Genomic DNA, 144,179 nt, shown 5'->3' with positions numbered 1-144,179 from the left:
CTCTTTGATGAATCTTGTGGGTCTGTGACCGGGGAACACCACAAACGAGTGCAGGAGACGTTTCAGTGCAACTGTAACATTCCTGACTGCCCGACAGACGGTAGCCTTGGAAACGTGCTCAGCGTCACCAATATTATACAGAAAGCTCCCGTTTGCAAAAAAACGAAGTGCAATACAAATAATATGTACAGAACTGAGAGCATGTCCGCGATGTGTCACATGCGTAATATATGGCCTGAGGATGTTATTCAAATAAATTATAGATTGTGCTGAGAAACGGTAACGTTCACACAGAAAATCATCAGGAAATGATAAAATGTCCAAACGCGCTCTAATCACTCTCTCCCGGCGGAGAGCTCTGCGGAGAATTTGGGCTTCACGATCTACTGGCTCTTCAAGGAAGGGACACGCCATGTCCGACACTTCCTACTGTCAGGTTTCCGACAAAGGGGCGGAGACAGTCAGGGTTAGTTGTAGTAAACCTGCTAGGGGGCAGGTTAGCTTCACGGCGTGTGTCGTCATAGTGACTCACTCAGGCTTCAGCTGAACTCGCTTTGTGAAACCGAAAACCCAGAGTTTTCGTTAACTCAGGGTATACTTACTCAGTTTTTCCACTAAACCGGCTTCCTGAAACAGGGCCCAGGTGTTTGATTTTTGGGTCAGAATTCAGAACCTGACCTGTGGCATTGTTTATTTTGTTTGCAGCCAGGTAAACCTTGTATTTAACTTTGATATTTAATTGAAATGTGCCTGGGGACTGAGCCAAACACTCATTTTGATCACTGAAGTGTGCTTCTGTTGCTTTGCCAGCCTTATTTTTATTTTTAATTTTACTGTTGATTTAGTGCATTTGACGTTGTTTTAAACTGCTGCTTTTGTTGCTGGGTATTAATAAATGTTTGCCTTAACAGCTGCTTTTATTCTGTTGTTTTAATTTGTTTTGTTGCTAACTTTAATTAATTGCGATTGGATTTTAAAGAGGCCAATTAAAGGAGCCAATCAATCCTGGTAACAGGTGGCATCAGTCTTTACTTAGTGTTTTGATTTACCTTACATATGCAGTATGTATGCTTGAATTTAATGATATTCAGTTGTGGAAGATCATTTCTGCATGCCAGTTGACATTTCAAGCTGTGCTGCATCACTGTTTTAATAAAAGTCCTTTTTCATTGTTGTACTGCTTTTTATTTGTGTTGCCTGGCATCAGTGCTTGGTTTTAGGGATTTTAAGTGAAGTATTTATGTAATGGTTATAAATTTTCAAAAAAATTATTATAAGGTTGTGCTGGGTCACTTCCTGGCACAGTTATTAGAACACTAATGGGCCAGCAATAGTAGTGATGCTAAACACACCAACACCTACTAAACACTAGTGTGTAAGCGCAGCAGAGTATCAATTTGAGGTAAATGTTAACTACCTGTCATGCGCCGTGGTGCGCGGGCACGAAAGGATCCAGGCGCAGACTCCGAGCTAACAAAAAGACACTTTATTAAAACAACGAAAGGCGACCCGGGGAAAGTAGAGAGCAAAACAGAAACTAAAAATCCGGGGAAACAATGACACGAGGAAGCCGGGATCGGGACGGCGGGGGGCTGCAATAGAAAGGGGAGATGATTACTAGGGAGCCAGGAAGCGGGGAGAACATATCAGGACTGAGTTAGAGTAGGGGCTTACGATAGAACGGAACCGTGGGAGCTCGGGAGGGAAGTGTGGCAGTCCGTGGGGGCAGGAAGTCCGTGGAATGGCGAGTGGGCCAGGTGAGCACCGCGAGATCCAGTTGAGCCGGAGGACAGGCAGGTAGCAGACGCCGAGTAGAAACCTGGACAGAAGTAGGCAGGTTAAACAAAGTTCCAAGCAGAAGAGAATGCACACTTTTCGTGGAAGTCTGGTTACCACTGTGGGGATGACTACGGACTGGCGTGGAGCATCCGTCAGCGCCGGATTAAGTGGATCTCCGTGTAATCACCGGGATGGAGAGCAGGTGTGCTGGTGATGGCCCAGCCCGGGGGTGTGGCTACCCGAGCATCACGCATTCCACAGACACAGGACCACGGACCATGACACTACCTCCAGGTTCTGATGTCCTGCTTTTACATTAGATTTTTATTTTCTATCACGGTGAAGAGGCCCAGCGCTGAATAATGGAAAAGTGACATTTAAATAGAAACTGTTTTTCCATGGTTAAGTTCTCCTCTGTTCTGCCTCTTTGGCACACCAAAGGGCTCACTGCTTGTGAATCTAATGAAGTTTGATTTGTACCCACACCTCATTGCTTCAGGGGAATCTCTGGGGTCAAAGTAGACACACACTCACAGTCACGCATACACCTCTCCATTTACGACTGCTATGCTTGACAGTACAGAGAACAAAGTTTTTCTTCTCTCATTTATGTCTTTTGTGTGGTTGTACATGATGACACCTTCATGAAGACTCTCGCGTAGTGTTCAAATGGTCTGACACTGAAAATGTCTTATTGTTTCATCAGCCCATTTACCTCACCTTCTAATGAAGCAGCTGGTAGACCTGTCACTTCTTCTTTGTATGAAATGTGTTTGCCTTGGTTAGTCTTTAATCTTCCCTCCTCCTTGTGCGCTCTTCTTCTGTTTCCCGCTTTTGATTTTAACAGGCCTAATAACAACCTTATCTCTTTCTTCCATGCAATTTATCCCCGTCTTCGCCCAGTGTGTGGGCAAACAGGCACAAGCACACAGCACGCTGCTTGGCATAGCTCGCTGACACGCGTTAATGAAGGTCAGCGGGCCACTTCATGCTCATGGTTGCTTCCACTGGGTGCTCACCTACCAGATACCCTCTTCACTTCTCCTCAGCCCTCAGACAGATCTTCTTGAAGACTCTGTGATGACTCCCTGCCTCATATTATCCTATCAGGTTAATATGAGCTGCAGCCACTAAGGAAATTCTTAACTTGATGCTAATAAGACAAGACACTATGAAATAAATGAGAACATTTTATTTTAGCTTTCATTTTTCGTTTGTCTTGTTGCAAATTCTAAGGGTGCTCTGCAGAGCAAGCTTGCCTATTAAAATACATTTTAAATGGACTTTAGAAAGACTGATAAAAATTTAAGTACAGACGGACATTTAAAATTGGAAGATGCACCCATCTGTCATAACAAACACTGACTCCAGTAGACATGCACTTTTAATTTATTCACATCTTACATGGAGAAATATTGGCATTCAAACTGACTTGAAATTAGAATTATTTCATGATGATGCACATTATAGTGAAAGTAAAGTGTCTTGAATTTATCATCAGTTTGGTAAGTGCACTGTAACGTAACTCTAACGTAAAGGCCGTCTACTTGAACAACCAGTAGGAAAAAATTGCTGTTGTAGTGATTTTTTCACCAAAAATATCGATAGTTGTTTTTCTGTTGATAAAAGTAAAAATTAACGTTGAATCCTAATGTTAAAGCTGCTCCATACATACAGGGAGTGCAGAATTATTAGGCAAATGAGTATTTTGTCCACATCATCCTCTTCATGCATGTCGTCTTACTCCAAGCTGTATAGGCTCTAAAGCCTACTACCAATTAAGCATATTAGGTGATGTGCATCTCTGTAATGAGAAGGGGTGTGGTCTAATGACATCAACACCCTATATCAGCTGTGCATAATTATTAGGCAACGTCCTTTCCTTTGGCAAAATGGGTCAAAAGAAGGACTTGACAGGCTCAGAAAAGTCAGAAATAGTAAGATATCTTGCAGAGGGATGCAGCAGTCTCAAAATTGCAAAGCTTCTGAAGCGTGATCATCGAACAATCAAGCGTTTCATTCAAAATAGTCAACAGGGTCGCAAGAAGCGTGTGGAAAAACCAAGGTGCAAAATAACTGCCCATGAACTGAGAAAAGTCAAGCGTGCAGCTGCCAAGATGCCACTTGCCACCAGTTTGGCCATATTTCAGAGCTGCAACATCACTGGAGTGCCCAAAAGCACACAAGGTGTGCAATACTCAGAGACATGGCCAAGGTAAGAAAGGCTGAAAGACGACCACCACTGAACAAGATACACAAGCTGAAACGTCAAGACTGGGCCAAGAAATATCTCAAGACTGATTTTTCTAAGGTTTTATGGACTGATGAAATGAGAGTGAGTCTTGATGGGCCAGATGGATGGGCCCGTGGCTGGATTGGTAAAGGGCAGAGAGCTCCAGTCCGACTCAGACGCCAGCAAGGTGGAGGTGGAGTACTGGTTTGGGCTGGTATCATCAAAGATGAGCTTGTGGGGCCTTTTCGGGTTGAGGATGGAGTCAAGCTCAACTCCCAGTCCTACTGCCAGTTTCTGGAAGACACCTTCTTCAAGCAGTGGTACAGGAAGAAGTCTGCATCCTTCAAGAAAAACATGATTTTCATGCAGGACAATGCTCCATCACACGCGTCCAAGTACTCCACAGCGTGGCTGGCAAGAAAGGGTATAAAAGAAGAAAAACTAATGACATGGCCTCCTTGTTCACCTGATCTGAACCCCATTGAGAACCTGTGGTCCATCATCAAATGTGAGATTTACAAGGAGGGAAAACAGTACACCTCTCTGAACAGTGTCTGGGAGGCTGTGGTTGATGGTGAACAGATCAAAACACTGACAGAATCCATGGATGGCAGGCTTTTGAGTGTCCTTGCAAAGAAAGGTGGCTATATTGGTCGCTGATTTGTTTTTGTTTTGTTTTTGAATGTCAGAAATGTATATTTGTGAATGTGGAGATGTTATATTGGTTTCACTGGTAAAAATAAATAATTGAAATGGGTATATATTTGTTTTTTGTTAAGTTGATATCCCCCTAAAATAGCTAAAACTAAAAACTACTTCCAAAAACATTCAGCGTTGATATTAATGAGTTTTTTGGGATCATTGAGAACATGGTTGTTGTTCAATAATAAAATTATTCCTCAAAAATACAACTTGTCTAATAATTCTGCACTCCCTGTATAAGACAATAGGATACTCCATAGCTTGATATTCTTCCCATAAATTTAACATTTTTGAAAACACAGACTGCACAAACTGTGATGGTACTTGGTACTAATATGCTGTTATAACACTATTCATTAGTACAAGCAGGGTGCAATTTTCAAGGCCCCCCAGTCTACATGTCTCTGCCTCGGCTATATTATTTTTTTATCTGCTGTTATGGCCCTGTCCATAATCTGTTTTGGTGGCTGTTTTTGTCTGTGTCTTTAAGTCTTTGCAGGCCCCGGATTAGATGAGCTGACGGCTGCCGATTGGTCCGCTGATCATGTGGTCGCATTCAAAATCCATCACCAGCAGTTGTCCCGGGGCAGCCACTGACAGCAGCAGCAGACCTGACCCTGGCCTCCAAAACCTGTGACATTTGTGCCTGTGATTTTTGCGACTTTTCTCAGTTCTGTATATAGTGTGTACATTAGTTTTCATTGTAAATAGCACATTGTAAATAGCACTGGAACAGAAGGGGTGAGCTGCCTTATTGTTTTTCCTTGCACTGTTTTCTCCTGTTTATTTCAGTTAGGGAGTTAGGTGTAGCGCTTGTCTTTTGTTTGATGTTTGATTTCACATAGGGTTTTAGATAGCACCTCCTCCTGACTTAGCTTGTTTTGTTTGTTATTTTGGCCTTCGTTCACCCCGGAGCTTCATTTTTGCAGTGTAGAAAAATAAACCACCGTTCACTAAGAAATTGGTTTTCCCTCTGTGTATGGTTTTGGGGACCAGGGCGGGGCAGTCTTTTCAAACTTATGTTGCATTCCTGTACCCCTAGACTGGGTCGTAACACTGCAGTGAGGATAAAAATTTATCCACCACCTTAATATTTAGTGTTGTACCTTGAACTGTGAACAGCACAATCAAATCAGGAACTGACTTTCACTTTCAGCCATCAAGATGACACTGCACAGAGAGGGATGATCAGACCTCTTCTGTTCCAACTTTTCACTAAGCACCTGATGTTTCAGTGAAAACTACCATTAACTAAATAAAAAAGACGATTGACATCAAAATTCCTTACAAGCTGCAATGGACTATCAGTCCGGTTTAGCTACAGAAGCCAGTCAAGCACTTACAAAATCTTTTTTTTTTTTTTTTTGCATAATTTTCCAGCAGTGTGACATCATCTCTTTTGACATTTTAACTAATGAAGTTTTTTTTGTTTGCTTTTTTTGTTTGTTTGTTTGTTTTTAATTCAGATTCTGAAACTAAAAGCTAACTAAAGATAAGCAAAAGAAGTTGGAATCTAATTTTGGGATGTGTACTGTAAGTCATGACTAGTTAAAAGTATGAATCTTACATGATGCAAAAAAGGAAAAAAAGTTTTTGGAGTTGAGCCTGTAATGAATTTAAAACTCAATAATCCAACTTTTGAGTGGAATTCATCACTGGGTTATGACTAGGCTATTCCTGCTTTTCTTTTCTTTTTTTTGCTTTGTCTTTCCAAGCCCCACTATCCACAATCTTGATGACACTATGTTGATACTCTACACATCAACAGAAAGGCTTTCCTAGGATGTACCTACTTTTTTACAAGATCCAATCAGACATTCAGCATAGAGTTTACACAACATCATGGGATTTCTTTCTATAGTAGTCTGACAAAGTCTCTTAGTATGCTGATATGATAAAAATCAGCATAAATATTGCACACAGTGCTAATTAAAACATGCTATTAACAATTTACATTTTCTTGAATTACAGCAAATCATTTAAGATCCCAGATTAATTTTGTATGTTTGGGACAGTTTTTAGATGTTTACATGGTCAGTTGGGCCAACAGTGAGGACAAGCAATGTGAAGAAACTACAGAAGGCTTTTAGTCTAAGAAAAGCTTCACTATCTTATAACTAATAACTAATAACTAATATCTTTATACAAATTTAAAAAAATGGTCGTGGGTTAATCATCAGATAAATTTGGGAAACAAACAAATAATAATTAAAAACAGTATTATGAATGGAAAGGTCTCCAAAAAAAGCTTTTCCTTCACCCTATGTGATTATAGTAATTAGAAGATTATGGTCCATGACTGCTATAGCTTTTCTAATGCTTGCTATTCATTTAATTGGTACCCTGACAGTATAGATTTCACCATGCTTCAATGTAATCAGATGATGTTAATTCATTTATAGTGGTTTGGATGTGGCAGAATTGCTTTGTTCCCCTAATTGGTCTAATTCAGATGTAAATGGAGATATGGATAGTAATGAGTTCTCAATGGATTAATGGTCTGTCGCTACCACTAACTTGTTATTTGAGGATTATTGTTGCAGCAGGGAATGTCCCCTTTATTTTCTTCAACTGGGTCCTGCTCTGACTGGATAAAATTAAAAAAAAAAAAAAACCTCATAGAAGAAATCCTGTTACACTCTGCACATCCGAATTATACATACTGTAAGAATATTATTCACTTAAGGTTTTGAGACAGAGATTTGTAAGCTATTAACACAGCCTCGACCTTTCCTTTGCATCACATCACCTCAGGGAGAGGAGGTTGAATGGTGTGCGTTTGATTTAGCTACAGTGACAGTTCTGGATTCATGTACACTTCAAGGCTTTTCTAAAAGACAATACAGCATCTCTTAAAGCCTCAAGCTAAAGCATGATAGGTTGTTGCATAGCCCCATCCTCTCTTCTTCAATAAAGACTGTAGCTCACTGGAGACGAAGGGAATGAGATATCTTATTTCTTAAAAACAAACCTCAGTATACAATGACAGATTTTTTCCCCCCATTTTGGTGCTGTAAAAATTCACCACATGCTAAAGTATTCATCAGACTCCACCCAGATTTGTAATTTTCAGCAGTGTGCGAGAAGTGTTTGTTGCTCCCATGTGTTACTTCACCTAGAGACAGGCAAGCACGAAGCCTCGTGAGATAAGAATGATGAGATAGAAGAAGAAATGTATTAACTTAACAAATCAATAGTGCAGTACACCCTCCAGGAGAGACCCTAAAAAAGAATAATACTCAAAGGCAATAAGCATAGAGTACCCAGCCAACTTTAAAGCACTCGCACACAAATGCCTCCTTGCACAAACACACAAGGCAGGAAAACTTACCTTGATGGTCCCACAGTAGCTGACTTTGAAAGCTACTGGCACAGTAAATCTGATGAAGCAGGCTGTGTTCGTATGTGAAATGGACGAGATCTGTTATTCCAGTGACAGCAAATTTTATTACAGGGGCAATGAGAGGAAGGGGAGATGACTACTTTGTACTAGTTTAGTTTCCAATAGGCTCTTTTCAGAATAGTTAAAGGAAAAAGCAGGACTGTGTGAGAAGTAAATACACCCACAGTCACACGATAGTCACACAATGGTCGACAATCAGATATGATTCATAATTCAGACAACTGTTTGCTATTTATTACTGATAAATCACCCTTAGCGTTGCTTATTTTAAGTGTTACCAAGTTAATCATTAAATTGTAGCTATGTCTGAAAAAATTCAAATGATGTTTTTTTTTAGCTTTGATATTTAATGTAGGGAGAAACAGCACACCTGAAGTAATGTCACTTTGAATGGATTCTCTGTGATATTTTGGAAAGTAATTAAACTAAAAAAGTAAACTGATTTTTTCTTTTTTTGTTTGTTTTTGAGAAAGTTCAGTAATTGCGGTGCATCACAATAGAAATGTCTAGATAGAGTTTTTCTTTTGCAATAAAAGCTTAGCACTTGAGTGATAGTTTGGGTTGCCAGAATCTATTTTTCCCCCTATTGTGTTTTTCTCATTAAAAACTATAACTGTGTGACTAAATAGATGTGAGTCAGTTAGAAGGTCCCGAAAGATAAAAACAGATCCTTAGTCGTAAGCACTTTGTGACTCTGAAAAATGAAGCAAAACAAAAGATTTTTCGCAAAGGAGGCTCTATAGAAAACCTTCAGTCAATAATTAAAAGTCGCTTTTGTGCATTCTTGTTTGCATTTTCCACGACCTCATGTAAATCAGGAACATTAGAAAAAAACAAAAAACAGGTTTATTATCTGTTTATTCTGAGTGGATTGAAGTGTGATGCAAATGATACAAATCCAGGTAGGAAGAGAAACTAAAATAGTTTCCATAATGCATTTTTCAAATTAACAATGTGGTGACTCTGTAATATTTTCTTAAATGAAACTGAAACTTTGATTATGCTAAGATCTGTTCAAAATACAATAATGATTTGGGGTTATTAAAATATTTCTTGGACTCATGGGGAGTTCTTGCTGTTGGCTAATTGAGTTGTTTTTGTTAGATATACGATATACACTCACCGGCAACTTCATTAGCTATTCTGCTCAACTGCTCATTAATGCAACTATCAAATGAGCTAATCGTGTGGCAGCAACTTCATCCATTTAGTAAAGTTCAACCCAAGAGAATTGGAAATGTAGTAGAGCCATTTGCGTGAGATGGACTGGTCTGACTATTCCACCAAGGGTTGAAGAAGAGCATCTCTGAATACACATGTTGATCTTTAAAGCAGGTGGACTAGTTGAAGACACTGGGTGCCATTTCTATCAGCTAAGATCAGTCTCCAGATTAGGAAACTGAGGCTACAGATGGCACCAATTCACGGGAATTTGTATTAAACACCATGAAGCATGGATCCACCCTGGCTTGTATCAGCATTTCAGGTTGGTGTAATGGATTAGAGAAAGTTTTTCCTTAGCAAATTTTGGAACCCTTAGCACTAACTGAGCATCGTTGGCATTGTTCAAACACCACAGCCTACCTGAGCATTGTTGCTGACCATGTCCATTCCCTTATGAACACAGCGTACTCATCTCCTGATGGATGCTTCCAGCTGAATGACACACCACAAAGCTCTTGTCACTCAAACTGGCTTCTTGAACATGACATGTCATCAAGAATGGAGCACCTTTGGGATGTGGTGAAATGAGAGATTTGCATAATAGTTCCCAGTGAGGTTTTAACTAAACGGAGTGAGTATATAATGCAGCTGTTTACTATCTGCCATAAAGTAATGTAAACAGCCACAGATGTTTTGTCAGGGGAGAAGGCTCAGCTCCGTGTCTTCTTGTGTTAACCTGAAACATTTTCAGCACCTTCACAGGACATGAACCCAAACAATGAATGCTGTTTCACTTTTTAACACATACTTAACTCGCCTGGGCTGCTGCCACTGCTGATTTTACAGAGCCTTCTCAGCCTCTGCAGTCCTATATGTCAACACTTTTAATTCTCTCCTGCTCAGCCTTGGGTCAGCTCTCTCATATAATCCATGGCCACCAAGAGTCTCGCTCCATAGAAGAGTGCTCTACACTTGTGTAATTACCCAGGATTTTTTTTTCTATGTTCCCCTGTCTGTCTCATGGGGTCTCCCTCTGTAGCAAAAGGAACAATTAATTTTGGGTCACTGCTGTGGGGCATCTGGAAATTAAAACTGTCTCCCTTGGATTATTCCTGCTAAAATAAAACAGCTAGATTACTCCCTCAAGAATTTTTCTTCTCTCATTTCCCTAACCTCTAGTAGCCTTGATAATGGATGACCATCCCCTTGATAGTTTTTGAGGGGATATTCCTCTCATTAAAGTGTTTTGTTTTCTGTCAGTAGTTACATGGCTGAATCTAATATGTCATGGCTAACATGCTTAACAGAGTAAATAATTACCGGGGAATATCCAGAGTGTAGCCTGCCTCTCACCGAGTATCAGTCTCACAATGAGCAGGTGTTGTACATGAGTGTCTTCTAACCTTGGTCTTTTGTGAACCTTCACACAAATCAAGTCCATCTAAGCATGCTTGCCACATGTGAAATGGTATTCCCTGTTGCTTGATTTTGGCATTTCTGTTATTAGAAGCACAAAACTTTGTCATACAGGAACGGGCAAGAACCCTTAGTCATAGATAACGATAGCAGAGACACATGTCACAAGTCAAAATGAGGCTTCCCTGGCCCCAAATATCAGTTTAAACAACCTCTGCCACATATGCTAACTTTAATAGGGGAAAAAAATGTAGGGTTCCTCGTTTACTGTGGAAAAACCAAGAAAATATTATGTTCAAATTACCCATGGACCAAAACAATGCAAGAACAACAGAACTGGTCATCACCTAAAACTTTTTTTGTGGGCAGCTGTGGTAGAACAGTTTGTCTACCAAATGTGAAGGTCAGTGGTTTGAGATATTGACGGAGTATTCTTGGGTAAAATAGTCAACCCTCAATTTCCCCGAATGTGTACATGATAGATAGAAAGCACTTAAGGCATAGAATAAAGTGCTGTATGAAAGTGTTTGTGTCGGGGGAATGACGCTTGTGTTTAAAAAAAAGGGCTTTTAGTTAGAGTAGAAAAGTGCTATACACAGAACAGTCCAATTACTTTTCTTACCAACCCTTTAGACCAATACTCATATTACAGTTGGTAAATTTAAAGGAAACCATTAGATGTTTTTATACTCATAGATGCTTACTTATTTCTAAGGTCTTGCTATGGCTTACGGGCGTTGTAATGCAAAGGCAAAAGCCAGATTAAAACCTGGTTTGTTGCAGCAGTTTATTGCACTGCATATATCACTGTCACATGCAAATCAATATTTTCTCTCCACAGCTCAGTGGAAGTGATGAGCGACTTTTGCATCATCAATTGTATTTAGACCTCAGCAGAGTTATCTAATAGCTTTAGAAATACTGACAAAAGAATGGACACTTTTGTCTAAATGACTAGTTAAAGCCATTAGTTGAGGCTCTTTCATTTAACATTCTGCTCAAACAGCCTTAAACCTATCGTGAGAGCAATTTCGGATTTTCTCTAGCATCAATTACCGGGCAGACGCTGTTTATCTTTTCCTTTAGTGTCTTTGGAAAGTATGGCATTAGGTAAGCAGGTAAACTGAGTGTATACCACAAGTATTGTTTGTCTGATTTAATTAGACTGATTGTGATGGCAAAGACACACTCCAAATTCTATTACCAGACCAGGAAAAGGGGAGGGGGGGGGGGGGGGGGGGGTTACTCTGCATGACCCTGATGAAATATTTACTGGTGAGATTTACATGCTCCAAGGGGCAGCAGGCATCAGGATCAGGAGAAGACATGGGAAATGTTTCTAGAGGAGGCCCACAGATGTTAATCACCTCCACTTTTATACACTATTGAATAATGATAAATGACATGGGCAGTGCAGGGAAAGGAAGGAATGCAGACTGAAAATGGAAAAAATATAAATAGGTGGTAATCTACTTAAATTGCAGGTTTTTAAGTATAAACAAATTCAATAATCCCTATAATTATGCTAAAATAGCAGACTTAACAGGCTGTAAATCTTACTGATGCAGAAATCAGCACAGTGATCCAGGTGTAACTTTGAATTAAGGGATATATCAGGAGTACAGTATGTAGGGTTTAGACTGCCTTCTGTAGACACAAAGGACAACTCTTGCCAAAAGCAATGGCATGGAGTCCGGCTTGTTAACAATGAAGAAAATGTCATACTCGTGCTTTTTTTGGTGTTCAATGATAAAAGAAACAATTCATCTGTAAGGGAAGAGAGCTTGAGTTTAGTTGACTGTTGGTGCACGTTGCGATTACAGCGCGATGCTTTGAACATTTAATTTCCTCGTCTTAGCAGCAATCATTCGCTTTAAAATGAGTATTGAAGCGCTGCCGCGTGAGGTGAAATCTTGATGCGTTGACAGTGCTTGAGACAAAGATAATGGAATTTGAGCTCAAAGGGGAAAATGTAAAAAAAATACCCAGATAAGTATTCCAATTTTCCTATCACACATTTAATTAAAAATCTTCAGTTTTGATGGTTCAGATGGATTTATGGCTTAAATGAGGGTAAGGTGGTGAACAAGGTCAGTCTCAACATTGAAGATCCATCATAAAAATCTCATTATAGAGCCATTCTTATTTAGGGAGGTTTTCTCTTACCCAAAGGAGGTGAACTACATGTTTCGACTGGCGATGATTAGATTCTCTGTGGGGGTTAAGGCTTAATGTGTGCGGATGTAAGTGAGAAAATGTGGGTGCACGTGTGCGTCAGTGGGATGTTGAGATGTTGAATATCTTTAAATGCGTGCGACTGAGACCGTCCTCGCCTTATGTGGTTCCCTAAAATAGAGGCTTGTTGTTGACATTGCTTATGCTGTTTTTTTATGCAATAAAAGATTCATGTTTAGAATGAAAGTCTGCAAATGCGCAAAATATTGCTAACTAAAAATTAGAACATAACTTAAGTATAAAGCACCTCAACAAGTTTTTCAAAGCAAGCAGTATTTTTAAAACCATCTTCTTCTTATATGCATCTATGCTGACAAGCTTTACTGTGGCTAAAAAGATAACAGAAGAAGAAATCCATTAAAACTTCTCACATGCCTTCTGCAGTTTAATCCCTTTTCTGTTGTCCATCTGTGTGCTCAATATGTCCCAAAGAGTTACCAAAATTCTTCACAGTATCCAAGATTGCAACAGCATGACAGTGTATTTATCCATATTTTGGAAACACTATGAACATTTGTAACTCACCAAGCATAGAAGTGGATTATGCTGCAGCAGCAGTTTAAAACTTCCCCATGGATCTTTTATAGCTTTTTTTTCTTCACATTGTAAAAAGCATGTCATTTTTGGATTTTAGCTAAGTGAATTCAAGCCAGCTGCGTCGTGTCTGTTTTTCCAAGTGAGTGACACGTTCACAAAATTAAACAACCAATAAAGATCAGAGTGTTTCTTAGTCAGAATGATTTTGAAGCCAGTTCAGAATTTGTTACAGCCATGTAAGAGTAAAGTAACAGCAGCGTTTCCTTTGATCCACGCATGTTTTACAAAAGTGTCACAGATGGGAGGGCGACAATATGTAAGAGGGGGTTAGATGGGTATACAGAAATAAACAGTTGGATACACTGCCAGTCGGGGAAGCTGTTAGCACTCAAAAACACTTTGTTCATCCAGCTGTTTGCCTGTAAATGCATAGCCACGATCATATTTACATATTAATTTACATATTATGTGTCAGAGACATTGTGAGAAAGTTGTAGTTGTGTTAAAGTGCACTTGCTCATAAATAAAACAAGATTATTGTTTTTATAACTCATTGAATGGGACCAGTTTCTGCCCACTGTTGTGTTCTAGGCTAATGCTAACAAGCTTGGCTATACAGTAGATAAAAATGACATGTTTTGAGACTTTAGACTTCTGTGATATCTGAATCTTGAAACCCAGTAAACATATAGATAAACTACAGCTACATATATGTCTACACCTCTTATCCAGATGGAAGGCAATGAAATTTAATGCTTCATTTATGCTAGCCTCCTCAAAATCAATACCAACAACCTAGTCGCAAAGATAAAAATAGCTGCTTGTGCCAACCATTGGACTGCACACAAGCAGAAACTCAAGTCAGACTTCAAAAAGACTTAACTGCCACTCTGATTCGTTTTAAATGGCAAACATACAGATATATTTTTTTCTCTTCTTCTCAGATGGTCTCTTAGATATGTTACTGTCATGCCAAAAAAGTCTTCCATAGCATGTTGAAAAGTGACTTCCTATAAACAAATTTGAATTAAATAAGCCGATTGTCTAGGAAATTTCCCAGGACAATGAGGCAATATTTAAAAGAATACTTTGGTACATTTTGGAGTTGATTATTTTGGTATCATCATAGTAAAACATGAAGAAATATCTGGTTTGTAATAGCTTAACAGTGAATCCTATATTTAGAATTTCACCTTAATTGCTGTGACTAGCCGGTGACCACAGCTAACCCCATCAGTTGCTTTCCTTAGATCTTGCTGCTTTACTCCTTGGCATTTGTCATACGCCCTAATGATTCTTCTCAACCCAGCAGTTACAATCCCACCTCTTCTGTCACTCCTTTCTAACTGACAGTGACCACATGTTGTCAGCCAGCAAGGGACTGTTAATGAACAAACTCCTGTTAGACCAATAACTATGCTAAACTAGCTCACCGCTTGGGAAGTGGTGAAAGGCAGGAATCTGCGAGTTGTTTCCCTCCCAGCCAATATCCCTCCTGGGGTGGGAGCCAGGGCTTTCATCGCATCCCAGGCTTCCTGCCAACCAAACAGTGAATAATTCACCACCTTCTGGAGGGATCAACTGTAACAAACTCTCTGCCTATACAAGCCATTGATGTCAACATATGACAAAACATCTCCATATTTTTAAATTCTTACTAGTTTCCACAACATTAAAAAAATATATGCATTTAATTCATCATTATTTGCAGACTTTCAGTTTTTTAACACTAAAACCTTAATTGTTATTAAGCTATCTGTGCCGACATTTGCTCACACTTCTTTCAGTGAGTAAAAGATACCATTAGTTCATTCAACAGAGCTTAAAAACCTTGACTGTATTTAGTCAGTCCTGAAGCTACATAATTTTAACATTAGCTGTTTTTGACATGAACTTGCGACATAAGCCCTTTTCATGTTGGATAACATAGAAGTCGACACATACAAAAAAAGCTGTGAGAGAAAATAAAAGATGGGGGGGGGGGGGGAATATATATAATTACTATGTCAGCACATAACCATATGCTCCTTGGCAGCATAAGGATGACATGCCAGAGATCTAGCGAGAAGAGAGTCAACACTGTGAGCCTCAGCAGTTGTGGCTGCAGGCAGTGGATGCAAACTTCTCTCTGTAAAGAACTCAGTGACCTTGCTGACTGTGGCTATAGTTTGGATTAAGAGTGGGCAAAAAAAATGGAAGGAAGTTAGGATGGCAGAATCAAACTACATAAAGTGACACAGCATTGTGAAAATCCTCCACACAGACAGATTTCATAGGAGCGCTGGGTGTAACATGATGAATGGGTTATGGATTACTGTTTTAGCAATGATCAATTCTGAGCTAGCATTCAACAAAAGAAAGATAAATGGAACTGGGAAAAAAGTAGCAGTACAAGAAAATAAGAGTCAAGACCCTTGTGCTGAATAACATTATGACAGAGCTGTGTTGTAGGGGTTGGTGGTCCTGCAGGTGCTATTCACCATTCCTGTTTAACCACAATTCTTCATGTTTAAAAATAATGTTTTGCACATTGTTGCGAGATAGCTGACATGTCTAAATACCGAGGCATAGATCCTTAGCAAGACTGTAAGAAACTCAGCAAATATATGTTTAATTTTCAGTCATTTTCTTCACTGAACAACAATATTATAATTGCCATACTTAACTACACAGCTTGGATTAAGTGGGAACTGCTGGTAGTGGAAATCTTCCCCACTTCATAATGTTATTTTATAAGTTTGTCTTGAAAACATTAGTAGCTGAAAGTCCTGTGAATTATGGCTCTGCCACTTCTCAAACCTCTTTATGCAAACTGGGAACACTTTGAAATTGTATTTTAGGAAATCAAAAGCCTTGAGTGAATTAAAAAATGTCCTCCCTTGGCTTTGCAACTAGGTCCTTCATTTATTTTTTATTATTGTGTGGGTTTTTATTTTTCACTTACATAAAAATAGACAATTAATGGCCAGCGGTGTAGTCAACACAAACAAATATACACCACTGAAAAGGCACAATATCTTTAAATGTAATTTTTAAATGGTATACTTGACAATGTTTCACTATAAAATTCCAGTAAAGAAATGAAGGACTTAAAATTGTTACGGGAAGTAATTAGCATGAGTTTGTTTATCATTCTAGCTCGGTTGCTACGGCGTGGTTTTATTTTTCTTCATAAAAAAATACCATAAAAAAACCATAAAAAAACCTGTGTTAGCACAGAAATTACTCTGATTTTCAGAGTAATTCTCTGCCTTTTGTTTTAAATAATGCCTCGTGCAGAAAATCTGTAACACTTTAATCTTTAGAAAGAGTAAGTTACCACTTGCAACTACACAGACGGTTCAAAATTATTTTTGTACCTGCCAATATTATTAATACAAGAAAAAAGCTTGATCGCTAACTGGAAAATGTAAGCAAGGGTATGTTTACTTATGTTTGGAAAAACATTAAATAGAAGACATCTAACTTGATCTACATTATAATCTGATATAAAAATGGCTATTAATTCTTCTAAGTTCACTGAGTAGATTTTGTATCAGTGCACAAAGTAAATTGAATTAGGTAGATCATATTATAAGTTTTCTTAAAAGCACACTCTTTAGCTTACCCTTGCCATTAGTGGTGCATTTTAGTTTCCTGTTGTCTGGATGCACTTTAGGATCCATGGCTGACTTCTTCCTGCACATTAATTTGTACCCCAGACTTTAATCTTAGAATCAAACATCTCCTGATGTAGTTGCTCATCCTTTATTACTGATGATTCAGCCCGGGGCTATTTGTGTCCATCCTGTCCAACAATAAGTCATCTCTTATTGTCTATGCAGAAAACGAACCAGGGGTGCTTTAAATAAGTCCTTCCTTTCATAACGTAAGCACCATCATTCTGCTTGTTGAAACTGTCGCATAAACCATCAACCCCTTCATGCTCAACCCCCAAAAAAGAAACAATTTGTGTCCATTTCATACTTCTCACAATGCTAGACAGGGGAGGGTTCGATAACATCACATCTGTCCATGAACAGTGGTGAGGACCTTATAAACCTGAGCCAGACTCCCAGATAAATCAGCACCTAAATGTCAATATGGCCTTTGGAACATAGTATTTATAGCCAAGCTACGTCACAGGACCCACTCATACTCTGTCTGCAGCTGGCTCTCTGACCTTACTTTTCTCTGAACTTCATGGAAGCATTAGCAACGTGAACCCAGTTGTACGTAAAGACTCTTGTTTTCTTCTTTGTTATTCAAGCACCTTGATTTGTTGAGTGGAAAAAGGAAAAATGCCCTGCTAGCTCTCCATTTTCATGTGAATAAAAAAAATCTGTAAGCCTTAACTAGCAATGATCAATTCTCCAGTTATTAACTAGGATGAACTATTTCTTTCTTAATTTTTTTTACTGTTTTTAAGGAGGTGCTGACTTTTGCAGTGATCCAAAGATCTGCTCACAAGTTGCTAATACTTTATATGGTCTAATGCAAGGGCCAATCCATGGAGACCTCTAATGAGGGGATGGGGGAACTCCAGGCTTCAAGAACCAGTGTCCTGCAGGTTTTAGATATCACTTTGGGTCAAAACACCTGAATCAAATGATTAGTTCATTACCGGGCCTCTGGAGAACTTAGAGCCTTTTAAATTTAGAGCCTATTGCATCAAGCTTTACATATAATTATAAAGCCTTTCTGTGATTGTTGTAGCTTAGGTTACATGATGGCTTGCTGTTTGCTTCCTTGGCTAATCTTAGGAGAGGAATGTGATTTTGTCAAAGTGTGAATGGACTACAGGTCATAAACAGCAGGTTTGAAACAGATCAGACGACAACTTTGAACCCTAAAACAGATTGAAAGGCCAATAAAGGTCAGAGCCATGTCTTTGTGTACTGAAAACAAATTATGTGTTTACCTCAGCTGTTTTACCACAGCTGGTTAAATTGTTTCCATGGTTAAGATTTTTTGAAAACAACATAATGTGGCCAAATTTGAGTGTGTGCTTGAAGAGCTTTGGCTGATCTAAACAGACCCCAGGGCCAACAGAAGTTTTCCCAGATGGGCTGCCTAAGGCTAAGAAAGAAAAGAGACGCTGCCTTGGCCAAGATGACCACAGAAACAAGCAAGGAGATTCATCATGCGTATGTGAGCAACAAGTGTAGCAAAGTGACACAGTCCTCCTAAAATATCTTTGTGACTCTGTGTAATATTGAGGGGGGCTTATCAGGAGTAAATCTAGACTTATATTTTTGCCCCTGAAAGTGTTATCGATACGTTTGTTTTATTGTAGTATACATAAGGGAAATGGAAATTTAACAATGAGCTGTTTCTCTTCTTTGCCATATTTTCCCTTACCATCATTCTAATACAGGTTCAATTTTATTTGTCTAAAGATTTTTCATATTCAGAACTGGCAAGACTATTTTTAATATTTGGCTTTATTGCTCTTGAGTGTAAGCAGTGTTTTGCATCTTCCACCTTTCTAGGTTCCCACTCATGAAAAGGTCTCCTCATCGTTGACTCTGATGATAACACACCTACTTCGTTAAGAGTGAGGCTATGGCACTGCTTGTCAGTCAGTTATTTTGACCCTATGAAAATGGGAGCAATGTATAAAAATGGTCGTAATTCCTAATGCATTATTTTTGTTAAACCCCTTGTATTAAAGATGAAAACTTGCCCTTAAATCACATCTTGATTGATTGATTCAGATCCACTCAGGTGGTGAAGAAGGGCAAAAATTACAAAAATCGTGGCACTGCCAGATACTTTGACGTCACTGTATACAGTACAGACTTGATAGGTTTATGTATGTAGGTTTGAAATGTCTGAAACTGTAATAAAATTAAATGAAAATAGATATGATTTTTTTCACCACCATTGGTCTTTGTCCACTGCGGAGCAAACACTGCACCTGACCCCTATGACACGTCCTGTGAGTTGTGGGCCTACAGGAGGATAGGCCAACGTTCCTTCTTCGGGCTGTGCCTGGTCAGGCCCCATGGGCTAAGGTCAAGCCACCAGGCCCTCATCCTCCCCAGGCCTACCCAGGGCGGGGGCCCGGTAACCCTATCCCAGGAAGGTTAAACTGTTCCCTTATGTTGTATTCATGGGGCCATTCTGAATTGCTCTTTGTCTGGTCCCTCATCCAAGACCAATTTGCCATGGGAGACCCTACCAGGAGGCAAAAAGCCCCCTGAAAACATAGCCCCTTGGATCCCTGGAACACACAAACCCCTCCACACAAACCAGGGTAGCAATTCATGGAGGGAATACAAGGAGCGGAAAGGATGGCTGGCCTCTTCTTTAGAGATAGGTTGAGAAGCTCAGCCATTCGGGAGGGGCTCAGAGTAGAGCTGCTACTCCTCCACATCGAAAGGAGCCATTTGAGGTGGTTTGGGCATCTGATAAGGATGCTTCCTAGGCACCTCCTGGGGTAGATGTTACGAGCATGTCCCACTGGGAGGAGGCCTCAGAGCAGACCCAGGACATGCTGGAGAGATTATATCTCTCGGTTGGTCTTGAAACACCCAGAAAAGCAAGAGGAGGTGACTGAGGAGAGGGAGGTCTGGGCTTCTGGGCTTCTGTGCTGCTGCCCCAGTGACCTGGCCCCGGATAAGTGGAAGAAAATGGATGGATATGTTTAGGTTGAGTTAACATTACATCATAGACAAAAAGAAAAGACGAAACAAGGATGAGTGTAAATGACAAACTAGAAATAAGCATATTATGGAATGGAGTCAGTATTGATAAACCAACAGAAGATTGCATTATAAAAGCCTGATGGCTAACATGCCTCTCAGAGAAAATAGTGAAATGAGTAATAACCTAAAAAGAGAGGACATCCTTCATTTTAGTCCCTTGGCACGCGGAGATAGGAGATAAATCTTGTTAATGTTTCAGTATTCACTCAGGTTCAACATCTGTCTTGTGAGAAGCCCTATTCCCTGGGGAAATTGTATTCATATAGAAGTAGCTAGAGCACTGTGTTGATTTAGAAGAAGAAAGACATAGTTTGAGCTTGGACTTTTAAATACTCTTTTGTTCTAAACACAGAAAAAATTGTCAAAGAAAGAAAATCAAAGATCATGTACATTCAGACTCACAGTAGTTAATGAAAAAATCTTTTTTTTTTCATGTTCATGGACACAAATTGTGTGTGTGTGTCAGCGAACATACATTTGTAAGGAATGCATTTCAGCAGGAAAAACATTTCATATCATGAGCACATCATTTTTGGAGACAAAATTACTTAAACTTCGGTCTCTGTCATTAATGTGTGAAGCTTTTGTGTCTTTTAATCACCTACATATGAGAATGATGAATTGTTGTGTTCAGGGACAAAAAAAAATCTATTTTGAGAAAGTTGGAAAAGACCCTGGAAATCCATATGCAGTTAGTATAATCATTAAATTAAACTTTGTTTCCAGTCTCGGGCAGGTTTGATTTACTTTAAAAAGTACTTTTCATTTTTACATCACAAAATTATTCAATCAAGTGAGATTTAAATTAAACATGGTTATAATTTTAAGTGTGCAGTATTAAAATATTTGTTCTTTCTTCATTTCTTTTAATTTCTCACTTTATATCCAATGCACAAATGTAGTTTAACTGGTTGACTGATTATTTACTCTTGTACAAAGAAAATCAAATCTTTTGCCCGAGTAAAAGCTCTGTGTTTTGAAGTGAGTTGCCAGAAGCAACGTATTTAATAAGCGCTAAACTAAATAAATACACAAAAAGCCAAAATAATGAACTCTTATTAATAATTAATAATGCTTACACAGCCACACACATTCCAACAGTATCTGGTTAAAGACCACCCTTGATGAGTCTGACTCATAAAAAGGGCTAATTATTTACCTTGAACTCTGACTTACTGCATTGCTGGCTCTTGAATTGACAATAATGCAATTTAAAACCCCTTCAAAAGGTTATCTCACTTAACCCTGAAAAAAAAAATCCACATTAGCTATCATTACAGTATATCAGCTTCACATAAAATTCTAACTGGTTGCTACTGACAGAAAATAAAATTGCAGTATGATACTGAGTAATATTCACAAACACTACAAAACAACGCTCTGGAAAAAATGTCAATTTCTTTCTCTCTATTTTCAGCTTTTGCTTCACCTTTGTTTCTTCTTTGTTGTGCCATTTCAATCTGATGGTATTTGGCTTTTTTTTTTTTTTTTTTTTTTGCTGTAATCAAACACACAGATTCATCTCTGTCATCCTCAGACATGACCTAAATCAATTTCCCAGCACTCTCACATCATGGAGGGTCGCTGTCAGGGATGGCACCTTACAGCTGAGACACACCTATATCGATACACCTACACAGACACTTTCCATTTCATTCACATTCACCCACACGGTTGTTAAAGTACAGAGACGGGTACCTATCTATCCACATACACGCCACACACACACTCATACTGGTGATTCACCACATCACTGTTCTCTAATGTCTTACTTGCTTCATCTTTGCAACTTCCATTTGTCACTGCTGACAGGTCCTGGCAGCAACATCTATCCATCCTACCTTTATCCTTACTCTGTCAGCCCACACTGTTTCTCTCCACCGTGACCTCAGTTTCTTTCTTAACTTGGAGGAAGAATTGAGGCTAGTACACAAATGCCACACTGATGCAAGGCCAGAGTGGTGATACCAGTCATTGTGTTTAATCCCAACACGGGGCTTTGTGTTGAGCTGTAAGCCAAGCGTCCAGTCGGCTGTGATCAGTGGCGCAGAGGAAAGCGTGTGATGCATTAGCAAGGAGGACTCAGCATAGGATGGCACCTTGTTGAGAATCACTTAGACATGGTACCATGATTTGTGTCCGTGTGTGTAAGTGTGGTTTATAAGGGGCTATTGTGGCGCTTACAATACTGTGCAAAAGTATCGAGCCACCTCTCATTTCTGCATATTCTGCTAAGAAAACGGGGAAATAAAAGATTTATTGAAAAGTACAAACATTAATGCAAATATAGTAAATCATTCAGAGTTCAATTCAGTTCTAATGAGCTTGAAGTCAATACTTGGTACAACTACCTTTATTCTTCAACACAGCTTGAACTCTCTTAGGAAAGCTTTCATGTCATTTTTTGAATATTTCTCCAGGTTTTTCTATCCAAGTATGCTTTTATTGTATTGGCTGTGTGTTGGGGATCATTGCCATCCTGAAAAATTACACTGTTGCCAACCAGAAGCTTTCCAGACAGTTTTACATGGTAGCTCAACATCTGATGGTACTTTGCTGTGTTCATAATTCCACCAATTTTGGCAAGATCGTCAACAACACTGACTAAGATGCAGCACAAACCATAGCAGAGATTTACAGATGTCTGTAGACAGTTGCATTTCTTTCCGGCGCACCTGCAGAAAGCAAAGATTTCAAATTTGCTTTCATCACTACAGAACACCTTTTACGGCTGATTTTTAATCTACTTCTTGCGTAATCATTTCCCTTCCTTAAGATATGGTTCTTGACAGAAACCCTTACCCTGAGACCATTTCTGATGAGGCTTTGGGAAATGGAAGGGCCAGCGGCCTCTCTCAGGTCCTGTACCAGGTCTTTTTTCCAATTTCTTCTGGAAGTGACTTTGATACTGTTCACCTGCTGTAGATATCTAGCAATTCTATTGTCCTCCACCTGTTTGGTTTCCTTAAATTTATGAAAAATAGTTCCCCAAGGAAACACGTTGTTAGTGTAAAACCACTCTTTTATAACTCTGTTGTCATTGGTTATCTTTCATAGATTCAACTATAGAGAAATGGGAACAAATTGTATGTTTACCAAACAAACTGCAAGTAACCAAGTGCCTAAAATACAGTTTAAAATTAATTTTCCACTAAGTTTACTTTTATGTGTAGACACAACACTGGTTTGTCCCTTAGGATTAAGACATTCCTCTGAAAATGGTAAAAGGACTGGACTGAAAATGAAATAAGAAAGCAGCAAACGCCCACGAAAAAAGAAAAGAACTGGAATTTGCAATCAACTCTGTCAATAGGTCACATTTAGAGGTGAGTTTTTAAATAGGCCGCCATCTTTTTCTAGACAGGAAATGCAGATCTGATGAATCATGACATTTTATACCAACATTCATAATCTAAAATGAGGAATCTAGTTGCATATTCATATTCCCTTTAGGTTAAGCAGTACCTTAACCCTTTAAACCGTAACTCGTCGCCAGTGATGGGTTAGAGTTTAAAGCACGGGCGAGCAACAGGCCTCGAGGGCCGGTGTCCTGCAGGTTTTAGATCTCACTCTGGGTCAACACACCTGAATCAAATGATTAGTTCATTACCAGGCCTCTGGAGAACTTCAAGACATGTTGAGGAGGTAATTAGGCCATTCAAATCAGCTGTGTTGGATCAAGGACACATCTAAAACCTGCAGGACACCGGCCCTCGAGGCCTGGAGTTGCCGACTCCTGCTTTAAATGGTAAATTAGGTTGGGGTTTAAAGGGTTAAATGATTTATTTGCTTTTAATCTACTACACATCATGAAAGCCATCATTTTACTTTGTCCCTTACATCAGTCTCTGAATAACAAAACAGGACCTTTACTCTGTGTTAAGATTTAATTTTCAAATATTAGCACATTAAATGGATATGGTATCATTAGAATTGTCCTAAAGCATGGCAGGCCAACTCCAGGCCTCGAGTGCCAGTGTCCTGCAGGTTTTAGATGTGTCCTCGATCCAACACAGCTGATGAAATTTGCTAAACGACCTCCTCAACATGTCCTGAAGGTCTCCAGAGGCCTGGTAATAAACTAATCATTTGATTCAGGTGTGTTGACCCAGGGTGAGATCTAAAACCTGCAGGACACCGGCCCTCGAGGCCTGGACTTGGACACCCCTGATTTAGATCAAGCGTAGTAACTTTCAGGTGTGATGCAATCCAAGCAGTATGTCCATGTGCTTATGGCAACACAACAACAAGCACACGCCATGCTTTAGAGCAGAAAACATAACCACCCACTGCATGAACTGTTTTCAGAGCAGCTAGATAAATGAATTTGCATTTTAATGGGGGTACAATAATTTTTTTAAATGACTTTCAGCGCTTTAAAATACAAAGTTTTAATTTATAGATCCCATGAGTTGTACAAAGTCATTAAAGTATTTGTTAATTAATGCATTGTATGGCTAAATGAATGACCTTATTACCATAGCTGATTAGGTATAATATATCATGCTGATTATGCCCGCACATTAATAAGATCAAAATACCTTGTTAGGTTCATGTACAGGAGGTGCATGATCCTGGAGAAAATACTGTAAGCAGAAAGGGATTGTGTGAACAGATAGTGAAAGATGTTCAGTTATCTGCAGTCTGGACCAAAAGAGTAGTCCCTCTCTGCCAGCTCATCTATCTCTTCCTAGTTCTTCTGTTGTTTGCCCGACACTGCCACAAACAGTGTGTGTGTTTGTGGGAGTGTGTGTTTGTGTGTGTGTGTGTGTGTGTGTGTGTGCGCGCGCGCGCACGCGCATTTGTGTGTCTCCACTGATCCAGCTAGACTTCTTATAATCAAATATTGATCTGCAGATCAAAAGCAGAAGGAGGTAAAGTTATGGCTTTACCTATACTCATTCCATAAGTCAGCATCATGGGCAAATAAAAAATGTAATAGTTCCTTTTTACTTTTTCCTAGTCAGCAAGATAACAGATGCTGTATTTTCCTTTCAAGTTTTAATTCCATGTTCAGGCCTTTCTTGGCTTTTGGGTCTCATCTTTATTGATGTATGTTTGATTATTTACTGCTCTCCATGGTTCTTTGCAAAGCTGGTGACAGTTGCTTTGTCTTGTGCCTTGCTAAAGTCCTTTTAAGTATACATGGAGGCAGTGTTGTGGTTATAGTTGCCCTCACAGCTTTGAACAGTTTCAAATGTGTGGCATCAAAATTCACTTCAGTAAGCCAGTGAGTCATCAGTGTGTGCTGAATGAAATCTGTCTACATGGCTTTTCAATTCTGCTCACGGTCATAATACTTGTCAACAGTGGGGCATTTAACAAAGGAGCCTTGCCTCTTTCTGACAGCAGGAACAACAACAGGGTACTATCTAGTCTTTCTGAACACACTGCCAGCCTGCTATGCAAATCAAATATATCATTTTTATATGAGAGCTGCTGCTTTTCAAATATATATGTCAGAGTTTTCATGTTGATTTGGATCGGACTGTATGGCGTATAAAGGAAAAAGAAAAGCAAACATGTATTTAACCTGTCGAGGGATAGGCCACATGCAATGCAAAGTAGCGGCCAGTTATTGTGGTAATCGTGTTGACAGTTATTGATAGCGATGTGTTGAGGCATAGAAAAATCCATCAATCACATGTGACAGTAGTCATGGAGCATGGCTGAAAAACGCACAAGAATGAATGCATCTCATATCTTCAGATGCTGTTGGGCAGTGTGCTGTTTACCCTCTTTATTGCAAAATTGATCCTGTGACCCATGGAAGCTTTTTGGTACCAATCAACAGGAATCTCAGTTCTTGTTTTTTTGTGCTGATAGCCAGAAGTCTTGTAGCTCTGATGTCAAAAGTCTGTATTCTTTAGTGTCAACAAGAGAAAGGCATCGTGAAGAGAGCACAATTCAGATTCAAATTGATGATTCATCCCGATGTTTTTTTCCTCGTTGGCAAAGAGGCTGGCAATTTAAGTAAGCACATATTTGTACTTATTGTTTGTGTTTACAAACCTCAGATGGCTGGCAGATGAATTTCTCTCTGTGTGTATAGAGTCTCCTGTGTGGGAGAAGGATACACTTTTATCCTTGTTGTTAATGTAACAACAAGATTATCAAGAAGCGCTGTAGCATACTCGTGGCTCAGGCTGCCAATGCGGTCTGTCCCTCCACGTATGCTTTAAGATAAAAAAAAGTCACCAAACTCTATTCTACCTCACAATCCTCTCATCCCCTGTAAAGCTGTGCTCTGGAACAGTGATCAAGATAAGTCTGGCAATTTTACACAGCAACACTCCAGCAGAGCCACAGGAGGATACATTTTTACATGTTGTCTGACCAATGTTCTCCAAGGACTGAGAGCTGAGGAAACTAAAAGACATCTGTGAATTAAGTATGCAGTTCTCTTTAACTTATTAGCTGAGGTTCAGGTCTAGGTTTTTATACAACAATAATATAAAGCACACAAAGAGCTTTTGTGGTGTGAGTGATAGCTCTCAGAGCTATATTTGTAGTGGTGACCTTGATGTGAGACTATTATTCTCTATTGTGACTGGAGTATTTTAAAGGGCTCCAAAAGTTTTAATGCCTTAACATGCAACTGGTGCATGAAACCTTTCTCTTCAAAACCAGATGATGTGAAAATGCTGCCTCTTTATTATCAGCTTCTCCATTCATGGAATGGGACTTGTGTGCCTCATTGTATTGCATGGCAATAGACGTTCATGGGTAATTTCACACACTCATAAAAATGTTAATCTACAATGATAATACTGCAAATGGAGCTCAATAATTTGATGTGGCACAGTAAAACATCTTTGTCTGCTCAGCCTTCCCTTCTGTCAGTTGGTGCACTCCATTGCTGGTTGCGGTCTTTTTCTCTCCTGTTGTTATGTTCCCTTAAAAGAATGTTAAGGAAAATGCGTGAGGTTAATGTTTCCGGGTCCTGAACTGAGTCCCACCCCTCCCTGCTAATGGTGGCTGGTGTCCCTGTGTTTCATGTCACTGGCTGAAGTCTGAGTGTGGCAGCCAGTGGTTGCGCTCCAAGGCCTGTATAAGTTGCTTGAAGATACACTTTGGGGCCTTTGGCCATTTTTGTGTTTGTTAGAATGTCACATGTTTCTGGGGGCGCTGATAGCCTTGCTTTGTTTGCCTGTCTTTTTTCATTAGGCTTATGTTTCTGGCTAGCTTGATTTTGGTTGTACCCCACTTTGATTTGTCATTTGTTCTCTACCCTCTACGCTCCAGATTCATCAAATGGAAGCTTTTATGCAGAGTAACTTTAGGGGTTATTTAAGCTGTATATACAGGTTAGCCAGGCTCTAAACATTTGGCTTACAAGGGATGATGATCATAGAGAAATACTGTAAACACTCGAGGGCAGTCAAATAAATAAAATATTGTTTTCTACTAGTACATGCCTATGCTACAGACATTTAATCACAATGAGAAAAGTGTGAAACAATGCTTGATATATGTTGTTTATACGCTAAAAATCATCAATCAGGTCATTTTAGCCTGTTGCTAGATAGTTGCTTGGGAAGTTTCATCCAGCTTTTGTGAATATAAATTAGATGCGGTTGCTCTGAAATTTAAACTATATGACTCTCTTATAAGTTGCTAAATAAATAAAGGCACAAAACAGGTCATTTTAGTACATTGCCAGTCAAGTCAAGTCACTTTTTATATAGCACACTGAAACACAACAGGCTTTGATTAAAGTGCTGCACAATGAGTAAAATCTTAAAAAAAAACAAACAAAAAAACAATGCAAATGATTGAAGAACAAATGTGCGAAGTTTGGATACTGAAGTCCTGATGGTCTAGGAGACATTTGTGGGTAAAGAAATAAAGACACAGACAGAGACACCGTGTAATATGATAAAAAAAAAAAAAAGTCCTTTATATTTGGATAATTTTTTAGAGACATTGAAAAGTCAGTGGACGATTATTGCATCGTTCATAGAGCAGTACAATGTACCTTTATGTGCAACATCTGCGATGTGGAATGTTCCGTGTCAAAGGGACCTAATGCTTTACTTCATCCAAAAGAAACAGTTCTCAAGCCCACCATATAAATATATGAGGGAAATAAAAACATGCAGCCATTTAATTTAGTTACACAGTTTCTACTGCATTAAGTTCCAGGTTACCCAGTGTAGTATATTTTTGGGCTACATCCAAATGTCATAATATATCTTAAATTTGGTCCATATAAGAGGTACCAGTGGCTAAGTGATATTAACTTACTGTAGATTCACCTGGAGTTAATGTCATCAGTCAAAACCATATGTAGCCCAAACACTTGTATCTGAGTACTGTGTTTGAAGCTAGGTCAGTGGACCGATAGGGTATTCTGCATTATTTGTTCCTTTAGTGAGTTAATTCATTGTGACTCACAGCCAATGGCATCAAGTGAACAGCTCTATCGATTTACTTCCACAGAATAGCTTGACATAACTGAATTACCTAAGAGAATCTGTCCTCCCACTTTTAGACATTAGCAAGCACTGTTGTTTATGTTGAGCACACGGACAGCACAAGGCAGCAGCACATTATGTGGTGTAATAGACAATGAATTGGCCCACCAACAACATGCTTTCATTCCCTGTGTTTGTGTCTGTAGATGAGTCAAATAGACATAAAGTTCTGCAGAGACTGAAGGCTGAGAAGCACATCCAGTCTATCCAAATAATTTGGCATTGTTTTTAGTCACAAAGCACAACAACAGAGGTAAACCGCACCTCTTTGGATTACACAGTAATGAGCTAATCAGGTTTTCTCTTAATTAATTATTTATTGTGCTTTTTTGACATCTATGCAGAGATTTATTTTCATGACATTGCTGTCACAGTCAGTTATTCATTTAAATCACTGGTCCGTAAATGATAAATGAGCACAGGAACATACTGTAGAGCTACAAGTGAAAGAAAAGAAAAATGATGCTTCTCTGGTGATCTTGACTGCCACATTAGATGACAGAAGGTAAGTATTTACTATTGCTGAACATTAAAGGCAGCAAGAAGGTCTTGGGTTCAATTCTAGGAAGGGGTCATTGTGTGTTGAGGTTTCATGCACTCCCCGTGTCTGTGTGTTCTCTGTCTTCCTCCAAAGACATGCATGAGGTTAAGTTAACTCGTCATTTTAAATTGGCTGTAGCTGTAAATGTGATCGTGAATGGTTGTCTTTCTCAATGTGTTAGTCCTGCGACACATTAGTGACCTGTCCATCTGTACTGGGTATAACCCGCCTCTCACCCTATGAAAGCTGGAAAAAGCTCCAAGAATATGACCCAAGAATAGTTTTGCTATTCTTGGATCATATGGTTCATCCATAAACTATGGACATGGATGAAGTCATTAGTCAGTGAGAAACTTTGAACTAGACAGTTGTGATACTGAAGAGATTATAAAGGGGGGAAGATGTTAGATGTTTTTCTGAATACCAAATTTTAATTTGACTCGGGGAATTATAGAAGTTGTATAGAAGGACGCACTATGACTAAGTTTAGCCACAGAGTTGGCAGTCTCGTCATTTGTATCTTTTTTAAGTTCTCATGCATTACTGTGGGTGAGCCCTCATGTCTGAGATTGACTGAATTGAAATCTTTTCGTCTGGCCAAATATTGTATGACATACTAAGATTGGCTGTGAGTCACCAAGCTGTCTTTCTTCCTGAGAGGTTGGATTGCATTGCTTAATGAAAGCTTCTCCAGAACTCGGTGTCTAGAGCAGCAGCATGCCATAGAGTCACAGGTGTGTGACCCTGGCATACAGCGGACTTGTAACTTTGGCTTTCAAAAGGAAGAAATTAAGACTCATTTTCTCAAGACAAAAGAGGAGACGTGTAAAAAGAAACAAAAATACAAAAGTCAAGAATTGGAAATATTTTGCAAGAGATGATTGATGAGAGAAAGGATGAAGGACAGACAATATAAATTTTATCTCCTTCATTCTGCCAGTGGCTTGCAGAAGAGAAGTGAAGCTACAGGGTTAAAGAGGTGAGAAGTCTCCCATTGTGACAAGAGTGCGGCTATTATCACGCAACAGCCATGGGTATTAAATTGAGTTATTTCTACCACGTCCAGCTGCCAGCTGGAGATAAGCACTGTTTGGATGAACCTGTGAACTCACCAGCAACTCTTGGAACCTGTTCTTACCATGTCAATTGATGTATCCACCTTCAGCACTGCTGCCTCATAATAATGCAACAAAAGCGAATGGGCAAAATGTGATTTAAAGTCAAAGTGAATTACTGTAATGTATTGGTAATGCATATTAGGATGCACTGAGAATTTAAAAAATACAGACACAAGGAAAGAATCAGGCCTCCAAGCACTTTTGTGTGGCAAAATTGAAGATAATTGAAGGGTTTTTATTACTCTTGGAAAAATCCATGTACTTTATATCTACAGTGGGGCAAAAAAGTATTTAGTCAGCCACCGATTGTGCAAGTTCCCCCACTTAAAATGATGACAGAGGTCAGTAATTTGCACCAGAGGTACACTTCAACTGTGAGAGACAGAATGTGAAAAAAAAAATCCATGAATCCACATGGTAGGATTTGTAAAGAATTTATTCGTAAATTAGGGTGGAAAATAAGTATTTGGTCACCTCAAACAAGGAAAATCTCTGGCCCTCACAGACCTGTAACGTCTTCTGTAAGACGCTTTTCTGTCCCCCACTCGTTACCTGTATGAATGGCACCTGTTTGAACTCATCATCTGTATGAAAGACACCTGTCCACAGCCTCAAACAGTCAGACTCCAAACTCCGCCATGGCCAAGACCAAAGAGCTTTCGAAGGACACCAGGAAAAGTATTGTAGACCTGCACCAGACTGGGAAGAGTGAATCTACAATAGGCAAGCAGCTTGGTGTGAAAAAATCAACTGTGGGAGCAATCATCAGAAAATGGAAGACATACAAGACCACTGATAATCTCCCTCGATCTGGGGCTCCACGCAAGATCTCATCCCGTGGGGTCAAAATGATCATGAGAACGGTGAGCAAAGATCCCAGAACCACACGGGGGGACCTGGTGAATGACCTGCAGAGAGCTGGGACCAAAGTAACAAAGGTCACCATCAGTAACACACTACAACGGCAGGGAATCAAATCCCGCAGTGCCAGACGTGTTCCGCTGCTGAAACCAGTGCATGTCCAGGCCCGTCTGAAGTTTGCCAGAGAGCACATGGATGATACAGCAGAGGATTGGGAGAATGTCATGTGGTCAGATGAAACCAAAGTAGAACTTTTTGGTATAAACTCAACTCGTCGTGTTTGGAGGAAGAAGAATACTAAGTTGCATCCCAAGAACACCATACCTACTGTGAAGCATGGGGGTGGAAACATCATGCTATGGGGCTGTTTTTCTGCCAAGGGGACAGGACGACTGATCCGTGTTAAGGACAGAATGAATGGGGCCATGTATCGTGAGATTTTGAGCCAAAACCTCCTTCCATCAGTGAGAACTTTGAAGATGAAACGAGGCTGGGTCTTCCAACATGACAATGATCCAAAACACACCGCCCGGGCAACAAAGGAGTGGCTCCATAAGAAGCATTTGAAAGTCCTGGAGTGGCCTAGCCAGTCTCCAGACCTCAACCCCATAGAAAATCTGTGGCGGGAGTTGTAAGTCCGTGTTGCTCGGCGACAGCCCCAAAACATCACTGCTCTCGAGAAGATCTGCATGGAGGAATGGGCCAAAATACCAGCTACTGTGTGTGCAAACCTGGTAAAGACCTATAGTAAACGTTTGACCTCTGTTATTGCCAACAAAGGTTATGTTACAAAGTATTGAGTTGTATTTTTGTTATTGACCAAATACTTATTTTCCACCCTGATTTACGAATAAATTCGTTACAAATCCTACCATGTGGATTCATGGATTATTTTTTCACATTCTGTCTCTCACAGTTGAAGTGTACCTCTGGTGCAAATTACTGACCTCTGTCATCATTTTAGGTGGGGGAACTTGCACAATCGGTGGCTGACTAAATACTTTTTTGCCCCACTGTACTTAGTTGATGGGGCTGCTTACGGATTATATGTTTGCTAAAAGAGTATAATATATATACTCCTATATAAAAAGGATCAAAGGCAAGTCTGTGTTTTAACTGTTTAAACTGCAGATTCTGTTATTACATGATGTTGAACAAAATGTATACATACATGCTCATATTTAACACATTAAAGTGAGTTATACTGTCTTTATGTTAATTATGCTATGTGGAAATTTAAATTTTTTTACTCCATAAAAACATGCCAACAAATAAGTATCGTGCAAAAGTCTTGAGGCACACATCAATCGTTTATAGTTTGCTTCAAAGGAGGGGGGGGGGGGGGGGGGGGGTATTTAAGCACTCAACATTGACCCAAGCATAAAAAAGAAACCTAACTCAAGGGATGGACCACATAACAGGCAACTTAGCAAAGAACTAATTTTAAATTGTATCTTTCAGCAGTATGTTAGAAGTGGACTGTCACAAAAACATATAATTTGTCCCCATTTCTCTAGCTGAATCCATGAAAAATGCCAAAGATAACACAGTTTGACAAGCATAAAACATAATTTTCAACCAACAAAGTGATTCCCAAAGAGCTATTAGCCAAAAACTTGGCATATCTTAGGAAGGTGTGCAGCGTATCCTTAAAATTGAGGAAACTGGACAAAACTGAAGTAGAATAAAAGCTTACATGGATAGAAAAGCACGCGATGGTCATGGATTGGCCTCCCCAGCTCCAAATTATTGATGCATTGTGGGAAGCCAACATCCATCGATCCAACTATTCCTGAGGACTACTTAAAGAAATTATAAGAAAGCTTTGACTGTGTTGAAGAATAATTTTGGTAATACCAAATATTACCTTTCAATAGAATTTGAGAAACTCTGTTTTTGCCCTATATGTTATAAATTGGAACATGTTTCAATAAATCCCCGCACCTATTTCCCATTTCCCTACAAAAATATCGACACATTTAATTTTTTCGTTTAATACTGTATAAACAACAGTGTCTCCCTAATGCAGCTTGGGTAGTCTGTAAAAAAGATTTAATGAAAAATGTATGGTCAAAGTTACATTACTCATTACTATAGCAATGAATGACAGGACTGAATGATTTAGGTGCTAAATTCCAACAATATCAACACTGGGGCTGAGTCAACACAAGAATTGTGATACTGAACCATCTATAATCTCAATAGCAATATCGAATTTTCAGTTAATTTTTTTTAAATCTACTTTATATCCATCCAAAAGGTTTCGTATACTTGTGTTTACTAAGCTCTAAAGCATCACAGTTGATCTGCTAAACAGAGATGGGCAGTAACGCGTAATCCGATTACTTTTTTCAAGTAACGAGTAAAGTAAGGGATTATTATTGCAAAAACGGTAATTAGATTACTTTCCCGTAGGAACGCTGCGTTACTGCGTTACTAAAACCGTGATTTTTTTGCGAGAATGTCTCATGACAGTGACGTAAGCGAGTGCGACGTTCGTGACAACAGCTGTGTGCAGATCAACAATGGATAATATATTGAGTGCGGGAGAGAGTATGAGGTGCAGCGTTTAAAGCGTGGAAGTACTGACCTTACTTTGAGTTTGATTCCATAAAAAGTGACAAAAACATTAGCGTCCATTGTGCGTGGGAAGAAAACTTCTTTTTACAGCGAAAAAAACCCCTAAACTTCCAAGCAAGCACCGAGAGCGCTACGACGTAATGGGAAATTCACAGAGGAACTCTCAGATTCTTCAACTGACCGCTGCGGCACACCTGCACCAGGGTAAACCTCCGCCTACCCTACTCCTGCTTTACAGGTGAAAATAGAGCAACAGGACCGCTGAGTCTTTGACTTTATTTATTTTCTGCTGTGTTTTACTTGCATCTATTTGAAAGACTGAGTGTAAACACACACAAAAAAAAAATCTTTTATGTGCTGGAATGTGCAGAAAATAGGTTTAAATATTAAACAAATTTCTTCCAGTCAGAGAATGTTGCATATAATTAAATTTTTGCTTGATGCATGAAGTTAAACGATTAAAACTAATAAAACAAGTGTTAAAAAGAGACTTTTCCATTTGATTACATTTTGTATGATGGATTATGCAGAAAAAGTAGAATTGGGCTGAAATATCTATTGCTTTATCACCTATTCAGGTTGTAAATCGTGTTTTTAAAAAGTAACTAAGTAACAAAGTAATTAATTACGTTTTAAAATAAGTAATCAGTAAAATAACGGGATTACGTTTTTGTGGAAGTAATCAGTAACTAATTACTGATTACTTTTTCAAGTAACTTGACCAACACTGCTGCTAAATACACTATATGTTACATGTGCAGTGTTTCCATCTCTTAATTTTTTGGGATAATGGTGTGCTACTGCCTACTGCGCTCACTTCTCAGAGTTACTGGCCTGTAGCAAGCAATGTGGATTAACTTAGTCATTACATTTTACAGATATGGTTCAGTGGAGAGTCCTGCGCTTCATGATACAGAGAATATAAACTCAGTTGTAAGTAAATTTACATCTAATTAAGGGGGATTGATTGATTGATTGATTGATTGATTAATAGTTAGTTAATACATGTAACAGTGTATGCACTTATGTTTGTGATTATCGATTATTAAACGCCATAAAAATAGAAAAGTAAGTGGTTTCATATATCAAAGTAACACTATTTTAGTAAAATCCCTTTGGCCTCCACCTCAGAACGTATCCTTGAGTGTCTGTTACTTTAAAGGCTACATGGCTTTTTAAAATGTAATGAGGCATTTATCCTTTCTGCCCTGATTGGTGTTATATTTCCTTGAGTTAGGCTGCACTTGATTTTCAAACAGCCCCTTGTTAAAACGCTACACTCACTGGGTTATAACCTTCACTCCCTGCTGTCAGCCTTAGAAGACAGACATCAAAGTAACAGTTTTGTTTTTAATTTCCATTCTATTAAACACCCTCTTGATTGGCCCTGTACAACCAGCAATTACAGCCATGGCTTCAAATACTATTAACTATTTCATACTTGGTTAAGCCACAGGGAATAGGAATTTGTGAATATAGTTGGTAAGTAAAACAATTTAGGTCTCAGATCTGTAATGTGTGCATGTTTGAAATTATTCTTAAAATGGTTTGAGGAACAATGTTGCTTTTGAGGTTTGAGGCCAAGGCTAAGCCTCGGGATAAGCCAAGTCTAGATTGAGGATTTTCTTGAAAGCAAGCATAGCTATGAAGTTAGTAACCAAGGCTAGTTCAAATTAGAAGAGAGCAATTAGAAGCTAAAAATAAGACTCTAATGATTATAAGGTTGAGTTTCAGCACTAGCAACATTAAACTTATTTATGGGCCGTCATCAGAAACACTACAGGGCCTAATAATATTTGGCAGTGATTTTTTGGCCTAAATGCTTGTTTTCTTGTTTTCCTCTGCACTTGAATAATATGCCAATAAAATGGTGTAAGTGTTGCTAAGCAATCTCTTGACCTTGATAAGGCAATGAGCCATGATGAGGGGCTAGAGGGGATTAAAACATCAGCTTATCTCAACAACTCACTACTGATGGTTTTCACAGAGCTAAGAAAGGAGGAAACAGAGAAAGGAACGCAAAAATAAACAAAAAAGTGTAAAAGGAAGCATAAAAAAATAAAAAAGAACACATCTGTGCATTTAAAAAGACAATGGAAAAACAAAGTCTGTGTCACTGCAAACGCTTCTTAGCAGTGTATTACACTTGCAATGTGCGATGTCAAACTTTGGGGAAAAAATAGAAGAGAAACAAAGAGAAAAGACTGAGGTATGCCAAATCACATAAAAAATAAACCGAGAATCAATGGCAACAGCTCTTCTGGAGTGACAATCCAAATTAGAATAAAAAAATAAAATGTGTCAATATGTATAGAGCGAATCAGAAAAGAAGTAAAACAGTGAGCATCTTCAGTCATGTGTAGGGGGCTGCAAAAGTTTGATGAATATAATACCACAAGAAATACAACTGACCCACATCTGATCTGATGATCACCAACACTCTGCCAGTGCAGTATACATACTGTATATCTGGATAGAAAAACACACAATGGAACATTATGAGTTATGGACTGGCCTCACCAGAGTCCAGATTTCAACATTATTAAAACAGAGTGGGATAATCTTGACAAAACAGAATAAAAGGCATGTAACATCCACAAAGAGCTTTAACTGTCCTTAGAATTGTTAGAATTGTACAAACTCTGTGTAATCCTAGTCATGACATGTAACACTTGTGGTGCTTGAGATTTGTTTTTATTTATACTGAACAGAGTTTTGTCTTCGCCGACGCTGTGGAGCAGCTTTCCAGCAGACTCCACACACATCTCTTGCTCCAGGCCCCGGTGTCACTGAAGGGGTAAGAGTGTGATTACTGGATGCAATGCAGCTGTCCTACCACCCTCCCTGGCACTGCCCCTCAAGCCTGCTGCACCACCCCTCCCCTGCAGTGGAGTAATACACTACACCTCATACCTTATTTACTGTTTTTCCATTTATGTTTGCACATTTCAATAAATCACTGCACTCCTTTCCCCCATTTTCTTAGCACAGTATAAAGAAACGTGGGGTAACTCAACATGTTTGCACACTACTCTGTGTAATAGCATTAATACATAATCGTTTTTAAGAGTTCATTTGAAGTTATTTATTTTGTTTTTTGTTTGTATATGTTTGCACGTTTCAATAAATTTCTGCAAGTATATCTCATTTTTCTAGCAGAGTATGAAAATGAGGGGTGCTCAAGGCTATTGCACAGCACTGTATGTGTGAAAGTGATTTTCAGGAGTGTCTTCCTAAGGCATTCAGCATGGGCATTTTCTGGGTTGAAGTCTAAAACCTTTTCATGGCTCTTTTTCTTAGGTATGAAAAATATATATTTATTGGATTGTGTTATTATGTATTATGTACTATTATGCAAGAAGGTCCTGAGTTCAATTCCACCATCAGGCCGGAGTCTTTCTGTGTGGAGTTTGCATGTTCACCCCATGTTTGCGTGGGTTTCTTCCGGGTACTCTGGCTTCCTCCCACCGTCCAAAGACATGTAGTTTGTGGGGATAGGTTAATTGATTAATCCAAATTGCCCATAGGTGTGAATGTCTCTGCGTGTTAGCCCTGTGACAGACTGGTGACCTGTCCAGGATGTACTCCGCCTCTCGCCCCATGACAGCTGGGATAGGCTCCAGCGCCCCCTGCGACCCTGAAAATGATAAGCAGAAGAGCTGAAAAGGATGGATGGATGGATTATGTTAATTAGCATCAGTGTATAGTAGTTGAATTTCCAGTAAAATGGCACCTAATTTATCAACATGAGAATTTCTGGGAATACAAGAAGACTAGGAATCTAGAACTGAAAACTCTTATATATCCTTCTTTATTACCAATTCCAGTGGCTTAGACACTGAAAGCACAAAAGAGACTAGATTTAAATGAAGTGTAATACACCTATACAAGCGACCAATGACCCTTTCAAGCTTGAGTGGCCTTCTGCTTTAGTAGCACTGTAGAAAAAGGAGTGGACTGAGGGCTGTTGGCGGACAAATTGATCTCTGTAGGAGGGAGAGAAGCTGTAGCTTTTTTTCATTCAAGCTGTAAATTAAATGTTCAGAATATTAGGACTGTTTATCTGCTCAAGGGCTGAACACTCGACATAAGAACCTTCAGATTTAAAAGAAATAGATGTACTGAGAATTATTTAAATGTACTGACACTTTCTGGTGGTTTATAGTTAAACTACAGGGTGGGCCATTTATATGGATACCCCTTTATAAAATGGGAATGGTTGGTGATATTAAAGTCCTGTTTGTGGCACATTAGTATATGTGAGGGGGCAAACTCCTCAAGATGGGTGGTGACCGTGGTGGCCATTTAGAAGTCGGCCATCTTGGATACAACTTTTGTTTTTTTAATAGAGGGCCATGTGACACACCAAACTTATTGGTAATGTCACAAGAAAAACAATGGTGTGCTTGGTTTCAACGTAACTTTATTCTTTCATGAGTTATTTACAAGTTTCTCTTTGTTCACAGCCATTGACATGTCGAAGAGGTTAACACGTGAGGAGCAGATCGAAATTGTGTTGATATCTGGTGAATGCAGTAACCGGGTCATTGCAGCAGATTTCAATGCAAGACACCCTACGAGACCACCCATCTCCCATGCTACAGTCAGCAAACTGCTTGCTAAGTTTCGTGAAACTGGTTCAGCGTTGGATATGCCAAAATGTGGACGCAAGAAAACTGTCACTAATGAAGAAACATCAGTGGCTGTCCTAGCTTCATTCAGCAAGAGCCCACAGCGTAGCACTCGCCGCATGTCACTGGGGAGTGGCATTAGTGGAACATCCCTTCAGCGGATATTAGCTACTCACAAATGGCACCCTTACAAACTCCAGCTACTGCAGCATCTCAACGAGGATGACCCAGATCGGCGCACAGAATTTGCCGAATGGGCAAAACAAAAACTGGAACAGGACCCTCAGCTCACGCAGAAGATTTTGTTCAGTGATGAGGCAAACTTTTATGTGAATGGTGAAGTTAATAAACAAAACCACCGCTATTGTTCTGACACTAATCCACATTGGATGGATCCCTCCAAGACTGTTGGAACAACAAAAGTGATGGTTTGGTGTGGTATATGGGGTACAATGATAGTGGGTCCATTCTTCATCAATGGAAACCTCAAAGCCACTGGATATTTGAAATGGCTACATGATGATGTGTTTCCCTCTTTATGCACTGACGCTGGCACGTTCCCTGAGTTTTCCAGCAAGATGGTGCACCACCACATTAAGATAAGATAAGATAAGATAAGATAGAACTTTATTAATCCCTCGGGTGGGTTCCTCTGGGAAATTCGACTTCCAAAAAGCACAGCAACGACCGAAGTTACAGTTACAGAATTGTTATATATATATATATATATATATATATATATATATATATATATATATATATATATATATATATATATATATACACACACACACACACACACACACATATATAAATACAGAGACAAATATAAATAAAATATACAAAGGGGATAAATAGAATAAATAGGTCCGAGCATTCCTAGATGAACAGTTTCCTGGAAAGTGGATTGGTCGTCGTGGGCCAGTTGAATGGCCCCCAAGGTCTTGGACTTTTATCTTTGGGGTCATCTGAAGGCAATTGTCTATGGTGTGAAGATACGAGATGTGCATCACCTGAAACTACGGATACTGGATGCCTGTGCTGGCATTTCTCCTGCGGTGTTGCTTTCAGTGTGTGAAGAGTGGGAGAAGAGGATTGCATTGACAATCCAACACAATGGGCAGCACATTGAACACATTTTATAAGTGGTCAGAAACTTGTAAATAATTCATGAAAGAATAAAGTGACATTGAAACCAAGCACACCATTGTTTTTCTTGTGACATTACCTGTCACGGGCTGAAAGCAGGGACTCAAGTGCAGAGCAGGTTGATGTCTCAGAACACGATTTATTTACACACCCGTGCAATAATATATACAGTGACGGGAAATTCAGGGTTCCAGGGGATTAGGGGAAGGCACTCTCTCTCTCACGCTCGCTCACGTCCTCACACACGTTCGTACCGCGGGGAGGTCACAGGTCCGGGAAGATAAGCTGGAACAGGGAAAGGGAGAAATCACTCACAAATCACGAAGGCATAAAGGTGTAAGACCACGGGAGCTGGAAAGGTAGACTAACGTCAGTAGCGCAATCATCCCGCGATGAGAGGATCTGTGACCCAGCCTCAAATAGAAGACGGATAATCAGCTGATCGCCAACAGCTGTGAGAGCCAAGGGCGGGAGCCAGTTGTGAGCTCCGTCCAGGCAGAGAGATAGGGGGAGAAAGAGAAAAAAAACACAAGTGTAGCCTTGTGAGGCCGGCTGGGCAGGCACGGGGACCATGACAGTACCCCCCCTCAACGGGAGCCTCCCGGCGACCCACCAGGCTTACCTGGATGCCTGCGATGGAAGTCCCGAAGCATATTCCTGTCCAGAATAGCCGCCCGAGGCACCCAGGAACGTTCCTCTAGCCCGTAGCCCTCCCAATCCACCAGGTACTGAAAACCCCTGCCCCGGCGCCGGGAGTCCATGATGCGGGAGATGTCATAGACCAGCTGACCACCCACAAGCCGGGGGGGCGGCGGGGGCCTGGCAGGAGGACACAGCGGGCTGGAGAGCACCGGCTTGACCTGGGACACGTGGAAAACATTGTGAATCCGCATGGTACGAGGCAGCTTGAGGCGAACGGACACAGGGTTGACAATGGAGTCTATGGAAAAGGGGCCAATGAACTGAGGTGACAGCTTCTTAGACTCCGTCCGCAACGGCACAAAACGGGTAGACAGCCATACCTGTTGACCGATGGAGTATTCAGGGGCCGGTGTCCGGTGACGGTCAGCGAGGGCTTTGTTGCGCTCCTTAGTGCGGCCCGAGTAACACGCCAGGCCCGGCGGCACCTGCGGAGGTGAGCCTGAACAGAGGGGACAGAGTGCGCACCTTCGACAGCTGGGAGCAGGGGTGGTTGGTAGCCCAGGGATGCCTCAAAGGGTGACCTGCCCGTGGCGGCGGAGGCGTGGCTGTTGTGGGCGTACTCGATCCATGGCAGCTGTTCACTCCAGGTTGATTGATTGTGGGAGGCAACACACCGGAGGGCAGCTTCCAACTCCTGGTTAGCCCGTTCGGACTGTCCGTTGCTCTGTGGGTGGAAACCGGAAGAGAGGCTGACCTTGGCCCCCAATGCGGTGCAAAACTCCTTCCATACTCGGGAAGTGAACTGTGGTCCCCTGTCCGAGACGATGTCCTCGGGGATCCCGTGGAGCCTGAACACATGTGAGGCGAGGAGCCGAGCCGTCTCCAGAGCCGTAGGGAGTTTAGGAAGGGCGACAAAGTGTGCGGCCTTAGAGAAACGGTCGATGATAGTTAGTATGGCGGTGTAACCTGCAGAAGGAGGCAGTCCAGTGATGAAGTCCAGCGCGATGTGTGACCATGGTCGAGCCGGCGTAGGGAGAGGTAGAAGATGGCCCGACGGAGGTTGGTTTGACCGCTTGTTCTGGGCGCAGGCGGGGCAGGCGGTCACAAACTCCCTGGCGTCCCTCGCCATGGTGGGCCACCAGAAGTAGCGTCGAAGGAAGGACAGGGTACGGAAGACCCTGGGGTGGCATGAGAAACGGGCAGTGTGAGCCCACTGGAGTACCTGGGAGCGGACCGCCGAGGGGACGAAGAGGCGGCCCGTTGGGCCGGTCCCAGGATCCGGTTCAGTCTCTTGTGCCTCCTGAATGAGGGATTCAATCTCCCAGGAAACGGCTCCAACCACCCAGGCCGCCGGCAGAACTGGTTCGGGTACCGACTCCTCCTCCGTGGTGGAAAACTGCCGGGACAGGGCATCCGGTTTCACGTTGCGAGATCCGGGCCTGTAGGTGATGGTGAAATCAAAGCGAGCGAAGAACAATGCCCACCTGGCTTGCCGAGAACTGAGGCGTCTGGCCGAACGGATGTACTCCAGGTTCTTGTGATCCGTCCAAACAATGAATGGGTGAGCAGCCCCCTCCAGCCAATGTCTCCATTCCTCCAAGGCGAGTTTTATGGCCAAGAGTTCCCGATCCCCGACGTTGTAATTGCTTTCTGCGGGTGAGAGACGGCGAGAGAAGAAAGCACACGGGTGAAGCTTACCGTCCTCCTGTTGTGAGAGAACCGCCCCCACCCCGGAGTCAGAAGCGTCGACCTCCACCACGAACTGCCTTGTGAGGTCCGGCTGCCGGAGGATGGGCGCTGAGGAAAACCTCTCCTTGAGCTGGACGAAGGCTCGCTGAGCGGCAGGGTCCCACAGAAAAGGAACCTTCGGAGAGGTGAGTCTAGTGAGAGGGAGAGAGATCTTACTGAAATCGCGAATGAATCTCCTGTAGAAATTAGCGAATCCCAGAAAACGTTGCAGTTGGCGGCGATTAGGAGGGACTGGCCATTCAACCACCGCACGCACCTTCTCAGGGTCGGTACGTAGATTTCCGTTCTCAACTATATAGCCCAGGAAAGCCACCGCAGGCGCGTGGAACACACACTTCTCCCCCTTCACAAACAGCCGGTTCTCCAAGAGGCGTTGCAGGACCTGTCTCACATGCACCTGATGCTCCGCGAGTGACTTAGAAAAAATGAGAATATCATCCAAGTACACAAAGACACAGCGATTAACAAAGTCACGAAGCACCTCGTTCACCATGGTCTGAAAAACAGCGGGAGCGTTGGTGAGGCCGAAGGGCATAACAAGGTACTCAAAGTGCCCCTGGTGAGTATTGAAGGCCGTCTTCCACTCATCCCCCTCCCGGATGCGAACCAGGTGGTAGGCGTTGCACAGGTCCAGCTTAGTAAAAACAGTCATGCCCTGGAGCAGCTCAAAAGCAGAGGAAAGCAGCGGCAAAGGATACTTGTTCTTGACAGTGATCAGGTTAAGGCCCCGAAAGTCGATACACGGGCGCAACGAACCGTCCTTCTTGTCCACGAAGAAGAACCCAGCCGCAACCGGGGAGGAGGAGGGACGGATCAAGCCCGTAGCGAGCGACTCAGAGATGTAACGCTCCATAGCGACCCGCTCCGGCTGGGAGAGGCTGTACAGGTGGCTAGACGGCAACGGAGCCCCCGGAAGGAGATGGATAGCGCAGTCATACGGGCGGTGGGGGGGAAGGGACCGCGCCCGATCCTTGCAGAACACGCCACGCAAGTCATGATAGACCCGCGGAACCGCCGAAAGATCTGGGGGGTCAGACGGCGAACCAGAGGGCAGAAGCGGAATGGGCGCCGTGGCCGCCCGAAGGCAGGACATGTGACAATTAACACTCCAACCCAGGACGTCACCCTTCTCCCAGTCAATGTGCGGGTTATGGAGCACAAGCCAGGGGTGACCGAGAACCAGCGGAGTGAGTGGAGCCGTGAATGCAAAAAAACAAATCCTCTCCGTGTGATTGCCCGAGAGAGACAACGAAAGGAATTCCGAGACATGAGTGATATCGGGCAGGCGGTGACCAGAGAGCGCGTGCACGCGGAGAGGGCGTGACAAAGGCTCCAAAGCGATGTTCAGCTTGGCGGCGAGCGAGGTGTCAATAAAGTTCTGCTCAGCCCCAGAGTCAATGAGTACTGAAAGCGAGTGAAAAACAGATTGTACTTGAAGTTTGGCCGGTAAGAGAAGTCTGGGGAGAGGGTTTTTACTAGACAGATCGCCCACCAGCACCCTCTCAATCACTGGCGAGCGCGCCCTTTTGCCAGCGTCGGGCACGAGGAGACAGAGTGACCCTTACGGCCACAATAGACGCACTCACCGGCGGCCAGACGGCGCTGGCGCTCTGCAGGCGTTAGCCGCGAGTGTCCAAGCTGCATGGGCTCCTCCTCATCACCGGCGTCAGAGTCGCGCGGCCGGCTGGAGAGGCCCCGTGATAATCCAGTGATTCCTGTCCCGTCCGTGTGTGCGCGCTCCGGTGTGCACGTACTCTGTCATCCAGCCGAACGCACAGGGTCATAAGCGCGTCTAGGGAAGAAGGCAGTTCACGAAGCATCAGTTCTTTCTTTATGTCTTCGTTAACATTAGAAAGCAAAGTACTCTTTAAAGCCTCCTCCCCCCACTCTGTCTGTTCAGCTAAGGTGAAGAAGTCAATAGAGAAATCAGCCAAACTCCGCTTGCCTTGTTTGAGCGCGAGCAGGCGCTGGCCGGCTGTGAGCGTGGTGGATTTTCTATCGAAGACGCCTTTGAACTTATCCAAAAAGTCAGAATACGTTATGTCAGGGTTGGCGTGAAGCACAGCTTGAGCCCAAATCAGAGCCCGATCCTGGAGTAGTTGAACTATATATGCAATCTTAGCACCATCGTTAGCAAAAGCTTGCGGTTGCTGACGAAACTGAAGGGCACATTGAGTGAGGAAGCCAGCACATTTATCAATTTCTCCGGAGAAAGCTTTCGGTGTGGGTAGAAATCTGTTAGCTTGGGTAAGTGAAGAAGCAGGAGGTGTGGCACTCACTGCTGAGGCCGAGGCTTCCTGGAGAGGAGCGGCGGCAGGTGGAATTGCCGGCAGGGGTGTTCGTTGGGCCACAGCCTGCGTGAGAGCAGCGAGCTCGCCAACAAACATCTGTTCGTGTCGCTCCAGCATTGCGGCCAGGGTGGCGAGAGTGGGAGTGGAGGCCGCCGAGTCTGCTGAGTCCATTTCCTGGCGGGATGATTCTGTCACGGGCTGAAAGCAGGGACTCAAGCGCAGAGCAGGTTGATGTCTCAGAACACGATTTATTTACACACCCGTGCAATAATATATACAGTGACGGGAAATTCAGGGTTCCAGGGGATTAGGGGAAGGCACTCTCTCTCTCACGCTCGCTCACGTCCTCACACACGTTCGTACCGCGGGGAGGTCACAGGTCCGGGAAGATAAGCTGGAACAGGGAAAGGGAGAAATCACTCACAAATCACGAAGGCATAAAGGTGTAAGACCACGGGAGCTGGAAAGGTAGACTAACGTCAGTAGCGTAATCATCCCGCGATGAGAGGATCTGTGACCCAGCCTCAAATAGAAGACGGATAATCAGCTGATCGCCAACAGCTGTGAGAGCCAAGGGCGGGAGCCAGCTGTGAGCTCCGCCCAGGCAGAGAGATAGGAGGAGAAAGAGAAAAAAAACACAAGTGTAGCCTTGTGAGGCCGGCTGGGCAGGCACGGGGACCATGACATTACCAATAAGTTTGATGTGTCACATGTCCCTCTTCCTATTGAAAAAACAAAAGTTGTATCCAAGATGGCCGACTTCTAAATGGCCACCACGGTCACCACCCATCTTGAGGAGTTTGCCCCCTCACATATACTAATGTGCCACAAACAGGACTTTAATATCACCAACCATTCCCATGTTATTACGGTGTATCCATATAAATGGCCCACCCTGTATACTAAACTTAGCAGTATAAATAGGGAATGAAGAAATCCTTCATACAGCTAAGTATCAGCATCATTACTCTACAACCAATGATTTAGAGAATTGTGCAATATTAGTAGGCATCATAAGCCAGGAGCATTCCACAAACAGGACACCAAAACAATCATATTAAACACTTTACCGCTGCTGAGACTAAAGCTGACCAAATATCATAAGCTCTTATAAAAAAATGCAATAATCTATGACTGCCATATCATAATAAACTAAAAGGTTATCCTACACCAAATAAAATGAATTGGAAATCAATTTTTAACTATTACTCCAATTTCCCTCATCTGCTAAATACGTCAGGGCTTTGGTAGGTAATTTGAATTAAACCTCCAATACTCTGTGAGACTGTGTAGGTTCTGAACATGCACATGGCTAAAAGTAACCAGTATACAGCTTGTGCAAGTGTGTAAAATATTTGACAGTCATGGAGTAAAGCAAGAAACTAAACTGATGTACTGTGAAGTTAAATTAAGAATAAATGCACATTTCTTGTTGCTTTCCCTTAAAATCATGTCCACATTACCACAAAACATTCATCCATCACTCTAGGAGGTGGTTGCGTATCAACAGAATGCTTGTGGTTGGCAAATGAAATAAAAGTGTAATTGATGAGTTTGCTGAGAGACAGTGGCGCAGGAATCTACAACATTTGCTCTTACAAACCCGCTGATAACATCTCTTGACTATTATCATATAACTGTGAGACCATCAGTTTTATTCAAGCAACAGTGTTTTGTAGCTTCAAGACACAAACCATGAAAGATTTCTAGATGAAAATGGTTGTTGCACACTAAGTTATCTTTATGTCATCTGATGGGGACATACCTTAATTGACAATTTCTGCATATGTGGATTCATCTTATATACACGTATGGACACATTCAGCATTTCCTTATGTATGAAATGCTGTGTTTTTAATCCCATATTCTGCTTATACGTCCTCCCCTGGTTTGTGATTCTTTTCCTCTGAGGCCCAGTGATATTATCCATCAATAGTGTTCTTTATCCAAACTATACATGTAATGGTAGCACCAACCCCCAAGAGAAAAGGCAATGAAACAACCCCCCTCTGCAGCTTAAAAGAGAACTGTAGTTTCCATAGGAACAGCTATAAAAGCAATTAAATGCGATGTGCAAAAAAAGAGCTTGATGAGCCGTCATTTAGGAATGGCCCTCAAAATTCCATCTGAGATGCACCAAATCCTACGCATCACTCCCCACCTTTAATTTCCCCCTCTTCACTATTCGTGTCTCCTTTCCTCTCTTCAACAGATGATAGTTTAAAGCACGCTTTCTGCAATGAATCTCATCTTTACATCATAAGAGGCCCTATTCATCTTTTGATCAGCCAGTTTGCCTGAAGAAGAGATCGATGACACAATCTCGCTTTCCGAAAAGGAGAATGGGAAGATTAGGATGGGCCGGAGAGGCAAACACAAGGATGTGTTTAGGTGGAGGTTAGGAAGCAAAGGAGAAAATTGAAAGAGATAGTGGGAAGGGAAGGTCACAAGCAAATTGGACAATGAGGCGGACAGAGAAAGAGTGGGATCGCTGGAAGAGGAAAAAGGAGAAAGAGGGGAGATGTGTTGATTGGTGACCCTATTAGGGCTGTAGTCCTGGGCCCATTGCAGCTCATCTCCATAATGTTCCTCCTGGCCTCATTAAAGATGAGTAGAGGTGCTGGGAACATTCTGCCAGGCAATACAAGCGATACAATCTCCTCCTCCTTTCCTTCACCCTCTCACCTTATTCCACCGCTGCCTTCTATCTTCGATTCTCGGCTCTCGCACCCTCCAACCTCCCTCCAATCTGCGTATCAAAAACGCATAAGAGAGAGAAAGGAAACATCTGACAGTCTGCAGTCCTCTGCACCTCTCATCCATCATACATAAATGCTTCCCTCCCCTCCTTTCCACCACCGAGCTGCCACCCCCTCCTCATTTGTTAGTACATGTTCTGCCTCCCTTTCTCTCCCCTTCAGCATATCTCTGCCTGCTTTGGGCTAAAGCATGACTGCATGTCATCCACAGTTTAAAATACTACACATCTTTTCAGGAAGAAATAAATGGATTGCATCTCTATTTTTTGCCTATGTCAGTCGCTCTTCCTGATTGGCATAACGCAGCGCGACAACAGCTCTGGCACCAGCCTTAAAGGCCATCGCTAAATGGATAGCAAGTTGAAAAGAAATTCAATTAAAAAATCATTATTAACAAAAAAAATTGTGGACACCATCCAACAGCCTCCAGTCGGCGAAAATCTGTATCGCATCAAACACCAACCATCACGCTCCTCTCCTTTATTTCCTTTAGTCTCTTGACTTAGAGAATAATGGCTGCTGTGGCAATCAATAGATTTCCTCACAACTAATGTCACTCTCTGTTCTGTTCTCTCCCACACACCTCCTCACTTGTTGAGGCTGGAAAGCGCAGCACAGATTTTTTTCTCATTTTCCGCTCACACACTCCATTTGTTTTTACATCTTTGTACTTCTCCCCATCTCTGGTCCTTTTTTTGCTCTCTCCAATTATGTTGCCCCCTCCCCTTCTTTCTCTGCTTCCCTCTCTATCTGTGACAGCTGTTGTTGCTTTGCTGTGTTTGCAGCCTACGCCTTATCTGGGCATGAATTCATTTAGCTGCCATTAGATGCCTCCCTGCCCAGAGCTCTTCTAAAGGGGGGGAACCCATTTAAACAGCATAATTCATAACACAGAGAACAGTGGTACAGATGGAGGAGTAATGTGCTTTAATGCTGTCTACTGTGAGTCGACAAATAGCTGGTCGTTAACATCCATATCAGTGCACGAGGGGGGGAAAGTAGATGCTTCAGTATTGTTATCATTTACATATAATGTTTTACAGTAAGCGCTGTGTTTCTGACATCAAAGTGTTCCCCCAGCAAAATGACACATTTCACTGGATTTGTGCTGAAATGTTGGGTCTTATTTTGCACCCACTGCCTACATATGCAAATTTTACTCAACTTTTAAACCTTTTATCCAACTTCCCTGGATTCTCTGGCTCTCATGCATGCTGTCAGCATATTTCTCAAATCACCTATCCAGCTTTGTGCACCATATGTCCTGAAATCTGCATGCCTTTTTCTAGACTCACCCCCATTATTTCTCCACCTTCTCCTCCCTTTTGTTCTTTCTTCCACCATATTAAAAGAGAGACAAGGAAAGTGGGTGAGACTACATACCCCAGTGATCGTGTTAGATGGAGAGGAACTTTTTCATGGCAATCAAGTGTTTAAAAGTTGCATGCAGAATTTCCCAAGGCTCAGTTTTTGGGCATCTTCTGTTTAACATTTGCATGTTCTGAGTGACTTAGATTGGGTATAGCCGCTAAATATTTTACTATATTTATCACCAGCATCTGTAGTTAAACAAAGATGAAACAAATAACACATTTTATGATTAACTGTAGTCAAATCAGTAAAAAAAATCAAATCAATAGTATTCATTCATGCCTTCACACATTTCATGAGTAAGCTGTTATTTGTATTTCCCTCCTTTATCTTATTCTCTTGTTTTTATCCCCAGTAGGGATAACATTTGATCCCCAAACCCCTTCTGATTTTTAGTGCTGCATCTTGAAAGAGTCTACAGTGCAAAAACAATCAAATCATAAAATGGCTTTTACTTTCAATGCTGCAATCCTATGACAATAGAGATGACACCGTGTAGGGGGTGTTGATCAGGATCTGTTCTACTCCAACTTTCATTAAGCCACCGTGCCAGACTGAAAACTACTGTTATCGAAATAAAGGAGAAATCACAGTTTTTTCATAGCAGACCCATAATACAAATGTTTCAGCAAGTTGCCTCATTGTTGAAAACTCCATACAAAGGTGAGTTATGCAGCTCTTTCTTTCAAGTTGTTGAACTGCAGTTATGCACCAGGGCTGTCTGTGGTGGCGTGCTGCTTTTAGAAACTCTTCCTATGAAGGATGTCTCTGAAAAATTACATGCACGGTTTGTTGGCTTTGCAAGCAATGATGCAGCTGCTGTTTTGGGATGATAGAAAGAAGCAGCAATATACCCCTAACTATAAAGGGAGACTGTGTGGCGAGGGTGGCAGACTTTCATTTTTTGGGAGTCCACATGGAGGAGAACTTGTCCTGGAGCATAAATACCTCTGAGTTACTGAAGAAGGCCCAAAAGCGACTGTACTTCCTGAGAATTCTCAGGAAGAGTAATATCACACAAAGACTGATGGTGTCCTTCTACAGAGCTACCATTGAGAGTGTACTAACTTATGGCATAGGCATTTGTTACGGCAGCTCAGAGGAAAGCACTCCAAGGGGTTTTTAACACCGACCAAAAGATCAATGGCTGCCCTCTCCCAATGCTGAAGGATTTACATGAAAGCCGTTGCTTGAAAAAAATTCAGAACATCATTAAAGACACTTCTCACCCCGGCCATTCCCTGTTGAAACTGCTGCCCTCAGGCAGACGGTATAGGATTGTATAGGACAATCAAATGTTTCCTCATTTTTCCGAACTCGTAATATAGGGACGTGTTGGGTGGCCGAAAGCGTAATATACTGATGATTTGTCACCTAGCATAAAATGTTATGCTTTGGTAGCAGTGTTGGTCAAGTTACTTGAAAAAAGTAATCAGTAACTAATTACTGATTACTTCCACAAAAAAGTAATCCCGTTACTTTACTGATTACTTATTTTCGAAAGTAATTAATTACTTAGTTACTTAGTTACTTTTTAAAAACACGATTTACAACCTGAAGAGGTGATAAAGCGATAGATCTTTCAGCCCAATTCTACTTTTTCTGCATAATCCATCATACAAAATGTAATCAAATGGAAAAGTCTCTTTTTTTTAACTTGTTTTATCAGTTTTAATCTTTTAACTTCATGCATCAAGCAAAAATGTAATTATATGCAACATTCTCTGACTTGAATAAATTTGTTTAACATTTAAACCTATTTTCTGCACATTCCAGCACATAAAAGATTTTTTTTTTTGTGTGTTTACACTCAGTCTTTCAAATAGATGCAAGTAAAACACAGCAGAACATAAATAAAGTCAAAGACTCAGCAGTCCTGTTGCTCTATTTTCACCTGTAAAGCAGGACTGCGGTAGGCGGAGGTTTACGCTGGTGCAGGTGTGCCACAGCGGTCAGTTGAAGAATCCGCGAGTTTCTCTGTGAATTTCCCATTAAGTCGTTGCGCTCTCGGTGCTTGCTCGGAAGTTTAGGGGTTTTTTTCGCTGTAAAAATAAGTTTTCTTCCCACGCACAATGGACGCTAATGTTTTTGTCACTTTTTATGGAATCAAACTCAAAGTAAGGTCAGTACTTCCACGCTTTAAACGCTGCACGCTCATACTCTCTCCCACAATCGATATGTGATCCATTGTTGATCTGCACACAGCTGTTGCCACGAATGTCGCACTCGCTTACGTCACTGTCGTGAGACATTCTCGCAAAAAAATCACGGTTTTAGTAACGCAGTAACGCAGCGTTCCTACGGGAAAGTAACTGTAATCTAATTACCGTTTTTGCAATAGTAATCCCTTACTTTACTCATTACTTGAAAAAAGTAATCAGATTACAGTAACGCATTACATCTCTGTTTGGTAGTGAGAACGTGGTGTGAAGTTAAACGGCACAGCAGGCCGAATAAGTGGAATGGGGATTTAATTCTGATGCATTAAACCATTTGTATTGTTGCTTTTCATTGCATCACCTGTGTCTGAAGAGAAAAACATGAAACCTAGAATACTGCATCTTATAACTTTTTTAAGTATATCATTAATATATTAAATATTCTTGGAAATGCTGCGTTTAAGTTCTGAACTTTACTTGAAGTTCATGTTTAATCCATTAACGTTACACTGACAGCAGTAATGACTACTCTAACAGGCATCAGGTTTTAATTTGACAAACTGCTTAGTGTCTTGGTCGCTAAATGTTCATCCATGAGAACGTCTCTCCTTTCACATGGCGCTCTTCCACCCAGCTGCCAGAGACATAAAACCCTTTTGTCATATAAAATAACAGTTAAATGGACATACAACTTTCTATGTCATTCCCAACCCAAATCATGTTGTTCAAGAGCACTGTAGAAATAAACTTGACTTACCTCACCTTTTTCCTTGATCTTCAGTATCACTGGTGAAACCATTAATAGTATGGTCACTTCCCATTTAAACCGAGTCATCTGATAACTTTGTCATCTCTGCTCAGCTCCTTTAATGTGTCTTCATATCATCTCAGGTCGACTCATACATATTAATTGGAAATCAAATTGAAGAAGCTCCTCTGATCCCCCTGTCACTTTTGCAGAGGTATTAATGGAAGCCATTAACCTGTTAACGACCAGCACGCTGTATTCATCATTTGCATTTTTTTTCCTAAATTGTGTTTGAGAGTTGGTGCATTGCCATTTTTTTAAATGAAAAGGGAGGCTTTTCATTTGCAAAAATGCTGATATTGTTATTTGTAATTTATTGTGAGTTACAAGTATAATCTGAGAATGCATCTTAATGTGGGTGTGGGATGTGTGTCTTGACAAAACCCTACACTTTTCTTTCTAGCAGGGAGGAAAAAAACGAAGCTGTTCTCCTCGGAGATTTGGCCCTAGTTGCTGTTGTCATCACTTCAAACTGCCGGGTCATTACTGCACCACAAGCAGCTTGCCTTAATGTCTTTTGACTTAACGCTAATGACTGGCTCCGCATCTGTCCCTGCGGGTAGGAGGGGAGACGGGAATGCTATGAAAAGTCATGCTAACTCTTATTTGCGACAATTAAGGCAGTAATTCACATTTCATCAGTTTTCTTAAAGTACTTCCATGATGATAGTTTGGTTTTCATAATGAAAAAAAATTATGCCCCATTAGAGGGGAAGAGAGAAGACCTGAGGAGAAGAAAGTGAAGGAAACAAAAGGGACAAGGAATTAAAGGAACAAGGAAGTAGGGGAATGGAAGTGGGAATTTCAGCTGTAGAACTTTAACAGACCAACCAGATGAGAGGAGAGGTGAAGAGCAGAAAGGCGATGAGAGGGGAGAAAAGGAAAAGACAGGATTTTTTCAATCGTCTCCCTTCCTTACGTTCCTTTGTTCTCTCCTCCTCCTTTTTCCCCACTGTCACTCCTTTCCTCTTCTACTCCTTTTCCCCCACTCTATGTATGGTGTTGGATTATCCATGCATATTTAACATAGCTGCATCTTCAAAGCTATGAACTTATTCATTAGCATTTATAGTGCTAATGAAAGCGTGCAGAGTGCTAGTACCCTCGCTGTTTCCCTGCACTTATTCTCAGCTCTCTTCATCCAACCATACACCACCCTCTGCATATTGCCACCCTCCCACAGCACCTTTCTAAGACCCCTCTGTCTCCCTGTGTCTCTCTTTTTCATTGTTTTCAACACAAAATTCTATTACAGAAGGGACAGACTTAAAAAGTTTAAACAGGAAGATGTGGGAGAGGTAGAAAAATCCCACAGGGTTTTTCTTCCTTCATCACCCACTACCACTACTTCCACTCAGCATTGCTCTATTCATATTTCACCCTTCTCTTTCTCTCCTCTTTCCTTTTGGTGCTTGTCTGGCCTGATGTGGAGGGAGGAGGAGATGCAAGGAGTTCCCAAGGGTCAGGAATGTGTGTTCTTTCACATGTCCTCATTCTCACAGTCTCTTTTCTAATTCTTTCTTTCTCTTTTATCCTCTTGCTACACTTTCACAAAAAAGACAGCAAGTGAAAAGTCACTTGGCTAATTGGACAAAAAAAGAAAAAACAGTGGCCCTATCCATGTAAATCGCGCATGCACAACATTCTCAAATAAGCAATTTATCAATATTTTTGTCCCAAAACATATTTGCAACAAATTTGTATATTACAGCTGATCATCCGTATAAAGAAATGAACGCCTGGTTGTCTCAAATGTAAACACGAGTCTTTAAAATGATTACTACTGCTACTAATTATTATTTGTATTATTATTTACAGTTTCCCCAAACACAATATGGCACAAAATCATATGACACAAAATGATCAGAATCACAATTAAATAAAAATAAAAAAAAACTACATTTAAAGAAAACAAAATATAAATGAAAATTGTTCCTTAAATGTATTCCTTATGTCTTAGATTATGTCATCTTTCTCTAAAAATGACTTATTGTTGGATGGATATCACTTACAGTTTAATTTCTTAGCATCAGCACAGCTGTTGGAGAATCTGGGTTCTTTTTTTCATTGCAGTGAGTTTCTCGTCTCATCTGACAGATCACATGCACACGTTTTTTCTTTTTTTTTTCTTTTTCTTGTAGTCTGTTTGTTTCTTTTGTATCAGTTTTGATTGTTGTTTTACTACAGTTAGATTTTTTTATTACTCCACCAGAAACACTTTACAAAGCTGCACCCCTTTCCTGGCTTCCTCTTTGGAAACAATTGCATTTCTCCTGGTTTCTTGTCTCAGAGGTTCAAGCTTCTCTTTTGGAACACTGGCACTACTTTTTCCATGCACCATGAAGCAAACATGTTTCCTTATATAGAAAAATAAAGGCATGTCATCATGCAGATTGTATACAGATTGCACAAGCCTTCTTCATTTCATTCATTTCATTTATTTATTCATTTTCAGGCACAACAAATACCTATATTGAACATAAAATACACAAAACAAAAAACAAAACTTGCCTGAAAAAGGAGTGGGACGAAGAAAACTTATTAAATCCCACCCCTATACTCTGGCTCAGAATATTCTAATTTACAGTGGCAAGAGCAAAATAGGCCGGTGTTGCATAAATCTGATGGTAATTTTATGTTTATACTTGTTTTTCTGTATAGGGTAAAACATTTCCACACACATATTAATAAATGAGAGCAATATTCTCCTAATCCATTCCCTCCCACTCACTGAATGAAGTGAAAAGTGGGCGCCTTTTTCTCAGGGCCAAAACCAGCTCCTGGCTTTGTCTTTTCTCAGCCTCTGGTCTCAGTCTTGGTCTGTCTCCTCAGTGTGTTCCTTGCATAGGCCTTACCTGAATAAAGAAGCTTTAAAGACCAAGGCTATTGACTCAAAATGGGGGTGCATCTCTACACCGCCTCCAGCTACAGATCCATCACTCTCCCACACAAATCCACAGCAGCCCATGTAGGTCTCTGATTGACAGAGAGCAAGAGAAAGACCGAGAGTATACAGAAGCAATAAGGCCGGAACTGGAGAGAGTGATGAAGCCGCGGAGAGGAGGGAGAGAGAGGCAGACGCTGGAGATAGTGGGTGTTTTGGTGAAAAGACGGAGCCTGGAATGAGAGAGTTAATCTGCAGAGGAACAGATTGGCTTCCCGGGCCTCCTTCCTTGTCCTTCAAAGCAAAGCACAAATTCTGCAGTCTGATATACACACATACACACGTGCGCGTGCATACACACAAATACACACTCACAAACCACGCACAAAAGGAAAGAACTCCACATGGTGAACACTCAAGCATGCAGCTCATGCTGTGAATGTGTGGATGCAAAATTTACAGAGATGCAAATAGTAAGAGAAAATGATCGAATTCCACTCTTATGGATAGGTACGGATGTGGAGCTGCATACTGCCATTCAGTGGTCCATTTCTGGCCCTCAGACACTTGGGGTTGACCAGAGAATAGGGTTGGCAACTTGAAAGATATGGGTCAATAAAACACAAGGGACATTTTAGCTGAAAAGGAAATTGATTTCTCAGCAGCCAGAATGTGCTGTGACCTTCACAAACCTTTTTCTCATGACTTTATGAGGACTGAGCTTCATTTTGTCCTTGTTTGTTTCAAACAGGTCTGACTGCTGCAGCCGTGGCTCCATCAGCATTTCAGAGTACATTACATCAATATTCTAGACTCATAACCTTATTGAGGAGCTAAAATTGTTTCGACTGAAGTTAAAAACATGGCATTTGTATGCGTAGCCAGATAATCATGGACTTGATTTACTTACAGTAACCAACTAGTAAGAAACCCATGATCATTAATAATTCAAAAGATTTCAGTTAGAATTTTTATGTGGAAAATATATTCATGATTTGAAATGAATGTTATGTTTCAACAGCTTAACGCAGGACACAGGAGGCAGGTTGCACGATATCCAAATGATAGAACAAAAATATAGGAACAGATCTAAGCAAACTGAGAACACTGGAAGCATGATGCAAGCAAGAAAGGTGAACTGAAAAGACACAAGTGGAAACAGTGTGAATTAACAATGGAAGCATGGTCAAGAACAGGTGAAAATAGTCAGGCACACACATAGGCTGGACAGTAAGCAGAGTTTTTATGTTACTCATAGTTTACTGTGTGACATCAGGAAATATGCTCTATAATAATCACTGTAAAGCTTTGTAATTTGTGCCGTGCTCGTGGGCTAAGCTCACATGCTGTCTTACAGTGACACCCTTCTTGTTGTGCATTCACCCTTGGCCTGGGGGATGCCCGATACTATGCCAGCTGTGTACCGTTGGTCACAGTGTTTGTTGCGATGGTGTTAGTTTTAATTAAAATATGACGTTTGGAAAATAAAGATTTGAACATGGCTCCTAAAAGCTTCTTTTTTTCAGCCTTATAGTCAACAAATACTCTAAATTATTATAATTGCTATATTTTATACTATGTTTACATCATATCCAGTGCTGTCACCTTAGTTGGCACTCAAAAAGTCATGTTGCAGTGTTTGTTTTGTTTTTTTGTTTGCAAGACATTAATCAGTTTTGGAAACTTTTAATTTACAGTAGAATATTTAAAAAATAAAGCATTTTTCATTCTGTTGTGGAATATAAGCATTTACACCATGTAACTGCATTACACCATGTTAAAAATTTGTTATGTTACCTTATAGCATGACCTTCACAGAAAACGGACCATATTGCATATCTGTAATATTTATGCAAAGACTAAGACCCTACATAGTTAATCATGATATGTTTAACTATGTAGAGCATCCATAGTCACATCAAGTACACTCTACATATCTCATACACCCAAATTAAATGCAGATTAGCTTAGAGGAGCAATGTCTTGTGATCTCAAAGATGAAGTTGAATATTGTGTGAGCAAGCAATTGGCAACAGTGGAAAGGAAAAACTCATTTTTAACAGGAAGAATCCTCCAGCAGAACCAGGCTCAGAGAAAGGCAGTTGTTCGCCATGACTGGCTGGGGAAGGTCAAGAAAAGGTAAATATACTCGCTAAGCGTACCTACAACCTTCATTAGATAAGATAAGATAAGATAAGATAGAACTTTATTAATCCCTCGGGTGGGTTCCTCTGGGAAATTCGACTTCCAAAAAAAGCACAGCAACGACCGAAGTTACAGTTACAGAACTGTTATATATATATATATATACACACACACACACACACACACACACACACACACACACACACACACACACACACACACATATATAAATACAGAGACAAATATAAATAAAATATACAAAGGGGATAAATAGAATAAATAGGAATAAAAAATAAAAATACAAGTGAATTGCACATTTCAAGTATTGAGTCTATTGCACTGTTGACTATTTACAAAAAGTATTGCACAAGGTATTGTACAGTGAGGTGCAGAGGCACTGCAGCTTAGTTGTTCCCCCCTCCTTTGTCCTCCTGTTTCCCCTCCCTCTCCCCTCCAGAGAGGAGTTAAACAGTTTGATGGCGTGTGGGACAAAGGAGTTTTTAAGTCTGTTAGTTCTTGTCTTGGGGAGAAGCAACCTGTCACTGAACAGACTCTTCTGATTGTTTATGACCGTGTGCAGAGGATGCCCAGCATTGTCCATAATGTCCATCAGTTTCTTTAATGTCCTTTTCTCTGCCACTGTCACCAGAGTGTCCAGCTTCATGCCGACCACAGAGCTAGCCTTCCTGATCAGTTTCTCCAGCCTGGATGAGTCCCTCTTTGCTGTGCTGCTCCCCCAGCACACCACAGCATAGAAAAGTACTCCAGCAACCACTGACTGGTAAAACATCCTCAGGAGCTTCCTGCAGATGTTAAAAGACCTCAGCCTCCTGAGGAAGTACAGTCGGCTTTGGGCTTTTTTATACAGGTGCTCTGTGTTGCATGACCAGTCCAGTTTATTGTCCACCCACAGCCCGAGGTACTTGTACTTGTTGACCACCTCCACCTCCTCCCCCTCTATCTGAACCGGGAGTGGACCTTCTCTGGACCTCCCGAAGTCCACAACCAGTTCCTTAGTCTTTGAGGTGTTGAGTTGCAGGTGGTTTGTGTGACTCCATGCGACAAAGTTCCTCACCAGACTTCTGTACTCCTCTTCTTGATCATCCCAGATACACCCCATGATGGCCGTGTCATCTGCAAACTTCTGAATATGGCATAATTCAGAGTTGTAGCAGAAGTCAGAGGTGTACAGGGTGAAGAGAAGAGGGGACAGCGCTGTTTTAACGCTGTTTTACCCAGATCTTTCAATCTAACGTTTAATCTTTGAAAGGGACGACAAATAGCTTGCCTGAGTTTATAATAAAGGAAATGAGCTACAGTACAGGTTATTCTTAGCTGTGGCAGTCACAAGAAAGAGGACATCCCAGTCCGCTTGTATTTGTAAATGCACTAGGTGCGTCAATGTGTGTGACCTGGTTTGCTGACCCAGTAACTGTGGGCACATTCACCTGTATTACTCACACTTCTCTGATTTCCATGTCTCGCGCTGCCCAACACCAGGCGGCTATCTATCGGGCTCACTACTGAATCATAACTCTGCATCCAAGCTGCAGGACACCTGGGAGCAAATGCTCTTTGACTATTGCTGTCAACAGTTCTGCAATGTGATCAAAGCAGAGCGATGCGCACTGCCAGAGAGTGGTTTCAGTGTTTAACAGGCAACAAGCAAATGTGATTTCTTTTTCCATGTGATTTCACTAAGAGTCAGGTTGTGGAGAATGTTGCTTCATAAAGTTTTCAGCTGAGAATAGGAGTGCTAAAGGTATGCGCCAGAGTTCAGACTTCATGAAATTCCTTTAGTTCTTCAGTTTTATTTACTGTGTTAAATCTCCTTTAGTCTCATCCACAACATCAGATCTGCCCTTTCCACCTTTGCTCCTCTTTCCAGTTTCCTCTGCGATAATAATGTCAGTCAGACTGCATCAGGTTGCCTTGGAGATCATTAGAGCTGCTGATTTAACATCTCGCAGCAACTTATGCAGAGGTACCATTAAAGGTTACGTTACTAACCTACACACACTAACAAATGTTCACACTGATTAGACTGGCACTGATTTCCCTGGACAAATATGCAATGCATGATTACTTTCACAGGAAGGCGATGCCATCTCTGTTGCCTGCAATGTATACTGAAACACGTGAGTCATGATATTAAACTTCGTGTCTGTATCCATGTGCGTATGAGACAGAGAGAAAGAAGGGAGCAGAGTGCTTATTCAAATGAACCTCAAAGGTTTCAAGGGGATTTCATGATTAGAAAATTAATTTAACTGCATTCAAATTCTTCCCATTTTTTAAAGATTTTTGAGGGCCTTGGTGAATGCAACTACTTAACATTCAGACCACTGATTCGGCAGCATGTAATAATAACGGTCAACTGTTAAAAAAAATAATTTAACATTTTCAAGACTGTATTCGCCCACCGGCTAAGTGACCACTAAAATTAACACATGCACTCATTTTAGCCTGAAATGGCTATCCTATTAAAGGAGTTCACTATGAAACACAAGCTACTAAGCTTAAGATTGACTCAAGGCCCGTTAAGCATTCATTCTTCTTTAACTGTGCCTTTGAGTGTGTCCAATCTCATTTGAGCTGACCCTGGTAGCTGCTCAGAACATTAATTTGTTTTGATGGATCCTAAATGCTTATTAGCAAAGGCAGAATATTCACACAGAGACAGCAGCCTTGATATTCTAAATTATTAGGTAGTGAGGTAGTTACGTAACATATCCATTTGCGCTGTACAAATTTACTGCTGTTCGTAGACATTCACCTGAAACATATCTGCCGTCATTAAAATAATGTGCAGTAAACAGCTCTGTTTATTGATTTTTTTACTAATTAGTGTACCAGCAGATGGTGGAGTAAAAGGTATTAGTTTCTTCAGGTAGTGTGCAGTTAAGCAGTGTCTTTGTGTAAAGTTCCTAACTAGTTTGTGATATACATGTTTGGAGATTAAATAATGAGCCGTCTTTCTTTCTTGTCAGTATAACATACTGACAACATACTGCACATACAATGTGTAAACCCGACATTCATGTTCCTGATATTGTGCCAAATCTACTCAGGCTTAATCCCAACTGGAGACATTATAAGAGGGAATCATGGAATCAAACATAGAGCTGTTGTTCTGTGTCTCCAAACAAAAAGCCAGTCAACAACTGAACCAGGAAACATATACAGTCATGTGGAATATAAAGTATGTGTTTTGGCAGTGAGGTTAATGTACGCCTCATGAGGAATGATAAATAGCTGGTTTAGACTAGTGTGACTGATATACCAGCAGGGCAGATATATTAGCCAATATTAGCTGTTTGCTGATATATTGATATCTGCATTTAGAATGACAGGAGAAACACCCATTAACCATGTTATGAGTGTCAGTGTTATTTAGTTTGTCTACCAGACAGCACTCTGTTGTGTTGGCAACACACAGTCAGCTGATACAGGCATAGCATAAACCAGTAATCCACAACTTGTTAAGTAAAATAAATTACTATTTAAAATGTATTGTCATTTGATCTCATCAAGTACTCATAAATAACTAATAATAGATATTTAAAAAATCTGTTTATGCATCAAATGTCTAAAAGAAAAAAAGATACCGGCCGATGTGTCAGGGTTTAAAATTTAAAATCCAAAATCTGTTGGGTCTCCAGTTAAATTAATGAAAAAATCTGTGTTTGTTATTTCGCTTCATTTCCTTGTTTTGTACACACAGCACTCATCATCCATATTTCTTTATATAGAGTTTCTTCTGCAAAAGAAGAAAGCTGTAAAAAAAACAACAGATTTTTGGCTTTGATGGTTTTTCAACTCTAGAACATAGTTTGTCGAGAACCTTTTTAGTGGCCACTCAACACACTTGCTGCATATTAAATATCATATCTTAAGAGAAAACATTCTGGTTCTCACTCATTTCTAAGCTCTGTCTCTGTCCTTGGCAGGTTTTTAACTGACGTAAATGCAAGTCCAAACATTAGCACTGTGGCAGGACATTGAGACTCACAAGCATCAATGAACTCAAGCAACAAAAACTATTAAATCATATGGAAAATGATTCGTTCAACTTATTGCTGCTAAAACTGGTTCTATAAGCTACTGAATCATGGGGTGCACTCAGTTTTTCACACACAGCTTCTGCATTTTTGTTTCGTTTTTGTTAAATAAATTATGACACTGTTTAATGTGTCACGTGTGAGTGTGAATTTACCTCATTTTAGAACCAGGTAAATACCGGTTGATTTTTTTATATTGTCCTGATCTTCTTTTGAAACATGTCTGTAAGCTCCTCTAGTTGGGAGTGGGAAGTGAATGTATTTATTTATTGTTTTTCTTATTCATAATTTGAGTTAGCACAGTTCTTGTTCAGTACTCTGTTGAATGAGCTGTACAAAAAAAACCCATTAAAAACAAACAGAAGAAGCATCTCGGATGAGAGGTGAAACGTTTTCGAGCAACTTAAAAAAGTCCAGGCCTGGATGACTGAGAACCTTCACAGACAAACAGAAGTAATGCCGTGCAATTCTTTGTAAGTCTTACTCGGAGACAAAGTGACCAACCTTTCAAGATTCTGCTAATCCTCCTTGGTAAATAACTAGCCATAGAAGTTATCAAGATGGTTGCTCATTGTCATGAACTTTGCCACCACTCACAAAACCCAAAACTGATGTGATTCCAACACCCTGTTGCCAGAAACCACAAGACAGTCCCATAATTCCCGTTATCCACCATTGCCCTATAATATTAATAACTTGATATTGGCATCTTATGCAACAATCCAACATTAGTCATGCTTTAATATCTTATTTAAGTTTCTTCACATGTAAACAAACTTGTATTTAGGTGATTCTGCAGTGTTCTTTATTTACTACACATTACTCTCTTTAATCTACTTTCTGGGTTGTGTGATGTAAGTGATCAAGCTGTAAATGGATGTAGTAGAGATAACATGGACACACCATTTTTATGCTGAATTACTTCTGTGACCGTGATAACAATCCATAACTATTCTTTTTCCTCAAAGCTCACACTGAGCTCCTGTAAATCAAGAAGAGAACGCAGAGAGTGAAAATGATTTCTTAGCTAATCATAATGCAAAAAATCTGAATTTAAAATCTGTCTGATTAATCATCTGATACTCCTTCGAGCATTGTTCGGCAGCCCCAACCATGAATTTCCTCGTCGTCATCCTTCCTCCCGTCTGTACAGCTAGACAATGGTTACAAAAGCGCCTGGAGTCTGGTCTTATTGTAGAGCTCTATGTCCTCTATGAGTTCGTAGGTATTCACAATATTTCCATTTCCCCAGAGGGGATAAATCATGATGCGGGCTATTATAATTTGTTCCTCGAAATTTGTCATGTCTGTGTGTGGCGATGCTCGATGTTCTGGAACCGCACAAGTATCGACTCCATCAATCAGTATTACCACGGTAACGTTGTGAGAGCTCCACTTCCCCTGCGGCCAGTGGAGGGGAAAGGCAATTATGCAGGTACCATATGAGAGCGAGGGAGCTAGAGACAAAGTTAGTGAGAGAGAGCAAGAGAGCACCTGAATAGCAATAAACAGCAAAACAGGAGTGCATGTTTATTTCCCACACCACTTAATGTTTTTTCTCTTTGCACTGTATGCCTGATTGATAATTGGCATTATCTGATTGACTGTGTTCTTTTTGCATAAACAGCCTCTCTGGGTATACGAGGCTGAATGTTTCCAGTATTAAGCGTGGCCATCTGCAGTTCCTTTCCATAGTTTGGTAACTGAAAACTGCACTGGGGAAGGTATTAAAGCAGCACACTACTTTCTCCGTGGTGCAGCTCACTGACCACAATACACCTTGTTCCTGTGTGTTTATGTTGTCTTAGTGCAACCATTAGGTATCAGTGTGATACCTAATGCTTTTATTTTATTTCCTTAATTGCTGTTTAATGATGTCAGCTGTTATGAGAATGTATCTTAGAAACGTTAATATCATGAAAATGAATGAAAAGGTGTGTCTTTAAATATGACAGGTAACCTTGATCTTAGGTAAAATGTGTAAGTTCTGAGAAAATGTGCCCCAATATATGGAGTGTGAACATTTTCACCAATCTTCTCCTGTTAGAAAAGGCACGCTTCGTCTTTGGCATCCCTGGTAAATAAATTACCAGGGCAAGTAATTAAGCTACATGTCAATAACTCATGCCAATTAAAGTACAGAGCAGAAATCAGGTATGCATTGAGTCCAGGACAGTTTTCTTCCTATTGATTCTGTACTAATGCCAGGCAGTCGTCCAAGGCTGGTGTAGTTCCACAGTGTCTGTCAGTCAACAAGTGCCAAGCAAAAACCATTGGAATGCATTACTGTGTTCTGCGTGTGACGTGAGGTCCAATCAGTGTTTCACAACTGTTAGAATTCATTGGGAGAGACAATTTTCACATTAGCACTTTGTGAATTCTGTTCTACTGTGATTTTTTTTTAAAGGAAACAATCACACGCTTTATTTGTTTGCCTATTACGGATCTGTTTAATGTTTTCAAAGGCAAATAGGATGAAACATCTTGTGGGATTCATAAATGTCTTATGATAATCTAGATGTGCCTAAATTCATCTTCCTGTCTTTGCATACAGATGAGACCAGATGACTGGATTAACTGTTAAATCTTTATTTTGTTTATTTACAAAAAGAAAATATTCTACAGTTTTTGCCTCATGGAAATGTAAAATATGTTATGTTACTTATAAAATCCCACAATGTTTAAAAAATACTGTTTTTCAACATTAATTGTTAGACCATGTCAGGGACCAAGCAGTAAAGCATAAAGGACACAGGTGGTTTTAATTCAAAAAATGGGTTTTATTGACCCAAAAATATGAAAATATATTTAACAAAGCCAAAACTTAAACAGGCAGACCAATAAAAGAGGTCAACTCAATAGACTAAACTCAAGATAATAATTAACAGAACCTCAAACAACCATATGACAAACTGACCTGCTGAAATGACACACACGGGGGGAAACAAGATGGCTGCCATATAACCAACTAATACAAAACATTTAAACAAACATGAAACACCCCCCAGGCAATGAAGCATGTGGTGCAATCCAATTAGGCTGTCAGTAGTACTTCAGGTCTCCCAGCCCTTTGCCACACAGGAGGAGACACCAACCCCCAGGTAACTCAAACAAAGAAAGATGTATTAATATAACATAAAACAGAACTTTGACCTTGCAAGGTTAATATGTGTGCACGCCATATAAACATTGGAAGGTGTGATGGAAAAATGAATACATTTAATAAAGAAACAATATTGAACAATAAGTAGAATATTTTAAAGTAGTGACTGTAAATTAAACTAAAGTGAACAGCGGGTGGTGAGGTGTGGAGCTTACCATGTGTGGCATGCCATCACAGACCAATAAAAATGAAGAAACTGAAAACCCCACGTGTCTCATCATTTGTCAGCAAGACAAATGCTGTGATACAGAAACGCAGCACAACTGTTTTTATATATTAGATATTTTTTCTTTTGATTAAGAAAAGAAAAGTTTTGTTTAGTTCAAATAACAATAGCAACACAAAGTGCTTAAGAATGATTGAAGAAACATCAAAAATGTGGGCATGAATCAAGAATCAAATGAGAATGATGTCATTTGTTTATAAATAATAAGATAAAGTAATAAATAGGTTTGATATCAACAAAGTCCCATGCAGCACAATCGTCCCAGGCTTTCTTTGTATTTTGCATCCAAGAGCTTTCTTTCTTTCTTTCTTTCTTTCTTTCTTTCTTTCTTTCTTTCTTTCTTTCTTTCTTTCTTTCTTTCTTTCTTTCTTTCTTTCTTTCTTTCTTTCTTTAAGCCACTTAGAACTGACCTATGAATCATTCAAACATAAAATTGGTACCTAACCCAACAGACAACTTAGCAAAGAAGTAATTTTAAATGATATTTTAGACACTTGGTTACTAGCAGCCTGTTGCCAAAATCCATCATTTATTCCTTCTTTAGTGGAATCTACAAATTCTTTTTTGAAGATCACAGAGTTTGACAGGAATAAAACAGTATTTATACAAACACACACACAAACTAACTACAGCAAATGAACAGCATCTGAAAGTCATGCCCTTAAGAAATGAAAAAAAAAAATCCAGCAAAGACCTGACATATGACTCTAGAGATGCATGTGGCCCTTAAGGTGATCCACATACTCCTCCCTGAAGCCAAGGAGGGCCTCAGTGGAAGGGTGGCTGTCAAGAAGCCATTGTTAAGGAAGAAAAACAGGGAGAAAAGGATGAGGTATGCCACATTACACAAGAACTGGACTGAAAGTCAGCTGCAACAGGTCTTATGGAGTGATGAGTCCAATTTTGAAATTTTTGCTTCAAATTGTCAAAGTGTAGAGAGGATGTCAGGAGAGAGGTGACTATAGCTGCTGCATTGCAGCCAGTGGTCTTGTGGATCCTGTCAAAACTGATGAACTTATGAACTTTATTATTAATCCATCACACAACATCATCTGGAAACCTCTTGATTTCACCATGACAATGATCCCAAACACACTGCCAGTGCAGAAAATTCAAACATAATATCACCAGAACTCAAAATTATTAAAGCAGTGTGAGATCATCTTGACAAAATCCAGAGCAAAGGGCAGCCGACATCCAAAGAAGAGCTTTGAATTACCTTCAAGAAGCCTGGAGAACTATTCCGGAAGTCTACTTAAACAAATGACAAGCTTGCATTAGAAAGTTCAGGCTGTGTTGAAGAATAACGGTGGTGTTAGAATTGTAAAGACTCCGTTTTTGCCTTTTTGTACTGCATTACCATTTATGGTTGCATATTTTAGTAAATCACTGCAGTCATTTCTCCATTTTCCTAATGCAATATAAAGAAATGAGAGGTAACTCAAGATTTTTGCACATAATAGCATAATAGGTTTTGAGATTTCATTTAAAGTTATTTATTGTATCTAGTGTAATAATCTCATTTGGATAGCTGTTAGAGATGCCAATAATACAGAGTCAGTATCTCTAAATGTCTTCGTTCTACTCTTTATTTAATATTTAAAAAAAAAACAAAATTAGAGGATCTCAGGAATCTAGGCTGAGCAGACTAACCAATGTGCTAATAACTGCTAACACTAATCTGAAGGTAGGTAGCATGCAATGCTTTACCTTGGGTCTGCTGATGAGAACTGCCTTTGGAGAGCGGTGAAAACTTTAATCATCGTGAAAATGTGAAAAAGCTTTGGCCAAAAAAAGTCACCCAAAATAGAAAGAAAGTTTTTTCAAGCACTTTAACAAGACTTAGAAAAACACAAATATTGATTTGAGTTGAGTAGGTATTTATACACTGGCATTTATACAGCCAGTGATAAAATTATTATAGGAATATAATAGTCTGGCCATTTACTTTCTCATACCTTACCGGTGTTTTTGCCCTCACTATCATTGGGTTCTGTGGTACCAGGAGAGAAGCAGGAGGTTGGCATTTTGATTGCTAACAACTACTCTTCAGCTCATTTGATATATTTGTTCCCTTATCTTTTCTGCAACATTACGTTTTATAGTTTTGCCAGCAGCCGTGTGACGCACACAAGTTCTCAACAGCACAAGAGTGGTAGCTCAATTATAGGAATAACATGCAGGGAATTTTTCCTTTTTTCTCTCTCTCCCTCCACACTCAAACTGGAGTGGAACCAGCAGATTTTGACAGATTAGGCCCATTATACTCTTCACATAGATTTCGATTAAAACCCTCCAGACAGACGCTCACATTATGATCTATGGTGAAGACGTCCTTAGGAACAAAAAAGACAGCGTATGTCCTTTTTTCTGTTACACAGACTCTGTCGAATGGTAATATTTTTAACCTCGAACAACAAGCGATTCCATCTGCGATAGTTACTCCTCTACTTAGCACCATAGAATATTTAGCCATTGCTTATAATGCTTTTTTAAGATCTCTTTGTATTACTTAAAAAAAAGACTGCCTGGCACTGATCACACTCGGGGCACCGCAGGCAAACACATTCACACAAAGAGAACAGAAACACTGACATGAACACTGTGATGCAAGATGAATATTGTGCATAAATCAGGCATCTTCTTGGTCATACCCAGAGTTAAAAAAAAAAAAAAAAAAAAGTAGTGGAATGAATGCCTGCACAACCATCTATGTTTGAGGTAACCCCTTATCATTTTGATCAAAGACAAGGAAAATCAGCCATTCTGCCTGTATCTATATACAATTTATCACTCAGAAATTAGATAACCTTTCACTTCCTGCAATTCTATTTCTCAAGTGTTTCAAGCACAGCCAGAGGTAGTCAGCCACAGTCTTTTAAATAGAAAATGTTTCTCCTCAAATGGAAACACTGGAAATCTAATTCAAGCAAGCTTCTAATCTTCTAAATATAATTTTCTGGGAGCGATATGCCTGCTATTGTTATGGAAACAATAAGTAGCAAAATTGAGTTTAACTTAAGAAAGTAGCTGTACTTAGTTTGATAAATGGATACCTAATTTGCATAATTTGCCAAGAAAAAACACTTCATTTTCTAAACTACTGCCAGGGCATCACAGCATAATATGATTTACAATCCATCTCATGAGAACATTCCCAGTGTTGGTTAATATTTCAGTGTGTACAAAACAATACCTGACTTTAACAATGCATGGTCAAAGTCATAACCACTGTTGTACTAGTCCTGCACTATGTGTGTGTAAGTGTACTAGTGAATATTTCACACTCATTTATTTGTTATTAATAATAAACAGCACATCCTACTAACTACTCATTCATTATCGAATACTTGAACATTAGTTTCACTTTTTTGCTCCGTGTAGTAAAGAAAGTATCATACAAAGTGCCCAATATGTAATTCTTCATTTCTTCTGGAATACTTTACCTTTTATTTTTGTTCTTTATGTCCTGAAGTAAAGTGAGACAATTATTCTTCATAATTGTCACAAACATTTGCAATACCGTAAATGTGAGAAGCATTGACAGCTATGCTATGACAGCTAGCAAAGAATCTAGTGGTTAAGAAGATAGATTGGAGACTGGAGAATGGATAATCATCAATAAAATATCCATAATATACATAAAAACATTAACATTGCAATACAGTAATAATATCCTAATATACTAAAACATCAGCCAGTCAGTGTATAAAAATTCTAATACCATCTAGCAGGTCATCACATTGTTAGCAAAATATTACTCTGCTGTTACTAATTGTTTTGCCTCATAGGTATATGTTTGTTTACACATTTGTACCCCTAGTCTGTAGTCTGATTTTACCCAGTTACATGACTTTTAGTGTAATATTACTCAACTATAACTAATGTTAACACAATATGATTACTTGTACATTATCTTGGTAATTAAGTAATAATAGCTAGCCATATAACTTTGTATATAATTATATTATCATTCCCCCCTTGTCTCCAGCTTATTACCCCACTATTATCACAGTATTACCTGGCTGTAATAGAAAGTACTACCCATAAATGTTTGCATTCATTGTTTAACATTTGGGATGCAGGTGACTTGTGATGCAATGCGCGTATCTTAAGCTAAAAGATTTGATGTTTGATCGTTTTATCATAATATTGTTTGAATTTGGATTTTATTGTTTAAAAGTATTATATTTTGGTTATAATATAATGTAACATATTATAATATTAACTATTCATACATGAACTAAACTGGGTTTTATTACACACACAAACACACAAAAAAGAACTAATGTTGAAATAATCAATAATGAATGTGTAATTACTGCTTTGTGCTGCTCTGTGTTTGGATCACCTTAACTAGGAATGACTCACAAAGAAAGTTGCAGTATGAATAATTTATGGATAATAATGAACTAACCATTAGGTTACCTAATGATTCACTTATCTCTCAGCTGGTTCTTTTGCGAGATGTCATTGTCTATTGTATGGTCCTGGATAGGGAAGTAAGTGATGCTAAAAAAAAAGAGTGTGTATTGTATATGTGAAAAGTTAATTAATCCTAAATTACCAACCAAGCAAAGTTGACTCACCTCACTTTCAAACCTCTAATTGTTCCTCCTCCAAATGTCAGCGTTTTATTATAATGGTTTACAGTAACATGGTAATCAATGACAGCAAACGTCAGAGACTGTAATATGCTTCTGTAATTCTAACTATAGCCTACAGACAACATTGCTCCAGCTGAAAAAACACTTGTTAGCTGCATTGTCTTAGTACCCCATCAAAACACATATTATACACTAATACAGTGTCATCTTGTATTCATAACTGTACATACTGTAGAGCAGGCATGAAGTGATTTAACACGACTTCTTTAACAAAGTAAGGCTGTCAAAATAAAATGAAGTGCAAACAATGCTGAAAATGTCCTTTGTGGTTTTACGGAATATCATTTACAGAGTATCTTATAGAGTTATTATATGGCGAAGAAGATGAGAAAACAGCCTCACCAAAGTGTTCATTAGCAGCAGGACTTCTTTACCATGCCACATGAGCTTGATCAGTGCAAGGACTTAACACTGTTTTACGATGTTACATGCTGAAATATCTTTTATATTTAGGGACTTAAGGAATAACCAGTCATGTCATTTTGGGCTTCCTTTCCTTGTTAGACTGTATTCTTTAAAAAGCAGACAGATATCAAATAAACTTAATTCTTGTTCGCATTCACCCAATTTAAACTTCATTTCTTAAATCTTTGAAATACGCTTGTTTTTAGATGTTATATGGGTTATACATTTACTTTTTAATGTAAATCTACAGACACAAAAATTATTACAAAATAAAAGTGACATTACAAAAACACTGTCTTGTCAGTGTTGATATATTTGCTCCACAACGAAACGAACGAATGTCTAAACCCCGTGCGTGTCTTGGGGGACCTGTGTGTGCGCTCCAAAGGCGCACACTGCAAAAAATATTTACCCGCAGGTCATTAGTCAAATAATGAGTGTGAAAATTTCCATTTTCTTTTCCAGCTGTAACATCCTCCTATCGAGTGACACATTGCTACTTGTTTCCTGTCCAAAGCAGCCTTTTTTAAGTAATGCTCGCTTCTGTCCTTGTGTCATTTCCTTTACTATTGCGCGCTGCCCAGACTTGTTGCAGTGACACTTGCTCTCGAAATATTTCTTTGAAAAGCCAAAATTTGCTCTATATATCAAATAACTGAAGTTATCTCGCTATATCGTGGAGGGGGGAAATACTTGTTTAGGGTAAAAGGCAATTAAAATTGTCTTTAGGTTCAACAGTTTTTTAGGTTGTTGTTTTTTTTTCCAAAACGGGTTTATTTTTTGCAGTGCGGCTAATGCTGAAGTCATTCTCCGTCTCATACAGCAGCAACCAAGGACAAGAGAGCATCAGCAGTGAGAGGGAAAAGAAGAGAGAGAAAGGTGCCTCCTCTCGCCATTGCGATAATTGTCTCGCTGTTGAATCGATGTCGGTGCAAATGCTGCTCTAAGGGGAGGCAATAGGAGTGGAGGAGAAGCGGGGGGATTTAACTTCACACACGGACAAAACCTATGCTTGGATTTCGGCTCTTTTTCCCTTCGCCAATGCAAAAGGAAATATGCAGCGAAGCTTCACCATCCTCTACACCAGTTTACTGGGGATGTGCTTGGGTTCAAGCTCAAGTTTTCCAAGTAACATCAATATAGGTGAGAATGGCGCACACACATCGTCACCTTTTGTCTGAGAGAAAAAAACATCAACCTCTGATTCAACTTAAGTCGGTGTCTCTTTTTAAATTTTTTTCCTTTTCGTGTCCACTGTGTACTACATTAACTCCTCATTCTTTGCTTCTCAACAGGAGGATTGTTCCCAAGCGGATCCCACGAATATGAGGTTTTTCGGTTCGCCCTCTCTCACCACCAGGACATCCCCAAACTGGTGCCGCAGGTGGATATGGTCATGATGGGGAACAGCTTCTCCATGACATATGCCTGTAAGTATCTCAGTGGAAACTGATTACATACTAGTCCATGTAGTCCACCTATTGAACCTAAATCTTTAAATCCGTTTATTGACTTTGTAAAGAGCGCTTGCAACTCCATTTGTAAGAGAAGAGAAGAAGGAGGAAAAAAGCCTGTGTAGGCTGTAATTGCTTTTAATACAGGCCTACTGCAAAGCGTGTGTTCGTAGGTTATCTTATTAACTGTTGCGTGGGACCGCAAAGGACTTGTTTCCTCTACATGATTGCAGCGTGGTTTGCGCTCTGGGGAAGCCGCGGGGATTCGAAAGCAACCTATGCGACAGCGACAGCTTTCCTTCAGTCATGTAACAACAGGTTTTTTGTTTTTATGGCTCCTCGTATATGATTTTTAAAACGGCTGCCAATGATCCCAGAGCGCCTTATGCTTCTTTTATAAAGAAAACAAGGAGTCAGCGCAGATCATGGCTCTCCAAACAATGAGGAGGGTAAAAAAAAAATACTCCAAATGCATTTCTAATTAGCCACGGATCACAATCCGATTATCTTTTCCTGGCAGAACACAGACTATTAAACCCTCCCACCCTGAAAGCTTCACAAACACCAGCACACAAAATAAACGTTTTAACTTTTGGGACTTCACCCTCCTCCTTCTTTGTATTAATATGGATCTGGAACAGGCAGACGTATCCTCGGCTAACTCAAGTGAGAAACTGTGCCAGATTCTCTGACAATGGGATGCAGGATTTATGGTCATCAAGCAAGTTTAAAAGTCCTGCTGGTGAAACCCAATAGTCAGAGCAGTGTGAATGCTATTCTCCTGTTGGTGATAATGTGTGTCATTATGCCAGCACCAACAATTGCTCCGTGTCTGAGCTGTGCAAAAGAAATGTCAGTCTAAATTGTTTCATCTTTGTTAGCCCTGCTCTCATCCTTCCTTTGTATTCTGACACGATTTTGTCACCCTTGAGGCTCTTCAGCTGTGTTTTTCTCATTTCATCCTCGACTCCTCTGAATTTGCCCATGGCTCACTCGCACTCTCTGTAGTGAAGTCGCACACTTCCAGGAGATACCCTTTGACAACCCTGTCTGTCTGTCTGGCAGGTGTGTGATACTGCTTCATCCACAGACATTTACTCCTACTCCCACTTTGAGTCGTTGCTTTTTCACTCTGAACCCTCCCCGCGATTCAAAAACCGGTCTTTATGACTTCCCTGCCGGAATGTATGCAGCAATGATATAAGTGAAGAGAAATTAATGTTGATTTATAAAGACACGAAATGCAAGTGTAATGGTATTCTGACTCAGAGTTTTAATGTAATGTGGTTGTAGTCGTTCTTATGAGATTCGGTTATGAGCTTAAAATTGGATTGGAAATAAAGCATTACTTGCAGCGGCACTCATGTAGATTTATAGACATCAGGTGCTGGCTGCTGCTGAAAGCTGAACACAACCACTGAAAGGACATTTACCCTCATCTGTCAGAGTCTAACAAAATATATCATTAAGCTTCATGCTGTGACTTGTTCTCAAGACCACACGCTTTATGAATCACAACCTATACAGAGACATCCATCTGCAGCGTGTCTTGTGGGAAATACTGCAAAACCTGCAAAGTCCACAGCAGATATTTCAACCATCATCCCCCTGAACTTCCCCCACCCTTCAGCCATTTAGGCCACAGAGCCAGGGAGCGCTGTGTAATGAAATGTAAACACACCCAAGATGCCCTCATTAAAGAGACTGTCCTCTGCTCAGAAGGGAGCGTGATGTAAAATATAGGAGGCAGGCTGCTGTTGAATGTTTGCAGATTTCTCCAGTGGATCAAACATGGATCCTATCGCAGTAGGGAGGCTGCTGCTGGTGGTGGTGGTGGTGTGGTACATTAACGTCTTTGTCACCGCGTGCAGCCAGTGGCGAGACATCAGCACAAAGAACAACTCAGATGGTTCTCGCCTGCCTTTTTTCTTAGATTTTCTCAGTCTTTTTTTTTGACTATTTTTGCCAGAATTGCTTCCAGAAACCATTTGATTGTACATATTTTCTTAAAAATATATATATCTTAGATATCCACAGACATCCTACCAAGCAACACACATACCCAGAGCTTAACGTTTTTGGTAATTTGGTGCTAATAATTCAGTCAAGGGTCATTGCTATTATCCAACTTTTCCCAGAGGTTGATTAGATCTATTCTCTTTTAGCTGCAGATGATGCAAACAGACTTTCCTTTTCTTTTCTATCTACCCATCCTGTCCTGTCTTTGATGTTTAAATTTGACCCCCCTCCCACCTCCCATGTCATGCACATCATTGCAGTCCATGGGTATGATGATGGGCTACGGTACAAGCGTGTCAGAAAGATTTGCAGTGGAAGGAGATGACAAAAATGAAAATGACACCTCTTCCTGCTGTGTGTCACTTGCTCTCAAAAGTGTTTGGATGTGAAGGCTATAGAGACATGTTTGAGAAGAAAAAGGAAAGGCTCCGGGGCTTGTTTATAATGAGTCAGATGAGAAACGCAGCCTATTCCTGGATTTCCATTTTGTGTGGTAACGTGGAGGAATTTTGTTTGCGTGAATCTACATCTGGGTGCCCTTTCTATTTAGGATGTCTCGGGTGACTGACAGTTCACCTCTGTAAGCGTGCGACTGTGGGAATGTGCCCGGGGCTCTTGGGGTCCGTGAGTGTGAAAAGCAGAAGGGTGAATGGGCCCTTGTGCACGGGGATGAATGGAGCTCCGGATGAGGGTGATGCTCATCAGCTGGCTCTTATGACCAGCCACTTCCTCCAGAAGCAAGTCTACACAGCATCCACAAACACATGCTCTCTCTCTCTCACTCACACACACACACACGCACACACACGCACACACACGCACACACACACACACACACACACACACACACACACACACACACACACACACACACACACACTCGCTGGCACCTGCCTAAAGAGCAAAGGAATAGGGGCGGGTGGCTGGAAGTAGGGCAAAGGTGACAGAGAAAATGAGAAGAGATAAAGAAAGCCATAAAACGCTGAATGTTATGGGCAAAGTGGTTCATTTTATTTCCTGCATGTGGAGTCATCGGGGTAGTAATAATAACGATAGCATCACTGTCTGCATAATGTGAGGCTAATTTGCATTTCTCTCCTCTTCCATCTTACGTTGACAGGCAAAAGCGAGTCAAAAAGTAACAGAATTAGCAATATTGCCTTTTTACTGCTGTGTTTTCACATTTCCAGTAAAAGTGCTTGCTGGACTGTTTCCTTGTATACGTTTGCATCGTTTAAAATAGCTGCCAGGGATGCTCAGCATAGATAGAGAATGTTAGTCACCCAACAGTTAGATATCACATTACCATAATCTGCTACTGGTTTATAATGCAGATGTCTCTGATTCACTAGCTTCATGTCAAAGTCTCTGCAGGCTCCCGCCTGTATGCTCTGTTTCTCACTTTGATGTGCGGTAAGACTTACAACTAATCTTTGGCTATTTTTGGTTAAAAATGTAAAAAGAAAAAAGAGGGCAAAAAATCAAATAAAAAATAAATGAATTAAAAACATTGCACTTAGCAGCAAAGCTAGACTGTGGAATTTCCAATAATATATGTTTTGCTTCAGCAGCACCTAACTTACATTTGATTTTGTGTCACGTTCAGCCATCTTGACAATAAACCTTTCTTTAGGACTAATTAGTGTTCATGGAAAACACGATATGCGTTGACAGTGTGATGTAGATAGCAGTATTTTCCCCAGCTCTCTGAGGGTCAGTTAAAAACCTAAAGAGAGTGTGAGTGTGAGGCGGCAATGATCAATGAAGTGAGCGCTCTGTGGTAGCCTGCCTAGCTGATCAATAGAGCGTAGATGGGGGTGTGGGTTTGGGGTGGTGGTGGTGGTTGAGAGAGGGGGGGGGGGGGGGACTGGTCGTGTGCTGCTTGTAAATCACATAGTATCACATAGACAGTATCAGTGAGGATATGAGTTATGGGAAGAAACTAAACAGGTACTATACCGACATGGGTCGTGGAGTAACAGTCTGACATGTACATAATAAGGACTTACCAAACAAGCAAGTTTTAATTAACTGTAGCAACCACTCCTCAGAAAAAAAACATCAAAAATTGGTGATTTATTGTTTCTTTTATTGACTATTATTAGTTTATCCATAATCACTGGCTCCTCCACACCATTTCTTTGCCCTGTCTTTCTCCTATCACCCCGAACTGGTCATGGCAGGTGACTGCACCTCCCTGAGCATGGTTTGCTGGATGTTTCTTCCTGTTAAAAGGGAGTTTTTCCTTTCCACTTTTACCATTTGCTGGCTTAGAGGGGGTCATCTGATTGTTAGGGTTTCTCTGTATTGTTGCCTTACGATATAGTCGCACAACTGTTTATAGCTGTTGCTGTGACTTGGCACTATATCAATAAAATTGAACTAAAGTGGACTAAAACAAAAAGGAGGGCTGTTTTTGACTTTGTCTGGATAATTTCTTTTTATATGCCATAAGAAGTGAAAGCTTGTGAAATTTGTCACTATAGGAGCTTTAATGGAAGTGAGGCTGAGAGGTCTGGCATGGGAGGAAATATAGGGTGTCTGTCAGCCATAAAGAAAGCACGTCAAGGAAAACAAAAAGGAGAACTCTGAGTGTAGTAACCACTTCTAGTCACTGATTGAAATTTAGTGTGTGGTTTCACCGTTGTGCAGGTAAACATTTTTTGCCTCAGTGCAAAATGCAAAATATGGAAATGTAGATCAATATCTACCAAACATTTTGGCTTGTGACCCCTAAACTAAAAAAGCAAATTAAAAGAATTAAAGTCTAACATGTGATCCAGAACACTGGGGCTACAATCCCATGTCAAACCGCTTATATCAATAGGAGTTACGTTCCAGTAACCAAACTGGTGGACAAAATCCTTTACCTTGAGATAACTTTTGCCATCATGTTGTGTTTTCTCATGTGTATGCGCTGCCACATTTACATGGCTCAAGTTTTCCCCATCAGTGTAGTACCATGGTCTGACTATAAAAAAGAAATGTGTGCGAGCATGTGAGACTGCTTTCTGAAATCCTCTGTTCACACCCTTGCGCGCACACACAATAGCTAACAAGAGACAGAGCTTGAACAGATGCATTTAATGTATTATTCAATGCAGCACATCCAAAGCTATCACTCCGTGGAGTTATAAGCATAAATATGTAATAATAAGCCGACAGAAAAAAGAGAATTCAACCAACTCTGTTAAACACTATAATGCTTAGAAATGTTCAGCTTTCCATAGGAGAAACTTCAAAAAAGAAAAAGATGTCATCCTTTATTCTTTTCCATTTCTAGGTGCAAACCGACATGTTTCAGTTGGGGTGAAAGCAATGAGTGGAAGAGGGTGGTGGTGGGGGTGTAGGGAGTTAAGCTGCAATTTCAAGCCCGGTGGCTGGTGTCAGTGAAACTCTGGCTGGTTGTATTTGGGGTTGTTTTTTTTTCCTGTTGTAGCAATTGTATCAGTCGTTGAGGTCCATCTGTGGTGACTGACTTCCACAGTGCATGCATGTTCAGAGGGATTACAGAGTATTCAATTTGCTATTGAAAATGGCAGACAAAAAGCAGATCACTGCTCCCTTCTGACTGTTTGGGACATTACAGTTATTTGTCAAGAAGAAAACAAAAGGAAAACAAATAAGAAAAAAAACTTGTGGCAGTTCTCTTGGGCTAGAGTCTGGCAGGTGCTGGTTTGATGAATGAGAAGACTCCGTTTTTTTGTTTTTTTTTTCTTGCTACAGAGCACCAGGGATAGAGAAAGACCCATAGCAATCAATGCAGATCAGCCAAAACCTCTCCCAGAGCAGCAGACTGATAGGATGCAGAGCAGGAGGGGGGTAGATTTTTTTCCCCATGTTCTGTGCGTGTGTGTGTGCGCTTTTGTTGCTTTGTACAAGGAAGACAGAGGGAATGTACACATGGGGCAGGGAGGGAAGAAGAGAGTAATGGCTGCGAAACAGAAAATAAGCAACTTGTCATTTAATATCTTCGCCCTCATGTGACTTTTTCTAAGAAAGACTTGCCACATGAAAGTGAACTGACCAGCCAGTTCTGTTGTGAAGACAAGACCACAGCCTTTATCACACATCTTATTTAGCCCAGAAACGCACACACATTACTGATGATTGTGTCCACTCTGTTTCAGTTTGTCCCCCTCATTGTCTTTCAAAACCAACTCCAAATCCTCCTCTGTATTCATGCAAGCTCACCAAGTATTTAAAAAAATCTGTCGCCTCTGGAGGTAATGGGAGCTGGGACGTGGAGGTCTGAGCTGAGACATCTGGGGCTGGCAATTAGAAAACAATGTGTTCGCGGATGAGGACCAGGATTTGTGTTGCAGGGTGGAGGGACGAGCGCCTGATGATGGCAGCTGTCATGTTTTTGCAGCAAAGACAGAAGCGGAGTCCCTCTTTTGTCATACAGTGCATTATAGGAGCCTCTGTGTACTGTAATGAGGAACAAAGCCTACAAGCATATTAAGCCGTGTCACACAATACAACTGCTGTTGTTGTTGGCACAGTTGCACAGATTACACAAAAGTGACACAAGAACTGCAACAGTTGTTAAAAGTCGCAGAAGCAGAAAAGGCAAGAAATGAAACAGAAAATCATGCATCATCACATATTTTGCCTTACAGCTTAGACTGTTGTGTATATTTCCTTATGTGTAGTCGCATTAACTTGTGTGGCTGAAGTGTTATAAATCAGACAGATAAATGCATTGCAATACTAGATTTAACTTTTTGCTAGCATAAATTAGCATTATAACTGATACCTGGATGGTCATCATGCCTGTCAGTCTTGGCTGTCAAACTTAGCCAAGCGTGAAAAACCCACAAAATAATGTAATTATAATTACGTATTAACATTACTAATTTTGATACTATGGATGTCAAACTTGATACTAAAATAAGTATCTAAATAAACAAATGACTCTAATAATTGCTACTGAAAATTACTGTTGGAATGGATATGCATTTGCAACATTATTGATGCAAGTATTGATATCCACACTGTCTTTGTCTCTTCCAGTTGACACACAGCTTTACACAGCAGACGGGCAGGCACATAGCCCCTCCCCTCACTAGCAGCTAAACACATGAAATGTGGTTGATATTCACAACGCTATTAACTATTAGCAATTATCCGATACAAATAACCATCTGTTATCATTATGTAGCAGCTAGCAGCTGTGACCAATAATAAGATTGTAACGGTAATGCTGGAGCTAGCGTTATATGTCCTGCACATCTGTAACATTACAGTGTTAATTTAAAAGGATAAAAAAATTTGTGTATCTATCTATGTTTCTGTTAAAGTCTGAGATTTAATTCTGAGAAAAGACTACCAGCAATTAAATAGAAACATCTGCAGCACCATCTCAGAAAACATAGATAGATAGATGTGTAGAAGAGCATCATGAGAGATAGGTCCTTGATGAATAAGAACAACATGATACCACTATTAATATTGATATAAACGAGCCTCTAGAAACTGCCAAACAAAGGCTCACAGCTCAAGCCAGTAGGCTGAAGAGATATAGCAAGAGAAACAGAGGCCAAGAAAATAAATGCCTTGTTCTCCAAAGATCCGTTCAGGATGTACTCTCGCAGAGCTAGGTGGGTCTGCCTGCGTACTGCTGGAAGAACATCTGGGAGGAAAAGGTTCCATAATATCAAGTGACTAGTGGACCTAAGAGCACACCATGAAAGCCTGGCAGCACAAATAAGGGACTTGCTAACAGCAGGTACTCATCCACTACTGGCTAACACAGGGCAAAACAATCCCCACAAGCATACAGTATCGTCAAACTACTGTCCAATTACCTGTCTCGCCACAACATGGAAGATCCTCTCAGGCATCATAATATCCAAGCTGAGTGAAGACATGAGCACAGCTCAGAACAGCATTGGGAATAATACCAGAGGGTCAAAGCAGAAGCTGATGGTTGACAGAGCAGTACACCAGCCAAACTAACCTGAGCACCACATGGCTACACATAATCCTATAACTCTTGCCCCACACATGGATACAGGAGTGCTTTGGAGTATACAAGGCTAATAGTGTAATAATAGTGTAATAATAATGTAACATTCATCTAGAACTGTAAAGTGTGAATGATCATAATGTGTGGAATATACCAAGGTGATACGCTGTCCCCACTGCCATTTTGTCTTCAACCCCTTAAGTGAGCTCCTCACTAAGAGTTGATACAGATATACAGGGAGTGCAGAATTATTAGGCAAATGAGTATTTTGTCCACATCATCCTCTTCATGCATGTCGTCTTACTCCAAGCTGTATAGGCTCGAAAGCCTACTACCAATTAAGCATATTAGCTGATGTGCATCTCTGTAATGAGAAGGGGTGTGGTCTAATGACATCAACACCCTATATCAGGTGTGCATAATTATTAGGCAACGTCCTTTCCTTTGGCATGGTGGGTCAAAAGAAGGACTTGACAGGCTCAGAAAAGTCAAAAATAGTGAGATATCTTGCAGAGGGATGCAGCAGTCTCAAAATTGCAAAGCTTCTGAAGCGTGATCATCGAACAATCAAGCGTTTAATTCAAAATAGTCAACAGGGTCGCAAGAAGCGTGTGGAAAAACCAAGGCGCAAAATAACTGCCCATGAACTGAGAAAAGTCAAGCGTGCAGCTGCCAAGATGCCACTTGCCACCAGTTTGGCCATATTTCAGAGCTGCAACATCACTGGAGTGCCCAAAAGCACAAGGTGTGCAATACTCAGAGACATGGCCAAGGTAAGAAAGGCTGAAAGACGACCACCACTGAACAAGATGCACAAGCTGAAACGTCAAGACTGGGCCAAGAAATATCTCAAGACTGGTTTTTCTAAGGTTTTATGGACTGATGAAATGAGAGTGAGTCTTGATGGGCCAGATGGATGGGCCCGTGGCTGGATTGGTAAAGGCAGAGAGCTCCAATCCGACTCAGACGCCAGCAAGGTGGAGGTGGAGTACTGGTTTGGGCTGGTATCGTCAAAGATGAGCTTGTGGGGCCTTTTTGGGTTGAGGATGGAGTCAAGCTCAACTCTCAGTCTTACTGCCAGTTTCTGGAAGACACCTTCTTCAAGCAGTGGTACAGGAAGAAGTCTGCATCCTTCAAGAAAAACATGATTTTCATGCAGGACAATGCTCCATCACACGCGTCCAAGTACTCCACAGCGTGGCTGGCAAGAAAGGGTATAAAAGAAGAAAAACTAATGACATGGCCACCTTGTTCATCTGATCTGAACCCCATTGAGAACCTGTGGTCCATCATCAAATGTGAGATTTACAAGGAGGGAAAACAGTATTTAGTATTTATTTATTTATTGTCATTGTCAAGAACAATGAAATTGCGTTTGGGGCTTCCATACAACCCAAAAAAAAGAAGAAAATAATAAATACCCCTTAAAACCCAAGTGTACATATTTAACCCAGTGTGACTCCAATGCAATAAGACAATCCTTAGCAATAATGTTCGTAGAAATTCAGACAAAGACCTGAGAAACATGACAAAATACAACAATGCAACCCATTCAATATTATTGTACTGTGAGATATGATATCAGATATGATAGTTATCTATTTAAGAAAGAGGGGGGGGGGGCAGGAGGGGGAAGAGAATAAAGATATGATGCACCAATGCAGACCAGTTCATTGCTATTAAGAAGTTGGATATGGTTATTGTCCGTGAGAGGGGGGCAGAGAGTTCAGGAGCCTCACAGCCTGTGGATACAGGCTGTTGGCCAGTCTGGATGTTCTGGCCTGTATAGACCTGTACCTTCTCCCTGAGGGCAGCAGATGGAAAAGGTGGCGCGCAGGGTGATGTTGGTCCCGCAGGATACTGTGCACCCTCCTCAGACAGCGAGTGGGGAAGATATCCTCTCTGAACAGTGTCTGGGAGGCTGTGGTTGCTGCTGCACGCAATGTTGATGGTGAACAGATCAAAACACTGACAGAATCCATGGATGGCAGGCTTTTGAGTGTCCTTGCAAAGAAAGGTGGCTATATTGGTCGCTGATTTGTTTTTGTTTTGTTTTTGAATGTCAGAAATGTATATTTGTGAATGTGGAGATGTTATATTGGTTTCACTGGTAAAAATAAATAATTGAAATGGGTATATATTTGTTTTTTGTTAAGTTGCCTAATAATTATGCACAGTAATAGTCACCTGCACACACAGATATCCCCCTAAAATAGCTAAAACTAAAAACAAACTAAAAACTACTTCCAAAAACATTCAGCTTTGATATTAATGAGTTTTTTGGGTTCATTGAGAACATGGTTGTTGTTCAATAATAAAATTATTCCTCAAAAATACAACTTGCCTAATAATTCTGCACTCCCTGTAGAGTCAAGAGTGGAGTAGCCATAACCCACCTCCCGTACATGGATGACATCAAGCTGTAGGTGCAGTGCTGTCCTGGTAACAGCAAAGATACTGTGAAATACTCTCAAATTCCCAGGTGAGTTTGAGGAACACACATACCAACCTCTCAAGGAAAGTGAAAGGGAGATTTATATGTATCTCACCCATCTATCCATCAATGGAAATTGATGGATAGATGGGCGAACTCCCAACTCTTGAGCCATAATCGCCCCATGGTATCAAATTTGAAGTATTTTCCTGAGTATCTGTAGCAAGTTTAAAATTCCAATATTGTGACTAACACACACAACCACAACTTTATATTTCGACAGTAATGACGTTACTTTATTTTTGTTAAGCACTGGAGTATCTCTAAATACTCGCGCATGAGCTGTCTAGCCTATACAAGCTCAAATTGCCATTTTACACAGGATTCACATGGTAACATCAGACACAGCCACCACAATTTCTAAAAAAAACATTCAGGGACATTTTAAAAGTAATAACCAACACAACACCTTACTCTGTGTAACTCTGCAATGCCTCCGTTTGAGATGATGGAATGAGTTTTGAGGTGTTCAAAATTCTTCTGATGCCTGTTACTAGTCCTCAACCCCCCCACACACACTCAAATGCAAACGATCTCCTTATATTGCTCATGTTCAGCTGATTCCTTTTTACACTTTCAAATTAATTCCTTGCGCTTTTGCTTTTGTATTCTTGTGTTAATGATAGAACTCATCTGTCAAACCTGTGAGCCGCATACATTCTGTAGTGTAACTGCATGTGTACACAGTTCCTCAAACGCCTGAGACTAATCCACTCTACGGAGTTATCGATATCAAGATTTAAATACATCAGGGTAGCGGATTTAATCCATGAATTATCCATAGGTGCCTTGTCCTGTACTGTTATTGATTGTCTCTAGTATCTGCAAGTTGGAGTCAATGGCTCAATTAGTTAGCTGAGAAAAAACTGGCTATAACATTATTCATTTATCAAGCACTAACAGTCAAATGTTTGCTAGGTGTGTTTTTTTTTTCAAATAAATACATTTTCTACTTTTGCAGCCCTAGATAGAAATGATTTTTTGCAGCGCTCATAAATTCTGCTCAGTGACCACAATCATTTCCCACGAGCTCGGCTGGAATCTGTTGAAGAAGGTTTTTAATTCATACAGAGGTTCCTAGTGAATTAGCTTGCAGGTTGTGAGTTTGGCTCTCCTTGCCCCTCATATCCACTTCCATCACTTCCCCTGTCAGAGAAATGAAAGCGTGTGAGCGGGACTGTCCCTCTGCACCTGTCGACACTGATACGCAGATGGGGAGATAATTGCGAAGGGATAATTGTTAAGGAGATAATTGGAGTTTCCATACCCCCTGACAGGAGCTGGTCTGGGCTATGTTTCTGACCCGTTGCCCAGGTAAGCATTTGTTCAGCAGGCGGCAGGGCTCCGCAGCAAACCAGATTGGAGACGTGGTGAGAAACAGTAAGAAGGAGAGACAATAGCTTGGCGTGAAAGGGTTAGAGAGTGAGACACCAGAAGAGAGAGAGATGTTCGGAGCGGAGGGGAGTGCTTTCACACCCTCGATTACCCATTTAATGAGGCGATGCGGTGCCATTGTTTTATTACTTAGAGGAAATAGGAGAGATCTAGATTTCACTGTGTGGTCCCTTTATTTCCCACTGCTAGGCTGGCATCTGTTCTCTTTGTTCGCAGCATTCTCCTTATCATTTCCTCTCACAGACACCCGTGCTTCTCTTTCTTTGCCTTCTGTCTGCTGTCACCTACATTTTCAAGACTCACTTCATTTTTTGCTCATCCTTATTAACCTTCCGTGGCCCCGTTTTCAACTAATATAAACTCTCATGAGTATCCAGTGCGCCCTGACTTACAGTCTAAGTCCTGTTTGGTTGTTCAACTGTTGGTCCCACATCTCCCCCAGAGTTCAGTGTCTTCCTCTCTGGATTTAGTCGATATTTTCCTTATTTTGCCCCCTTTCTTACTCCTTCAGCCACTCTTTTTTATCCTCTATCTCAATTTTCCCTTTTTCTTTGTTGCAAAACACAATTTTATTGCTTTTGTTGAGGAAGTACATCTCTTTTGAGCTTGGGAAGGTAACGCTGTTTAACCTGGGAAACAACAAATCGCTGGAGCAACAAATTGCCGTCTGTCAAAAAACCAACGCCCTTTTTAAAACCTCTTGAACCAGTTTTGACTCCCTTAACTCTTAAGTATCGATTTTCTGGAACATACATGGATCAAAGAATTACCACTACAATGCGCTATGACTAAAAATACTCGTTGGCAGATTTTTCAGGATTTTTAAGGCGATGCAACTGAAAACTGCTTTGACAGCGAAACCCTCCTACGCAGTCATGTCTGGAGACTTTCATGCAGATCTGGGTTGGTGCTGTGTTTTGGTCCCCTGGGTCCCTGTCCTCTGCGCAGAAGGAGATTGATTGCACTGTGTGAGTCATGCTGTGTTGGAGGGCTCGCAGAGTAGGCCACCTCCACCCCATCACCTGGGGGGTTCTTTACAAGCACGATCTGTGTGTGATACGCTGTCTTGTCAAACCCAGTGAGACATTATTGTTATTTTTTATTTTTTTTATTGAAATATTTTTGAGCTAGCGCTTAACGTTTATGAAGGGGTATTGTTTTTTACCCTTAAAAGAAAAATCAGGTCTGAATGCTTGCATACAAATGTGCGGTCTGATTGAATCGGTTATTGACTTCTTTTGCTCGTCCTTTCATTAACATAGCTGATTAGCTCTCCTGAAGATGGATGAGACCAGAGGGACCACAACATGCTCTCTGTTTTTATTACATACATTATCTGGCAGTTATTAGCCATGGGTGGCTGAGTGGAGGATAACTGTGCGCCGAGCAGTGTCTGGTGTCAGATGTGTTTATCTCCCCTCAAAGTGCTCTGTGGTTGATTGAGTGACCCTTCACCCTTGTGAAGGTGGTGTATTTTGCTGCCTCATGTGACAGCTGCCTTCCTGCTGGTGTCATTCCACTCATGTTTCCAAAGGATACTTTAAACTAAGTGCAGAAAAGTACCAAACCCTAGGATTACCAGTGTAAGCCAGCAAAGAAAAGGAAGTTTACTTTTCTGAAAACAAAAAATTTAAAATGTTTTTTATATAGATTTTTCGTTATTTTGTGAGGAATTTAAGGCTTTCATTACAGAACCAGGTGCAGAAAAACGGGAAATGGTATCCAACTAGCCTCTCTGTTGCTTTAGCTACTAGGTTCATACCTACACTGCAACCAATACATTCACTTCTAAAAGGAAATGTTTGACAGCCTAGTGGATTGCTGCTGATTTTGTCCCCCCCTAAATTTTATATGAAGGCCTATAAAATCTATTACATGACAGTTCAAGAATCAAAAAAGTATCTTCGCTTCCAGTAATAAACAGTGTAAGAAAGATAAGAAAGACATCAACCTGCTAGAATCATTTGGGTAGTGACTGTGCAATGCTGTACATATCTCAACACTAGTTTTACCGCAGCCTAACACCTGCTGTTAGAAATGATAGAACTGGGATATTTGGTATTTCGTACTAAACAAAAAGTCCACAGGACAGTGATAAATTGTGCAGGTGCTTAGCAGGATTAGAACCTATTGTGGACACTGAAACTATACTTGAGGTTTTCAGTTATGTGATGTTGTTTTTACCTGACATAAATAGGACTATTGACAGATCATTCCACTGTCTCGAGTGTTGAGAACCACTTTGTATCACTTGGAAAAATAGGCCAAATAAGCAGTGTGTCCCAGGGCTAATTATAAAAGTGTCTCATTATCATCATCAGGATTTTATGTATAAAGACATTTTAAATGAAAATATATTTAAATATAAATGATCTGAGGATTTGATTTTGTGTTGATATGAACGATACATGTAGGAATCTTACCCGTAGTTGTCATTTTGGGGGGCAGGATTGGAAGCATAAGATCCACAAGAAACTTGACTTACCTTGAATTTTGTGTACCGTTTCTATAAAATGGTGCTACAGGTTCACAGCCGCTGGTCACTGTGCATTCATTCCTTTATAAAATGTAACTGTGCTGATTAATCAATCAAACCTTAATAGCTTCATTGGAACTACAGGAAATCTGCAGTTTTATATCCGTGCAGTATTTTCGGAGCTCTTTTGTAACAGATCTCGATGTTCATCCCTTGATTTTATGATGTTGCTCCAGGGTTGTGAGGGGAAAAAATTAGACAGGACCTTTAAATTTCTCACACTGGGCATTTTTTGTTTCCTAATTTCTTATTTTTTTAATTTCCTTTTTCAAGAATTCATGAATAATTGAATAATGTGTTTGGTTTTCCTCTTTCTATAGGCTGAAAAGGGACTAGTTGGAAAATCGTGATGACGTAAAGGTGTAGGATTGGATGAGATGACTTTATGAATCAGTCTAGCAACAGTATGCTGAGCTAGAAGAAAGCTGGATTTAGCAGCTTGCAGCGCTCAGTCTTAGTCTAGTGATGCCCGCAGGAAAAATTCATGATTTCATAGCATTTGAAACAGATTTCTTTGAAGTTTCACAGTAAATAATTCACCAAACTGAGAACGGTATACAGTCGACCAGAGGATAAGATGAGCAACCAAATCGGATGTCCTATTTTATGGAGTCATCTGGCATGTCACTTCTCAGTAGTGAGGCTCTATCAAAAAAAACGATCTTTATGGATGACTGAACAAGAACTCTCCAATCAGTATGCTCCCTCCAGCTAAACCCAGCTTCCTGTTGCTGTGAAATTTCCTGTCTACCGCTGACCTTAATGTTGCACATTATAATAGCATGTATAACCCAAGGGAGGAAAATAGTAGATACGTGTGTCCCTCCTGTGTGTGTCTGCGTGTGTTTGTGATTCTGATACACATATCAGAATTTGTGGTTTGTCTATGGTCTCCGTAAACCTGTGAGTCCAGATTACATCAATTACTGATTTAGCATTAGGCACAGCACTCAAATGACATTTGTTATACAGTATTGATTCTTTCAAACCTGTTTGTGTGAAGCCCTAAAAATACATTTGTGAGGGCTCTTGGTACAATTCAATTCAGCTGCATTGATTTTTTTTTTCTTATTTATTTCTTTTTGGCATGTCAAGCAAACCCGGACTATTGAAAAAAAGAATCACATACACCCACACAAAGAAGCAATTTTTTAATACCGCGTCTCTGTACACAGGTTAGGGAACAGCTGATGTGGAGCTGCTGGGAGGCAGGCATGTGCAAGGGCACCTTGACACCTCTGACTTATATATATATATATATATATATATATATATATATATATATATATATATATATATATATATATATATATATTAGGGCTGAATGATTATGGAAAATAATCTAATTGCGATTTTTTGCCCCAATATTGCGATTGCGATGCGATATGCGATTATTTTTTAAGGTATTTGTCTTCTGTATTATTAAACAAAGACAAGCAATACATCATATAGTATGGCCAATACTATATTACATTCATTTTAAACTGTTCTTTCCTGGAAGACAGACCTCTGTTATGATGACATGAGGTTATGCATGAATTGATGACTGACATTTTTATTTAACTTCTTCAATCACAACAGTATATTTGAACATACACAATAGTTTATTTTTAGCTTACAAACATCTGAGCATAAAGTGGTGACAAGGAACCCTGGTGTAAACATTAAAATGAAAGTCAGTACAATGTGCAGATTGCAGAAATATACATAAAAAAAATCAGTGGCTTTACCACACTCAGTTTTTCGACATCTGTGAACTACTAGACAGTCATTCAATTAAAAAATAATATTAAATAAATAAAACTAATAAATAAAAAATACACACATCTTACTGATCTCTGCAGTCAGTAACATTACACATAAAGTGCAAACATAATAGCAATTGTATAAACACACACACAAACACGCCTTTAAAGTTTAAAGGCGTGAAATTGGACGGTCTAGTTCTGATTAGCGTCACCGCTGTCTCGGTGGAGTTTAATAAACTCGGCCGTCTGCTTCTTGCTATCTAAAATATAACCAGACACTGGTGTAAATTCTCGACTGTCTCATACTTCTGTTTAATAAGTTTTCTGTTTGACGTTTAGTCAGCTGTGTGAAAACCAAGGAGGAACCCACCCGGGGGATTAATAAAGTTTTATTTTATCTAATCTAATAACTTTAATCTCAGCCAAACCGATTTACTCACGAACAAACAAAACACTGAAAAAAGCCCAACAATAACATTTTTAGGTTGTCTAAGTGACTTATATATTACGTTTAACCCGAGCAGCGAAACTCCGCGGTGATCTGAAAATGATGTGCCGGGAGTTGTGCCGTTCTCGGCCGCATCAGTAACCCTCGAGCTCCCGGCTAGCTGTCGAGCTGGTGGGTAGCAGACGCCTCTGAAAACGTCGAAGCACTTTTGCAAATATGGGATATCTTGATAAACCGAGCAGATATTTGATGTTTACACAACTACTTTCTCGCCTGAAAATATGTTAAAAGTTTATTTTGTGACCCAGAAAGATTAGTATGAGTAATTTTAAAACTTAGTAGCGGCCGCCATTGCTGGAAACTGGAGTTTGGCTGGGCCGCGCTATGAATTCTGGGATATGGTAGTAATTTGGACAGCCTTCGGCGCGTCGCTGTGACGTAATCGGTCTACAAATGCGGCCTCAGGAGGATGCAGCCCATGAATTGTATAATATAATCGCAGTATAATCGCAGCCTTTGCGGTTAGAAAATTGCACTTGATCATGTCGCGATATTATCGCAAATGCGATATATCGTTCAGCCCTAATATATATATATATATATATATATATATATATATATATATATATATATATATATATATGTATATATTTCCGGCGAATACTGACATATCCTTAAATGAATTTCTTTTGTTTTCCCAAAAATCTGTCGAATATATTTTTTTCCTATCCATCAAAACTAACAGGATGCTGTTTTAATACTTAAAGTGTACTTTTTTTAGCCATCAAGTCGTCTATCCATATTTCTATCGTAAACCGTTATGGTCACTATTAAGGAGGCACCTTTTCCAAACACCGGCCCAATAGCCCGTCAGATGCAGGAGCAACTGTCACAAACATCCCTCTTTCATGCAACCAGCATAGACACGTCTGTCATTTAAAATTTGGCTCATGCTAAGCAGAAGAACAGCTGCAGGGCATAGGAAACAGAGAACAGGGAAGACGTGAGTGCGTGAGTTGTTTCTGACAGTTCCTCCTGTTGCGTGAGTATCAGCCCCTTTAGGAATTGAGTTTCTCTCACTCTCTTTCTCTCTTTCTTTCTCTCCTTTTTTCTGCCGCCCAAAGCTCTTTGGCCACAACAAATGCAAATCAACATCTTGTTCATTCATAAGAAAAGCCTGGTATGGATAAAAATGTCAGCTCGGTTCCAATGAGCTTTCCTGCAGCTGTATGCAGTAAACAATTAGTTGCTGACTTTTTGGACATTGTTATGGGTAATTGGTGGTAATGCATTTAAACTTAACTTTGTGGGGTTCTCACATATTTTTTTACAGTGCTGCCATCTTAGGGAGGAGCCACCAAAACAGGCAAATGATAGTCACTCATAATAATCAGGTTGATGAATTACATTCATTTAAAATGAAGCACAGTTACAGATAGGCACCATTAGACAATGTTAAGATTTCGATAGTAAACACACACAGGCCTAACTGTAAGAGTTAAGAGGTTAGTAATGAAACTCTCAGAGACTGATTGCAATCCGCTGTGTGTATGAGTTTATCAAATATCTGCTAACTCCCACATTTATCATTTATTTATCCCACAAAAAGAGAAAGTATAAAGAAATCACCAAGGCTGCTATCATACACCGCAGGTAATTTGTCACAGTTTTACAGTTAAATCATTTGTTACATGGATGCTCGGCTTATACACGGCTGTTGAAATATTATAATTTTAGCGTTTAGTGGTGGGCAGCCGATCAGGAGCACAGAGCTTTAAATTCTTTTAAACAGTTAACTTCACGAGCAAAAAGTCACAGATATTTCTCACTCGCATAGTATGATCCTTGGCACACAGGAGCTCACTGTCTAACTGCTTTTATGCCGACAAGGCCAAAATGGATGAAAAGGAAAGATGAAGCAGAGAGAAAAGTATCCTTTAGTGTTTTTGTTTTTTGTAGTTTAGTTACTTTTTCCAGATGTACCATCCTTCACAGTAAAAATTTTTACCATACCAGCCCCAGTGAAGATGACTGTGTAGCTCAGCCAGGGAGATTCAGAGAGACTAGTTTTTTAAAACGGGCACTGACAAAGTTATGAGTAAACACAAATCATTGTGATATCTGCTAGCTAAACTCACACACTGGTGGCCACTGACAGCTCAGAAAAAGCAATGGCTAGCTTTTATTGTGGCTAAAGAGTTCAGTCTCTTATTGGTGATGTGGTGGAGGAAATGCTACCAGTGTCAGCTTGATATGAAATGGGTTAAAGTTAATACATGGCATAGATGATAGGATATTCAATACTCTGACTGAAACTGCAAAACCTGATGTAAACAGTGTTCATTTTTGATAAGGCAAAAATATGTTAATGAGTAATTCTCTGTAGGTAAGGCTGTAATGTTTATTATCATTTGCAGTTGATTTTTAATGGCAGTAAACTTGTAAATTAACAAATTCCATTTTAATGACAATAATTTTCTGTTATTACAAGTTCATTTCTAATGGACCTCATAATGTAACAAGATCCATTTCAATAACAGTAAACTCTTCTTGTTTCATGCTTATTTTTAATGGCATAAATGTTTTAATGTTACAAATTTCCTTTTAATGGCAGTAATTTTGCAATTTTGGATGTTTTTTAATGTTATAATGTCACAAAACACTTCTAAAAGTAACATTATTATAAGGAAGTGTAACAAGTAGAACCTGAATTCTGGGTGCTGGTGTTTCTAAATTGCTCCCCCCGGCATTAATTTGTATGTATAGAGAGCCTGAGCTGAGCTAAGCTGGAGATGTTGGAACTGGGGTTATTTATATAACCAATAATAACAACCTTAAAAAAGGATAAATAGCTTCTAAATGAGAATCAGCAGAGCTTTACCTCGCAGTTATAGCAAGTCAGAATTTGTTGGGCATTATCCCTTTCTCGTTTTAAGTGATAATAAAAATGGGATGCAGTGAAGCCCTACTGTCTTTCATTATTTCAGAAATTATCTAAGGATTTTGCAAAACCAAGTCACTTTTGCAAATTTGCTAATTCCTCGAGGTGAAAACCCTAATTATGACAAAATGTCCAAACACTCCACAATTCCCACTCCATCTTACGAAAGTCCTTTAGCAGCTCTGAGCTACTGTAATCCCTGCCAGAGAAACAGACTGTTGCCAGGGCAACCCCAGTCCTGCCACCATGGCAGCTGTAACTGTGGCGAGGAGATACGCAGTGCCAGAGTGGACAGGTGTTGCCGGGGTCTTTGAGATCAGTTTAGGTCTCTCAGCCCTGCGTCCAGTGCCGTTACACATGTGGAGCAACACTAACGAGCTGCTCACACACAAACAGACTCAACATGCTACCGGTGTGTACTGCTATCAAGACTCGGACTGCTGAGCTACGCTAATGCTTATGTCGAATTAGACAGGCGCATGGTTGTCTTGCCAACTCGGAGCAGGAGGTCTCTGTCGCATGGTTTTTGTGTTTTTTTTCCAAACGCACACACTGAAGTGATGAGAAATGACTCATATTCTGTGAAACATTGTAACCTGCTGTAGGGCAGAGTAATGGGGCACTGCACAAAAAGTCAAACAAGCTCCCGTTACCTTTTATTCAAGCAGAACATGGAGGACACCGCATCAAATTGGTCCTAGAAAATTGTAAGGGGATATATATAATGTGTGCTAGTGGAAAGCAGTAGCTGAGAGAGTGTCCATTTATTAGCAAGAGCATGAAGAAAAGATAGTTCTGTTACTGAGTCAGTGTGGCGAGGCGCAAAATGTCTATTTCAGGGCTTGCTTTAAGTAGGGTGACTCACCAGGCTTTGGAGCACTAGAGGCTGCATATGTGTGTGCGTGTTCATGGCGTGTACGTGCGTGTATTTTTCTGTGATATCCCTGTTTTTTCTCCCACTCTCGGTTCCTCACTCTCCCTCTATCTCCGTCACACACACGTGCCTGACCGGAGGGTGCAGGTCTGTGACAGGTTAGGCATTTTGGGTATGGGCCATCCTCGCTCTCTGTCTTTCCCTCAGCTCCTAGCTGCAAGCTGGCCTTCGTGTGGGTACAGGCACCGTCTTCAATCTGTTTGGTAAATACTGAGATAAGTAAGGCCCACCCATCGCCATAGCAGAAAATAGCCCAGACCAGACCTGGAAGTGCAAAGATACCATGCTCTACTGAGAGCACGGTGAGGATATAAAGTGCCGAGAGAAGATCACGAACATAAATTAGCTATTTTAAGAATTTAGGGGGTGTGAAAGAAATCAGAGTGACAGACAGACAATGAGAGAGAGAAAAATGAAGGGACTGAGGGAGAAAGGCAAATGAGAGCTGGAAACCGCCTCCTGCTGCTAGTAAAATGTCAGTGGAACCCTGGGGATGCATTGATTAACCTCTCTACACCTAATCTGCCTCCACCACCTCCACCTTTCACTGAAGGCAAAACACACAGATTAATGCTATGCAGCTGGACCAGCAGATGAGCCCTGCATAAACATGCTATTGAGTACTAGTTAATAGCTCAGGCTCTAAAGACTTCACAGCACCCGGCATGCCACAGATATTTATTTCCTCTTTCTCTCTATCCTCCCACTTTAAAAACCAAAATTTAATCCAAACCATGGATTCAATTGATTTTAATTCAGACAAAATTCTGTTGTGGGATGTGATTAGTTCAGTTTGACTAACCACATCCAGTGAAATGATTATTTTTTTCGATTAGCCTGATCATTTCTCAATTTCCTGGATATTCATCTTACTATAACCTTAGACTCAGAAAAGCTTCAGACCTGCACACGATAGCTCTACAGGCTAATTACGATAATTGCCTATTGGACCATATCACTCTTATCCTACTAGCAAATGTAGGCAGGATGGCGACAAAGTTTAATTTGTCGCTTAATAGACGCTGTGTAACAGCAATGAAAAGATAATTGGATTGATGTTTTTGCTGATTTCATTGTTCAAAGGTTTAAAGACTAACACCCTGTATATCTGCTTGTTTTTCTGTTCTGTCCCTTGCAGTTTGCTCCCAGTTCTCCAAAGGTGTGTATGCCATCATTGGCCTGTATGACAGGAAGACAGTCAACATGCTCATGTCCTTCTGTGGAGCACTGCACGTCTGCTTTGTGACACCATCCTTCCCCATTGAAACAGCCAACCAATTTGTGATCCAGCTCAGGCCCGAGCTCCAGGATGCGCTGGTGGGAGTTATCGAACACTATGGATGGTCCAAGTTTGTCTACATGTACAGTTCCAACTCAGGTAGGAAAGCTGCTGGCTCTCTGTTTGACTTGATGTTTAGGCTTGCCTCCATCGTTACAAAAAAGAAGGATGTCAGAATCTGACGGTGGAATTTCTCTCATGAAAACGAGCATGCGTGCAGACGAAGACAGCCAGTACCAGTAGTTAGACCAGCCACCAGTTGTCATCTTTATATTGCCATGGCGACAGCAGCAGGGTCAATTTTAGCCATTGTGCAGCAACAAGCAGTCATCAGAACGCTTATTTTAGACCACCACTTTTTTACAGACAGGGAGCACCGAATAGAAATATTGACCTGCACTGACTATCAGATAAATCGCACAATGGTACGAAAGATTAAGCTTTTTATTGAGCGCTCCTCAACAGAGACCAGGGTTGCTGCAGTTCCTTTGTCCGTCCGATGAAAGAAAAAAAGGAGTGCTGTAGCATTTAAATTGAACATTTTAATGACACTCCTGCATAGTCAGACAAGAATAAAGTGGCACACCTGTCAGCCTCCTGCTTCTTCCTCTCCATCTCCCCCAGAGCCAAACAGCTATAGCTTTCCCCATAATGCCAGGCCATCTGTCCCAGGTGTTGTGGGTTTTGGAGCATGACCATGATTTGTGTATTTTTTGTGTATGCCCAAAAGCAGGCGCACTTCAATACATTTAGGCTGTATGACAGCGTATTGCAGCTTGTATCTGCTTATGTGTTTGACTTGTGTGTGACAAATAGCAGATTTAAGTCAGCTTTAAAAGACAGATGCCATTATGTCATTCCACACAGCACACAATCAAGCAGTGACAGTAGAGATTTCACAGCAGTCTTTGGCCTGTCAATGCATGATGACCGTAGCGGCCACACATGCCCCTCAGATTATTATTATTTTTTATCTTCTGTGATCCATTTATTAACTACTCACGAATTCTGCGTATGCCTGTGTGTGTGTGTATATTTGTGTCTGAGAGGGTCACCCCTGTGAGTAGTGGGATGGAGCCAGCAGAATCCATATCAGTCGTCTCTGTTGCTTGGATACTATACTGCAGTCACTCTTCCTACATGGTTATTTAAAGCCTTTAAAAGAAATCGTATTTAGTTTGATCAGTTTGTGTAGTATGGTATAGAGCAGCTGTGTTTGCCTCTTCTAAATGTTTCATCAAACTATGTTTTATTAGGTACACTGCATCAGTTAAGTTGACAGTGCCTTCAGGAGATGTTGTGAATTGGCACTATATAAATAAAACTATATTGAATTGAACTGAATTGAATTTTCTAGCATGAAACTCTCGTACACTCTACAGTGTATCTCTTGTAAGTTACAACAACATATTATGGTACAGTACAATTTAAAGTATAAGGTTTACCATAACCATACAAAACTATTTGTCATCATTTGTCTGTACTCTGTCTTAAAATTCATTATGAGGAACAAAGTGCAACCATATGTCGATAGTCTATGGACCCTAAACTCCGTGTCCTTTTTTTTTGGAACTATAACAAGATCTCAGCTTTTGTAGGAATGTCCTCTACATGAAACAACACTGAGTATGAACACTGGCCAGAACCTTTACTTTGTTTCAGGAGCTTTGGCCACTTCTAGCTAAAGATTAACATAGCTTAACAGGGCTAGCCATCATAGCATAGGCTGTAGCGGTGAGCACTGTGTGTGAACTTTCTGTGAGGAGGAGCCACAGTGCATTTATTTCTGTGATTTTCTCTTATGACAACAAACAAACAAACAAACAAACAAAAATGCTAGATTATTGTTGCCTACAATGACCCAGGACACAAAAACAAATTTTGTGAAGTTTCACTTCCTGGTTTAAAAAAGTCCAGTTATTGGCAAGGAATCAAAGTTTAAACACAGCATAGCTAAACATTAACATTTTAACACTATTAAATTGAGAATTTAAAAAAATTCAGTATTTTACTGTAAAATTGGTGTGTTGCTCACTTAGTAGATGTACTTTCAGACCAGACTGTTACTGTGTAAACCTGCATTTTTCTGATTTAAAAGACCAAAAGCTCTCTAATTTCTAGTCTAATACATTCATATTCAATGTCTACCTATGTTAGCATTTTTCCAGTGTTTAATCCATTATCCAAAGCAGTCAAGGACATACAAATATATCACATGCATTATCACTCTCCTGCCACCTGAGAGGCTTTAGTATTTCCCCCCTTTTCTATTACCATTTGTCTTGCTCTCTTACAGCATCCCCTAATAAATGTGCCTATCATTTTTATTTTCAGAAGCCAAGAATGGGAAAACAAATTTGATAGCCCATTAAACCTATCATAAACAATATTCAGGAAATAGTTTGCTAAAGTGTTATTTTCTCTGTTCTTGATTGTCTGTTGCCCTGGTCGCCCATGTACTGCCTCTGGCCAAAAGGGTGCTTACGACAGCCAGATTCCATTATGATATCATTCTCTCTCAGTATGCCTTTGAGGGAACATTTTTGTGAGTTCTCCTGTCAGACTGACTTTGATTTAGAGGAGTGCATCAAGCACATTTAAAAATGCGAGAGGATATTTGAGGTAAATCAGTCGGTCAGTGAGGCAAGCAATCAATACATCTGTAACAAAACAAATGAAAAATAAAGAAAACATTAGAATCCATTAATGAGATTCAAACACTAATTTTAGCACACCTTAACTGCTAACCAGCTGTATTCCAAGGTAAAATCAGATTAAGAACTAAATAAGTATATTAGGTTTTTAAAAGAAATAGAAGAATTTAAAATAAATAGCAAAAGAATGAAAAGATGAAAATCAATTAACTTCTGGGTTCAATGTGTCCCAGTACTAAAAGTAGCTGCTAATGAAAATAATGAGTAAATTCACAGAGTTTCTCTTAAAGTCAGGATTATACAAAGATTTTACACAGTGGCTGTATGGAAATAGGTAAAGCTAGAAATGGTGTGACTTTTGGAGCTAGTGTAACTAAGTATTTAAATTTCCCACCATAATAACAGTGACTGCATAATAATAATAATAATAAATTGTGCATTTGCATGTGTGTCAACTCCAAATGCTGAGCTAAGATAATGTTTGTGGTCGATCTCATTTAAAATTCACTCACATCTTCCAGCCAACGCAATAACACTGAACTGAAAAAAAAGAAAAAGAGCACAGCAGTGCAGCAGTGCAGCAGTGATGAGTTTGGTCGGTCCAGCTTTCATCAGCTGAGTGATCACACAAACAATTACAGCTCTTCCACGGTCTCGTATTATGATTCAGTTCATTTTATTTTTCACATCTCAGACTTGCAAAAGCATTCACAGACATGGCGAACTTCCCGGCGTTGTAGGTGTAATTTGTAAAAGCTGAATAATTTTCACTGTTAATAATTAAGCGCAAAGTATGCCAACATAATAAACTGGTAGGTCCGTGTTTTCAAATATTTCATAGACTAAAGTATGGCTTCAGATTTATGCAACTAACTTATTTATTACAATTTTATATTCATGTTTAAACCATTTCCAGAGTAAATTATATGATTAGGTCTGCCGATTTTGCCCATCATTTTCACTGAACCAAGCACAACCTTTGAGAGAATGAGTTATACCTGGCGACAGGGTCACCACCTTTCTGTCTTTTGAGCTGACTCAGTCTTAAGCTGGAACTCTTTGCTTATAGTTTTATTTACAGTTTTCTTTATAGTTTTTGATGAGCTCTCTGGGAGGATTATCATATTTGGGAACACGGGTCCTGGTTACAATGAGTGGTGCTGTCCATGGTGCTGAAACACTTACTACAGCTCGACTCCATTAAAGTACAGCCGGCCTTGTGACTTTATTCACAGCTCACTATCTCCTGTCTCCCCGTGCTCATCACTCTATCGTTCATCTTTCTGTTAAATGCGTCGGCACCATGAGGTAAAAAGGAATAGCCATGTACCAACCTCTCTGTATCAGTTCCATTCAGCATTCTCACATTCGTCTGGTTCCCTAATTTATTTACATGTGCTATATTGTGGTCATATATAGAGGTGAAACACCATCCATCTTTTTATTTCTTAATGACCTGTTGTCAAAAAAAGCAGCGTGAATTGCCTGGAGAGCAGCTGGTGCACATTCTAATAAGACCAAGCAATCATCTTTCAGAGGCTGTGACTTCATTTCTCATTCTTCTTTTGACAGGGTCTGTGTTGTTGCTGCTGTTGCTGTTGTTGTGGGAAAACCAGTATTTGCGTGCATTTATCGTAGAATATATGTGAACCGCGTGATGTGCGGAACGAAGGAGTCTTTAACAGCGCTTGCCAGCTAAGTAACATAGAAGCAAACACAACTACGTCGTGTATCAGTTTGCAATTCTAAATTTTGTGATTGTTATAATTCATTTGGGTAATGGCTGCCAGTCTGCCGTGGGTGAAATTACTTTATTTACTCTGTGGAACAACTGCGGCTGCCAGCTTGAGAGGAATCTGATTGGTCTGCTGCCAGCAGCAAAGAAGTACAACAGTGACTCAGGTTGTAAATCAGAGCTCAAGATCAATGTGTTCCATAATCACCTTTTATATCCTGTCTTAGCATGAGCCTTTAGCTTTTTGGCTGCTCTACCTGCTTCTCTGTGATGCTCGAATGAGTCAGCAGGGTATTGGTGACAGTGTAATTGAGTAGAGCCACCTGTAATTGGGGCTTGGAGGACTTAAAGCTTACTGTGAGTGTGTCGTCTAGCTGATTGTTTGTTACCATGAAAATGGTGATTATTTAGCCCGGCGGTGTGCGAGTTGGAAATGTGCACCTGTATATGTCAGTGTGCTTAATGGACTATCGCATTCGTTACACTTTATCACCAGAGCTACAAGGGAGATTCTGATGGATAAGCTTATCAGGGGCAGTTTGGGTTTCTGTGCAGCTTCTGTTTGGCTCACAAGTTGTCTTAATTTATCTTGCAGTTCATAATATAACTACACAAAGCATGAGGTTACCCCGCATGTAATTTATTTCACATGCTGTCTAATAAGATGTAGACACTGTTGGATTGCTCCCAGTAGATGAATACCAACTAGTCATTCATCATCTTTGCAGAAGTTCTGTTACAGGTGCCCACACAGTTACCTCCAGAGCTTTCTTTGCGCATTTCAGTTATTCCGTACACTTGGCAAAAACACATGTTCTCATTTGCTTGTCTTCCAGGTCTGTCTGTGCTGCAGAAGGTTCTTGACACGGCAGCAGAGAGGAATTGGCTGGTGACCTCAGTCAATGTGGAGACCATATCGAGTAATGCCTTTGCGAAGGTGTTCCAGGATTTGGACAAGCGAAAGGAGGGCCAGATTATCATTGACTGTGAGACTGAGAGACTCAACAACATACTGCAAATGGTAAAAACATTCACTCTTTTTTATGTTTTCACAATGTATAATCAAATTTTAGCATAAAAACGTGGCCTCATAGCACAACAAAAGCATACAGCTGTTCTTTTAGACAGATGTCAAGCTAAGTATTAGTTATGTATGTGGCTTAAGTTTAAAAGAATTCGTCGGACATACAAAAAAGGCACAAACATTTCAGGACAAATTTATACACATTTTTATCAGATAAAGAAAGGAGGGGATATAAATTTAATGTGGTGGTTGGCTGTTGGTCTATTGTGATGTCTCGTCTGCTGGAGCATCAAGGACAGTAAAAGATAAATAACGCAGCTTTGGCATTTGAAGCCAGCAGTTCTCCCATGATAGGATCATCACTTTCTCACCTCCGCATTGTTAAAAGGAAAAGGATCCTATCATCGCAATTGACTGTTCACAGCCCCTTCCATCAAACACAGACTGTCCAACCATAGCTTAGCAACTGTAACTAGGCAGAGCAGGTCCCTTGAACTCCAGATTATATCACGAAGGCGGTGTCTCTTTGTTGTTACCTTTATAAAGGGTTATTAAAAACACAACAGGGAGATAATATGAAGAAAATGGTTCTGACTAATTATTCACAAAAACAGTAGTTTGGCTAAAGGAAGATATCACAGTAACCACCGCAGTTTACACATGATCCAGTACTAGGATGTTATGTTGGCAGTTTCCTTAGCAACTGCTAAAAATAGTGTTTAAAAATATGAAAAGTGAATGTTTATACGCTTGTAAGAATATTGTGATGGACACACACACTGTGTCATCACCCACTGGTTTTTGAAATGGCGTTTTTTGCAATTAGGTTGTTTGGAGCCATAAATGAATATAGCTGGATGAGAGGGAACAGCGCTACATTATGGGCTAATGCTAGCTAGCTTTATTAGCAAAGTCCACAGACAGCTGTATGGGTGCATTTCACCGACAGTAGCTACAGTTTGTTTTTCTCTTGTTTAAATCACTAATTTGTTAGTCGTGTAACCAAGAGAAAAAAGTTAGACTAGTGTAAAAGATCCTAAGAAAACATTTAAACTGAGTCCACATTACAGCAAATATGTTATGTGTGTTACAGGAGCAATATGAAATTGTCAATCGTGTTCCTTGTTCAATATTATTTGGAAGCCGCTGAAATGTGGGCCATTTTTTGTCCTTTATAAAGTTACAAACACACAGCATCAGATTAGATGGCAGAGTATGTCTAACCTTTGTGATACTAACAGCAGCCGCGTTGGTTTACGCTTGCTAGCATTCACATCCAGAACATGATTACACCTGGCTATGGATGCTTGGTTATGTTCCTGTTATTCTCCAGGTTTTATACATCAGTGCTAGTTAGGACAGCTGTCATCAGTTTATTTTTCCCCAGCTTGTTTCCACTGGTAGAAAGAACGTGAGTAGGGTGCTGGCTGTGTGTCAGGGCTGTAGCCCCAGGTAGTCGCCAGTGGTGTCATCTTTGAACCATCTTTGAGCGAGTAACTGCCTTTCTGCATTAATTAAAGAAAAATAATCCATTAAACAGACTATTATTTCTGACACAGACTAGCAAATTTGGCAAACATTCAAACATCTAGCTCATAGGTGTCAAACTCTGGCCCGCGGGCCACATTTGGCCCGCAGCCTGATTACATTTGGCCCGCGAAGCCATACCAAATTACTATTAGAGCTGGCCTACTGGTATTATACAGCTAATATATATATTGTTTAGTATTAAGCTTTGCTTGTTCCATATTCAGTTTTTCAGCAAAATGTGTTTGAGTCCATAAGAAAAGATTCATTCTTATATCTGGAGGAATAAATATATTTCAATAACTATTAACGTTAGCCTGCAACTTTGTTCCAGTTTTGAATTTTGGCCCACTGTGTATTTGAGTTTGACACCCCTGATCTAGCTGACTAGTCAGGCTCATCCCTCATTTGGTTATTGGAATTAGCTCAAATGCAGCCTAGCAGACTGTGAACAGGCTTCCATAACAATGTTAATTCAACTCAATGTAGTTTTAGCTTTATAACGCCAAGTCAGTGGTGCTGTGAAGGTGCTGTTATGGTGTACAGTGTTTTACATTCAGCATTGTTAAAATCTGCTAAAAAGACCAGAACAGAACATTTTTATGCTGTATAGTTTCAAATTTTAATACTGAAGGGGATTAGTTGCTTTTGGAGACAGCCTCAGGTGACAGTTTAGCTCTTGAGATTTTAAGGGCAGATTATTAAGTGTTGTTAATAAGAAGCAGTAGATACATTAAACCAATAATTTAGGATACAACATCTACACTTTATTACTAAACTGTTACATTTCTACTATTTATTAGTCTTCCACATTAAACGTCACCTCTGTGGATGCCCTGCCACGGACAGTCTTTTATCATGCACATTATCATGAATGAAGTACTTAGGTTCAAGAGACCCTTTTCACAGGGTTCTCAGTTTAAAATGAGCAAACTGGAAACATTAAAATATATTTTTCATCTAACTCATGTACAGTTCCCGAGTTTAATTACCTGGCTGCTAAGAAAAGCTGTCTTTCAATCAGCAAAATCAGTGGTTGCTGACTCAAAATGAGCTGCTTTTATTCAACCGCTGTCTGAAACCAAGAACCCATTATTTCAAAAACTTTTGTTCACTTTGTTGTTTTTTTTGGGGGGGGGGGGGGGGTTTACTGCCTTTTACAAGCAGGCATTCTGGGATAATATGAAGGCACCAAGGTGTAATTTGTTTTGCTTGCTGATTCCACGCATGTTATCAGTCTGACTGTCATAGTTCTTTATGTTTGTTCCAGAGAAGAAAAAAAAGTGCACACACATCCCCATCTGTATTTGTAGGCTATCACTGCTCTGTGTGAATGTTATTGATGGCCTGGTGTCTACAGTTAAGGTTATTGCATCAGTTCTCACCAGTTTACAGAAGCTGAGCCCGAGAAGTTCTCCATTCAGACAGCCACCATCAATCACCGACATCTGCTCCCTGCCTCCACGCTGCCCTGCCTGTGCACCCATCCAGCGAGAAACACATATATACACAACACCTCTGCTTGGTTTGCCCTTTAAACTCACAACTGATCGCATCTAATTCATCTCATACCGTACAGATATTGTCTTACAATACAGCCACTGACAGTATATCACACAAACCGAGTGTAGAGGCAGTTTCATAGAAAAGCCACCGCAGAGATGTTTCAGTGGGTTTGCCAACTGAGAGACAAAAAGGGTGACCTGCTCTTTTTGGGCTGAACTCTGAATGACTCTTAAAATCTGCATGCATTAAAAAAAGCTACTCAAAGCCAAAACTTTTCCATTTGACAGTCCAGTGTGGCTGTGTGTTTCCCCCTGTTGTACGGTGTATTGGTGTCAGTACTGGTTCGTGTCTCTCCTCCCTCCTTCTTGTTTTTCCTTGCCTGAGGCTTGGCCGCAGGGCTCCCCTCGTGTTGAGGTCATCATTAATAACAAATGCCACCTTCTGTCATGACCTACGGCATCATTAGACGCACACGCGAACACCACACAAACAAATGAGTGCACTTTGCACTGTATACACAAAGCAAAATGCTTGCAAAGAGAAAGAGAAAGGAAAAACCATGTTTACCACACTGCCTGCATGGAGAGCATGAAGCAAACTTCATATCCACCGGGTTAAGGCTGTTATTAAGCTTTAAATTAATGCTGCTCACTTGACCTTATTTTATGCGACTGTTGTCAGGACACACACACACACACAACCAAATTTGCTGTAGCTATACACAACAGCAGACTCGTTATTTAGCCAAGAAAAAATAATAATTTAGCCACCAGCTAAGCATGACATTTTTTTCTTTTTAATCATATACTTAATCTACATTTAGATTTAAGTAAAAGTGACGCTCGGTTTACCTGCTCCACTCATAATATAAATAAACCATCTCTTAAAGTGTCCTGGCCCTTTGTGATTGGCCGACCTGCGACGCCTGCAGTGAAAGAATTATGACAGCGCAGGCAGGACAGAGATGCAGAGTGTAAGCGTGGGAGAAGGGCTGGCACAGTTCATCACTAACAGCCTGCATTATTTCATGGTATTGTTAGACCTTGATGGAGCTCCAGGGAAGTAGAACTCTGTAAAATATTTAAATATCAGATCAAAGATCAAACCAGAGCTCACAAGGGAACAATACTGAGAGCAGAGAGAAGACTAGTAGGATTAGGAAGAGTCTGCCTCATGTCTTAAACTGTGTATATTTCTCCGTCTTTGCTTCTTTTTTTTAAATTTTAATTTTTAAGTTGTTCCCTCTTCGGGTTATGTATCAAAATTTTCTGTTGATACATTTTGCTTGGTAGATATTGTGCCATTTTCTTTGGAACAAATATCTGCATAAAGACAGCAGTGCTGTAAGAACACTTCTTCCATAGCAGAACCATTCATCACTGGCAGGAAAGGGAGGAAAGGACATTCTTTGACTCCAGAACTGTCATTTTCTCAAAGCCAACATGTTCAAAGGCCAGTCCCTTTGCTCTGATTTCCTGTTAACCTACTTTCTGCCTGTCCTGCACAAGATCAAATGCTTTACACTGTCCTGTCTGTGGTGTGATGCCGAGAGAGTGTCATATCCTTCCTCGCACTTTCTCACACATGAATATATTCGAAACAACCTTGTGTGCTCGTGTGTGTGGCACGCATTTTATTTTATGTCTCTTTTGTTCTTATCTTTCAGATTGTAGATCAAGGAAAGAATGCAAAGAGCTACCACTATATTCTGGCTAATCTGGTAAGAAAGACTATTTTCATTTTTTAAAATTTCTTAATAACCACCAATAACCAATTATATTTTGCTTCCAAGAAGCCAGATGTTCTTGTAATTTTTTAAGACGTCTTGAGCAATAGTTCTCTAGCATTTCCGAAGTTCTTTGGTTGCTTTTTCACCCATTTTCAGTCCACTTCCTGTACCTGACCATTTCCAAATATTTTTTTTAAGCCACAGTTAGCGCTTACCTATGAATCATCTAATCATATGTGCTGACACATAACAGACACTTTAGCAAAGAATCTATTTTAAATCAAGTCTTTCAACAGTTTATTACTAGCAGTCTGTCACAAAAACATGTCATTTGTTTCCATTTCTTTAGTTGAATCTACAAAAAATGCCAAAGATAAAACACTTTGACAAGCATAAAATAGTATTTTTCCTCCAACATGTTGATTCTTAAAGACTTACTAACTGAAAACTATCTGGACACTGTTTACTTTAAAAAGTTGAGGACAACAGAAGAAGTGGCGGGTCTTAAAAAATACTAACTATAGCAAATGAGCGGTATCCATTTCCTTAAAAAAACAGGGGAACAAAACCAACAAAGACCTGACACAAGACCTGAGAGATGCCTTAGTTGGTCCATTTACTGTTCAATGGAGATTGATTGGAAATTATTTAAGTAGACGGGTTAACAACCATCCGTAAAACAGTGGAAGCTCTATCATGATTTGGGGCTCCATTATAAATGCAGAAAAGTACCGTCAGATTTTGATGTAATATTATTTGGAAAGCATATGACTGGAAACAACGTAACATTTCAGCACAACAATGATCCCAAACACACTGCCAATGCAGTAAATCATACTTGGATATAAAAATACAGAATGGAATACAATCAGGCATGAAGACCACTTAAAATAAAGTTAAAAGAAAGCTTGTGTTAAAGAGTTCAGGTTCTGTTGAAGAATAAATGTTCATATATGTTGGCAGATTTCAGTAACTCACTGTGCCTATTTCTCATTTTCTAAGAGAAAGAGAGAAATCAGGGGTGGCTCAGGACTTTTTGCACGGCACTATTCTTCTCTGCATTCACACTTTATTTGAATTTATATAAATGTATGTAAATTGTATCTTTTGTCTTATATTTCATTTCATAACTGGATTCCAAACTTTCAGTAGTTTATTGCCAATTCAATAGTTGTGTTTACCCAATAGAATTGTCTGGTTTTACCCTCATTCCATCTGCAGCTCAGCTAAGTCAAATATCCTTTCACTGCCACAGCTATAGAAATCACAGCAACACAAGTGGGAGACTTGCGACAGTGACAGAAAGCTGTGCAGACTCACAGCAACAGAAAAAGGTCAGGCAGCCAGTGTATGAAAGCATACATCCATTAGCTCTCTTTGTCTGCTGCCTTTTCCTCGCCACACACATGTTAGACCCTGACAACACTCGATAAATGTGGCTAAATGAAAAGAAAACTGGCATCAACAGAAGCTGTGGTAATAACAACATTAATATGCAGATGCTGGCTTGAACAGTTTCTCACTGCTGGCGTTTTAGATTGACTCAATCTCCCTTGTCCAACCGGTTTGCCAGATTTAAATTTAAACGATAAAGCTTAGACGGTAATAACAGATGATATACAAAGTGGCCACAGTCATTTATAATGGGCCCGTTAAAATGTTGGACCAAAAAAACGGGGGAAAAAAGAAAGAAAATGACTTTATACGTCCTTGGACCTTTTAGTTAATTTACTTACCTCAGTGCACATGTGTGCTTGTGTGCGTTGATTCTGAGCACAGACTGAATTTCAGTAAGTACTTAAATTGTGGTTACAATTCTGTCGGGAACATCCCCCATCTACGTCCTGTGTTAGCAAAGGCTAGTTTCTATAGTAACCTCCTCAGCTGACTGCACAGCATTAGCTCATTCATGGAGCAGAAAAAAGACATAAGTCTGTCTGTTGAGCTGAGAAATATGGACACCTGGCAACACATACAGGTACATTAAGGGAAATGCGGCTGTTAAAGCAGACTGAATGCTGCCCCTCTTGGTTGCCCGCATATGTTTGGGGTATTTTTCTTCTTCTCTTAAATGAAAAAGGGCAAAAAAACCAAAAAAAACAATTCTAGATAACTTTAGGCTAGGGAACAGCAAGTCCTCTTTGTTTTTCTTCAGTTCTTTTGACTGTATGAAAATCAAAACACAGTAAACAAGCGCGAATTCGGAACGGATGTGATAAAAAGAGCCAAGGCTTCAAATGGCATGATAAAAAACAACAACAACATCAGAGCAGAGAAGAAAGAAAACGGATGGTACGCTGGAGACAATCCAGAGAGAGGCACCTTTTCTCCTCATCAATCAAAACTTTGCTTTTAAACCTCAGACAAATCACAGACAAATCTTTTTTCCTCCTCTGTCTCCACTCCCACCCGGTCCCTCTTGTCTACCTCCTCCTCTCCCCACGCTGACAGGAAGCCTGCTGAGAGACTGAAACTGTCTTTCCTACTTTCTACCTCTGAAAAACAGCCCTCTCCACATAATAGTTTTTTTTGGGGGGGGGATACAAGAAGGAAATACCATTACAGTAAATCGCTTCTTCCTCCATTCTTCTTTGCCTGAGGCTCGCCTTGCATTGTTCACAGTAGCCTATAAGGTTTTGATCCTGCTGTTGTTAACAGTAGCATATGAGGACTCCGTCTATCACAGATTAGTGCCGGACTGCTCCTTCCATGTAATGAGGTTTTCTATTTTCTTTCTCACTACTTCTGTCCCTCAGGAAAGACCTAAATGAAGTCTGCTCAATGGGATGATCTCCCTATGTAAAAATGAAAGATTTTTTTTCTTTATTAAGAAATTAAAACCTGAACTTGTGATGGCACAGTTAAAGCAGTACTTAAAATGTAATAAAGTTAGCTAAATTACCCAACCAGCGGCACCAAATGTTAGGTGCCCTGCTGCTGGTTCCAAAACCTTTTTGGACAGTGTTCTTACAAAATGCTCACCTGCTTGAAACCCTTTGATGCAGTTTTTAACAAGTTATGATAATTGATCCATTCATCCATTTGCTTATAAGCTAAACTGCTTATGAAGCTCAAAAGTAGAGGCGAGATCCATTTTACATGTGGGTTTTTTTCTTGTGACGCCTGGATAACCAGAACCCCTGTTTGCAATCCACTGCTGTAGAAGAACATATCAGCTGGATTTCACAGGGAGTTAACATATCCTCTGTACCTGTGTGAGTATGTGTGTGTAATCTGTTTCTGTCTGGTTTCCTCTCAGGGTTTTCTGGACATCGATCTGACAGATCTGAGGAAAGGCGGGGCAAACATAACCGGCTTTCAGCTCGTCAACAACTCAGAGCCGAGTGTGAGCCGCATCGTCCAGCAGTGGATGGAGTTTGATAATAAGGACTCCAAAGTGCCCAAGCCTGGACTCAAAGTACTACCCCTTAAATTTCTGAGTTACTTTCTTCTTCTTCCATAAGTCTCTAAGCCTAGTGTCTATATAATAGGTAACTCTTACCTGAATATGCTTTTTGGATTTTGGATTTCTGCTATAGCAATTATTTATCTATACCAAGCTGAGAGTGATACCATATCAAGGTATTTGTGTATTTACAGGCATAAGAAAGTAACCTAAAGTTTAAGTTATAGAAATGAAGTCTCTGATGTTTAAGCAAAGCGCTTCTAGTGTTTGTGACATGAAATGTAATTGAATTAAACTTGCTCTCTGCAGTACACAGGTGCTCTAACATATGACGGGGTGAAAGTCATGTCCACAGCCTTTCAGAATTTAAGGAGACAGAGGATAGACATATCTCGCAGGGGCAACGCTGGAGAATGCCTAGCCAACCCACCAGCTCCCTGGGGACAGGGCATAGACATCCAGAGAGCCCTGCAGCAGGTCTGCACACGTGGAGAGGAACACACTAATGCACACACGCATAAATACATAGATCCTCGTGCACACTCACACAATTTCTTGAGTGGCACATTGGCTAACAGCTCCTGAGTTTGGGCTGGCTGAACAAATTAGGTCTCATTCTGTCGTGTAAAGTTCACATTAAGTCGTTGGAGAGCTCTCCAGTATCAAATGTGACATCATAGCTAGTAAACACAACCTGCAGGCAATAACACTCGACTGTGATTATCATGAAATATGACATCAGCAATTGAGTTTAGAAATGTAATATTTGGCGATGAAAATGCTGGACTGGCTGTGAGACTCCTTAATGTCACAGAGACACACGAACGCCGACCCGCATGTGCATTGAGGAACACGGACAGTTATTTGGATTAAATTTAGAACGCTAATAAAAAAAAAGAAAATTTAAGTTCAAGCCATTCAACACCATTCACGCAAAATATGGAAATATAAAAACTGCTTTTGTGTTCATGAGGATTTACGTACAGTACAAGTGCTTGTGTGAGTGTGCTGCCCAAGGCGCTGTCTGCAGAGTGGCTGCGCAGAGGCCTGTTCCGAATCAGTCTCGCCATCTGCCTGCAGATAGACTGGAGATTGAAGCCGTTCGTGTTCGCTCAATTAATTCCATCACACAGCCAAGACAAACACGGTGCACTCTGCACACATACGTGCACACCGTCTGTCATTTATGTCCACAGTGACGCGCGGACACTCACAAATGAAAACGACACAAAACATGCGAGTTGCGCTTAGAATGCATGTCATGTTAGCATGATGTGCGAGTGCTTGCTCCTAGCACTGAAACGCTGGTTGAATATCACGTTACGGGGCAGCCGTACCAGCCAAGGAAGTGAGAGGATCTGAATTACTTATTCGATATCTTTGACTCCATTACAGGTCCGTATAGATGGATTGACTGGTCACATTCAGTTTAATGAGAAAGGCCGCAGAACCAACTACACTGTTAGTGTCATGGAACTGGCCCCCTCTGGACCCAAGAAGGTGAGCCTGAGGGTCCGATTTAAGATATTCATTCTTGCCCAAGGGCCCCCTTTCTAAAAAGACAATATGTATGCAGTCTTATTACATGTGTCTGACTAACCCTGTAGCTTATTTTAAAACCTTGTACTGTAGTCAAACGAGTGAATGCTCCAAAGAGCCAGTTTCTAATTTAAAAAGTTAAGATTCACATTTAACAAGAAATCTCCTACTACCTTCAGTGAAGTGTATGAGTAGCTTTTTACTCTCACACCTCACTGAGCAGCTCCCAAATGAGTACATCATTACTGCTGCAAATACCTTAAGGGTGAAAGGTAAATTAGAGACATGGATTTACCTTACTTCTTGGTATGTTTTCAGTCTTGCAAATGCAACTGAATGTTTATTTGAAATAGCAGGAAATTCATATTTTCCTCTTGCGCTGGAGAAGCTATCCAGTGAGGAGACTTAAGTACTTGAATTTATCTGAAATGCCTGATAAATTATACATTTTTATTAAATACAGCTCATCATTTCAATTAAATTTTGTGCACTCCACATACATGTCTCTTTTGGGATTTCAGTCATTCACAGTAAGAGCTGCTAAATCAGCTTGATAGGTCATTGAGCTGGACTTAAATATAAGCTGAAATATGATAAACTGCCTTTAAGCTCGAGTCTTTGAGTGGGAGTAAAAGTTATTTTTCTCTCATATAGTCAGTTTCACTTTAGGCAGTTAATTAAACACGGGCCCTACTTTGTGACACATTCTCCTTGCCTTAGGTCGGCTACTGGAATGAAGATGAGAAGTACGTGACCACAGCCAGCCTGAGAGGGAGCAACGAGACTTACCCACTGCTGAACAGAACTTACATAGTCACCACTATCTTGGTAAGTATGAGTTAAAAACAAAAAAACTCAAACAAACAGAGGTTAAGGGCTTTTTTTAGGGGACGAGGGTGTTTAATTTGAGAGACTGAAACAGATAAAGTAATAGTAACATATTTTCTATCATGGTAGAGTTCCTTAAATTTCACGACCCTGAAAGAATTCAGCAGGCGTCCGCAATTGTATCTTGCTCTCTTGTTTCTTTTCCCAGCTACATTTTCTAACTGCTCTCATTCTGACTGAAGCCTGCTCAGAATAACAATGAGTATCAGTATAACTTTATTGCTCCGTGTACATCTGAAGTGCAGAATCTCATGCCTGACATACAGTGTTGATGACTGTTAGAGTTGGTATAGTACACATTTATTGCACTTTTAAAAGCTCACAAAAGGTCAACATAATCTCTGTGGTAATGTCAACACACATAAAAAAACAGGCAGACTAGAAAGAACCAGCAGAAGTGTCTGTGCAGCATTAGAACTTCTCATGAAATAGACAAAGTAACTGTTATATATGAGGCTGTGGTATGTCAGTGCATCCTTTTAATTTTTATTTTTTTATTTTTTTTACCATAAATGTCATCATTAGGTCATCCAACATGTCTCAGGTTGTATTTATTGGCAGTAACACAAATGGTCTGCAAGTGAGGTCAGATTCGACCTAATCCATTCTTGTGACACGTATCATTATATTTTGTAATCATAGCTGATAATATCTGACTATAGTACAGTAGAGGATATTAAAGTTAGTACAATATATCCCTGGAGGTACAGGATGTTCTCAGTAGCTTGTCTATGAACTGGTTCCCTAATTTTTACTAGTGGTATATTTTTAAAGTGAAAATGTTTTTTTTTGCAGTGAAAAGTGGCTTTAATGGCTCTAATGTATATGTGAAAGGTATATGCACACCAGAATTAGAAATTAAGCAGCTTAACTTATATGTCATGTGAAAAAAAAAAGTTTTCACATGACTTTCTGCAGTCTTGTGAAAAAATACAACCTACATCAGCAAGTATGAGCATCTCTATGAAGGAAGACATTTTGGCAGTTTGCTGCTCTGGAGCTTTCAGGTGTATGTTAACACAATTCTGAGGAGGGAAGACACCAGCAATATCTAGAAACAATTGTTGCTGCCTATCAATCTGTGGAGGTTTATAAGACCATTTGCACACAGTTTGAAGTCAATCATTCAACAGTGAAAAAAAATATTGACAAGTTGGCATTCAGGACAGATTACCAATCCTCCCAGGAGTAGAAGTCGCAACAAACTCACCTCAAGATCAGACAGTGCGACGCGAAACTGAGAAACTGCAAAAATTTCCAGAGCGACATCTCAGACTCTGCAGGCCTCAGTTAGCATGTTAAATGTTGCAGTTTGTGACAGTACAACTAGAGGAAGGCTGAACAAGTATGGCTTGTTTTGAAGAGTTGACAGGAGAGACTCTTCTCTCTAAAAGGAACATGGCAGCATGTCTTAGATTGGTAAAGATCCATTTGAACAAACCACAAGGTTTCTGCAATGATTTCCTCTGGACAGATGTGACCAAAGTGGAGATGTTTGACCATAATGCACAGCACTATGTTTGTTACAAACTGAACACAGCATATAGGCACAAACACATCATACCTAGAGTCAAGCAGTGTGGTGAAAGGAGTGATGATTTGTGCCTGTTTCACAGAGACAGGACCTAGAAGTCTTGCATGCTCTTTATAGCAAAGCATTCTAGAGTCAAATGTGAGGTCATCTCTCTGACAGTTAAAGCTTCGGCGAAATTGGGTCATTCAGCAGGACATTGTTCCCATGCACAGCAGCAAATGTACAACAGAAGAAGAATCAAGTAGTTCCAATGACCCAGTCAAAGTCCACACGTCAACCTGATTTAAATATTGTGGGGAGACCTAAGAGAGATGTGCTTAAACAAATGCTCACAAGTCTTTATGAACTAAAGCAAATTCATAAATAAGAGTGGGTGAAGATTCCTTCACAATGATGTGAGAGACTGATAAAGTCATAGAGAAAAATAGTAATTTAAAATTATGGTGGCGCTACCAGCTACTGAATCATGAGATGAGCCTCATTTTTCACAGGACTGTATAGAATCCTGTGAAAGCTTTCTTTTTTGCATACAATACATTACAGTTTTATTTATATAGCACATTTAAAAACCCGAAGGCACACCAAAGTGCTTCACAGTAATATGGAGAGTCAACATAAGTTAATAACAGGGTACAAATCGGGCACTAGCATAGACAGGATAGAGGCACTAACAGACCAGAAGAGTTAGATAAATACAAAATCCGCTGAGACAAAAACAGCAGTAAAATTAATAATAAAATAATTAATTTTATAAAATTTTATAAAAGATTTAAAAGTTTAAAATTTAAAAGATTTAAAAGGGTATTAACTGGTGAGGAAAGCCAAGTCAAACAGATATTCTTTCAATCTTGAGTCCAAGGCTCGAATAGAAGCAGGGAGGCTGTTCCAAAGGTTGGGTGCAGCTGAAGCAAAGGCACGATCGCCTCTGGTCTTCAGTCTAAACTTAGGTTGGGCCAGGAGTAATTGACCTGATGATCTTAATGTACAGATTGAGGAGGTCAGTGAGGTAGCTGGGCGCAATGTTATCCAGGATTTTAAAAGTGAGTTGCAAGATTTTAAACTCAATGCGATATTTGATTGGTAACCAGTGTATATCAACAAGAGCCGGAGTAATAGGGTCAAATTTTCTAGTTCCAGTAAGAAGGCGAGCCGCAGCATTCTGAACGAGTTGCAGCCTTCGAAGAGAGAAGGCTTGGACACTACAGTAGAGAGAATTACAATAATCTAACCTGGAGGTCACAAAAGCGTGGATACGTTTTTCCAGGTCCCTGTGTGATATAATGCTTAGCTTTAGAAATCTGGCGCAGTTGAAAAAAAACAGATTTAACTACTGATGATACTTGTTTATCAAGCTTAAAGGAGCTATCCAAATAGACACCCAGGTTACGCATAGAATCAGAGAGAGTTAGCTAGGGGCCCCAGCAGGGCAACAGGCTGGTCTCGAGGAATATGGCTGTCGAACACCATAACTTCAGCTTTTTTCTCATTTAAAATGAGAGAATTATCTGACAGCCAATCTTTAACCTCTCTCAGGCAATCGTACAGGGAGTTCAGTGATGCTGACAAATCATCAGTCAGTTGACAAGAGATTTGAATGTCATCAGCGTAAAAGTGATAAGAAATATTGTATTTTTCAAATATGAAGCCCAAGGGTAGCATATACAAAGAGAATAATAAAGGGCCAATACAGACCCCTGGGGCACACCACAGCAGAGAGGGGCAACAGAGGAAGAGTATCCTCCCATCACAACAGAGAAGGATCTATCTGTGAGGTAAGAATTAAACTAGTTAAGGGCAGAACCCTTGATGCCTACAACATGCTCTAGCCTCCTCAAGAGTATATTATGATCAACCATGTCAGAGGCTGAAGACAGATCCAATAAAACTAAAACAGCAGGGCGACCAGAGTGAGCAAATACAAGAGGATCATTATAGACTCTTAGCAGGGCCGTTTCAGTGCTATGGTGTGGCTTAAAGCCAGACTGGTATTTGTCAGTGATATTATTTGCAACTAAGTAAGCCTGTATTTGGAGAAAGACGGCTTTCTCTAAAACTTTTGATAAAAACTGAAGTTTTGAGATTGGCCTATAATTGGCAGGGTCTTTCTGATCGCAATTACTTTTTTTAAGAACAGGGTGCACTACCGCATGTTTAAAAGCAGTCGGGACACAGCCCACTAACAATGATAAATTCATTAAAAATAAGATGCAAGGCCCAAATTCCTCAAAACTTTCCTTGATAATTCGGGATGGAAGGATATCATGCACAGAATTTGAGTTTCTCAATTGTTCAATTATTCCCTTAAGAGTGGGGAGTGATAACAGCTCAAAGTGAGAAAAGGTGGACATGCATCGTAAAACCGGAACAGGATTCAGCACAAGAGAGTGAGAGTGTGAAGCCTTCAGTAATAAAACTTTTCCACTAAAATGAATAAGAAATTGCTCACAGAGAGCCTGAGAGGCCGAGCTCGAAGAGTCCGGACAGGAATTTATCACTGAATTAAAAATTTTGAATATCATTCGCGGGTTGTGGCTATTAGTCTCAATAATATCTGATAGGAAAGCTGCTTTAGCTGCCTTTACAGAGTTCTGGTATAGAAAGACTGCATGACTGTGGGATTTTTGTGGGACACGCCTTCCTTCAGATGACTTCAGTGCTCACCAGTTAAAAGATTCTTAGTGGAGCTGATGAAGGCAAGAAACAATGTAGAATAACAGAAAAGACATCAGTACACATCAACTTGTGCACTCTTTTTAGAGCCATTGGCTGCATATATAGACATCATTGCCAGTGAGAGGAGAAAAACTCTTCCAGTCAGCCTCCAAGTTGTAATTAAGATAAAGAAATTTTCAGAAGCCAACTATCTCTGCCACTTAGCAGATATAATTATGTTTAAACAAACTAGTGCAAAATGGCTGCAGTAGTCAGTTCAGCTTAAATGAAGCCCAAAGTGAACCCTAATGCAATCCATTCAGCTGCGAGAAAAGGAGATTGATAGCTTACATGGTTTTTTTGTACCCAGTTTTCAAGCCTTTAGGCTATTTTTCAGAAAAACAGAGTGCATAATCTCAGAGATTAGACATAGTTAACTAAACACATTCTTTGTTTGAAAGTAACTCTCCAACACTCCAGGAGAGAGAGGCCAGAGGGCAGCCACTTGGAGCTTGCCAAAAGGCACCTAAAGGACTCTCAAATATCGAGAAATAATTCTCTGTTCTGATGAAATAAAGATTGAATTCTGTGCCCTGAATGCAGTGCGTCATCGGCAACATCATGCTCTGGAGATGTTTTTTGGCAGTAAGAATAGGGAGTCTAGTCAGGGTCAAGGGAAAGATGAATGCAGCAACGTGTCCTTGATTATAACAAGCTCCAGAATGTTCTGGTTTAGCCCCAGTTTTCCAACAGGACAACGACCCTTTGCACACAGCCAAAGTAACAAAGGAGTGGCATCAGGACCACTCTGTGAATGTCCTAGAGTGTCACAGCCAGAGCCCAGACTTGAGATCTGAAAATGGCTGTGCACAGACGCTCCCCATCCAACCTGACATAGCTTGAGAGAAGATTGAAATATTGAGCCAGGGCTTTCAATACTTATGTAGTTGTTATATTTTAGTTTTCAAATTTTACTACATTTACAAGAATTTCAAGAAAACTTTGTCTTTATGGGGTAATATGTTTATAATTTGAGGTAAAAATGAATTGAATCCTTTGTGGAATGAGGCTGTAACATAACACAACGTGGAACATGTGAAGTGCCGGGAATACATTCTGCATGCATGTAGCTTCTGCCACTTCAGCTGTCTGCAGTACAACTGGAAGACCAGAGATCCTGTTAGAATCATTTTCACTGAAAAGCCAATCAAGTGGTTGTTGTAGTATTACTATAATAAGATTACTGAGTTAAATATAAGAAAGTAGCCACTAATGTAGCTGCAAAGGAAAATCCTGACATGTAGTCTATTGACATCTACTTTCGAAAGTATGCCTAAAATCCTTATTTAAACCCAAGAGTTGGAGTCTCCGGAGTAAGCCCCCAAAATAACTCTCTCTGACATAATCTCCTATCAGTGTCCTTTTCTCCGGGAAGATAAATTAGTTTTCTGTCTTGGAAGCTAAGAGAAGAGATAAGGTGTGAGGAGCACAGGCGCAGGAGTTTTTACACCTTCTAACTTCTGTGCTCTCTGATTCGTTGCCTACGGGTGGGTGTTGTTTTGCTGCTGTGTTGATATCACATAGTTCTTCACTGTAGTCCCTGCTGTCCAAGCCTGTGCCCACAGACTAGGCCTGGAGATGTGGAGAAATGAGGCACAACTGGTTTAATGGGGCATCAAAGCTTCCTTTGCTGATGACTGCGGCTTTGCACTGAAATCAGACAAAGAGTGAAATGTGTCTAATCTTAGCATGCCTGATTTTTGTGTTATTGTCGCCTTTAGTGTGTATAACCCTTAAAATATATTGGGTAATGTCAGCACACAAGAGAAAATGATTGAATTTTTAAAACGTATTAAAAATATGAACTTCTACATGTGTAGTTGCATTTGTTCAGGTGCACAAGTGCTCTTGTGTGTATAAATGTGCAGCGAATGTGTCTGAGTATTGTATTTAATGTGGTTGAGTGACAGCAGATCTCAGTGGAGCTGTTCGAGGTCAATGTGATTCAGTCCTGGAGGACCTTTTGTATGCCTTGCCACATCTCCATGTGCACATTTGTACATGTGTGTGTGTATTTCTGTGTGTGTGTGTGTGTGTGTGTAGTGGGCATGGTCACAGTTGCGTGTGCCCTGTCTTTGTCTATGACTGCGTGCGCCAGTGCGTACACTGTGAAAGCGCTGCACGCCAGTCCTTTCTCTTCACTGCCTCCCCAGGGTGTCTACCAGCCTCAAGTTATGTGCAACAATGATTACCTTCACCTGGATCATAAAGAGCGGGAGAATACAGATAGCTGTAACACATATAGGAAACCCTCTCCTCCCTACACCCCGCCTCCTTATCTAGACACTGGTGAACACGATGGAAGGATTTTCTAAGCTCAGCAGAAAACTCTCGCTTAAAACAGGAACACATAACAACTTGTGGGAATTGAGGCCTTCTTAGTGCTGCTGGACAATTTATACTGAGGCGACTTTAATTCTGTATGAAATACATATTTCTGAAAGTGGAGCCCCAGGTGTAGTGCCAGCTGCAGTTTCTCAGGCAAGTCAATCAGTGTGAGATGTGCAGTAGTCGATGTAACAAGAAGAACAATGTGGCCCTGGAGCAGAGGTTATCCTGGTTTCAGAGAGCTGTCAGCTTCATTGTCTTCATGCACGCACTTACACAGGTGCTCGTTTGAATCATACCTCATGTCTCTTCGGCTCTAACAATGCTGCCCAATTCCTGTTTTCTTGCTGCATGCTATGTGCTTTTCAGTGCACGATTCAGTCGCACTCATCCTACTTAGAGGGTCTTTGTGGATGAATTGCATACCTACCTTCAGGGAACAAAGCTAAAATAATGCCTTGTAGTTCCATTTAATTTTCTTTTCTTCTCAACCTTTAAACCTACAATTATATCTGGGGGCCAGTCCTTTTTTTTGCCCTAAGCCTCGGTTTAGAACAAGAGATAGCACTTCATTTTCAAAGTGCACACTAATTTCAGGGAAATCATTTCAGAAGCTGTTGAGTGAGTTCCTGTAAATGATTTTTAAAACTTTAGGAAAATAAAAAGAAACACATAAAAAAATCTGTTTTTACTCATGGCTGCCCCACATCCAACAGGAGTCTCCATACGTGATGCTGAAGAAGAACCACGAACAGCTTGTGGGGAATGATAAGTACGAGGGCTACATCGTGGAGCTGGCTGCAGAGATAGCAAAGCATGTGGGCTACCAGTACAAACTGAAGATCGTCTCAGATGGCAAGTACGGAGCCCGAGATCCCGAAACCAAGATGTGGAATGGCATGGTCGGAGAGCTGGTGTATGGGGTGAGTCGGTGGAGCTTCTTCTAAGATTTTCTTTTTGTTTTCCCCACAGTCAAAGCTGGAAAATTAACTTTTAAATGTCTTTTGTGAATACTGATTATTGAAGGTCTTAACACATTGAAAACCGCACTGGCCCCAAGCCTGTTAAGGATGATTACCTATTTTGCTTTCTTTTTATTAGTATTCTGCGCTGCTTATTTAAATATAATTTTAATATGTTAGACTTTGGGCAAGGTTCACTTTGGAAGAAACAAATCCTTACAGTTTGCTGCTAGAATAATTTGTGATTATATGATTACTAAAGGTTCCTCTGAATTGCAATTTCGACAGTCTAACCACTTTGTTCTTCAGAAGTCTGAAATTGTGCTGTGTTTTTAATTTGACCTGGATCGTTACCGACTAACTTTTGCTGTGTGTACCAACTGTGCTGTGATGAGGGGGAGGAAGATAAAGACACCATCTTAAAACTGAAAGAACTGGTCTTTCTTTTGCTTTCTCGTTGTGCAATACACTTGGATAATGATCAAGAATACATTTATATCTAGACACGGTGTAGTGCACGTTGAGTGGTTGCGGTGATCCTCTCAGACCTTTGCTGCAAACAAGGAAACACAAGTATCATTCCACCTCAGAATTTCAATGAAATGCTACTTTATCCAGCACTGTTTACACCTGCCTTTGTGCTCTTTCCTCAGAAAGCAGACGTGGCTGTGGCTCCGCTCACTATCACCCTGGTCCGTGAAGAGGTGATTGACTTCTCCAAGCCCTTCATGTCTCTGGGTATCTCTATAATGATCAAGAAACCAACCAAATCCAAGCCTGGCGTGTTTTCCTTCCTGGACCCGCTGGCTTACGAGATCTGGATGTGCATTGTGTTTGCCTACATTGGCGTCAGCGTCGTCCTCTTCCTGGTCAGTCGATTCAGCCCGTACGAGTGGCACGCCGAAGACTACGAGGAGGGAGCCGAGCCGCAGACTCCCACCCAAGCGGCGGCTTCCAACGGGGTGCAGCAGGGCCAGACACCGACGCAGCAGAACACCACCCAGCAGAGTCCAGAGCAAACCAATGAATTTGGCATCTTCAATTCCCTTTGGTTTTCACTTGGCGCCTTCATGCAGCAAGGCTGTGATATTTCACCACGGTAAGAAGCTGAGGCCACAAATTTTGAAGCTTTATACTCCTCTGAGTCTCTGCTTTTATTTGTTGGTACACAAAGAGACATTCAGTACCACCTACGTGTAGTACATATCTATCTGCCACACCAACGCCTCAGCATGCTGACTTGCTTTCTTTTTCAGCTCACTTGAGTTTTGTTTATTGAGATTTTGTTGTGTTTTTCTTAGCCGTTTGTCATACAAAGAAGTGATAAAACTTTGATGAAGGGCAGAAGAGCCAGCTTATGATGTGGTCATGTTGCAGACTGTTGTGGTCTCATTCAGTTTCCAGATAATTCCCATAGTGCTAAAAACATGGCACAAATCTAGGACAGTCAAAACTGGTAGTCAGTAGAAAGCTTTAGTATTTTATAAAATTCAAAATTCCTGCCATTCTGCATCTCACAAGTGATTAGCCAGTCGGTTGTGCAAATATTAGAGCCTTAAGAAGCTGCTATGAAGGATCCTGGTGTGAGTATTGAGTGTTATATGTTGGCTTCCCTCAAGTGCTCTCATGAGCTGTGGTATGAAACCGTTCTCAAAAGGTCACCAATTAAAAATCTCATTAAGTGTCTGAAATTAGAGACACTGAGGTCGACTTTCTGAGCTCTCCAGAGGCGCTAACAGGGGGAGATGAGAAGATAATGTCAGTGTTATCACTGTAAGCTCTGAACTAGCAGAGACAGGTTAGGTCACTCGTAGACAGAGCTTCTTGTCTCTTTAAACATTAAGCTGCATACATTATGTAGCAGCTACCGTGAAGTTGGAGATCCCAGCGCTCCGTCTTGAAAGTGTACTCGTAAGCATCGTTGCGTTCCATCTCGACTTCCTTCTTGTGGCAAATTAAAGGGTGTATCTTCACTTTGGCCTCACCCTGCACAAATAACAGAACGGAAAAAAACAAAACAACTTTGCAACCCACGAGCCTGCATGCGGCACATAGGTGCTCAGCAGTACATAATGTAGGTAGTGAATTCCTCCTCCCACAGGCCTTCATCTGACATTTACTGTTTTCTGCCTGCAGACTGTGCTGTGCTTCATGTGAGATGAAGCCTATTGTCCAAATGCTCTTCTCTTACAGGCAGAAAATGCATTTGGATTAACTATTGATTTTCTTGTATGCCACACAAAGAGAGAGGGCCAGGGAATGTCACGGTGCTTCCTTAAAATTGTCCCTTCTTTGAGCTGTGTGTGTGGAATGGTGTGTACTTTGCAATTTAAAAAAACAAAATTAAGAGTATTTGCATTTCTTTTGCTTGAGGAGCGAGGGGGACGACCTCCGCGGATGCAAGACCTTTCATTGACTTCGGCTAAAAGGACAAAACAGGCCATTCCTCTCTACTTTCTTATGTTCTGTGTAAAATAGGTTTGAGGTGGAACCGAATTTCATTAGTGTTATTAGTGAGGTTGGGCTTTAAGGGCGCTTGTCCTCTAAGGACTTCAGTCAAATACCTCTCTTTGTCTTGGAGTGTCCTTTCAAGGTGAGTCTGAGTGTTCATTTTTGGTTCTTGGTAAAAGATTTTTTGGGGGGGGCGTCAGGGGAATTCACAGACTTTTTTTTTTCTAAAAAGAAAAAACTGCACATGTCACAGCGTGTGCAGCAGGACATGCTGTAGCGATCAGCATGGCCTGCTTGGTGTCTTGAAAAACCAACACAGTGAATGTTTCACCCCGCTGAATACTGGCCTGAAGGAAACATCTTCCCCTTGAAAATTTGGGTGACCTAGTTGCTCTAGTTAGCACAGTGCATATTCACACACACTGGTGCATGCTGATGTGTCTCCTAAAGCATTATGAGTTCTTCTGCTAGAGTTAAAGGACATACTGTACGGTTTGTCAGATGAAAGCAACAGTGCTTGTAACATCACAAATTCACAAGAACAGAGTATTACACAGCGTACGCAGTTTTACTTTTATCAAAAAAATTCTTTCTTGAGAAGGTTTTGTTCTTGTATTAAAGGTAGGGTTTGACCATCTTCTTTTTTTTTTTCTTGCCTAGCTGCAGCCTGTCTTTCTTTTTCCACTTTATTCATAGACTGAATATGTCCTGTCAGTGTGAAAAAGGAAGCTAGTGCGGCTGTGCCTAAAACCTCCATACTTCTCTCTCCGGATTGCGAAAAGAAGGCGTATTACAGGGACGTCCTCAGTAAAAACTCTCTTAACAGTTTATATTCTAAGGCACTACCTTCAGGTCTTTTTCAATATGGCGTTATGTTCATTTTGTATGTTATGGTCCCATTTAGAGAGAAAGAGACAATAAAATAGAGTGTGCTTTAGAGCGAGGATACCTTGTCAGGCACAAGTCACTTTTTTAACATTTTGTATATTCAAAACTTTGCTAAAGTACAAAATAACACTTCTCACTCAGAATTGTGCGTGTATTTTTTGGAGCAATGTTATTGATGTCTTAGCAAATACCGCTTATGAAATCCTAGATACTCACTTGTTGGTTATTATGTAAGCACATATGTAAGCAGCACAGCCAATCAGCATTATCCTTGCCGATTGGCTGATCTTAGGTTAGTTTTTTTTAAAGCATCAACAATATTGATTTGTCTGATGTTGTAGCTCTAACTAGTTAATTAAGAACTTGTTAATTTGGTAGCAGCTGATATACAAAGTGACTATGTGGATATATATGACTATATGAAATAATATTTGACATAAAGCAGATTAGGGTCCGTATTGACATATTACATCACAGAGTTGCTGCAGCTGTGTTGGTTACACATCCATGATATAAGTGTGCTGTTTAACCACATTCCAAAGGTGATCTGTTGAACGGATATGATTTGTATGACTATGGAGGCCTTGTGAGCACAAGGAACACATTGTAATGTTAGCAATGATTTGAGCTTTTCGACACGGTGCGTTATCCTGCTGCAAGCAGCCATCAGAAGATGGGCTGTGGTCATAAAGTGATGGGCATCGTCACCAACAATACTCAGTTTGGCTGTAGCCTCAGTTTCCGGTTCGTAGCTGACAGGAGGGGTACCTAGATCCTCTCCTGCATGGCTTGGTTTTAACAAGTTTAATAACAGAGTTGCTGTTCCCGTTCTATCAGCTCAAAGCAGTCTGGATATTCTCTTCTAACCTCTGACATCAACAAGGTATTTTCACCCAGAGAACTGCCGCTCAATGGATATTTTCTCTTTTTTTAGACCATGCTCTGTAAACCCTAGATGTGGTTATGAGAAAATTACAGTAGCTTTTGAAATACTCAGACGAGCCCGTCGTCTTGACCACTTCTACATGCCTAAATGTAGGGTTGAAGATAGATAGATGGATGGATGGATGGATGGATGGATGGATGGATGGATGGATGGATGGATGGATGGATGGATGGATGGATGGATGGATGGATAGATAGATAGATAGATAGATAGATAGATAGATAGATAGATAGATGGTTAATTAATACATTTCAGAATAAAACTACGTAAAAGACATTATGTTTCTGAATTTGCTGACATTTCCCAGTCAGTGCCTGTAAACCTCTCATCGCTGTGCCTTTATTGCTAATAGGTGAGAACAGATTGTTCTAGAGGTGCATTCAGCTCTGTGGTAGGCAGCCTGAAGCACTTCTCTCTTCATACTTCTCCATTTAATCAGAGACAAAAGGCCAAGGAACAACACTGATGATCCACTCTGTCCTGGATTAATCAGTAGGCGTGTTTAATTTTCTCGTCAGCCTGTATCTGTGTGTGTGTGTGTAGCCTGGTTCTATTAAAAGCAAACACTTATTGCCATTTTCTTTGTCAGCGCTCTAATAGTAGGCTATCAGATTGGAACAGTCTACAGTGTACCTGTGCATCAAGGTGTACATGCAGCTCTGTTTCTCTGTGCACATGCATAGACTCACTTGTATTAATTTATGCTTCAAACTGATGCGATGCATTAATGCGTACAGTACGTGATTGTGTGTGTATTGGCCAAACTGCTCCCCCTGCTATTTATTCTGTGCAAGGCCATGTTTACTGTGCTCTTTCTAAATGTCAGCACTGTCAGTCAGGCCCTCCCATAAGCCCCAGTCTGTGCTGTTGGGCCCTTCTTGTGTTTATCTCTGCAGACAGGTGGATTCCAAGACTGACCCTCACCCTCACCACACACAAACACACACACAAACATAAACACCCAAAGAATTCTCCATTCATCTGTGCACCCGTTAACTTCCTCGTTCTTTACTTCTTCTCAGTCCTAGCATTCGCTAATAAACTCTGTTCTCCATTCTTCAGAGGTGAAAAACCCTCACCTCTCTCATCCTAAACAGTCGCACATCCATAAAATGTGAATAAAACACAGGGCTTTGGTTAACCCTGCAGTTGTCTGCCTTCTGCGAACAGATTCAAACTAGCTAATCGCATCAACATTGAGCTGTAGTATTGTTGCAAGGCTTGGCCCTCACTCTTCATATGAACCCTGCCAAAGTAATGGAGGCTTAAGTTAATGCATCGCAGGCGAAGTCAAAATCTCAACAGATGATCCAAATAATCCATGGAAGGCACGGAAATAATGAGCACTATACTTGTGTTACAGTGAAGAGCTAGTTTTTTCCTTGTACTATATTTTAAGCGCAGCAGGGAAGATGCAATGAGGGAAATATTGAGTGGATTTGAGTAAAAGAGCGTAGTGTTCTTCAGGTGAATGTGTTTGGATATGTTTAAGTCAGCATCTGTCGTCCGTGTCTCCTCATAGGTGCGCGTTTGTCTGAAATGCATGGCCCCGTGGAGTTCACTCTGGTCCTCAGGTGTCTGCGTTCCCTCCGTTATATGACTGTAGACTGAAATAAATCAGCCCTGTCACTCACACCCTTCCTGCCAGCAGCAATGTCTCAGGCTGGCGGTCAGAATCATTCAATAACGGATTGTATACGAGGCGTATAATGTAACCCCAGCAGGGTCAGTATTTATTTTTTTTGCTACTGCACAAAAAAGGAGAGTTTAAACACTCAGTTTTCTCAGGGAATTTTTGATTTCTCTGTTCTGCATTTCTCCAGCATTACGTGAAGCAAAAACATAACAGTCAAATTTTCAGATCAAGTACTATGTGTAACACAAGCATAGTGTTCATTATTTCCCTGCTTTCCGTGGATTATCTGGATCATCTGTTGAGATGCTGACTTTCTGCCGTCAATGTGTCAACTTAAGCCTCCATTACTTATTTGTTGACTTATGTAAGCACAGACAACTTTTATCAGAGTCTCATTGAAACCCGACCCAGATCGCAAACAATAATTGAAAATATGTTAAATCAAAGTTTTAGTGTCAACCTGAATTCTACCTTTGAGTCTTGATCATTTTTGCAGTTTAATACTGACACATTGTTGAATTTATGACTTCTAATCAACTGAACTTCTGTGGTATTTAAACTATAAAATCCACCACATTTCAATATAATTTCCCGGTCAGCTATAAATCCATGACTTTTCAACCTCATTGTCACCTGATCAACTATAGAAAGATCATCATCGATCAATTATATTATTGTGTTCTTTTAATGTCATTACTATTACATCGTCAGGTTTTAACATTGTTGTAACATTGACTCAACATTTATTTTGCTTTGGGTCACTTTTTTCCAGAACATTTAGGATGTGATCACTTTATTTGTTTAGATATAGATACCCTATAGGTTTGTCTTCATTCCATTTTGAGAAGAGCTTTCAAAATGGCTCACGCTTCAAACTGAATATTGTACGTGTTCCTTTCCTCTTCCTTTCAACCCAAACACAGACTCACCCGCAGCACACTGCACTTGAAATTAAAGGTTTCCCACATAATGCAGGCACACCCATTATTTCTGACATGAAAGCTATTGTTCGGCTGCTAACCAAACCCTCAGTGACGAACCAGGTGAACTCTTGTGATCAAGGGAATTATTGATCTTGCACAGGGATCAAGCGGGATGTCACACTGTGTTTATTGTTGTTATTAATGTCGCGAGCACTGAGAAAATAGACTGTGTTACACGCCACCGAGTTACATAATTGTGGAATAAGTTAGCTGCTATAAAGCAGTTTTTTGGAGAGAGTGGGGGGGTGGGGGTTCAGGAAGGGATGATTTATTCATAAAGATACGGCTCGGTTTAGTTCACGGCACAACTTATGTTTTATTTATTCGGAGATCGCATGAAGGCAACTTTTTGATCTTACATGCATGCACACTCGCCAACAGAAACCACCGAGGCACACGCACGCACGAGCCCATATACACTCCCCACTGGCGTATCACACTTTGTACCACAGACAAAGGCACCATCGCCTCTGAGGCGTTTTACTCTGTCACATCAGTCACACATACATTTCCACATGCAGAGAGGGCTTTTTTTTTCTTTTTGCTGTAATCAAGCTGTGACAGTATACGGATATATTTCTTGCAACCATGAATAATACACCGAGCTCGAGGCCACATGGGAAATCTACCTGGGCCAGTGTAAACACTGCCAGTTATTTGACTGGAAAGATGCGATGCTGTGAGGCTTATGAGAGGGCCTGCGAGTTGATGAGAGTTTTCTCTTTGTGATGGCAGGCCCACTCTACTATAGGGGTGGATGCCCTTATATATGTAGTGAGAGGAAAAAGAGTGAGAGGAGGAGGAGTGAGATGACTAAAATCTCTCTCAGCTCAGCTGTACTGTTTTAAGTGCAGAGTGTGTCACCATAGCAACCGTAAAGAGATTTTTTTTTTTTTTAAATCATAGCAGTTTCCCTTCAAGTCTCTCTGATGTGCAGAACTTCACTCAAATGCACACATACAGCATCTCCTTTTCTTTTTTCTTTTTTGTATTAATGCTCAGAAAGCCTGAACGCACTGTCAGTCCGCTTACACGCGTGTTGATGGCATTGATTTGCGGGAAACAGTTGTGATGTATTTGCCTGTTTTTCTAGCTGGAGTGACTAAGAGGCTTTGCGTATGTGTGTGGGCGCGGAGCTGAGCACTCTCACAGATTGCCAGAACTGTCTTTTCTCAGGTTACTTGAGGCTAAGACAGCAATCCGCAGCATCATTCAGCAAACAAGTGTGCGGACACAGATATAACGATTAGAGTTGCATCTCAATTATATCGATTCCCCTGCACTGGCAGCGTGCGGTGGCTGCAAGCTGAAGTTTTGTTTTGTTTTGCATTCACGCATGACCGCTCCAAAATGAGCCATATGTTGCAAAGCAGCCTGTTAACTTTACTGCTTCTTATTGAAAGAAACATGCATTAAATAATTACAAAGCGTTTGAAATCATAATGCTTTTGTCAGTGTTGTTTTGTTTTTTTCCCATAGTCTACTTGAATGAGTATAATTACAAGCTTGTGGTGTGTTTGCTTCAGGCTGGTAACATTACCATAATATTCTCTTTTCAGCTCAATGGCATGGTAATGCTGACCTTTAGATGGAGATGGTCTTTGCAACAAAAGCGCAAGCACACAAAAGCAAAACCTGCGGCTTTGCAACAATATCGGCCGTAGTGTGTTACTGTTCCCCCGAGGCTCCTTTGGCAATATCAAGAACACACTAAAAGCGTCAGACAAGTGTGCGTCTGTTGTCTTTCTGTGCACTAAAAGCATCGTGTGTGGCACATCAAGCCAAAGCTGCCACGTCTGCGCTGAGCTCTGAACCCGTGACCGGGGTCGTGCATGTGCTTTCTGCAACTGCAGCGACCTATATTGAGGCAGCTTTACATAAAAAAGTTCAGCACTCATAAATATACTATTCTGGTTCATTATCCCAGCATACCTGTGCAATTAGGCATGATTTGAGCCGCCTGTTTTTTGTTTGTTTTTTTTAATTTGCTAAGGAGACTGTGGAGAAAGCTTAAATAAAATTTTATCAACCCATAACATTTACAAGCAGTGGAGGCATAGTTGGGGAAAAGGCTCATTAACAAAAGCCCTGTGATATACAGTAAGTGAGTAGAAGGACTCTTAAAGGAAATATAAGTAGAATCATTTAATCCTCCAAATAAAAGAATAAATTATGGAGTTATTATTTTTCTTCTTCTTCTCTAATTTCATTCAAATGTAATGCAGGCCATCATCCTGTGCCAGCACTGTGTGACAAACGCATCAAGTAAGGTATTAAAAATGATTCACCTCAGTTCTCACAGCCTGTTCAAACCTTCAGCTCCTTCAAAACAGAATACAAATAATGTTTACACACAACTCGGAATTATGACTGTAGAGCCCTGTGTGCTATATTATGCTAGAATAACTAATGGAGTAACCCTTGACTTGGTTGTTGCACCACACACACACGCACGGCCACTTTATCTTCTGCAGTCTCATTGTGTTGATTGAATAGTGGTCCTTTCTTCTTTATACCGCTTTCTTCATTTCCACGTCTAATGAGTTGTTTTTGCTAAGGATGTTTTTCGCAGTTCACCAGAGCAGGGGATGATTAGCTCAGATATAATCACTCTATCTCGGATTATATCTATATATATATTTCTGCTTAGTGGCACAATAACCTCACCAGTTCCACTTTGCTACTCTCTCACTCCCTTTTTGCCGTTTCTGTTGTTTCATGCCGTTGCATGTAAGAAGGCTCGCCTGTGGAAACACACTGGGAGTGGCCGTTCCCAGTCATTGAGAACATACGGCTACTAATTTAGAAGAAGGAAACAAGAAAAAAAAAGCTGCATATCAGAAAACTCCTGTACCATCCCTGATTTGTCTTAGAATCACACCATAATTAGAGACCATTTTCTTTCTCATTTAAACCTCTGTAATTCCTAATCCATTGTAATGTGGCCATTACTGGCTCATTTTTTACACTTGCTAAAGTCATTAGTCATTGCTAATTACCATATCGAAAAGAGGAGGCCAGCCAGGGGAATTCTAATGAGAGTTTAGCGCTATAGCAGATTCCCGGGGAACTGTGGGTGGAGATCGCGTAGGAAACGTCAAAGCCAGAGATCTGGTCTGCCGTGTGTAGCTTTTTAAGATGATTTTTTTTCTGACAAGAGAGTTTAACATCTGCTTTCCAAAGGTAAATACTGTACGTGAGGTCACAGCCCAGTCCTCTTCCAACCACTGCAAGCCAAACCTGAGGGACCCCATCACTGTAAGCAAGAAGCTGATTTAGGGAATGCTAAACTTGGGTAGGTGTCGGGTGGTGAGTCCTGGTGGCCGAGGGGGCTTTAAGAAGCTGTGTAATCAGTGTTCCCGCAGACCTGGTGCAGTTCTTGATTGCATGACATGTTTTCTCTCCATCACTATGAAGCTGAAGCAAAACGCTCCAGGAAAGACTTTAGAAAAATACACAAACAGAACGAAAGGCTCATTTGGATTTGATACTGAATTTAACAACACCAATGAGACCTGTTTCCTTTTTCTGCTCCTAAAATACTTATTATATTATTTGGTTACTGTATTTTTTTATTTATTTAAATTTAATATTTAAGGTAATAGTGAGAGAAGCCAAAGAAGGTAAATAGATCTTTAAGGTTAAGAGAGTTTGGTAGGTAAGTGTGCGCTATATTTGCTCGATCACATGTCAGTGGCTGGACACTTTGATTGATCGTTTAATCATTTCAGCACTAACGATGTGCATACACACAAGTATTGTATTTCTGCCTGTGCCGCTGCGGTTGAGCCTGTGCTTCTGCTGCTGCTTCCATTAACATTCATTTTCTTCTCAATACAATAAAAAAAATTAAAGGCGGAGTGAATAATTGATTAATCGTTGCCTTAACATGACTATGAAATTACAGTGCTGCTCGGAAGATTTCCTTTACTGTAATAGGACAGCTTAGTTAATCTTTTACTGAGGCGCCAAGGTTGGCTGCTGTGCAATAATGTATGAGGGGCGGAAAGGAGGCTCAAAGGAAACCAGTTCAAAAGGAAACAAACAGAGACAAACAGGTCTGTGTTTGCCAGTCACTTTGCTCAAATGGGGAGGACTGCTGCAAGAGGCCCAACACACACCCACTCACACTCTCACACACACACACTGAGGTGCACAAACGACCCTCACATCCACGCATGCACACACACAGCCCTTTTCTCTTCGTCCAAATGGTGACCCCTTTGTTCCCTTGCTCAGACACACACACACTCATGCCAGTAAACCATCCCCGGGAAGGCAGCAAATGCACATGTGGGTCATATGTGTGTTGTGTGTGCACGCACTTCTGTGTGTTTTCGTGCATACTTGAATTTGTCAGCATCAATGCCAAGGTGTAGGGTATTGTTGTCTCGGGCCAAACCCCTGTCACCACCCCTCCCCCCACCCCCCAATCGCATCCCTCTCAGCACATGAAGAGACAGGCAGGCGTGCACAGCGGAGATGGAGGGTGAACGGAGAGGAAAGGGAAAAGAGAGGAAGAGAGGAGGCGAGAGAAAGAAAAACGAAAGGAGAAAAAAAAAAGGGCAACTGAGGGGGAAGGATTAGACAGCTGTTTACTGCCATCTCTGGAGGCCAGCAGCAGTCAAAGCTAAGGAGTTTGTCTGCCTCTGGTGGTACTATCCAGTTTACTTTTCATCTTCTATGCCATTTGCCCCCCCCCCCCCCCCCCCCCCACACACACACACACACACACACACACACACACACACATTCCTCCTTCGTTTCACTTGTTTCAGCCTAGAATAACAGACTTAACTTCTTCTTTTCACAATAAAATGTGTGCCGTGTAGTTTGAACGCTAACATAAAGGATTGAAAATAACTTATTTCTACAAGGACTCTGAAATTCTTGAACATTATTTTCATCATTTCTGCTCTTTATCTCTATGTTGTCACGAATAATAGGAGATGGCCAGTTTTATAGTGGATCCCGGCAAAGCATAATCTAGAGCTTTCATTTATTTTAAAGAAAACAGCTGATTGGGAACATATTGGTGGAATATTAGATCTTGAATATATTTGTTAGCGGGCTTATTTGAGATTTGTACTTTCTTGTTTTATCAATTAATTTTTTAGACCGTACTGATCTGCCTTTTTAACCTATACAAATAGGAAATAGTAATACATTGCTCGAGATATAACACCTATTTAGTTAGACTTCTGGGATATTGATCTGGTCAGTTACGTATCAGAGGGGGCTGTTAATCAGTTTAAGCTGCTTTGGCGTTGATGAAATTAACAACAGGTGCACTAGAGGGGCAACAATGAGACAACCCCCAAAACAGGAATGATTTACAGGTGGAGGACACTGACATTTTTCCCCCCTCCTCATCTTTTCTCACTGTTTTTCACTAGTTTTGCATTTAGCTAGTGTCAGTGTCACTACTGAGGTGATACCTGAAGCCCGCAGAGGTAGCATAGTTAGTCACACAATCAATACATGGCATTGCCAGATTCCAGATTTCTTGTGAAAATTCAAAAAGATCTTATAGGAATCATACAGACACTTCAGTAACCATAATGTGATGTATGGATGCTGGCTGGCTGGCTTGCTTCTTGACTAATGTATAAATGACAAAAGGGTTGTTCACTTCTATGAATATCACCTGAAGAACCTTAGCATATTATTGTAGGAGGATTATTTGCAGATGTGCAGAAAGTTATATAACTGTATCTCAATATTTGTGTGTATTGTGTATGTTAAATATATGAGTGTGTTGACATATCTGTAAATCATAAAAATAGGCATCCATCATCGCTTCCATTTTCTCCTGCTTATTTGGTAGCAGCAGTTTGAGCATAAATACCCAGACCTCCCTCTTCCACCTCCATTAGCTCTTCTAGGGTGACACTGAGGCATCCGTAAGCTGTACCTAGATATATCCCAAAATTCCCTCACAGTCGGACATGCCTAAAACAGCTCCATGCAAGCACATCAGCCAGCTGCTTTCAATGTGGAGGAACTGCAGCTCTCTATTTTGAGCCCCTCATGAATGACCACATTCCTCACCTTTTCTCAAAGGATAAGCCCAGATACCCTTCAGAGGAAGCTCATTGCTTTCTTGTATCCATAATTCTTTGGGTCACTACCCACACGCTGTGGCCACAAGTGAGGGTAGGAAAATAGATCAGCCGGTAAATGGACAGCTTTGCCTTCATGCTCAGCTTTCTCCCCATCAGGACAGACCGGGATAGCATCACATCTGCATTGCTGCAGACACTGCAGCAATCTGTCAGTCTTCCACGCCACTCTTCACCTCATGAATGAGACCCTGACATACTTGAACCTCTTCACTTGAAGGCAGCAACCCTGAGCGAGCAATCCGCCCTTTTCTGTCTGAGAACCATTGCCTCAGGTTGAGAGGGGGTTATTCTTGTCCCCAACTCACCTAGGTACAAGTGTGTGTATATATATATATATATATATATATATATATATATATATGTATATATATATATAGAGCCCTGCATCACACAACACACATGCTGCGTGCACAAGATTTCACTGTGCAGTCAAAGTTTAACCTCACCTACACCCATATGATCTTTGAGCAGTGAGCAAGTCAAAACACACACACACCACACACACACAGACAGCCTCCCGACTGATTTTTCAAAGGCTCTGCAACCGTTCTGTGTTTGCTCTCGGCTCGCTCCATGGCTGCTCTTTCATCATCTGCCCGTCATCTGAAAAGCATCTTAAATGATTACGTTTCGGCTTCTCTCCCTGTCTCTTTTTTTCCCCTCCATACTTAATCTTGCCTTCATGTTCATGCTCCATTTGAGTCGTGGGTACAAAGGTGAATCACGAAAGCCTTTTATTTTTTGTTTCAGATTTGTGTCATTTTCACTGCAGAAGCTCTGCCACCCTGTGCCTCAGTGATTTTTTGGGAGGGGGTCTGATATGTAATGCAACATGATTTTTGCTGCTGCTGTTCAAACTGGGTTCTCTTGAGGTGAAGAGATACAAGGAAACGAACTGCACAGTGCAGGCATTTGAATTTGGCTTTTTTTTTTTATTGGAAGTGCAATTAGAGCAGTGGCTAAGTGTTCTTGTCTGCCTCTTAATCCCCGACAATTAATGTGTATGGCATAAACCATATTGGCGACTTTCTTAAAGTGAGATTAATTTGGCAGGGAGAAAGCTGAGTGGGCCTTTGTGGAGCTGGTTATCTTTCCTTAGCAGACCGGGGTATGATCTCCAAGCCTAGTGAAAAGAGGAATGATACAGTGAGTGTGATGTAATGTGGATCATTTGAATGGTGCGAACATCACCGGGTTCTTTTAGATAGCTCTTCTTGATTGCGTGCAGAATTTTCCATAAAGAGAAAGATGGATGCCACCTATTTATTTCTCCCCCACCTTAATGCAGAATTGGCTCTGTCTGTGAAAGATATGTGTGAACAGCATCTTTGCATACCTATTTTTGACAGACTAACAACATTCTGTCCTTCTCTTTTTAGCTCTCTGTCAGGCCGCATTGTTGGAGGCGTCTGGTGGTTCTTCACTCTCATCATCATCTCATCCTATACTGCGAATCTGGCTGCTTTCCTGACTGTGGAGAGGATGGTGTCTCCTATAGAGAGTGCCGAGGATCTGGCCAAGCAGACAGAGATTGCATATGGAACGCTGGATGCTGGCTCCACCAAAGAATTCTTCAGGGTGAGGAACAAAACCTGGCACACCCGGGGTTTAAACATTTTCATTGTGAGCTAGCGGCATTTGGGAAGTATAAGTTATTTTAAAGTGTTATAAGAGGACAGTAAATGTAGAATCACAAAAACACAGCTGTGGACTCTGCCAGCAATCTAACGGTGAGTAACTACTGACGAAGCAACACAGTATCACGGCAAAACGTGTAACAGACACGCCGGTCCACTGTGTCCATTTCACGCTTTGCCTCTCTAAAACGTGAAATGTACACGCTTACCAGCAGGGGGGATAATATATTTAAAGGCACAAAGTCGGTAGTGACTTCCTGGACATTCCAGGGTCCTTAATCACCAGAAACCATTAAGCTAGGCAGCTAATGTGTACATACATGTAAATGTGTTACTAATGTCTGTTTAAACGCTTTCCTGTGAATTATTTTCACTCCCTGTGCTGGTAGTGCAGCAACGTCTGCGTGTGTGTCCATTTCATGTTTTGGAGAGGCAAAATGTGAAATGGACACGGTGGACCTGCGTCTGTTACACATTCTGCAGTGATATTGGGTTGGATGAAAAGAGCATAAATAGTTAAATTGGGAGTAAAGTCCTGACATTTTTAAGGATTTTAACATTTACCTTTAACACTCTAAAGATAGATAATAAAGTATTTATATACTGACAGTCCCTTTCCCTGTACTTCTATCCCTTTTCTTATTAACATTTCTGGCTGTCAGAGGTCTAAGATCGCCGTGTTTGAGAAGATGTGGTCTTACATGAAGGCAGCCGACCCGTCTGTGTTTGTCAAAACGACAGACGAGGGTGTCATGAGAGTCAGGAAGTCCAAGGGCAAATATGCCTACCTGCTGGAGTCCACTATGAATGAGTACATAGAGCAGAGGAAACCCTGTGACACTATGAAGGTGGGAGGCAACCTGGACTCCAAAGGTTATGGAATTGCCACACCAAAGGGCTCCCATCTCAGGTAAACCTTTGCCACTGCAGTGGTTGGATAAAAGCCTTCATGTGCTTTTATTGGTGCCTGTGCATGAGCGTTACCCCTCACCTGTTTATTTGGAGGTCTGCATTTGCTCATTTATGAACATATTTATGTGCTTAGGTTGATTTTTTTTTGGTGCCATTTCATGCATTCTGAATGCTTTGTGCACGCACTACCAGATTAATTTATAAGTATAAATGCTCTGATCAGATATAGAAGGCATCTCATTATTGTCACGGTCATCCTCCAACTGTTTGCACATATTGCACTGGCATTTATAGCTCGATCCCTCCCATTTTCAATTCTGATCATCTTTATTTGTGTCTGCACATCTACGTACGCAGCTAGATTATTCCCAGCTGACTTGTGAGCACTAGCAGAAGTATAAAGCAGGACGATGAGATCTCTTATCCTCTTTAAGTAGCACTTTGCTTCCTTGATGCCTTCCAATTATATTTCAAACTCTCTTTATATTCTTCAAATCATCCCCCTTAAACACAAACACACACGCAAAAAATAGAAACGTGCCAATCATAAAAATCCGAGCCCCTAAAGCAATTTTACAACTTAAAGAATCCCGTATAGCTGCTTTACCACTTAAGCCAGAGCTCACACCTTGAATGTGAAGTCAGCAGAGTGGAATTTGTATTTTGCGACATTTAATGTGATAATTGACATAATGAAGGATAATTCATCCCGGATTTACTCCTGCCATCGATGTCCAAGAGCAACAGCTGTCATTTCACATTACATTAACACCTTAACCAACTTCCCATTTAAATTTCTCCCGCAACTACAGAGAGAGTGCAGAAGCTGGTGGCATCTGAAGCTTTTAATCTATTTCTAATAGGCCTCATTCATTTTAATGAAAGGAGCCATATGGGAAGATTTTATTCAAACTCGCTGCGGATTCATATGGGTTTCCTCCTTGGTTGACAGCCAGAGGTCAGAATGCTGAGTAGAACTGCTTCTAAAGCCTCGATCAGAAGCTCCTTTTTAAAATTTAATACAAATTAGATTCCGCAAATGAAGTTTAATGCTGCATGAACGATAAGACAAGAGGTTGATATAAATCTGCTTCAGAGTCATGTAGTCGGGATTGGCCCAGACCACAACATAGCAGTGGGACAGAGTGGTGAACAGCTAAGGGTGGCCCCCGTTTGATCTCGCTCTCTTTGTGTTAATTATTTACTTAGCGATGTACCTTATTCCCAAGTTGTCATTGTGGTCACAGATGTCTGATATGGAGTTCCATTAACAGATAACAAACATTTGCGATTGCATGAGTGGTATTAAAGCATGGCAAGTAGAATGACCCACGGATTTTTTTGGTTTTAAGGAGGAAATGTATTCAGCTCATCCGGAATGGGACATGAATGAGTTACCCATGAATTTAAAGAGCTGAGTCCAATCGCACCTGCAATGCATTGATAATGAATCAGTTTGCACGGACGACTGGATATTAGAGAAGCAATAATCTGACTCTTTTTTTCTCATCGTGTTTAAATTTCATAGAGTATCTGTGCAGAACTACAGAACTGATACCCGTTCCAATAGAAGTTCCTAATTAGACATTTATATACTGTCATTCTTTTTAGATTTTTGCACAAGTAGAGATTTCTTTTCTACACAGTAAATGAGACTAATAGCGCTGATAGCGCTAATATTGCATTGCAGGCCTGATTGAAAACAGAACTTTTGAGGAAAAAAAACCTAAAATAACTCTTCATTTTGCAGGAATGTCTTCAGAGATCACTTTCTTGTCAATTGCTCTGACGTTCTGTGTAAATTCTGATCTTCATTTCTGACATATACAATCTTCAGGGTCTGCACCATCCCGCTAACATTCAGTAACCTCCCTGACATCTGCTCACGCTGAACCAACCAAACCATGACTCTCCACAACATCCATGTCCACTTTAATTCTTCTCGTGACTTCTTTCTTTTTTCTCTGAGTCTGCCAGGCTAAGAAAGAATTTAGAGGTTTTACCAGCTCCAAAAAAACTGTCTTCCCTACAGCTGTGTGATGTCCTCCAGGTTGGGGGTAGAGACTCTTCTGTGTTCAGTGATGAGAAAGGCAGGATGCCGACAAACTAAATTGTTCCTGTGCAGAAGAATTGGTGCTGATTTGAGCAAAAAAAAAAAGGCAATCACGTAAAGGCTGTAATCTTTACTTTTATATGCAAATTCTGATTGCAGATTCTGGCATTCTTGTGATTTGTGGATGGATAGTCTTTGTCCTCAACCTTGCAGCTTTAGGAAATACACAGTGACCAGAGAGAGACAGAGCTACCCATGGGGAGGTGCTTTGGGTGATGTGTCTGCAGTTGGTCAGGCAACATCTTTTTCAGCCAGTTAGAGAAATAAAGCTATCGTGAAAGTGATCGTAGCAGTTAAAACCGTCGAAGCTTCTGCTGGAATTTGTTTCTGCTGTTATTTATAAATTAATCAGTATCAGCTTCTATTCACAAGAATGCTGTTATGGCTTGAATATTGATAGGTTAGTTGCCATAGCAATTTGTATGCTGGTGCAGCTGAAAGGAAATTACCATCTGTAGTCAGACTTCCGCATCCAAAAGCATCTCCATTTATAGTGTTTGCTCTGCCTCTCTCTGAGGCAAGCCCCTCCTTGGTAAAACCCACTGTATTGGCACTCAGTGTTTAAGCCCCATTGCAGGTATGTGACTAACACGTGCATCCTAAAGCCAGCGCTCCTGCTTAACACCAGTAGCCAAACGCAGGAGTGCTTCCAATTCTAAGTCAGCATTTCATTATCACCACCACCACCACCATGCGACCAATCTCTTTATATCTGTCCCATAGAGTGTCTCCTAATGGTTATCGTTTTATATTATTTTCAAGAAACCCAGTAAACCTGGCAGTGTTAAAACTGAACGAGCAGGGCCTCTTGGACAAATTGAAAAACAAGTGGTGGTACGACAAGGGAGAGTGCGGCAGCGGGGGCGGGGACTCCAAGGTCAGAGCCAGTTTGATAAACCCTGCGGGTAAACCCACCACCACTGAGAGTGGGAGGTGGGGTGGGAAGTGGGGGAAGGGGAACAGAGGGGTAACTGGCAGGCCTGCGCTGCACCACCACTCCAGCAACACTTAATCTCTCTGTGTGGTGTGGGGAAGAGCAAAGGGAAAGGACTGAGGGGGGTGATTGCTTGGTCGGCAGGGGATGAATTTGAAATGCATAGAGAGGGGAATTTTTGCATCATGTCTCCCTGCTCAAACAAAATAGCACTGATTTAAAATTGATCAGTGCTAATTAAAACGGCAAAGTTCTTTGTGTTGTGGCTCCCACGCATCCATTCTGGGACTATAAGTTTAGCTGTACAACATGGTTGATTTCGAATAGGAAAAGATCAAATTAAGAAAGCCTTGTGGCATAAGTGAGTGCAAGCAGTATGCCGGTTACCCCAAGTGATATAGTAATACACATCTACTGCCTTAGGGAGCAAACTAACCGAGCTAGATGGAGTATTAATTCATATCACTTTGATTGATGTTTCTAATGATGTTTCTGCAATATATTTGTGTGCACGTGGGTGTGGTTTGTGTGACATTTTTCTTTTGTTTTGTTTTTTTGACAACAAGCAAATCCAGGCATGTGTATCTATTTGCTGCTCTTTATGTCTCTGAATTAATAACATAAAATAACATGGTATAATATGTTATTTATGTTATTCCCTTATGGTTGGAAGAATCCCAGTAAACCTAGCGGTGTTGAAGCTCAATGAGCAAGCCGTCTTAGACAAACTGAAAAACAAATGGTGGTACGATAAAGGGGAGTGTGGCAGCAAGGACTCCGGAAGAAAGGTTAGTCTCCAACCCGAACCTGGCACCTCACAGCACCTCGCAGCACAACCCTCCTTTAATACTAGACCAGCCCAAAGTGTGCTGCACTTAGCAGCACTCCCCATGTGGCTCTGGCAGCTCTACTGTATTGGCCCAAATATAAGATGATGATTAAGGATAACTCTCACCTGTTTATGGTTGAAAAATGCATTAAAATAGACAAACAAAATTTTCTTATCAATGTTTTTCCATGTATCATTACCTTTAAAGAAGAATATAATAAATGTCAGTTCAGCCTGAAAAAATTGTTATTGCAATCTCTCTACAGAAACAAAATATTTGGATTTAATTACCTTAATTTTGAATTAATAGGAAACCAATAAAAATGCACAAATCAAAGTGAATGAAAGCCACTTTTTCTAAAGTTTATCTACTTCAGCTTTCACTCTGGAGAATGAATTCTAAACACTTTGCTACTATGTAAGTACACAGCGAAGAGATTGTTACATCTGTCCATCCATTCATTTTCTTCCAGCTAAACTGTTACATTTGTAGTTTAATAATATCTAACAATGTCTTTATGGGCTGTCCGTGATCAAAAGTGGCACCACTTGACCGCCTGTCCAATCCACTTCTACTGTAACATTAACATTAACCTTTGCCAGCAAAGAAAGATTGTACTATTTAAACTAAGCCTGTGCACATATATGAATGGCAAGGAAATGGCATGGTAATTTTAATGTCACAAAAGGGTCATAAAGTCTGCAGTGTGAGTCATTAGCATCGGTTCACAGCATTATCTATTAGACTTTTGTTCCACTTGCTCCACAAAAACATGACGTAAATGTTAATGTAAAGGTGTATCCAGGACAACAAGATGACTTCATTTTATGTGCATTAACTGATCAGATCTTTTTTAGACCATATGAAAATTCATTAGCTACACTATACAGACAAAAGTACTGGGCCACCATGAGCTGGAAACCCATACCATGAAGCTCCTGGCACACAGCGTTTGTGCTGATGTTAATGCTGCAGTTAAATAACTGCAGCATTACAGTTACATTACAGTTATGGATCTAGGAGGGATAAGATTTCATGAATGGACTTAGCCATGCAGTACCACACTGCATGGCTAGGTACTTGATTTTATACACCTGTTGCAAAGGTACTGAGAACAGGTGATTTCAAAGATTAAGAGGTGTGGCCCAATACTTTTGCAAATATTTTATGAATTCCTGTTTGGACTAGTTTTACAACAGTCATCAATTTATGATAATTATACTGACAGCTCCCCAGACTGCCATCAGAGACCACCTTGTGGTCTTGCTACTAAGTTTACTGGATTGATCAAAAGTTTTGTTTATTGCATAAAACACATTTGATTACCAAGGGAGAAATGAGCTTATTTTTGTTTGTTTCAAAATGTACATATTTTCACTTTGAAACAGGCCGGCTGGGGTGTTGATCAATACTAGTAGATATATGCCGAGGGATAATTTCAATCTCGCTTTCTCAGCAACACCAAAGCAAATGAACTCAATGCAGCTTACTGTGCAAGTGCATCGACAGTTCCATTATTCAAAGAAAAAAAAATCTGCTGTTTTGATTACGAAAAGTAAATCTTCAAATGTGAAATGACACCCCCCCCACCCCACCACCACCACCACTTTGAAAAATGTACTTACCAGAAATACTGTCTTATAATTGGGCCAGTACTCTGGTGGTACTCTGCTGTTTATTTCTTCCTTCTGATGAGATTGTGTTGTCAGAGATTTATTGTTCGTTCCCAGTGTGTAAATAAACAATGTGTGGTGGATTAGCAAGGACTGTTAAAATTAATTGTTAAACATTTGGATCTGGGTAGAAGGAATCCTTATAAAACGGTTTGTCCAATCCTGCAAACAAATGTACACACACAAAGTGTTAGGATAACATTATATTTGTGCAGTAGATCAAATATGAATTACTCAAGCAGGCTTTTTGAACATAAATCTTTTTTGTCGAAAGGAATGAGAAACACAAAAGGGCATGAAGTGAGAAAGATGAAACATGAGCTATTGGCCCTTGCCTTTATATATTAGCCTTTATAATAATCCTGGCATAACGCTTTTAATTTAAGGTATGCATATATGGATGCCATGTCAATTCATATTAACCCGGAGTTGTATCAAGTCTGCCCACTGCTCTTGCATGCATTAGAATTTTGTTATCTACTGTAAAAAAAAAAGCTTTAGCGCATTACTTCAGATACCTCTTTATGTACCTCTATGTGGCCCACTGAACTCTCCCATTGCTTGTACCGACAGTTCTATTGGTAGTTTATGCAGAAGTGTCAAACTATGTGCCATGAAGAGCTCAGTCTACAAGGAGCATGTTACAAACAAAATCACAGTAGTTGCAAGGAGTTACATTTGAGGTTAGGCTTTCTGTAGAGTTCAGAGTGGAGCTGAAGCCTATCCCAGCCATAAACTGTATATAAACAATAGTGTGTTCAAGAAAAGTAAAGTAATTGCAGAAAAGCCATAAACCTGCATTCCCCCCAGCAGGAGACGTCTCCTCTGGTTGAAAACAGACCTTAGTAAAAACTGTTCTGATGGAATTATAGGTTCAGTCGATAGTTTGAAGTCATATTAAATACACCATTGTGATCCATTCGTTTTCTTAGATGCTTATATGCTAGTCATCGTCCAGGTGAATGATCAATCAGGGTATGCTACCTTTTTGTTGCAAGCCTATGTTCATCCAGTTCCTCTGTCAAATCCCCACCTCACTTGTACATTTGGTTTCAAAGACATAGCAAAAGTGGCAAACTTAAAGAGTCACAGTGGGACTTTGCTAAGCACTGGGTGCATTCATAGTGACATACAATTTTTATATCCAGTTTGACATTGGGTCAGGGACAGGGTTAAGATTCAACAGGTTGCTGGTGTCTCACAGACAGAGACTGCAATTACTCTAACAACAAGGCACCCTGAAAACCCCCCACACACAATCAAACCCAGATGTGAGATGACAGCCACTGAACCACCTTGCCACCATACATATAACAGACTAATTAAAAGCCTTTATTGTAATATATGCACATATGTACTTAAATTAAGTGATCGAGTTTTTTTGCTTGATCGAATTCAGTGATTAGTTTGATGCTGCTCTCAGATCTGTATGCTAACAATGTAGCAAGAGCTAACAGCAGTTAAGCTAGCACTCTCTTTCCAAAGATAACAATCCTAGTAGCACCCAGAGGGATTTCAAACTAACCACATCATACTTTATTTGTTTTCTGTGGCCACAAAATAACCTGGAATGGTCCAGTGTTAATTATTTAGCATTATCTCTATACAGCATACTTGTAGTACTTATTCAGCTTTTTATTTCACTACACTGTAATCGTCTTCTTGAAAAACTCAGACTAACTACCCTCTGCGAGCATATTTATACTGTAGAGTGGTAAAACACTTTAGCTAGTCATTAGGGTTTGTTTTTTTTTTTTTGGGGGGGGGGGGGGGGGGGGGTATGTATGTATGTATTACTGTAAGTGAGTAAGTGGTAAAATTTTCTTCCAGTTTTAATATAACAAAACTAATAAATTGGAAGACTTTCAAATTCAGCTGACTGAACACAAATTCAAGATTTAGTCTAGTGTGTTTGGGGAATAAAACAGCAGATTCAGTCCTCCGTAGCACATAGTTTGGCACACGTCACCTGTTATAGAGTATATCTACATATTTGGACAGACTTTAAACTCAGTTTTGCACTTTGGTTTAAAGTCAGTTTATCTGAGCAAACAAATTGATGCCTCAGTTTTATTTAGTTGCTAAAAACCACTCAACTTTCCATGTGTCTATTTGAGTGATAAAAAACATTCCCCACATAATTTCATGAAAAAGAATATTTAATATACAGAAAATATCAGTTTGGTAGGTTCACTAATTCAAGCCTTAATAATTAATGTCCTCTGTATATCATCAGCAGACACAGATGTAACGTTAGGGGCACTTGCAGCAGAGATAAACAAACCATAATATGAAATAATGTCAAACTAAAAACTTGTTTGTGCTGTTGTCACATGAATGCATGTGTTATGGGGCGTGTTTGTGTGTTTATCTATACCCATTTCCTCACAACAAAAAGTTATCATTTAAAAAGAAAACTGTAATTTGTATGTTTTTGACTTCACATTGTGTAAAATGTAAGTCAGTGTTAAATGCTATCTGGGGCCTGCCACACAAAGCGAGTCGCACATAGTCATGCACGCACTATCTTTATTCTGATTGAAAATTTGGGGTCAGATGCTGGAACATGACTTAATACGGTCTGGTGTTTACGCGAGGATGCACGTGCACTTAATCAGAGCGGAGTGACATGCAGAAGAAATGAAAATGTCACACATGCCTCAGTGGCTATCTTATTGTAGCACACGATTGATCAGCTACCCGCTGCGTCCCCACTCTTGGTTCTCGTGCATTTACGTCATAACAGAGAACGTGTGCAGGAAAAGAAAACGAGAAAGTGAACATTACGTGATGAAATTCTTCTTTCTGAGTGGTTTGTGAAGAGGTGTAATCAGTTCCACCTGCTTATTCTAAGCTTTTTCTTTATTCGGATTTTTCCTTAATAGAATCAGAATATTAGCCTCCATATAAAGAAAGCCTCTAATATGGTTAACATTAGTTAAAAGTTAAATTCAGTCCAGTAAACAGTGGATAAACAGCAAAGTTTTGTTACAGAGCACATGCAAGAGGTGGGATTTCACGCAAACAGCCACTTACAATTTAATAAAAGTGTGAAATTTGACTTGACGTTCGCACAAAGTGGCAGGAAGTGAATTAGAGATACACGGCACTTGAAGGCAGGTAGAGTATGAAATACTATAAAAAGAATATACACTTGTGTAGGGTTATTAAACAGGGTTCAATATCATTGCTGACATTTTTATGTGCTATGTAAGTCTGTTTTGGGAAATAATAATTTTGCCTTCCTCTCTCATGAAGACAACAATAAATCCCAACTTAGTCTAAGACAGAGCATAATCTCAAAGTGTTTTATTATGATGTCTCTGTAAAGTTTGATTTCTTTTTTTTAACTTAAGGCTTTTTTCAGTTTGTCTGCTGTATATGATAGTGTCATCAGATGTTACAGTTTAGCCTCAAATGTTCTGTTCCTGTAGCGACAGAATAAGTAAGTTATGTAAATCTAAGCAGTCACTAAAAGCTCATCATTGTAGTTAACTTGCAACGGCAGATTTTGTTTGTGGCTTTTGGAAGTACTGGCTTTGAGAGAAGACTAGCTGCACTACAAATTATTCATGATATCCTTTTTATAGGGACAGGTGATAAAATGAGCCAAATGTTGAGGGAGCGTTCCTAAGCCCGATTCATGCTTAAGGATGTTTTGATGAATCATAGGAGCCTGCAGTGGGCATCAGTCTGTGCCAACATAAATTCACTCGGGCCTTTTGACTGGAACACCATTCTCTAACTTTGACTCATCGTACCTTCAAACTGCCTTTTGAGTCCTACCTTCGCATGCCGAACATTTTTTTTTTTTGTAGTACCTCCCGTTTGTAAGGGCTTCTGTTTTGTAACCGCGCACACAAAGATCTTTCAAATATTTATGAGTTAACTTTCTCAGAAAAGCAAAGTCACTGAACCAGTTTCACAGAATAACTCTGTGCCCTTTGCACTTATCGTTTTAACACTTGCAGTATTTACTGCTGCTGCTTGTATCATATAAGAAGGTCCCCCCTCCCCTCTTAGGTCTCCTCCCCAAGTTCACCAAGATAAGAAAGCCAAAGTTAGATCCAAAGTTAAAAACTGCTTTGTGAGCCAGGCCTCTGAAATATATTGTTATCCCTGCTATTTTCTTGTTGTGTGGTTATGTGTGTCTTAGCTTGTCGACTTTTATGTTAACTTGTCTTCATGTGCCTTAATAGTTGAGGCGTTTTCTTTACAATGTGGGTTTCTACTGGTTTGGATTAGTGTGGGTTAAACAGTACTGTGCAAAAAAATCTCGAGCCACCCTCATTTCTTAACATTTTATTTCCAAGAAACAAGATTATTGTTCAGACTTCCTGGCCAATGGTTCTTCAGGCTTTTTTGTTCCTTTCTTTCACTCATTTTCAATCTATTCCTAGTTCCTGAAGCTGCTGAACAGTGATCTATGAATGATTCAAGCATAAAAAGACACCAAAGTCCAGGGTTGAACCAATGTTTTGTCTACATATAACGGTCAGCTTATCAAAGAACTACTTTAGCCAAAACACATAATTTGTTTCCAATTCTTTACCTGAATCTACAAAAAATGTCAAATATAACACAGTTTGACAGGCAAAATTTTTTAAAAGTGATTCTCAAAACCTTGGAATATCTCGACATGCAGAAAAGAAAAGTAGATTATATTCCACTGTGCAATGTCATCTTTTTTTTTCTTTTAGCATGATAATGATACCAAACACACTGCAAATGTAATATATATAGTATTTCAACGTGTGGTTCCACAAGTTTCAATAAATTATTGCACAATTTGTTCAGTTTTACTAAGAATATTGTAAAGAAGTCAGCGGTGGCTCAATATTTTTGTCTATAGTTGTCATTTTGCTGTACATGTACTCCATTTGAGTCGTTTCACTTATGATTTCTGTCTGTGAAACTAGTTTATAGCTAAATTTGTCTGTGCGTGTGTGAGAGAGCGAGAGAGAGAGAAAGAGTCCAATTATATGTCATATACTGCTGCCGCTATTGCCTCCTCACGACTTCTCTCCGCCCTCCTTCCCCCAGGACAAGACCAGCGCTCTGAGCCTCAGCAATGTGGCGGGAGTCTTCTACATCCTGATTGGAGGCCTGGGCCTGGCCATGCTGGTGGCACTGGTGGAGTTCTGCTACAAGTCCAGGACCGAGTCGCGCCGAATGAAGGTGTCCACCGCGCGAGCTGCTGCTGCCTCAGCCGCTCAGGCCTTTCACTGCTCAGCCTTAGACAGTGGTGCTAGCGCCCCCTACACAGAGCTGCAGAGCTACGGCCTGTACGCCAACAACACTGTTAAGATATAAGGGCAGAGCACAGCCACGGGGTAGGAAACGCTGTGATCAAGCCATGATGATGATGATGATGATGATGATGACATCTGCCTCCACACCCCCTCCCCGCCCATCTAACCGTGATCACAGTAGGGCCTCCCACGGCTTCCAGTGCAAACGCTCTCCTGTACTTCTCTCTACCTCTGCCGCTCCCTCGCTCAGTCTTTATGTCACTGATCTCCTGCAGTGTTGTTCAATCACTTGATTCCAAAATTGCCCTTATGCCTGTTTCGTCACGTTCGAGAAGTAAGTTTTCAGAGCAGTTGCTTAGAGTTTCATGTGTTAATGTGGCAGGATTGTTAGCATGTAGCATTTTTTTAATGTAGTTAGTTTTTGCCTTTGAATTTACATGTAGATGGATTATTTGTCACTATATGTTGTTCTCTAACTAATATTTCCTTCTTGACTGTGTGGTTAAGTACACATGTTGCTTTTCGATGTCACACTGCACAATGTTCCTCACAGGCCTTTTGTTAAAACCCATTACTTAACCCATTACAATAATCTACCACAGCACAGGTATAAAGGCAATTTGAATCACAGTGGTACATCTATCTACTTCTGTCCCTCTGAGCAATTCTCTGCCCTACTCCTTCTTCTCTTTTTGCTGACTGTCTCGCTAACGCAGGCCCCATTGTGGTGAACATCGTTTATATGTATACCATAAGGCAGACGTCATGCGGCTCGCATGTCTTCCATCACTGCTTTGACCTCGAAAAGTCTTAACTCAAACTGCTGTTATGTTCACAGATCTAAAATGTAGAACTTGTTGCTTTATACTTTACTGGTAGATGTGAGGTTTGGTCTTCAGCAGCTGTTAGTTATCAGCTTCGTGGATCAATTTACAACAAACAGCCTCTGATTTATTCTTCCAGCTTCAAAGCCCCCCCAGGGGGGCGCACTGATATCGTTTTCATGTAAACAAAAAAAAAGGCAGGCTGAATGCGAGGAGTGATCGTCTACATGAAATCTCTTATGTTTTAATCAGCCCACAAAGGGGCCACCTGATCAGTATGCTGAAGAGAATGGTGAGGAGCCTATTAGTCCAGCGGTGCCTTTATGCTGTTTGACTTGAAAGAAACAACAACACCGTTCCAATTAGAGGCCGGTATAATTCTCCAATCCCCGTGCAGCACTTACTGGTTGCTCCAGATCGCACTGGCTTTGCCCGATTTAATCAGCTATAGAATGCGGACAGATAGCGAAGTGGCACGCATGGGCACGTGCACGCACACACACAAGCATCACACATCATTAAGTCAGCATTCGAGCCCAGTGGCTTTTATTGCGCTAGACTGGAGAATGAAGCTAGTAAACCAATGAGTGAAGCCTCAGCTCCCTTCTCTCTGCCCTCCCTTCACTCGGCTCCTCCTGCTACAAATTGGTACATTTGATGCACAATGTCTGGTACCCCAATTTTAACACTGGCAAATATAACTGATAAGGAATGTTTAACAGTTTACTTGCTCCAGATTTTTTGGGTGTGCCTAACATTCAAAAAGGAACATAGGTACATGCAGCAGACTCTTTTGTGCGTGTATTAACGTAAAAAAAAAAAGACTTCTCTGCAGACATTATCTGTGTGCTGCTAGCTCAAACTGTTGCATTCACCGTTTTGATTACAAGATATCGCATGTGTGCACAAATACACCAAAATCTGATCTGTGGGCTAATTGCGATGTTTTTGCTTCCAACAGCAATCCATCAACGACGCCATGCACTGCTCCACCCTGACCAGGATGAGTGGCAACGGGAGCGGCGGAGAGAACGGACGAATCCTCACCCACGACTTCCCCAAGACCGTTCAGACACTGCCCTGCATGAGCCACACCGCCAGCATGGGACTGGGTGCCTCCGGCATGTGATCATCATATTACTGTGCTGGCGGCGAGGGGATAGGCAGGGTGGGGCAGAAGAAGAAGAGCACAGGACTCTAATAACCTCAAAAAAAACATAACAAAACCCATGGCTGTCCGGTTTGACCCATCTATTCTCCCGGCTTTCCCAACTTGAACAAAAACTTACTGCCAAAACGGACTCTTAAAAACCGCTCCTCGCAAATGATGAACAGAGAATCGCAACTTTTTTTTCTTTTTTTTAGTA

General features: G+C 40.5%; 2 protein-coding genes across 7 annotated transcripts in view; one reads left to right on the top strand and one right to left on the bottom strand.

Annotated features, from left to right (window-relative positions):
• The window catches only part of LOC309712553 (putative nuclease HARBI1), a 2,756-nt gene extending 2,117 nt beyond the window's left edge, over nucleotides 1–639 (bottom strand). The window contains exon 1 of the mRNA XM_082543408.1: nucleotides 1–639. This exon is cut by the window's left edge and continues 19 nt beyond it. Within this exon, the coding sequence (XP_082399534.1) occupies nucleotides 1–414 (414 nt within the window). The 5' untranslated portion in view covers nucleotides 415–639.
• A 68,547-nt stretch (nucleotides 640–69,186) lies between these two features.
• Nucleotides 69,187–143,959, top strand: gria1a (glutamate receptor, ionotropic, AMPA 1a). 6 transcript variants are annotated; one of them, XR_014271107.1, is made up of 16 exons: nucleotides 69,187–69,988; nucleotides 70,141–70,275; nucleotides 91,924–92,163; nucleotides 97,290–97,474; nucleotides 102,177–102,230; nucleotides 105,499–105,657; nucleotides 105,955–106,122; nucleotides 107,041–107,145; nucleotides 107,905–108,012; nucleotides 115,363–115,569; nucleotides 116,262–116,707; nucleotides 130,017–130,215; nucleotides 130,937–131,184; nucleotides 134,062–134,176; nucleotides 141,780–142,165; nucleotides 143,774–143,872. XR_014271107.1 is itself a non-coding variant. In XM_082504310.1 (16 exons), exons 1-16 carry the CDS (start codon nucleotides 69,901–69,903, stop codon nucleotides 143,939–143,941), a joined length of 2,760 nt encoding a protein of 919 aa, XP_082360436.1. In that variant the 5' UTR covers nucleotides 69,187–69,900; the 3' UTR covers nucleotides 143,942–143,959. The 6 variants fall into 6 exon arrangements, 4 of the variants coding, with proteins under 4 accessions (XP_082360436.1, XP_082360437.1, XP_082360439.1 ...); XR_014271108.1 differs by having other exon boundaries at nucleotides 141,780–142,322; nucleotides 143,774–143,847; XM_082504310.1 differs by having other exon boundaries at nucleotides 141,780–141,914; nucleotides 143,774–143,959.
• The last annotated feature ends 220 nt before the right edge of the window (nucleotides 143,960–144,179 follow it).

This window comes from Aulonocara stuartgranti, assembly GCF_965226115.1.
Source record: "Aulonocara stuartgranti genome assembly, chromosome: 2".
In the NCBI taxonomy this organism is placed as follows: Eukaryota; Metazoa; Chordata; class Actinopteri; order Cichliformes; family Cichlidae; genus Aulonocara; species Aulonocara stuartgranti.
The sequence above is the reverse complement of the archived record's forward strand: the minus strand, read 5'-3'. Positions and strand labels throughout refer to the sequence as shown.

Coding starts and splice junctions, on each gene's coding strand:
- gria1a (XM_082504310.1), top strand. CDS start 69,901: ATGCAGCGAAGCTTCACCATCCTCTACACCAGTTTACTGGGGATGTGC. Junction 102,231..105,498: donor ACTATATTCTGGCTAATCTG/GTAAGAAAGACT, acceptor GTTTCCTCTCAG/GGTTTTCTGGACATCGATCT. Junction 141,915..143,773: donor CCGAGTCGCGCCGAATGAAG/GTGTCCACCGCG, acceptor TGCTTCCAACAG/CAATCCATCAACGACGCCAT.